Genomic DNA, 144,179 nt, shown 5'->3' with positions numbered 1-144,179 from the left:
AGGAGATTAAATTCAGTAAGGGGGCTTTGGATGTGAGGAATTCAGCAGAAAAACTCTAATTTATTCAAATACTTTTTGGAGCTATGTAATCTTCTATCAAGAGAGAAATGGCAGAAAAGGAAAGATACTTCTGAGCCATACCCTGCCCTCTTCTTTGTTGAGCTTCTAGAAGGTGTGTGTATTTCTGGGAGGTCCTCAGAAGTTTTTAAAGTCACCACACCAAGCCTTACCCTTGGTAGCTAAAACTAACTTAGAATCAAGATATGAAAACACTAAGCCTTGAAGATTCGTGTGGTTGTTTGGTTTCTTTATGGTTCAGAGATAACTGGGATGAAAAAAGTGATAAGTAAAAGATTATCAAAACAGCTTTTGTTTAACTTTCATCCACTAAAATAACACCATGTTTTTCTCTGGTTTTCTCATTCATTGCTGACTCACTCATTTACTATTGAGAAACTGGTTGAGAAAATGTATTTTACACATTTATTTACATCCTTTAAATCTATAGACTTCTTGGCTGAATAGTTGCAAACATACTTGGAAGGAAAAAGTAACAGTGATGACTTAGGATTTTAGCTTTTATATTTTTCAGATCATGTACTTCTTTAGTGTGTAACTGTAAAGCTCTAAGCCTGTTAGTTACTGTCTTCCCATTTTATTTAGACAAAATTATTCTTCTCTGGGCCTGAAACTCAAGGACACTTTATTGTTTCAGGCACTGAAAAGTGTAAACAAAAAGTGAGGGGGGGGTTGGTGGGTGGGGGGCACAAACGGGGATATATTACTTTATTACCCAAAGCTGTAATTGGAGGATTAGCCCCTGATATGAAAATAGACCAAACTTATAATTGTCTGAAAAACTTGTGATGATCACCCACCTTGGGTATAGCCCCTCTCAGAGGCTTTTGACTGCCCAAGGTGTACCTATTTAAGGCCTTTATTAAATACGTGGTTTATTCCCTTAATCTTGTCTAGCCTCTGTTTCAGGTAGCCACTCCAAGGCATCAACATCACCATAATTTTGCCAGAAGTTACAGCTCCCATTGTGACTCTGAACCTGTGCAATTTTTGAATGGGAAAGAATGAATGCTGGCAGTAGTATTTGGTCTGTGTTACAGGAGCAGAGTTGAAATTACTCATGGGCTGTAGTCAGAGATGACAAAACAGATAGTCTCTAAAACAAAATGATGCAGCCTCTCCCATCCCCTCCTCCCTATCTGAATGTACAGAAGTGAATATCTGAATTAGATTCTGCATGAGTTACTTCAAGAGCCCTTATCTAATCTGCAAGTTTGTGTGTTTCATAACAGCTTAGAATCTGGCCCCTGTTATTGTGTGGTCTTTTTTTCAGTGACTTTTGCTTCCATGTAAACATGAATAAGTGCATATACATTTTACATACTTACTTATATGTACCTCTTTATATATGTATAGCTATATATACATCTATATAAAGAATCTTTTTCATTCTTTATATGTACAGTACAAATATTTGTACACCAGAGTAGGTGTTAGAATATTCTTTTGATAGGAAATCTAGTACATAAAAATGTCATTATTCAATTTTTAATCTGGAGATGCATATTTCCTATGAAAAAGCAAAAAGTGCTGGATAAACACAGGAAAAACTTCCCCTGTTTACTACCACCTGAGTTTTCACTTCTCAAAAAGCAAATGTCAAATGACAAGATCTAGCAGTGTCCCTTGTAATTCTGTTTTTAAAGGCCTTAAGTTTACCACTATTTTTATTTTATTCTGTGGGATGGAGAAATGCAAACCAGACTTGTTATTCTCCTGTAATACTAGTGAGACCTGTAGATGTACAGTAACCATCCCTGAACCACAATGCATGGGGCCAGGACTCTTCTCAGCAAAGGCTCTCCAGATTGGACAACAAACCATAACCTACTCAAGTTTCCTAGTGCTTTTTGACCAACAAGGGACTCACAGAAATGGAGAGATTTCAAGTGTTAGACCATACAAACTCAGAAAGTAATACCCAAATACTGTTGTAACATAGCTGAAATTATCATATTATCAAAAACTATTAGTTTACTTGCATTTTTAGCAACTTCAATACAATTACAATTTAAAAATTAGCATTTATTCAACTCTGTGGTCAGTAGGCCCATGAATACTGTAGACAAGGTAATTAGTCAGCAATCTGCTTCCCTTTAGCCCAGTTCTGTATTGTTGAAACATCGTTCTCCAAAGTAATGGTACTTCTACAGGTAATTTAAATTTTAAAAACCCCATTCTTCAAAGGCATGGTTGTTACACTGCAAATGACATGCACTTTTACACTGTATTCATTGCCTGTAAGTGATCTGTACAGCAGCAGGTACAGTGTACACTACAGCATTTAAAAATGAGCATGTTTTCATAGATTTCTATACTCAGACAAGCTAGTACTATCAGTTCTATGTGGCTGGGACTGATCTGCATATGACTAAACATCTGCTTGTACAAACAGCAAAAAAAATTCCTTGTGTCACAAGGCCATATCTTGTGACAAGGGCATATCTACAATATACATAAGGCTTTGCATGAGGGTGTAAATATTGGGATTGCTTGTGATCTACTTGCATACAGAATTGTCTAATTTTGTAATTGCACTAGTTTCTCCTCTATATACAGTGTGTGAGTACAATGTTAAGGCATGCCTTTGGGTGTGTATTTAAAAACATAACCTAAAACAGGAGTGTGTGAGTTCCATATTAAAATGCACATTTAAAGACATTAAAATAAATGCAACAATTCTCACAAAATACTCATTTATTTTAGTCTTTCTCTTGATCCTCTGTTCATGTATGAGCAACATAAGATGCTTACTTTAAAAAAATCAAACCTACTTGTAGACCAATACAGTTTGATTCTTCTTGATCCTGTACTATGTTTTCCAGATAATCACTTTTTTGCATATTTTCTAAAACTAACTTTGCATTTTAACAAAACATGGGCTTAATCCTTGGGAAGACTCTGTGTGGTGTATGCTACCAAGCTGTGCTCTATTGAATTTCTTGAGCATGGCAACTTCCATAGAGAGATTTATCTGACAGCCCTGTAAAAATATGCTGAGCTCTTGTTGACTGGACTTTTTTCAAACAACTATAGGGACATTCTCTACTGGTTTTAGAGCAGCTGCAGTCAAACATAAGATATGAAATTAAATTAGTTTCATATTAGAAAAGTCATGTATAGACAAGTAAGACAAGTTTTATTAAATTTTAGAAAAGAGTTAATAAAAAGCTAATGATATAACAATTTCATTTATGCTACTAAAGCCTCTACAACAATCATTCATTTAAATTTTTAATGGGATTCTGTCACTTGTAGAATTCATAGGGAGATGACACCTACTCACAAGTCTGTAATATGGGGCCAGAACTGTAACAATGTTGCATTTCAATGAAGTATTTTATTCTAGAATTCTGGATTTTAATGATGGACATCCTATAGGCAACTGATTTGCATTATTTGTTAATCCTTGAAGCAGGCATCTCACAGGCTAACTAATGTGACGTGTATAACCTTGTCAACTAAGTCCTGAGATTTGGAAGCAGTGAGGAGTAATTCACCAATACCCTGGAGAGTTCATGGGGTGAAACAAATTAATTTTCAGTAGGCCTACAAATGTTTTTCTTAATCAAGACAATTATGAAATAGATCTGGTTATTTAATTCACTTCTCCACATTGGTGGACAAATGGGAAGTCAAAGTTTTCTCCTAGCAATTGTGTACTACAGCTAAGGGAAAGTAGGGTAGATTAGCCTGCACTGTATTGCTGCAATTAGACCTCTAGTATTACCTCAAGGTAACTTCAAAACTTGGTAATCTCTGTATTATGCTGTAGACCCTTCCAACTGCAATGTGAAGGTGTCCCTAGAGCTATAATGCATTAATATATCCCTTCACATAGCAATAGACTTCACAGTCTCTCTCTAAGTCATTTAATCTATAACTAGAGATTATTTATTTAGATTACTTACCAGTGACTTTAATTTAACCCATTTAAAATATATATTTACCATTAAACAATAACAATTCAAATAACTAATAATTCTAGTTCAAATGTAAAAATAACAGGCGCAGAAAATCTCTTATATGCATCAAGGAAAAAAAATGTGCAAATAAAGACAAGATTAGTCTGTCACTAAAAAAAAAACAAATGATAAAGCAATTGTTTCTAATCACTGAGGAAAATGTCTTGAAAAGGAATTCTTCCTTTCTTACTTTCATTTTCCACGTGGAAATTTCTAAACAGCTCTTTTGCTCATGACTAAAATTCTACAGGCATAGGTTTTTAATGAACAATTGTAAATGAAGCAAGTGTAGCAAACACTGGTTATTTATCTCACTTAACTGCAAACAATGATAAATAATTAAAATTTCATTTTTAAATATCTGTGTTTCTAGGTTTTATGACTGAAAGGAGATCCTTTCACACCCAAATAGAAAGTAAAGAGAAGAACTCACCTTCACTACCAACAGCTGCATGGAGAGAACCTGAGTTCCCTTCTATGAATAGGCTGCTAACTCTGTAACCTAATGATGACTATTTAAAAGTCAAGATTAACAATTTTATCTGAAGTATGCAAATACATTCTTCTCCACTGATGATGAATTTAATAAGAACTGAAAATTTAATTAGTGCCTGCTTTAGCTAGATCAATTGATGAAAGTGATTATATGGTTTGTTTACTTATGACAAGAGGGAACTGGGACAGGTGATTGAGGAGATTCTGTCTACTATTGTGTTCCTTAATATAAACAAATGTGTATGTTTATACTGCGACTCTGATGTATTGAGACACCAGTAATAAAATGGTCTTCCTAACCATATGGTACGGTCAAGACATGAGATTGTAGACAAAGTGAGAAAAAAATGTCCCAAAATGTTTGCTCTACATTTTCCTAAGCAGACACTGAAAGATGGCTGGATAGATAGTATAGCTTTATGCTGGAACTGAAGGTATCAGTCATTTCAGTTTCAAGTCCCAAACAGTTTAACTCATTTTAGATTAAAAAATGATCAGCTTTTTCCCCACTCTGCTACGACATTTCTGAATCTTCACCCCTAGCAACTCCTCTTTTTTATCCTTACTAGTTTTGATTGCTTAATTCTTTCACTCATTGTCACTTTTCAGTTAATGAAAATCTTAGAAAGTTTAATTCATTTGAATTTGCTACAGAATTTAGAGCTAACATGACTCAAAGAGATGTAGGCAGTGCTGCACTGTTTAAAAATTCTGCATACAGTAAAGTACATGATGTTGTGGTTACATGAAAGCAGTCCAATATTAACCCCTATATGGTTTAATTTCAGTTTTAGCACTCATGTTGCCATGCCCAGAAAACTTGTAGCCTGTCATCACACTACTTAGTTTGCAACTACATATCAGCAGCTCCAAAATGGTGGCCAACATGCAGTTAGTGAGATGCCAGGCACTTCAAAGAACGAGATGTCTTGGTAGGAGACATTTATGTCAATGGTGACACACACTGAAGACTGCTGGTGATAGGAATATCTGTCTTGGAGGGGGGAAATAAAGAACTACAAAGTAAACCAAAAAGAGTGATGTAGCTCTGATAAAAGAACAGACTTTAAAACAATTTTAAATTACATAGGGTATGTATTTTATTAGTTCTGTTTACATTCCTCAGAGTTCGAGGAATAATCTGTGGAAGAGGCTGGTCAATGCCAAGAAAAGGAAGATATAGAAGGACTTTTTTTGTAAAGCCAGCAGATGATATTGCATATGTTTTAAAGGAATATGAAGTACAACAATAAAAAGAGAACAGTTATTCTTTAAAAGAACAATTTACAGCTTCTCTTTTAGGATTTTTAATTTTTCACCGTTTGTTGGGGTTATGTTTCTTTTTTTTGTGGGTTTTATTTTTGGCATGTTCTCACATCAAGAATATTTAAATAAGTCAAGGAAAAATCTAAATGTCTTAATGAAATTATCTCTGTTAAATTCAAATCAATAGGGAAAAAAGTCACTAACAACTAGGAACAGATCAGGGCTAGGGAATTTGAACAGATACATTTCAGTGAAAGCCATGACTAAAAAGATGTCTGTTCTTAGCAATCCCACACACACTCCCCCTTTTAGAGTCAATCATTCAAAACAATTTTTGCATACTTTTCATGTGTTTCAGTGCCTGCCATAGACAGAAATAGATAATGGATGAAACCACCATCTGATGAATATTGTCCATAGATTATCACAAGCAACTGACTTGAATAAAAAATGATGTTTGTACATGAAGACTTTTTTCTTGCCGAATGTGGTCTGTGTAATAAGAAGAATCATGTGTTAAATTATGAGATTTGAAGATGAAAAGATATAATAGAAACAGAGTAGAATGTTCATCAATCTTGAATTACTTGCCCTGTATAAGAACAGAAGTCACACAGATTCTGAAAAATTTTCCATGTCCTGACTGTTTTCTTAATTTGGAAGCACTGCAATTACTACATCTATTTCACCCCAAAATACTTCAACTACCTTTATTCACAGCCCAACAGGTAATCCCCCAGGTTCAGAGTGGGAAGGCATGGAGAACACCCCACAGATGTGAAGCAGAGGACAGCCTAAAGGTAGTAGATGTTCTCCTTTTGAAAGTACTGACAGAGATATCTCCTAATCTATAGTCTTTGGAGCACTTGTGGTCTCCAGACCACAGTTTGTCCTTGTCCTCTCAAATGTCATGTGAAAAGTGGTTGTTTGTACCTTCAGCAGAGGCTGAGCAATTTTGGAGTCAGGTCTGTATGGATGAAGTATGGCATGGATGCTCTAGAGAAAAAAATGGTTTAGAACTAAATTAGTTCATCCCCTACTGTTCTTTAAATTGGGATTTAGCCTCCCTGTTTGCTCTCGTGGGAGAATGTAAATATTTAGTTTTCATAATTAAAAAGTCAATATTTGACAAGAGTTACCAGGTACCTGATTCTGTGTGCTTTCCCTCTTACTTAGCAAGCTATTTGCTCACAGAATCATAAAAAGATTAAGTAATATGCATAAAAATTGCTAATAGCATGTACTTTGTTAAACAAATGAAGTATAAGATTAATTTAGTCCTCTGGACAGAGCACAGATTTCTCTAGATCCTGGAAGAAAGCCCAAGATCCTTGTCCATTGTTCATTGTGGCAAACACTGAAGATGAGTTTAAATTTTGATTCTTCGATTTCTTTTAATTGGTCTTTATAAGTGATTTGGCTGTGCTAAGAAAACAGATTGAAAGTATTTATGGGGTTAATCATGTAATGTCAAAACATATGCATGACACTTTGCAAGAAGGGTGACTTGAATTTAGGCAGATATCAGGTATGTGCATTTAGGCTGATGAATGCCCATGTATATTTTTTTTAAATTAAAACAAAAAAAGATTAAATAATTAAAATAATAAAAGTTATATGTGGTACGAGTTCAGTACAGGTCTGGCAAGTTGACAGCTAAATTCTTTGAGTGTTTTATCTGCAACAGTATGCTCTACTAGAGATGAATATTTTATTCTGATGAAAATGTGCATCCAACTACTCTACAAAGCCTGACTACATTTACCTAGAAATGATAAAGGACATTTAATTTTTGTGTGGCACATATAATCTTAATAAGTCTCATTTTAGTGTATATTAGAATAATGCATTCATTATTATCATTCAGATTCACTCAGAAGCTACTCAAAGAAATTCTCAAGAAAACATTAACAAATTAATAACTTTGTAGTAGTTAGCACAGTGTTTCTATCCCTGAGAATAAACAAGGGCTCAGACAAATAATGGTATGGGAAAAACTAAAAAAAAATACTGACTAGTTACCTATCCACTGAGTACCATCCATTTTATTAATTCAGTGAGGCAAAAATTTTAGGCAAGATTAAACAGGTAAACTTGACCTACTGGGACATTCCTTTAAGAAGTGATTCCTCACAAAATGTTTGTTTTTATGTATACAGGGAAAGTTTAGTTCACTAGATGATTCCTGGATGTAAGTAGGAGGGATGCAGTACAAAGGCTCTCTTCTGCCTCTCCAAGCCACCTAAGGCTCACAGCATGCTGGACTCCTGAAGTACCTTCACAAGAAGGTGCTTAGCCAAGAGGAGAAGGGAGATTTAAAGAATCAGGAAAGCATAAAGGCAGATGCACAATATCCTAGGAAAATAGTGGGTGGGCAAGGAGAAAGAAGTGACTCAGTCAGGTGTCCACAGCTGAAGTAATTCTGAAAACAAGAGCCTATATATTGCTCTGTTCAGAAATGAAGAGATGGATACTTTTTTCCACACCAAAAAAAAAAAAAAAAAAAAAAAAAACCAATAAAAAAACACCCAAAAAAAACTCCAACATATTGTCTGTACAATAAAAAGGCAAAAAAATACAAACAACAAAAGATTAAGATGGGGGATGAAGATGGGCATGAAAATGGGCATGTTTCCTCTGGAAACAGTCTCAGAAATCACAGGAGATAACACTGTGATTAAATCTATCATTACAAATTGTCAGAAACAAGATTACCAGGGCAATCTGAATTCTGGCATTAACTAAATTTTAAATATTTGACTTTCAAGTTTAACGTTCTATCATTCCTTTTAGTGTCATTTGACCTCTTTGACAAAATACTGAAAAGATGTGCGCATATTTGTAGTTAGGATGCAGTTTTAGAGGATATAGTTCCCATGGATTGTGTGAATAAATCCTATTTTTCATAACTGTATAAACAAAAAAATCTTTCCTATTAATTTCCTTGACAAACAAGCTTGTGATTTTACCAGGGCTTGGGGTTTTAATATTGTTAGAGCTGCATGCTATAGTCCTATAAGAAACACCCTAATTTTTTTCAATCTTGAGCAATTATATGCTCACAGTATTACTCTTTCAGCACTGCAGAAATGTACATAAATTCTCACTGACTCTAATGGAAGTTGAATCTAAGAGAGCTAAATTTTGTACAATTTCTTCTAAAGTCACAGTTACATCTTTGTTCAGTTGTTCCAGCTGCTTATTGTAAAGGGAAAATAATTTGCAAAAGTGAAGAAATGGAGAACAATTCATGGTTCTTTCCTCATTCTCTTATGATTTAAAAAGAGAGATGTGTTTCACTTAAACATACAAATTCTCTTAAATTATAAACATATTCAAACAAAGCCACAGCGAAACTGCATTGGGAAATATGTCTTGATGCTGCTAACAAATGTGCAGTGTATGTACAAATGGAAATATCTGAAGGGTTAAAGAAGCTCCAAAAGCCTAATTCTTATCTTCTTATTAATATTTAATGTGGTATTTGAACTCCAGAAGTCCACTCTTAGTTCAGATGCATTGGGTCCTTGTTTTGCCATAGAGATAATTTTGTCTAATGATGAAGTCATCATAAGAAATTAGTGATACACAGGCAAGACAAATTCTTGTCAGTTTCTTCTTTTTAAAAGAACTCACTTGGAAATTGTAAATAGGCTTGACAAAATTAGAAGCTGCTTCCTCTTGACATCTGTCATTATTTAAAATGTATTTACAGTTGTGTTGTTTATAAAACAAAAACTGATATCCTGTATTACAGACAGTTGTGTTCTGAAGTGTGTAATTCTTCATAAAAAATGGTAAGACTTAATCCCTTAAACAATCAAAGTCAGTGTTTGTTTCCACATCTGATTCAAACAAGAAAGCTGCCTCTGCTGTGATGAGAGTACAAGAGTGACTGTATCAGTACCTGGAAGAGAAGTGGAGGTGAGATTATGAAAATAGGGATAGTTTCTGGTGATGAGAGAATCAGCCGTTGCCCAGGAGGAAGACTTAATGCAATACAATTGGTTGGGTGGGCAGTATGAAGTAGTTATACTAGTATGAAAAACACCAAGGGCAGAGTAGGAGAGCAAAACCCTTGCACTAACTCTGCTCTTGTTGCCAGCGATGAAGACACTGATAATTAAGTGCTCTTGGACTGTTCCATAAACTTGCTGAAATATTTGCAGAAAGTGTTACACAAAAAGCAGGAGCAAGGATGCCTTTTGATGGCAGAAGCAAGGATGCCTTTTCACTTGGTAAAGAGATGCTGTGCATAAAATAAAATTCTAACTTCTTGGTCCACCATAAAACATCATTTTAAATGCAACATAACTGCACTCAATAAAACTTACTTGTCTTCTCTCAAAAAGTGTTGTAGCACATAAGTGAAAAAGTTATGTTCTCAGTTAACATTCATTACAACGTTCATCCCCTTTTAAGAATCTCCAAATTAGCAATTATTACTAAAAATCAATTTTCTTATGAAGCATGGTAATATTTCTTTCTATTTGGCATGACTGCATTCTCATGAAATGAATTCTCATGCTTTTAACAGCTGTATATGTGAAAACCTATGTGTATTTATGCACATATATATGTGTCTGTGCAGAGTGCACTAGAAGGAAAGAATAACACTAAAGGCTTCAGCACATATCAGCGCATTTATTCTTTTGTTTCCTTATATTTATAAGCTACAGTATGCATTTATTTCAAGATATAAAATATTGATTCAGGCTGCATGACAATAGAGAAGCTTTTTATAGGTCTTTGGGACAGAAAAAATACTGCCATTCCTCATGTCTCATAGCAATATATCTTGCATATATTTCAGTTCTGGAAATCTATGTTTTCATATGTCTAAGGCTACCAGTTATAATATACTTTTGAAAATAGTTCTCATGATTACATGGGTATCACTATCCATTTTGTAACCTGTCATATCTAAAGATCCACAATATCGTAGTAAAATATGCTACAACCCTGGACTGATGTACTTTTTTTTAGCCTGTTGACATACAATAGTTTCTTCTAGCTATTGTAAATGTGTTAGTTATTTATAGACACTGAAATTTACAATCAGTCTGTATTTGCAGCAAACCATGTAGAAAGAAAAAAAATGTATGCTTGTTTCATGTAAATATGTATACGTGGTGTTGATGTTAGGTGTAGATTCAAGGGGAAAATTCAAATCAACTTGATACTATCCCAGTCATTTTAATCCCACTGCTAGCTACCTTCTTTGCTGACAAAAGGTCTGGAGGCTTTCAGAACGGCTCAGATGCTGTCTAGCCAGTAGAGGTGAAGATGGAAACTTGCTGCTGGAAATGTAACCCTAAAAATCTTGGGTTTATATTTGTTCACATTTCCAACTGATTTTCTAAGGGCAGAGTGGACAATAGCAGTTGTAATGAAGATAAACAGAAACAGGGATTATTTAGACACGGGATGACAATATGCAAAACTAAGTCAGTGTTATTAATAGTCATAACTAGTTGCATTTAGGTGCCAGATTTATGAGCTGTAGTAATCTATCCCCATTATATGCTAGATGTTTTACCTAAAATGGGATAAAGAGGATCCCAGTTTTCATCCCTGGTGAAGTTCCTTATGAACAGCATAAGTTCCTCTTGCTGTGTCACTTTTCTGTATCACTTTTCCATTCTCATACAATAATAAAGGGATTTTGAGTTAAGGTTTAAATAGGCTATAGCTGTAGTGGTTTAAATATTTGTGCAATCCCTACTATATAATTTGCTAATAGTAAATAGAAGTGTTCTAAGATACCACCACTAAAGGGCTCTTTGCTGTTAGGCATGAGTTGTGAGGCAAAAAATCATTCTGGATTTTTGAACAGTTAGGAGGTTTAGCCTCAGGAAAAAGCTATTTTACATCTACCAGCTATTTAAAACATGGGCATTTCAATCCCAGCTCCTACCTACTTCTAAACTAGTATGTAGCCCAAAAAGCAGAGCTCACCATAACAAGATAATGTCACCACCACTGTGGAGAAAAAACAGCAAATTTGTACTTTACAAAATAGGTGCAATTATAACTATCCCCATTTAAGATGATTAACATCTCAAAGGTTTTTTATTCCTCTGCAAAAGGTTCCTGACATCATTTAATAATGTTATTAATTTCCTGTTTGCAATTAAAAAATATATTGGCTTTTTGGAAAAAAAAAAAAAAAAAAAAAAAAAAGGAGGTGGAGCATTATGGATTTTAATATCTCTGACTGCTGAAACAATTCAAGTTAGGAATTCATGAGACTTCATGACTTCTCTTGCATGAGCTCTGGCAGCACATGCATGGGTAACGAAACATTCATAAGGGCTTTTCAAATGTTGCAGAAAATAGTGTGTGACTCACTTATTATTTTCCAGCGTTCTTTTGAACACTACAGGGAATTAATATCCCAAGATGATGCAAAAATATTTATTTGCTCTTTCGCTCTATTAAAAAAGTGAGATCTCTGGAGGGAAAAAAGAAAAATTTTAAAAAGAAATATAATCCTTCCCAGTACAAGCTCCAGGTAAGAAGCATTGTTGAATCTCAGCAGTAAAATTCCTGAGATTTTTGACGCACTGCTGAATGATAATTTCCACATAAACTTCTAAAATATAGGATTATATGCCTTATTTACAAACTCATAAACAGATTCTTAAATTAAAAACCTGAAAGAAGTGAGATATAAGCTGAGCAGTATGTATTTGTCTCTTTTTGTAGGCCAGTTACTACCTGTTTTGCTACATAATGTTTTTTCTAAGCACATATATATTGATCAAAGTATTAAGCAAAAGTATTAGAGCTAATCACTGCAGATTTACTTTAGCATGGCATTTTTACAGGCCACCCACTCAGAGGATTACTATTTTTTTTTTTACATGCACACCAATATTTAACTGCTTCATGGAATTATATTGTCACCTAAAAGGCTTCAGCATGAGCATGTACCAGAAACTCTAATATTTTCCCATCCTTTATGGGCAAGCCCAAGAAAAGTTTTGAAGTTCTGTCACTGAGGGTGGTAAATAATTTAATCAAGCTGTAATTTTAAATATTTTAATCAAGCAGAATATTAAATATTATCCAGAAAAATTCTTGAACTTATGCTTAATTACAAGTATAGATTTATTGGCTCCCACAGAATTCAAGTGCCTCATTCCTTTGCTGTTTTGGGTCTAAATGGCAAAACATGCTATAAACAAATTAAAGGCTATCTCACCATTTTTTGCACAGTCTTAAACAAGAGATGATGTTTGTGCAGTCCCACCTCACAGTCTACCCTGGAAACATTTTTATTTCTATATATATACAGATCTTTTCAATTTACAACCCCTGGCACTGGCACAATTAGTGAAGTTAATAAAAAGCCTTTATGCAAGTGGCTGGGAATCCATTCTCTCAGCCCTATTTTCTCCATATCTTCTGTTTTGTGAAGAGAAGGCTTCATTTATGATGAATAAAAGTGTTGCTGGAAATTTTTTTCCTTTCCTTACTTAATGCAGGCCCAGGAATAGTGAAGCATTCCTTTTTGAGGAGACACATAAATGGATGGCTATACTGGAATAGACAGCACAGCGTAAGAAGAACAAAACCATACATTTTTACCTCTCTGCAGTACTGTCCCCTCCTTTGACTATCAAAGTCTGAATCCTACTATTGCACACGACTGAGTATTCATCCCTCCTATACCAACTTAATACAAATACATTTTCAGTGTTGCCTTCTACCAGTTATTTCCAGCTCCTTCTGTTTCAAGAGTGGAGAGCTCAGCTACTAGAATAAGGAAGAACTGAATATATTGGTATTTCCGAAGAATTCAGCTGTTACTTTAATCCCTGAAATACCTTTTTTCAATATATTTTTGTTAACATCCATGAAGTGCAACCAGTATAAAAGAAGATATTAGAAAAAATAATAAGCAAAGCAGAACAGAAAAAAATTCATCCAAGTTTTCCCTTGATACCTAGATCTTTATATGTCTAAAATTTGATAGTTGTAGGACAGATGTTTCTCTATGATCCAAAATCAATGTAAAATTCTTTTGAAGAAATATTTTTGTTGGTTCTTTTACACTGTTGCTGTCTTCCTTCTGACATGTCTCTGTAGCTTTTGTGAGCTAGATCATGAACTATTTTAAACCTAGAAAGATAAATGCATTTTTAAAAATTGTCCCACACTGACAAGCAGACTGATCATTTTGCATTCTAGCTTTTGTGAGGGGGGATAAAAGTGCTATATAGCATTTTAAATTAAGAAAAATAAATCATAATTATTAAATATTCAATATTAAAATTCCTCAAATTTAAAAATTAATATACAGTCTTTTTAGTCTAAAAATGCTTCTGCCAAGTACTGTTGATTTTCATTCAGGAAATACACTATCGATCTATAGGAGAAAATGCTTTGAAAAACTAGTGACCTGTAGTGTAGCCTATAAGAGTTTTTATGTTATTGAGCAAATATGTCAAATATTTTTTGACAATTCTCCACTTTCCCATTTTGAGGAATTGTGATGCAGACATCTGTCACTGCATTCATGAAAAATCTTGATTTCAGAGATATATTTCTGTTAAAACACTCTCAGAATCTCTGCCCTTTTGCCCATTGAGCCCGTGAAATATTTAAGATTATCTGCATACATTACTTTAAATGGGGAAGACATAGTACCCCTAGACACAGGATAATCAGTTGATATTCTACCCTAAAAACACAATTGGAAAGGATTTTGTTTCCTTGTCTTGTTAGTTCTTAATCTATTTCTCCCACTGAAGTCTTCCCTTAATTTTAATTAGTTCATTTCTGGAAATATTAGCATGGTATCAAGAAAATTATGGGAACAAAGGGTTGCACATACAATAATTGTCTAAGTGCCTAAGGGGGAAGCTGGGAGATGAAAACCTACTTTGCTGTTGTGTCTTCTTCCTGCAAATCAGCATAGGCCACGCAGTGCTGACCTGACTTCAAGGCTTACCCCTTACCCTGCTTTCAAAGAGAACAGAGGCTCTGCAGGTAAAATGTGATTTACTGGGATACAATAATGACAAAACCGGGAACAAATCTTGTAGTTTGCCACACAGGGCACAAAAAACACAGCACAGTCTTCATGGTTTCTTTTTTTTATTTTTAAGTATTTCTGTATACAAGTCTTATTCAATATACATCCTTAATTAATTCAGAGAGTAAATGTAGTAGGATTCATAAAGTGGGATACTTCTAATGGTTATTAATATTCATGTAATTCTAAGAGGAAGGATATTTTCTCCAAAGATAGAAGAGCTAAAATGTATTTGCCCTATGACTGGATAAGTTGAAATTTATTCCCTCTAGGTAGCTAGTCATCACCCTTCTGCCATCATTAAATCCTGGCAGTATCCAAAATATTCTTAACAGCCATCTTAGTTCTATGGCTTCAAGTGCTAAGCCTTCCTGATGCAGATTTCAGTTCCAGCACCTGATCTGCAAACTGATATATCTCAGCACCTTATAAAATCTAACATGACATCTCTAATCATCTTCTAGGTAGCAAGAAGAAATACTGAGAGTTATAGTGATTGTGGCATCTGATATTAGCAGCCCTCAGGAAAGAAGGTAGCCTATAAATCATCTTCAAAGAACAAAATCAACAATGTGTTCCACAAAGAAATGCTCAAACCCATGTATTTTTAAATGAAATGGACTGATAACATCAGAGTTATTGAAACATGATGAGGTTTTTTGTCAATATATTCAAGTTAGGAAACCCATTAAAGGACATTTCATTTCAATAGCAATGGTCATAACTCCATGTGAGTCAGTAGCAATGAGAAGTTATTAAATAATGCTCCACAAAAATAGTTCATCACTTCATAGCCTTGCTACTAAAACAATTAGTAACCAGTAGTAACCACAGGCCTTTAATAGGAAGACTGTGACTTAAACCTATGCCGAGATTGAACCATTAGTAATAAGTTTTCAGGATGCAATGTATGGAAGAGAGTTTCCAACACATGGAAGGAGACTGTCAATTTGTTATGAGGGTGTTTCAGGCTGTATTTTGTGGGAAATACTGAACCTAGCTTAGAGAGATGAAAAGCAATGGGTCTCTGAGGGACTTGCATTACCCAACTACAACTTTACACGTATGAGGCACCATGTCTTAGTTGATTATCCAGCTTTCTCCAGTAGTTGAGTAGGAGACTGAGTTACTCATGTGAAAATATTCGTCCCCATAGAAATTATGAATTTAAGACAGTTATGTATGATGAGCTCCCTAAATACACTGGGCCATTCACTCCAGCAGGGTAAAGCCAAGTAAGAAACACAGAAACACCTTTTCTTGATTCACTTTCCAGAGATGCTTTCTCTTATCTAGAGGGGCAGAAACATGGTTACTGTAGCCATGCCTCCCAAAACATTCATCCACCAGCAAGTAGCTTATGATTTCTGCATGTCTGCTTGTGAGGGTAAAAAATTAAACAAACGTGACCTTTAAAAACATATACAAGACCTTTTATGGTTATAGACTGTTTTTAAAATCTTTTACAGGAAGCCCTTTTCATCAACAACTACTATAAGTCTTTAACATTCACTGCAGCATTAAATGACATTGTTTGGGTGTGAAAGGTGAAGTGAGACCAGAAGTGAGATAAAAGTTTGGTTTTCATGGGTATAATAGGAAGGCAAGAATGTAATTTTCAAAGAAATATTATTTACATTTCTCTTGAGCAAATGACATGATTAAATAGTTACCTTCATAATTGTAGTCAGATATTGGCTATAGAAAGAAGTACATATAAAAAGGTGATTTTCTAAGCCTGCCTCAAAAAATCTGATGCTCTGGATTTAAGCAATAAATGCATTGAAACCTCTACAGATCCTACAATATATGCAGAGCCTGAAGTTATTCAGCAAACTCATTTGATGAGTTAAATGAGAGTATACCTTCTAATTTGTTTTCATCCTTAATTACCAATTTATTCTTTTGATTCATACACAGTAAATTTCATACCATCGATTCCCTCTTGACCTTGTGCTTGTAACTGAATCCTGAGTTCTGGCTTGTGGCCCAGGAATATGTAGAAAATTGTTTATATTAGCAGCAAGCTGCCTTGAGCTGCAGTGCTTTGATTTAATGTTATAACTGTACTAAAAGTAGCATAGCTTTCCCATGTACTCTCTATTCTGTTCAAATCCCTTGTCATTATAACAGATGTTTGGATTATTGTTCTGTAAACTATGTCAGAATTTCAACCTCTAGTATCTGTTTATTATTCTCTGAGGGTGATATTACAAATGTTCTCATACACGATTGATACAGCCTGTCTTTTTCCCATAAAAGTGCTAAGCAGAAAGTTTTCACTAATCAGCATAAATACTAGTTTTAGAAGCAAAAATTTTTGTCTCAAATCTCCTTTGAGAAAATGTTTGCATCTGGAAGTGGTGGGTATCACTCCTTTTCAAGGTATGTACCAGAGGAGTGTGAAATAGTATTTGGATTACTTATTATAATAAAATTATACAAAAAATGTGAAAGTTTCAGGTACTTGTATAAAGAAATAAAATTGACATACAGTAATTTAATTATTTTATTCTGAAGCCATAATAGCTCTGCTATAATTTTACATTAGTAATCTAATTGTCTGAGATTTTTAGTTCCGTTTGTTAGAGCATGGTGCTAATAAACCTAGGATGTGGATTCAATCCTTCTGTGGGCTTTTTATTGGTGTTAGACTTGGTGTTTCTTGTGGGTCTCCTCTAACTCAGAACACTTTGATATTGTAATTGCATGCTAAGTTATAAATGCATGTTTGCTGAAAAAACATATTTGATCTTCTTGCTATAGACTATGAAATAATAATACTCTAAGCTGATTATTAGAATCATAGAGAGCAGAAGACTGAGATTTTTTATAAAGATTTCAAGATGTAGAGGGAAGCAGATTCTAGGGAAGCTTCCTCTTCTAGGGAAGATAAATTTTTGTAAAAATCCTCCTTAGCTCCAAAATAATACCCATTTCGAAAAAAAAGGGGTTTACTAATTGTTTTTGAAGCTTGAATATTACTTTTCATCTGCATTTTAAATTCTTGTAGTAGATCTCTCATACACCTAGAATGTGTTTCCTGAGGTGATTTGATCCAGTCTGAGGTTGCCTAAATAACAGTCAAAAGAATCAATTTCATTTTGTGTTCTCTCTCTGCAAACACACACATATGTACACAGGACAAACTTGTGCACACATTACACCAATACATAAATTTATGGTCTTCCAAACAGGAAAATCAGTATTTAAAAAGACAACTAAATATTTTTCTTTTTTTGATAATAACCCAGTCTACTATTCACCTTTCTAGTTCTGTAAATGTAAGCTAAAGACCTCAAGAGAAGTTCATCATTTATACAGATGAAAATTGTATATGAAAATAATTTATCCCATTTGATGAACTTCCTTTTCCTTTTTTCTCCTCTTCCTTTTTTCTTTTTTTAATATATTCTGCTTATCATTAGGCTGTATTGTCATTGTCTGCTACAGGATGTTTGTTAAGGGTGATGTCTATCTGTGGATAATTATCTCCTTTAATATACTATAGAAATCTCTTACTGGGATGAAAAATGCCTCAGACTTAAAGATCACTCTTCATACCTTACTAGAGACAAAAAACAGGGTGGAATTTTAGGGTGCTCAGGCAATTACCAGCAAAAATTACCCCAGAGAATAAAAGGTGAGGGTATTTTTTTTTAATTACTTTGCCTTAACAAGGGAATCCAGCTACATAGACAGTAGACTTCAAAGATTTTGCTGGAATCCCTACACATATTATTTTTGCATTTAGGATTAAAAAAACCAAGGTCAGCTTTGGAAATGATTAATGCCTTTTTGCTGAAAGCTGTACCAAACGTCCTTGAGTTTAATCAAAACTATTTGTTTTTAGTCAGCTTTGCTGTTGTCTCTTTTAGTCTTGTCCACTGATAGCTTGACATTAATGACATCATAAATCATGTGAAGTGGCGGCTGGGGTTTGGTAGCATTTCAAGTGTTTGTTGAGATGTCCTGGACTATTTGAGGAGCTGGTGTGAGGAAGGATATTGGGTTGATCTAAATCTTTAGTCTGCTGCATTTTTATGTTGCTAAAATCAAATAATACACGAATCAAAAATGTGGGCATTTTCCAAAATGGCGATCTACACTCAAATTGTTAGATGGTAGAAAATTAGTCTGTGATTATTTCCCCCACCATATCAGTGGGTTAGAATCTTGTGAAATAGATACATTTATTGCACAGGAAAATATCTTGGGTTTGTAAATTCCTTAGTCATTCCTTTTGCATGAAGGCAGGGGTCTAAGCCCATGCTTTGCCCATCCCTATGCGGTACAGTCAGACAGATACTGAGGAGAAAGCAGTTTGTACAAACCTGTCATTTAGAGGTGTTGCTGTTGTATTGTGTGTTATTTTAGTTTATGGTTTTTTGCTATAAATAGCAAAACACAAAACATGATCACTTTGAAAATGTTTTCTTTGAAAGATGTTTAGCTGTTATCAGTTGCGTGTTTCAGAGATTTTAGTTGATCATTGTATGTTTTATAGTTTTTTTATTTAGGACATGCTTTTCATTATATTTTACTGTACTGTGAGGACAATGGAGAACTTGTCCTTTGAATGTTATTTATTCAGCTGTATTCTCTTACAATATAACATGCAATCTGTAGACTATTATAGAAAGTATTTGATCTGTTATCATCCCTAAACCTCACAAAGTTTATTCATTAAAATATTTCATTTCTTTGTGTAAAGGGACTGCCAGAAAGTTGGAAGATTTCTTTTGTTCAATCATTTAGAAGGATATATGCTTGGAAATAATACCTAATGCATGCTACATAGAGAAAAGAAACTGTGGTATAGCATTCAAGCTTCAATTCAAAGATTTATCATTTAAAAAATCTGCTAAAGAATGTTTGTATCCCACTAATTCAAACATATGCATAAGTTTGATCACTTACTTCAGCTGCTGTATTTAAAGTCACCTGGGTGAATGGCAAGTGGTATTAGTATGGGATATCAATGTTACATTTCCAAGGCACATATGTGTGAAAAGAGGGATATAATTTCTCCATCTCCTAGTAAAAGAAAAATCAAACTACAGAAAATACACCTCGCATGTAGTTTTGGAGGAAGAAATTACTGTATCTCTAAACATGTGACTTTCTTGGAGTCCAAGAAGCACCACAGGCACATGGATGAAGACTTCTCACTCCAGGAAAGATAAGGGATCTCTCTTTACAAAATAATATGTCTGTGCGGTTTTAACTGACCTGAAAAATTACATGGAAAAAAAAAAAAAGAAAAAAAAGGAAAAAAAGCTTTCATTTAATTACTCACATTATATGAACCAGTGTGCAAATTCACCAGTGAGTCTCAATCCAGTGAGCATCTTCCCATCACCCACCAATGGTTTTCTCCTGTGTACAGATTTCTCTGGGAACCAGGTGAGGGATGTTAAGCACTTCTGACTCTATGTCAGCCTGAGCCTTACTCCAGATCCTGTGCATACAGTGAATGATGGTAATTATAGTGAAAGATCTAGGGTATTATTTATTTCTCACTAGCAGACAGCACCTGACAGTCATTGTATATCAAGTTGTTATTAAAATCCTATGTCTGGATGTTAAGCTGACTTATTTTACAACTAATCTTCTTTTACAACTAATCATGTACTATGTATAAAGTTTGGTAAGTAAATTCATCTAATTTGACAGGAGAGGTATTAAAATGAAATAATTTATGTCATAAAATAAACCATAGTAACTTGTTTTTGTGATTGCCAAATGCAGTTCCATTACTACATCAGTGTAAACATCTTTTGAGTAATTTCAATCTTGTATTAAGACTGGATTTGCATGATAGCACATAATTTTATTAGTTATAGAATGCATTTTCTAAGGATTTTAAGTATAAATCTCTTCTGAATTATCATGCTACATTGAAAATAGGGACATGCAGAAATCTTTGCTGATGACTCCCATTTGGAGAGCATGTCATTCATGCTTTTGCACTGTGCTGTGATGCTGATATACAGCAGAGCTCAAGCTGAGTTAGAAGAGAAATAGGCCTGCTCTAGTTTCCTCCTCTGAACTGTGCTTGTGTTCCTATTTTTGTTTTGAGAAAACTTTGATTTCCTGAAGAATGCCTGTTGGTAGGGTAAAACTCATTATATAGCCAAGTGGAAACAACATGAGCAGCATTTCATGAACACAAAAAATGCATCGTTCTCCTTTGCTTTTGGGGTTGGGTTTTATTTAATTGCATGAACACATGGCAAGACATAGAATGTGGCAGGGAGGTCCACATTTTAAAATATATTATCCAGAGATAAGTATGCAAAACTTGGTGTTCAGATCTCAAAACAATAATGGCAGTCAATACTCTCCAAAATTATTTGGCATACTTCAGCATTTGCAGGGGAGAAAATCTACTGAGGCTTGTTTTCCCATTCTCCCATTCTCCTTTCTGAGTCTTCTGATCTTGATTTTAAAAGCTTGCACATAACATTACTTCTTTTTCCTCTCCACTTTCTGCTATCAATCAAAAATCAGTGCCACCTTGCAAGCCACAGAAAAGCCTTACTCACCAAATACAGATTTCAATGGAAATGTTTGTCTACAAAGAGTTTTCACAAGCATTCAAGTCATGTCCCAAGTACCGCAAGCTGCTCATCAAATCTGTTTATAATATCAGTGGTCTGTCTGTGTTCTTTCTTAACTTCACAGTTTATCACTTTTTAACTTCCTATCCCTGCCCTTTACACAATGGTTTCAATGGCAGGAAACTGAAAACTTAAACTTTTCGCTAAAATGTGAAAAGTGGCCAGAAATTACCCAAGTGGGTAAGTTGCAATTTGCTTAGGGTGTTTAGAATGTTTACATCTTGACAAAAAAGCTCCTCATGACTTACTTGCTTTTATTTTTCTTTTAACTGATATTCTTTATTCCTGCAAAACTGAATATAATAGGTAGAGAAAAGGACAAAATATCTCCTTAACCATTATCTTCAACCAGTAAGAAATGCAACAACTCAATTGCTGTTTTGTTAATATTTTGTTTAAATAAATAGCTAAAGTTAAATAAAACATTTATTAAATACTGGATCACATTTAAAAAGTATGTATTTAGAAATATAAATGGTCACTATAACCTTATTTGATGCAAGAGCACTGACTAGTGTGAAGAAATCACAGGAGGTTTATATGTATACACTCAATAGAAGTATTTTATTATAAAAGCAAGGACCCCTGCTGGCATATGTAATTTAATGTGCAGCATGCCTCTCCTAATTCAATCAGGTCTCTACATCCCTTCTTTCATATTCTGCTTGTATTCTGTATGCTAAAGCCATCAAGATTTTCAGGATGAAATGAATGCTTGTATTAATCCAGCAATTTCCATTTAAAACACAGCATCGATTTGATTAATAAGGTTTGATGCTGAATAATTATACAGCAAATATGTAGGATACAGAAAAACCACAGATGTGACCATCAGCTAAATCCTTGTGGGAGAAGGGGGTCAAAGGGAAGCAATGGCCATGACTGAGGTGATAAATTTTTGGCTTTTCTCTTATGCAATTAACAAGCAGTGCTGCTATTAATTTGCCACCCTCAGAGTCATCACTGGTCAGATGTGTCAGGGTCAAGGGGCATAGGGGCAGAGCAGGGGTCAGCATCTCAGCAGCCCTGAAAAGAAATTAGAAAATGAAAGAAATCCAAATTAAATGGTAGAGCACACTTTTAGTAGTGTAGCAGGAGGTGGGGCATCCCTTTAATGTTAAGACTCCTGGTTTAGAATAATAAAAATGTTCTCTGCACATTTAATTCAAAGTAATCAATCTGAGGCACAGCACTTGAGCATCCAATAAAAGAAAATCAATGTGGTCTCTGCAAGAGAAGACAAACAATGCCAGCTTTTACTAAAGGGATTATAGGTTAACATTTATTCATTGTATTGTAATCTGATGTCAAGTGGTATAAAATCAAGCCAACAATCCATTACCACTGGTTATAGGCTAGGTGCTGATGTTATGCAAAATGACTTTTCATAGAACTGATTAAATCATTTCTGTGTTCTAGCTATAGAACAATTTAATACAATTGCTGAACTTCAATTCTATTTCATTCTTGTAGTGAGGAATGCCAAAAGACAAATATTTGTCATTTCAAAGCACAGTTTAAACTTTTGTATGGTTTCCTTGCTCTTCCTGTCATTAATTAATCAAATGAAATGTAGTTTGGTTTTGGTTAGTAACAGGCAAAAAAAAGCCTTAATTTGATAACTGACACCAGGTAGTAGTTCTCCAACTTTCTAGTTTTGTCCTACTTACCTCCCATGAATGTTATTAATTTTTAGGTATAATAAATGAACTTTTTTTTTTAAGTCCATTTTTGAAAGATGTTTATACTGTTTAGAGATAATCTCTGTAATTTGTAATAAATCACTTTACAAGGAAGAGGGATTTCGTGTAAATGTCAGCTCTCAAAAGATATCTTTGACAATGAAAGGCCAAATCCTGTTTCTAAGTAAAATCAATTGGAATTTGCCAGTGATGTTGATTAGGGTGAAAGAGGGCTCATATATCTGCCTTTAATAAGCCACAGTAAAAGAAGTAAAACCTTCTAAAGGATGTTATCATAAAAAAAAGTATTTGTATGAATCAAAAGCATTCTCTGGGTGTTAATTCATAGGAATATAGGGGGTTTGGGTGTGTGGTTCAAAACCCAAATTTTTCGTATTGGTGGCTGGCTGTAGTAAAAAACACTTAATCATATCAGTTGGGAAGAGGGTAAGTGGGTGCTCTTTCCAAGTCTCAGGAAGAGTCAGTATACTTGAGTTTAACATAAAACCAAATAGTTAAAGGAATTGTCAAAGTTAATGTTATTTTTGAAACAGTCTGGTTTGCTGTTAGCGTTAGGTCACTTTTATATATGTGGAAAAACATTACCACATGTTTGAAAATAGTACTGATATTCTGCAGATTGTATTGCAGCACAGCTCTCTGCTACTTCAAAACACTTCATAATTTAGACAGAGGTAGAAAGGGAAATTGGACATGACACTATTTTAATTATAAAAGCTAAGGTTGAATTTGCCACCCTTGACACAACAGAATATTTTAGCCAGGAAGATATCTTTCTTTTATTCACCTTCTTCTTTTATACTTAGCCTTGTGGTTCTAAAAGGAAATTAAAGCTCTTAAGTTCTCAATGTCAAAATGTCAACCCTCTAGCAGTCCAATGAAGGCAGTGAAAACTTTGATTATTTATGCAATGGAAAATAAGAGTAAAAAATTATTGTATGGATTTGGCAATACTGTTTAATGCAGTATTGCTCCTTCTCTTGTTTTGCTAATCATTGCATCATTTTACAAGTGGCTGAACAAACTCCTACCTCAGTTTCCCCTCTCTAAAACAGCAAAACTTTCTCTTTTATTGTAACATTTTTCAGCTTTCTGCTTTGCAAAACCAGATGACTACTAAAGGAAGAAACCTGTTTTTAGGGACTGATGCTAAAAGGCTGCCCAAGTGTCAAAAATCAACTGTGTGTTGGGAGGAACAAAATTTTCATCTAGAATTTTTCTCCAGTCAAGTTTAGTCTAAAATATTTGGGGAAAACCCATTATGAAAGGTGATGCAAGCTGCAGTCTTGAATCCCCTCCAATGTCCATGAATTTTTAGACTTGTCACATTTTCTCAAGCTTCCTTGCTTTCTTCTGTGCTGTCTGCAATGCTTTGTCTTTTCTGCCCATGGCTGCCTTGCTTGAGGGCCGTTTCTGTGACATCCAAAGCACCAGTGGTAAGGAGAATGCTGTGCTGCAGAATTGATAGCTCACTCCCATTCACAGCCATTTTCACGGTGTCACCAGCTTTTCCATGGAAACTGCTCCAAACTTAAAAGTCTAGCCATTAGAATTCAAATTTAAAATGTTACAGTAAAGTACGTAGCCTGCACAGCCACCACCACAATAAGGTTCTAGTGCTTTTCCCCTCTCTGAACAGAGAATCATAATGGAGGAGATCCAAAGTACATGAAAAAAATTATGAAAACAAGACAATGGCCAGACACAAGAGGCTAAAATTGAATAAAATACCCTCCTGATAGAAGGTACTCTGGTTTTCAGTTTCTGAATGCTTTATGCTAAAGTTTTTTTTTAAGAAGGGGTACTAGTTTGGTCTGAAGAAGGACATCATACACCCTATGGCATCGAAAAGCCTCCTGCTTCTGCATTTTTGAGCTGAGGCCTGTAATAGGTCTGTAGAAGGTTTCTGTATCATTCTAATAGACAGTGGGGTTTAGATAGATATAAGGAGTTAAAGGTGATAGAACACAATGGACTGAGCATCTTATTATTGTGCCTGCTGTTGTGAGGCTTCAACTCATTATTGCAACAGACAAAAACAACACAGCAGCCACACAGCACATGGTTGTAGTGTTGATTTGGCTTCTCAAAAGTCTTCTCTTAAGATGCAGAGTGCAGACAAATATTGCTCGGTTCTTCTGATTCTGTTATGTGCTTCCTACACCTCCAACTAAGGGAACCTCAAGATACAGCAAAATGTCTCTTTAGTTGAAGGCAGACAGTGCTCCAAGCCTGACTCTAAGGGGTTCTTCCAGATACCACATTTCACACTCAAACTGCCATTAGAGCTCTGTTCTCCCTCGAGGCCTACAGTCAACTTTTTTGTCAACCCTCTACTGGGGTTAAAAGCCACCATGGTATTGTGTCCATCCTGCATACTAAACAGAGTTAAGCAAAAAATAAAAGGCAGATCAGCTCTCTGTCCAAGAAAAATTGCTTCTCTTTAAAAAAAGTTTTTTTTAACATAAGTTATTTGCCATGGTGATAAATGCAATATCTAAATGGTCTAGTTGGAAATCCCTTGATCTAAACTGGAAATGCACAGGAAATGCTCCACTGTTCTCACTCTAAATTAACCATAAAATTCAGCACTAACAAAAGCAGCCTCTACCTGCACCTAATGCCAGCAAATGCTTTTAGGAAGTGCAAAATTGGAAATGAAGGGGTTTCTTTTTTCCTTTAGGGTAATCTAAGCATAATATTTTCATGAGTAACTTGAATGTTTGGCTGGGTATCGGCCACCAAACTTTGATCGTGACAACACAGCATCTCTGCAGTCCTTCTATGTGAACTACCCGTAGGCGGTTGACCAGAATAGGGTCTTTGATCCTTGTGCACACATTACAGAGAATACCTGTTAAAGTTTAGTGGCAGTTATGCTATAAAGCTCAACACAGAATTTTTGTCATATGGGAGTCTTTGTATAAAGCAACATTTTAGACTCAAAACCTTCATCAGTACTGTGGGCACTCATGTTTTCAATTCCAAATTTCACATCTTAGAGCAACCTGCCAGCAGTGGGTATAGAAAATATATTGGCTCTGGAGAAAGGAGGGGTGTTTGCAAAATTCTCATTCCCTTCAAAACAGAGCCCCAAAATCTTCCTAAGCTCTCAAAGCTCTCATGTGCAGACCTGGTATGGCAAAAATGAACTTACAATGAGCACATATGAGAGCTCTGCCTTGCTCTAGAAGTGGTGAACATCCATCAGCCTTTAAAAAGAACAGTCAATTTGATCTATCTCAAAAGCAACATCTGAGTAAAGAAAGCTTCAATTTGCATTGAACTCCTTGATCTGCCAACTTGATCTTGTCTCAAACCTAAAAGAGTATCCATTCTAATATTTCCTCTAACACTTGAAATGTTTGGGTCTTAAGGAAGGTATCCAGTTAGAAAAGAACTCAATATCATAAACATATGTTTTTGCATCATTCAAAAAAAATTCATAAATAATTTCATTATATGTTTGTTGGGTATATTGGCATTCCTTAACAATGAGATGGAAAAGTAGATGTATGTTACCACCTTTTTTGAATTTGGTCATCCTCTTCCAAGAGGCTTTGTACACTGCAGACAGCCTGCTTCAGAAAGCAAACCCCAATTAACATTATATTTTGGAACCTGTTGAGAGAAAGGAATGTTTTCTGCAGGCCATTATATTTCCAATCCCATGCTAAAACACAAATGAAGTGATAGCCTCTGAAAAAAAAATGCTTCAGATCAGCCAGCGCAAAAGTAAGTGTTTTCCCTAGATGCATATTTGCAGAGATCTCTTGTCCTCTCTCTGTTTACCCTTTAGTCCGCTCTCTCCAAGTCCTGCATAGTTTTAGGAGAAGAGGTTCCTTAATCTGGGAAGTGTTTGCTCCTTTTTTCTTTATTATATCTTTCTTCAGTTGCTCTTCTAGCCATTGCCATGATATTTCATTTCAACTTCATTTACTTATCGCAAAAGTTCTTGATAGGTTTTTCTGGCAAGTAAGAATTACTAATAATAGGGTCTTGTCATATTAAAAAGTCAGAAAAATGACTGAAATGGAATGTAAAACTTCATGTTGACTTTCTGATGTCTATCAGTTTCTTTCAGAAGCTTCAGATCATCAGCTAGAGTAGTGGGGGGGGTTGCTGTTTATTTGATTTTGGTTCTTTTAAAGAAAGATTAATTTGCACAAGAAGCTCACAACTTTAAATGTAGGAAGATTTTTGATTACAATTTATCTGCCTGAAAATAAATCCTATAATAAGAGACGCAGAGTATTCTTAAAAAAAATAAAAAACATTTAATGAACAGCATAGTCAGTTTTGAAAACCCTATTGAACTTTTAGTCTAAAATTATTATAAAATTAAAATATTATAGGTATTTATTTGTCCATTCTTTTATAATGCATTGATTTTGTCAAGCCAAGCAGCCCTGAAAGGATCATTTGAATCTATCGGACTGATAGAGAATGGTGTGAACCAAGATACAGGAAGCTATCCACATTTCATTAGCCATGTTCTTTAATCTAATGTAAATCTTTGAGTAATTAGCCAAATATGAAAGAGTACCGTGTAGTTCCAGAAAAAGTCAGGAAATTTTTGGCCAAACACTGGACAAAATGGTACATTTTCCTCACCAACTTTGTGGAGGCTTTTATTCTTCTAATTCACAGTGTGCATTGCAGGATACACTAGTTTATGTAGAGACATGCATTATTTAAAACTAAAACAGCATTAAAACACCAGAAATATTTATCTGAAGTCAGTAAACAGTGGAATGAAAATAAGAAAATGCAACTGGGTGTTAAAGATTATATTTCAGCCCCAGAGCTGCAGCAACTGCAAATGTTCATTCCTTGGAGTCTCATGAGATAAAACGGAGATATACAAAAACAGTAACACTCCTGCTCTTTCTGTCATCACCTCAGTGTGGCAGGTGCCACACCAAAATTGTTTCAGCAGGAGCATCCACCTGATGTGGCATTCCACAACAAAACAACTGCTACTCCCAACTTCCTTCTTCCCTCCCAGCTCCACTTAGGCAGGATTGTTATGTGAACTTGAGTGGCCACATGTGATCTGTGGAATCAGCCCCTGGGCTGGAGGGGTAAAGAATTACAACATGAGAACAGAATTATCTTGACATAATGGAAACACAATTTTATTTTAAATAATAGGATTAAATACTTCTATTTTTTTCATCCTTAGTGGTAAAACTGATCATGTAAATTTCTTTCAAGTTTTATATGTATCCACCTAACAATAATGAATGCCACTGTATCTATATAAAAAAACATATTTAAAATTACTACAATTGTCATTCCAATGATCTTGGAACACTTAACACTCAACAATTTTTAAAAAGGAAATGAAAGAGTATACTAAAGGTGGATGAATCTTTACACAGAAGCACAATCACATTCTGCTTTGTAATGGGGAAGTATTTTTGGTTTTTTGGATTTTAAAGAATATAAAGCTTCCTTCTTTATCTTGTATGAGCCAGACTGAATTAATATAGTAATATTGTAATATAAAGGCACCATATGCCAGGTTTCCAGAATGTATCATTACAACAACAAGATATATGTTATTGCAGAAGTACTAGTCCACCCTAAATATGCCATTATAACCAATACAGGAAGCATTAAATAAAAAAATACAGATAATGAAGAGACCTGTAACTTTTTCAACTCATCAGATATCTAGACATGTAAAGGTCAAGTTAAACCCCATTCCACAGTAGTATTAAAATTAGGGCTTTGTAAGCAGTGATATGATATATATGATCATGTAGATGAAATAATGTTTACCATCAGAAAATAGCATTGACACCACTTGTACCTGGAACACATTATGTCTGTTCCTGTTGCATGACTTTTTAGGACTAGAGGGTTGATTTTGGTAACCTTAAATCCATAAGAAATACTAGTTTTATCATACCTTTTACAAACATTAGACTCCATCTATCAGAGCTTTGAAAGCTTATTTATAATGGACCCACCTACAGCTACTAACCCCCACTTCTTACCCAGGACGTAATTAAACTACTCCAGATCCTCATTAACCTGTTCCTTTGATCTCTGCAGTGATGATATGCAAAGCCATCTTATAAGGCCTCATCTCTTGCTATTGGTTGGGATTTTTGATAACTGTATGCAGAGTTCTGAAGAAGCAAAATCTATTGAAGATTTTCTCAATATATGGAGAAATCCAGCTCAAAAGACCAATTTTTAAAAATCCACATTATCAAGTGAAGTGCCTTCATTACAGTCCAAGGCCTAAAAGAAAATACTAGTCCAGGGAAATGCTGAAGGTCTGTGAGTGACCTTTCTTTGGTTTTAATCACTGAAACTCCCGACAGCTTAATAAGTTGAAGGTGCTAGATCATAGTCTAACTTAATAAGGGCCCACAGCAGAGTCTTGGCCACCTTTGATTGCTCCCATAAGTCTTAGCACATCTGGTACTCTGTCCTTGGGTGAGAAATGTTTTCCATAACTTTCCCTATGTTCACTATGCTGCATGTGAATTACTTTTATTAATCAAAAATTATACAGCACTGTATCATTAACTATAATGCCATTAAGTATAATGTCATTTAAGTATAAACTTTTGCAATTTTATGTCACCATCCAACTGGGAGAGATGATTGTTTTCTCCAAAATAGAATTAAAAAATGTTTGTCACAGGAATTTCCTTAGCTTTTTCCTTCATCATTTGTTTTGTTGAGAATCACATGGGTCAACCTAACCTTCAGCTGTGACACAAGATTAAAGGGCTTAAGACTGCAACATATTCTGTAGGAACCATCTGTAATCTACTTTTGTTCTTTTTCAAAAAATAACAATACACAAGGGTAAGCACAGATTTGGCTAGTAAGCTATGTTTCAAGCAAAGAGTAAGCCAAAACCCATGCTAACTTAACTAGAAAAGGTATTTATTTTTTGTATACACAGTTTAGCTATAATGTAAATTAATATAATTTGTGAATTTATACATAGGAATTGTGGCAAAAAATGAAAAAATATTATCATCTTGAAATATATAAGTTGTATATAAGTTTTTGACTCTACTACACATACATGTATCTAGACATGTGTAGGAGAACAATAATGATTACAAAAAATCAGAAGCCACTATGCCAAAATCTTGTTGTTCCTGCCAGGTCTCATTTTACAACTTCCCATATTTGAATATATGTCTATTTGTTTGCTTTCTATTTTCTTCAGATTCTTTTCTATTCACAGCTGTAGGACATCTCAGCAACTTCGGTCTGGGCTGAAAAAAACCAATTTAAGTGGTATCAGTGATCCCTTTTCTTCCCATCTTCCTTCTAGAATAAGCATTCTGAGTAGGTTTTGGTTTTCATATACTTTGGATTGCCATTATTCTTTAATACACAATATAACATTTATCTTGGAAAAATCAAGACAATGAAATGTATCATGCCATGGAAGTATAGGCTGGTGACATTTGCAAAGATCCTTACGCTAATTTTGTAGGATTTGATTCCACAGTTTTATACCAACCCTTGAGAAAGGATTTGCACATAGATAGCTTAGCAGATTTTTGGACTTCTGTACACATAAGGGAAAAGTGCATTCATCTGAAGGATTAGAAAATTAGTAAATGCACATGACTTCACTTATCTTTTTAATATTTTGTGCAATACTGTGTCTCAAAACTGGATGGCTGAACAATTAAGGAAATTGTGCTGCTTTTACAAGGGACTTGCAAGGTTGTGCTTCTACAAGGGTGCAAGGTGTCAAAACTTTTTTGGGAAAATGAGTACTCTGATTTCAGTTTCTGCGTGGCATTCTTAGTGCTTTCTGTAAGGCAGAACTGGAAAAATAAGGATTAGTCTTTCCTTAATTTTTTTAATTGATATAGAAAAACCATTTACAAATTATAAAATTATTTACAAATATCTAATCTGAGAATAGTGGAATATAAAATTCAGAGGATCTGTTTTACTTTACTTTAAGAGGAACAGTTACTGAATAGCTGTTTTTAATTGATTTTATTGTGGTCTAGGTAGATTCCATGTGTGTTGTTTTAAGATAATCTCTTTCTAAGAATTCTTTGAAAAGACAGAAAAAAAGTACTACTCAATACATTTTGACAAAACCCTAAACTTTGTCATTAAATAAGTGCTCATGTGAGTAGTCACAACCTTCTAAAGGACTTCTCACTCATTATCAATATCCCCATAAGACAAATTCTGCTGTAATAGTAGCAGAATCATACTGGGTCTGACCAATGACCATTTAAAAGTGGCCAGAAGAAATGTCCAGGGATGAGAAAGAAGAGAGAAAATTTGTGTTAGTTATTTTAGTACTCTCCTAGTCTTCACTTATTTTCAACTCAGAGAATTCCCAATTTTGAATGGGTTTTTAATGCAAATGCTGTGTACATTCTCCACAGTTCTCAATAGATTCCTCTTCTATGAAATTATTCAGTGTAACTCAGCCCACCTATAGTTACAGATTCCCTTATGTTCTCTCGTAAAAATAAGCTTTTTTCCAGCCATAACTTCTGACCTGACTTTCACTTCTTTGATGCCTACTTTTCCACATCAGAAGAGATAGTGAATAATTAGCTTGTAGTCAGCCTCAGAATGCCACTCGTGGCTTTTGAAACTCTACCAAAGCTCTCCCAACTCATGTTCTCTCTTTTCCACAGTTCTATGTGATTATATCTCATATGGAGTTTGTGAAGAAGCCCTTTGGTGACCCCTCTACACCTACCATCTTCAATGCATCATCCACAAAGATTCTCTAAATGCTTTTTTGGGTCCCTCTAGCTCTTCTGCATGACAAAATAAGGCCAAGGCAAGGGGAAGGTATCATATGGGAATTTTTGGTATCACATTGAGAGTTTCCCTTTTCTGTTTGCTATTAAGTCTTTCCCAGCTGAAGTAGTTAGCTGGCCGTGCTAAATTCAACCAGCTCGACTCAATTTTCAAAGAAAATACTCATTGAAAATTGCAATCTTGTCTTCTTATAGCAGGTTGCATTAAGAGGTAAAGAAAATAGGCAGTTTTCTCAGACTCTGGAAAAGGTATTACACTAGTTTCAAGTTTCAAACTTCTTTTTGCTGGGTCCAGACATCAGACAATTACAGGTACACCCTGTTTTGGCTGATCCATCAGCTTTCACAACAATAAAATAACAATTTCTTTTGTTATTGGATGCTACACTGCAAGATATCTCGCAAGAACCTCTCTTTGTATGAAGGATTTTTCTGACAAGTTCAGCATTGCTAATTACATCAATACTATAATTTTAAATGCAGGCTCTTTATTTTCTTATCCTACTAAAAAATGGGCAAGGTAAAACCCAATAGACATTAATCCTGATCATTAAATTTTTAATCATTAGCTTACAGTGCAATTATTCTTATAGTTGTTTGACTGTTTTTCTGGTTTTTTTTTTATTCATGACTGTCACCATTAGAAAATTCATAGCTCCTCCAGACTGAAGTTTCTGAAGTCTATAATAAAGATAAGAGCCTTTCAAAAAATATTAAAAATTACTTCAGTGTTAGTTTATCTAAATATTTCCTGAGGCTCCTATGGGCATACTCTGTGCAATTCAGCAACAGGTTTTGAAAAGATATAAATTAAATAATATTTGCAATCAAGCGATGAACTGAAACTGGCTCCCAACCACATGCTTTGACTCATGTTCATTGGACATTTAGTTTCTTTGTCCAATTTAACCCAGCCAAATTTGAGGGATACAACAGAGGCATCTAATTAAAATCATAATTGCTTTAGGTTCTCTTAGGCTCGTGAGTAGTGACAAAGGGACATCTGGGAGACAATTCCAGGTTTTAAATACAGGTTTATTTGCTCTTTGATATGTGTGTCTCTTTCTCCATTGATTAGCTGGGAAGAAGAGAATAATGGCAATTCTAATTAAATGCCTTTCTTACATGCCTAAAATTAGCTAAGATGGATCCAGACTTCTTTGCCTTAACTTACTTTTGTAAAACAAGTTTAAAACATACTTCTCCTCTGAAGAATAAGTAGCACCAGGCATGGCTGTAAATATAAATTTTAGTGAACTTCGTACTGTCAGTTATTATCAATAGCAGTATCAACAGCAGATTCACATATCATAAAACTATCTTTTCTCAAAAAAAGCTGAGTCACTGAGATTTGAAAAAGTTTTAATTATCTATTTGTGTCTAATCAGGAGTAAAAACTGTCCAAGAGTTTGAGGCAAGATCATCTCATTAAGCCCCTTAGATATATCAAGTGATGTTACAGCTAAAGATTTGAAGAACTCAAAAGTTTATACTAAATTCCTCTTTACTCAAATCTCTTCCATTGCACAGTTTAGCCAGACCAGAAAAACCTCCCCACTGAGAAAGCGTCAATTTTTTTCACATTTACCATTCCTGGTATTGCTCAGAGACACAAATACCCTTACCCACATAACACATCCTGCTACTAATGCATACCACCTACTCATTGCTGAACCCTCTCACAATGGTGGTCTTGCCAGACTCAGGGAAATAGGAGTGCATATGAGCAAGAGAGAGCTCAAGTTAACTCCTCCTACGTCCTGCACTGTTTAGTTCAAAAAACTGTCTCTCTCCTTCTCTCTCTTTCTCTCCTTCTGCTCTCTATTAGCAGCTACAAGAGTAATACTATCCTTTTTTTTTAAGTCAGGGGAGTTAGGTTGGAGGATCTCCCCCATGCAGCTGCAGATATGAGACAGGTTTTAGCAGCTGAAGTACAAAGGCGGGAAAAAAAGCTGTTTAAAAGAATATCACCTGGCTTTTTGCCCTACAAGAACTTTCCTTCTTTTGTTGGAGGGTTCAAGGCTGTCTTCCTTTTGCTCTTTTGGGTTTAATAAAACCTTTTGTACCCCTTCCACTCTCTCTCCCCCAGGTGGTCTACATGGCTGCTGATTGAGGTCAGCTGCAAGAGATGTAATGTCCTGAGTACAGTGCAGCAGCCTTAATCTTGATGTTAGAGTTACAGCCCCTGGAGGCTGGAAACATGATTGTTTTCCTGGCTGGCTGACCTCAACCAACAGTTGTTCTGGTCAGCCAGCATGAGCCCACCTACCAAAGGCATTAGAGGAATGCTCTGCACATCTTTTTTGAGCAGAAACAGTTCTGTTTATGTAAGTAAGAGGGCAATATTGGTTGGGTGATGCAGGTGGGCAGGGCAAGATCACCAGTCTCCTGCAAGGCTCAGGACAGAGCTTGGGTCTCCCAAACAGATGGAGGCTCCAGGATCCAGAAGGGCTCTGTGAGCTGCAGTCTGAGGGCCAAGAAATTGCTGTGCAGAGCCCTGAGGCAGCTGAAGGAGGCAGGGAAGGAAACTGCAGCTCTAAAGTAGCGGATTTATTTATTCATGCCTCCTGCAGCCCATCTGACAAATAAATAGCTTTGTCCTTGATTACATGTATTGACATCCAGTCTGCTACAGATACAGCTCTTCTGTGCCCCTAGTAGACTGGACTAAATATTTCCTTAACTCACAAAATGGCAAAGATTATCTGTTTCAAATCTAATCAACCATTTAGAAATCTGCTCTTCTCTTTTATTGGTGAAGAGTCAGATTGAAGGATGAAGTAGCTCGCCTTCCTTTCAGGTTCTCGTTGGCCCTTGAGACCAGACACACACCGTGTATATGAGCTTGGAATCAGGACAACCTTCCTGCTTAAGGCACAGGTTTTCTGCAGTTGATGCACAGGGACAAGATAATGCTCTACAATGCAATTCAGCATCATCCAAATTTCCTTTGTAGTTAACAATGGAAAGTCAAGCCATGCAACTGTTTCAGTCTAAGAGAACTAAACATGGAGATATTCATCAGCTGCATGATAGACACACCAAAATCTGAGTTCCTTGGCAATGTGTGCTGATGAGTAGAAAAATTAATATACTTCATGCCCCTTTCATCTTATCCATTAAATATACATACTATAACAGAAAGAAAAAGGCAATCATAGATTGGACTGTTTTGCAGAGGTAACAAAGATGTATCATAGTGGTTCTCAGCTGAGTCAACAGCTCAGCACACTCCTTTGATGGAAGTGCTTATTTTCTTTGTCAGCCACAGGATTCAGAAAAGGGAAATTAACTTCATACAACCCAACATCCTCAGATAGAGTAAAAAAAAGTGAAAGTTCAGGTAGGGATAAACATCACTGTGGTATTTTTCATGGACATTTGCAGGGTTTTGCCAACACCATGGCCTGAATCTTGTACTGCAAAGCATGAAACTGATGTGGGGGTATGAAAGAGAAAAGGGGAAGAAAGAGCACTTCCCCATCACATGTCTGACTGGGAAGAAGAAGACAGATCTTTCCTTTTTTTTTTTTTTTTTTTTTGTTGCCTTACTGTAGGCACATGACTTGGTAGACTGCATCTCTCACCCTGAAAGAGCTGCCCGCTATAAGAAACATTGCTGTGCTTCCTGGGAGCACTCATACCTTCATGGATCATGTGCACATTTCACAGTATATTTTCAATATTAGATTTAAAAGCAAACTTAGAGACAGAAGTGTTCCAGCTTCTAGCTGACAGGCACTTTCCCCAACAAAACCCTTTCTACATCCACATGCTAGTTTACCAACTGGTTTACAAAGTGCATATCACCAGAAACAGTTCTTATTCCCTTATGTAGTGTCTATCTGAGCTAACTGTGGGATACTAAGATGCAGGACAGCAAGACTGCAATCATAAAGTCATCCAGTTGATGGGTGAATTGTCCCTTTTCTCACCTGCTTATTGCTATGTTTTTCTTAAACATATATTTCCCAAATGCAGCAGCTGCTTCCTGGTGCCTCCATGAATATATGGATAAGAATTCTTGCAGAGAAACATCTTCCAGTTTACTTGCAGCAGCTACCGAGGACTTACTAGCATTCCCCATTTTTAGACATTAAAATTGTGAAATGCTCTCCAACTTAAAGTCACAGATTTAAATGGGTTTTAAAGTCAGTGATTTAATTTGAGTATTAACCTCAGAGCTGGACTCACTCAGCAGTTTTTCCCCCTAGGCTTCAGCATGCCAGGAAATCCAGCCCATGATAAATATACATAACTCTAGGTCATCATTGCTCAGATTTTGATGTGTCTGCTGTTCAGTTGTTGACTCCACATACATCAAAACCTGATATTTAATTAGCATTGGCACTGATTTAACTTGGGATAGTTAATATAGTTTGGAAGATTGTAAGTCATATAATATTTAAGCAGTTAAACACCACAGCTACTTCGATCAGTAGTAAATACTGTATATTTTTGTATGGGATGTGAAAAATCAAGATTTGCATTGTAATTATGAGGTTTTGAGCGCAATGTCTAGAATGTTGCAAAGGTGATGTAGCACTTGTGGGTGCTAAACTGTGAGGAAAAGTTTGGGGGAAGGGGGATATGCAGAGAAAGCTCACAATGAACTGTTAAGTCCCCATATTTCTTACCTATTAGTCCAAATTGCTCCTGCAATACCTCCTCGGTGGAATTAGCAAGCTCATTGACGTGCTTGTGGTATCCATGCAGGAAAAGAAAAACTGACCTGCTCTCAGATGAGGAGACTTCCAGACTGCAGCTTATATAAGGAGTAGATATTTGCTATTTAGTGTGTCCCCTTATTCTCTGGCAGAAAAGCCAGATGAAGTGCAATTCTCAGTGACTAGCATTTCCAGAGCTGCATTCCCAGTTCTGAAAATTATTTTTCCTGTGGCCTTTAGGTAAAGCATTTTCTCCTGCATTTTGGCTTCAATATGTTTCAGAAGAGCTAAAAATGGCAACTTCACAAAGACATTCACTTGGAAGCTGGAAAGCACTTTTCACATAGAATTTTTATTTTCTTTTAGTTTCTCCAGTAACCTGCTTCTCTACACCATTTCCCTAAGGAATCATTCTATGCAATGTTACTGAAAGAAAGGAGAGAGGGAGAGATCAATAAAAGACTGAATTTCCATACCATCTGGATACACAAGGTTATTTGGGGTGGAGATTAGTATAGTGAAAGGATGTCACTGAGTTTTGTTACTTCCTATTGATGTATTCATGTGAGAGGTACAATCAAATGTGAAGTCACCATTTAACTCGGCTCTAACAAAACAAAACAAACAAGAAAAGCCGAACAGCCACTAGGAAACCCCAAACCAACCTAACAACCCAGCTCCAAAGATCTTACAGTCTATGTAACTTTGGACAGCACTGAAATATAAGCATTTTCTGGAAAACTGTATTTCCTAGGCCTGCTTTCAGATAAAAAGTATCTGAAGAGTAGCCTGTGAATCTGTATTAATGTTCAATCTGTCCCAAGTGATCACTAAACATAAAAATATATACCCTATGTGCAAACTGTTGCAGTGGAATTTAACCAGTCTTCGTGAGGACAGTACAGAAGACTTTTGTCCACAGGGGGCACACTATAAGGAATGTCAGGAGACAATTTGAATACCATATTTGTTCTGGATTAAAGAAAAATCAAAACTACTATGCTGTGTTTTCAAATGAACTCTTTGAAGATCAGCTTTTAATCTTGTGGTGTTTTGAGTGCAAACATGAGGTATGTTTATACTTGTCAATTCTGTAAAGTGTTTTGTAAGATAGAGTATTTGGACTTTTCTACTGCTAGCTTTGGATTCTTCTGTAGAGTCCCTGATAATTCTGTAAGTGTTTCATAATCAACATTAATTAGCTCTTTAATAGTAAATGAACAGATGTATGGAACCATTTCACAATTCATTTTGAGCAAGCTTCCTGTGAGATCCTCCTTGAACTTGTGAGCTCCTGATAATGGGAGAGGCAGTGGTCATCTTCTCTATAGATATTGCAAAGTCCTAACATGTATTTTAGAGGGTTTTAACATAGTTTGGAAGATTGTAAGAATAAAGAAAGAATAAAGAATAAATAAACTCCTCTAATTTTGTTGTTTGGTATTATCTTTATGTTTATCTTATTGAAAACTGTCTTGTAAAGGTTTTATTTTATTTTTACTTAATAATATCGTTCCAAACATATCTTTTTGTAGGAAACTCAAGAAGAGTGAGATATCAGTCAACATGAAGAAGGAAAGAAATTGAGAAACCATGAAGACATGCACATTCACTATGCCAGTGGTATTGAACAAGCCCATCACTTTCAGTGGAGTGTCTTGCATCTTCAAGTTCTCATTCCTTTTTTGCAGTGGGATTTTTTTTTTCCACACATGGTGAACATATTAATCTTTTTCTAGATATTCTTTCTGAATTTGTTATTTAAATAAACTTCCCTCACTATCTCTAAACATCAAAGATGTAAGTCTTCCTTTTAATGTTTTCCTTCTGCAAGAGAATTTCTGCAGCATCCCATGAACACTCTTGCTATCTCACTGACTTCTTTCAGATGAGATTATTTTTTTCAACTGAGATTATTTTCTAATCCTGTGTGAGAATATGTCAGAATTTGTTTTCTGTTGGAAGCAGCAAAAATTAGCATCTGTCTTACAATGTCATATGAGTAGAAAGTGGATTCAAAATCTGCCATTTGTCAACTAGCTGTTTAGGGAAAGTTAGGCTTCCTCTTTTGTAGTGTACCACTGACAAAACTTCCTGGTGATATAAAATATCATCAAGAGTTCAATACTTCCTGAGAACCTCCGGAGCTCATACCCCTGCTTCTGTAAGATAGTAGCATGTTCTGTATACTAAGATAATATTAGCTGTCCAGATTGAATCAAGGTGGACTTTCTTATGAGACAGATTCTTAACTACTGATTAGAAACTGCCAGTATAGAAATTTGATTAAACTGGAATGTGACTTGAAACAAAGATTAAACAGATTCATAATTAATTTGTAACTGTTTGGTTTTATTATTGAGAATTTGTGGAACAAAGTCGTTGATGCAGGCATAGTAAGCTAGGGAGGGAAAAACCCAGAAGTTGTCTATAGCTGGAGTAGCCATTTTTTATTGTCATTTATAGAGGTAGACTATGAGCAAAAAGGCTAAAATTCTGCTCCATTAAATTATGAGCCAAGTGTCTACAAACCAAATTGCAATGAACTATATTTCCTCTTTTAGACTGCCTTATTTATAAATGACAGAATCACAGAATGGTTGAGATGAGGAGGGATCATCTGGTCCAATCCACCCTGCTCAAGTGTGGATACCTACAGATCTTCTTCAGCAAGGTTTTGAGTATCTCAAATTATAAACACTCCAGAACATCTCTGGGCAAGCTAGTCTAGGGAAGGAGTGCCACCACCCCAGTATTTCAGATGGGCTATCATATGTTTTAATTTTTATATACCTCTTCTTATCCTGTTTATGATAGATTTTTGAGAAGGCCAAATTCACAGGAAGCATTTATCATTTTCTTAAATAGCCTTGTACAAGAGAATATTTTCTAAATGGTTGACACAAAATGCTTGATTTTGTAGAATTCTGTTAGCAAATATGTGCAGTTGTTAAACTAAAAGAAGGAGAAGTTTGACCAGCTTAAATGCATGCAAGATCTCTCTCTTAGCAGTATAATTCACATGCTGCTGTCCTTTTTGTTCTTATGGGTAAATGAACAAAAAAAAAAGGAAGTTTATTTTCTATCAGTATGTTCTTTACAGAAGAATTGAAGACTAAAATGTTTGCAGTAGATCATAAACTAAGTTTGCATAAGTATCACAAGAGAAAATACTTCTATAGTACTATGTTGGTTATAGGCTTAAACACACTGCTGTCAAGTACAAGCGAATGTCATCATTTATGTTTGAATTGTAACATAAATATTTCATTGTATTTACATCCCTCTTGTGAATCTCAAGGGTACTCAAGTCATGAGGACTGTTTCTTTTTTTTTTAAATGTCCTTAACATCCTAGTTTCTCTCTGATGCACAGTATTTAAAGATGTCAAAAAATGTCCCTGTTATAGGGAAGCTCTATATTTCTTATTCAAGTAGGACATTCTGAAACATAAGGAGAAAGTAAAAACAGGAGGTGATGGAAAAAAGGACAAAAAGACAAAATAAGAAAGCAAGTTAGAGGCACAGTAAGAGAAAATGCAATTGCAAAGGAAATGCAAAAATAATCAACTTTCAAAATCCAGGCTATAATGTTATCTTAGGCTTATGTTAGGACATAAATTAATTCATACCTTCTTGTGATTTGTGGTGTCACGGTTAAAGCCTTAAATAGCATTAAATCTATACAACTCCAAGTTGCACAGCATTTTTTTTCTGTGTGCTGTATGTAACATCTCCATAAATAATTCTGTATTCCAGGCACAGGCACAAATATGACTTTAAAATTTATCAAACATTGCATAAGAGTGGCCACTTACTGAGCAAGTGAAAAGCAAAAATACATGATCTGAATGGAGATCAGTTGGGGATCAAACACCTTTACAGTATACTATAAGCATTAGCTTTATCAAGAGACATTTTGTAACAGCAAGGTGCATTTGCAGAAAATACAATTTTCCTAACTATTCTGGTGATTTATTTTTAAGTATTGAAGAACAAAGTATTTGTAGGGTCAGCCAGAAGTCATAATTGAAGGGAAATATGTGTGATCACACAGAGATTAAAGAGGAAATACATTCAGTTCATCCAAACATTACAATAATAGGATTAGAAAATAATAGGATTATAAATACTAAACCTTTGAGGATAAATTCTACCGTTGAGGAGATCTGTGACTGGGTCTCTTGATTGTCTGCAGATCTTTTTACACCAGTAGAAAAGCAGGAATTGTTTGGAGTACTTTCTGAACTAAATTGAGTGTTGTTTCAAATGTGATTTTTTACTACCTCTGACATATGTTGTAACCTTTTCAAAGCCCCTTACAGATGTATTTTTCTATAATTCTGTGATAGATTAAGTGTGAATTATTATTGTAAGTAGCTTGGTACATCATGCCATACACAGCAAGCAGACTGAGATATAAAAAATCTTCTATTTAACTTTTTTAAAAGAGCAAAGACCAGGGTCAAAATGCAAATACAATTGTTCCATGATGGTTTATTTCACAGAAGCAATGCAGATCTTCTCTGTTACTCTGTGTTCTCTTAGACAAAGCTATATTTTGTATATGATTCTGTTTTATACTGGTTTTGAACAGCAGCATTATATATATATATATATATATACGGTATTTCCACTAGCTATAGTGTCAACTTTAGTCCGGATTTTTATTTCCATTTCCCCACACACATGTACACACACACATAAAAAAGGCCAAATATAGAGCTCTGTCATTTTACAATGGGATTGGTTCCAAATGTCCCCTCCCATTGGCCATAAAAGGGAGGCTGCACAAGCGGAAGATGTTATGGACTACTGTCACAGATTTGATACTAAAATCATACTTGGTTTACTATCTTGTTAAATGTCACACTGATGTAAGCTGCATTCTTTAGCCATTTATATTTATTTTAGGTTTTAAACAGGAGTCAAGTATATTTTATGGCAATCCTTTGCTAAATTATGCTGACTTATTCTGAGCTGAAATCCACAGTTTTAAGAAAAAAGTTTGAAGATTTACTTCAGGATACTGAAGCAAAAGTTTGAAGATTTGCTTCAGATCCATTTACAAAGTTGTTCAGACATGCACAGTTTGAGTTTTTGCTATGATTCAGGTATTCTTCTAAAATGATATGAAGTTAAGCTATATATATCAGAGGATTTGAAGAGAAACCTGACATGGAGCAGTAAGGAAGTGTCCAGGGGACAGTGTGATCCTGGAAGCACTTTCATTTAAATTATAAAAGGAGTGAGACATGGGGATAGATCCTGCATGATGTACATGAGTTCACCCACAACAGGGAAAAAGAGAAGTGTTAAAAGTCCATGTACAACTGCAGAGCTTTTTTTATTGGTATTACAGAGAAATGGTGGGACAGTTCATGTAATTGGAAAACAGCAATTGATAGATACAGACTAAGAAAATTAAGGTATTACCTTCTTCACACTACTGTAGTGACAAGTGCAAAACTTCAAATTTTAATAACTTTGATATTTTCTGCAACTAGAATATAGCAGGTATGAGAAATACTAGAGATTGCTGGAGTGTGATGATGACAGTTACTTGATATAAGACAGGATTGAGCCAATTAAGGCAAATTTGTTGCTAGATTCATAATAAAGAAACAAGTAATAATTAATTCATAATGTGAAGAACATGGGCAACTTCTGCCATAATGACCATGAGATTGTAGTGTTTAACCCAGATGAATGAGTAGGATAAAGAAGAAAATTACAGTCCCAGACATCAGGGGGGAAGATCCATTGTCTTATTCAGGAGTCTTCCTGGCAGCATTCTGGCACCTGGGAGGCCTGGTTAGTCTTCAAGGGTATCCTTCTGAAAGCACAAGTATGGTCTGTTTAGTCTGAAGACCAGTACAGATTGCATGAGAGATCCTGATTAAAACTGAATGCTAAAAGGAAGATAGAACAGCAGTTGGGTGACTCAGATATGTGGAGCCCAGCCACCAAGGGATGAGGCTAGAGATTCAGAGACAATTGGTTGTCATAGGCATTTGTTTCTGACTGAAAGGATACCAATCCTGATGTATGGAAGATAGGAGAGATCATTTTGAAAGGGTGAGTGATTAATAGTGACTGTGTATTTTTATTGTTCTAGTTTGGGATTTCTCTTTACAGTTCTGTGAATAAAATATTACAGTTATATTAACTGTATTCCTATATCTGGTAGAAATTTGCTGATACATACTCTGCTAGAGAACAAGAGGAAAAAAAGATAAGAATTTCCTAAACTTGTCAAGAAATGTTCACACAAGAAAAAAAGTAAATGCATACAAATATGTACCTTTGTAGATAAAATTTTCAGAAAATTCGAAGAAACTAACTTTCAAAAATTTAGAGGAAGTTAGGACTTTGGAACTAGCCATCTGGAAGTAAGGAAGGTATTGGTCTTTCCTGGAGAAAATCAAAAATATTCTCATGCAAGGTCTCACTTTCTGCAGTTAGACTGAATTTTGAAACATCTTTTATTCACAATTTAATTTGACTAAAATTTGTAAACCACTTGTTTAGGAGAAAAGCAAAAATTGTATGAAAATGCAAACATTATTTGTACTGGCATTTCCAAAAGGTTTTAGTCAGGCCTACTAAATTCAGAAAAAGCCTTACCTACCAAACTAAAACCTAGGTAGGTATGAGATATTCCAGTTCTCCTTCATCTCCCCATCTAGTATAGCCTGACATGTCAAGACTTTATGCAGGAAATTAAAGGTCTCAATCCACATTCATGTGGGGTGTAATCTGGACCCTGAATCTGGAAGCTGCCCATCATTTCAACCTTTTCTTTTTTGTTGAAAATGTCTGAAATCTTCCTTTCACCTCAGAGATTCTGCTATATAACTTCAAATTTTTGAATTATTTTGAATTTATTTTTATGTTAGCAAAAATATCTTAGATATTTACACATCTATCTAGTACGCAATACCAAGGAAGAACTCTCTTATTGCATTATTAATTGTCTAATGCAGCAGAGACTAAAAATGCATCAAAAATAATGCTCAAAGTGTTCTACGATATTGACTTCCATCAAAAAATCACAGATGGCCTGCAAAGTGGTAATGCTAATTCATCCACCTTCCCCCTTTTGGATCAACTATTGGTTCCTGGGTTACAGATGCATATATTTTATCCTGTATCTATAATCACCTGAAGCGGATCATCATGCCTACGTGATGAGTGTACACATCACATAGAATTCTGAAAATTGTCGTTTCTCAATGTAATAGGTGATGCACATTACCTAGCTCTCTGCTGACCCTCTTTCTTGATATTTCCTTGCTGCCTAATTCAATATATGTGGGGAAGACTAGAGTAGTGAACTGATTAGTCTCTAATGATGAGATGCCAACTGCACCTCTCCATCCACCTTGTGATGGAGAGCTGATGCAGTATCCACTGTGGTCAAAGGGGAAGGGAGGGGAGGGGAGGGGAGGGGAGGGGAGGGGAGGGGAGGGGAGGGGAGGGGAGGGGAGGGGAGGGGAGGGGAGGGGAGGGGAGGGGAGGGGAGGGGAGGGGAGGGGAGGGAAGGGAAGGGAAGGGAAGGGAAGGGAAGGGAAGGGAAGGGAAGGGAAGGGAAGGGAAGGGAAGGGAAGGGAAGGGAAGGGAAGGGAAGGGAAGGGAAGGGAAGGGAAGGGAAGGGAAGGGAAGGGAAGGGAAGGGAAGGGAAGGGAAGGGAAGGGAAGGGAAGGGAAGGGAAGGGAAGGGAAGGGAAGGGGAAAGAAAAAAACAAAAAAGAAAAAAAAGAAAAGAAAGGAGAAAAGAAAAATCAGCTGCAACAAGGTCTGCTCCATTTTTTTTTTTCTTTCTATTTTTATGCATATACATTGTTCTGTATTTTGTGTTCACAATTCCATGGCTAGAGCTAAGTGAGCAATGAAGTCAATGTTTGCTGTCTAAACTCAGAATGCGTAATTTAGCCACTAGTACTATATTGAGCCTCAAGGAGATTGGTGGGAATCCTGGCTATAGATAAAATGAACTCTCAGGGTCCAATGGCTAGAGGAAAGGATGGAAGAGGTACTGCTACCTGCACTCCTTTTGTGAATGAAAAAAGAGCTCCATGCCGTAATGGAAATATAGAAGTTCAGGCTAAACTGGAAAATTACATATTACTTGCACTGTTCACATACCTCCTTGAGGTTAATTTGCCATATTTTGACCTTCCATACCTGCACCATTCATCTCCATTTTCACAATATGTTCCAATAAATTATGCACTTCTGACAATGTGCCCCACTCAATCATGTCCAGAGCATTTTGTAAAGAAGGCAATTGTGCTGAGCAAGGTGTAACACTGGGTATAACAATTCCTGCACCTCAGTACAATTAAAAATAATGTTTGAGCCTGACAGCTGGAGGAAGGCTCAGTATTAGTTAATGTTTTTGTTTAATTACAGGATAGAGACATTGGGCATTTGGGGTGCCATTTCCCATCCAGGAAGAATAAAACAGAACCCAGTACAAATGGGAGCCGGATAGCATGGGCAGACTGAGCTCCTTTGCTGCCTATTTGTATTAGCCCATGTGAAGAACTGTGTGAATACTTAGTGAAAAACTACATGCGATTTTCCCTAACATTTCCAGAAATTAATTGTAACTGTTTTAAAGTTCCAAAATGTCTGGTTTATGTTGCAGATTATTGTTCTTAGTGCTTTTTATGCTGTGTTGCTATGTTCTGAGTACAGCCAGAAATTCAAAGAATAAAAACCTTAGCAGGAATATGATCTTGTGTTGATTCAAAACTAGTCATTAATAAGAGAGAAAAAAATATACTTTAATTTATTCTACAGGATTACAAATTACTATTTTCTCCATAGCATTGTGTACATGAAACAAGGCCCTGGTTTCCCAACAGAGACTTCATCAAGTGTAAACCTTCTTAGATTTTATACTGGTCTTTTATATCTTTTAGTGCTGTCACCGGTTCTAAACAAGTATTTCCTAATATTCCTATGTATCATTCATAGTCAAACATTAGATTATCCAAAGCATACTCAACCTTTCAATGCTTAGTCTGTATTGTTGTGTGTGGTCATACAGATAGTGAGTTATTCAAAGAGTGAGCAACAATAAAGTAAAATCTGTCAAAGAAACACATTCTTTAGCTTGTAAAATATGCATATTTTGGAGGATATCCATTTTCAATAGCAGGGTTACTTAAGGTACTCAGAATAATTTCTTCTTATTCATATCCTTCTGAAGAATGAAAACAGACATTCATCATATGATCTTTCTTTGGGAAAATACTGAGTGAAGGAAACTGATTCCTTGAGTGGGAGGTTCCAGAAACAGGAGTGTTTGGGAATTTATAGATTCACTCTCAATATATAATAAAGGATTTTTAATTCAAACAATCTAGAGAACACTTTTGAAATACATTTTTTCAGGAATAAAAAAGTCTGTGCTGATTTATAATGAATATTTTTACATTTTCACAGCAAAATAAATAGAGACAATATTTTAAGGGACATTATGTATTCCACTTTAAATAGGGGATAAAATAAATCTTTGAAGTATTTTGGTAATGCAGGCTTTGCTAAACACATGCCCTTTCAAGGCTGAGTTAAAGCAATGTTATTTACAAAGTTTGAATATGATGAGAAGCAGAATAAAATTAAAAAATGTTATCTAGGTGACTCAATTTGAGCACTCAGCTGGTCTCCTTCAGACATTTACAGAGGGCTCAGATAAATGGACAGAATGCTTAAAACTGGGCTATCCATAATGAAAGTGCTGTGCTGTAAGTACTAAACACCCAAAGACAACACAAGTACTGAAGTCTGAATAGCAGCTCTGCATTGAAAAGCTAGGATCGTAAACCAGCAGGGAACCAGAGCAGCAGTTCATATGACTTACTAAGCACCCCAGCTGGCATAGGTTTTTCTGTGAGTGAATTGATTTTAAATTGAAAGGAAAGGAATGTAGAGGTAAATATCTATTTAACTTTTTCATTTCCACTGTTTTGAATTTAGTTTTTATCTTCTATAGCTTATATTCTAATTCAGAGTAATAATATTTTCTTTCCCAAATAAAAAGTTTATATATATATATATATATATATATATATATATATATATATATATATATATATATATATATATATATATATATATATATATGTCTTGGTTTGGAACAATACATATATAAAATGCCTCAAAAGCAAGCATGCATAAAATTTATGCATAATTGTAGATGGAGTACATGTTGAAGTGTCATAATTCTTCCAGGATGGAACACACTACAAAGTAGTACATTGTTATGATGGTTTACATAGAAGCATCAAGACTCATGGACTTTTATCTGTGAGTTCAAAAAAAAGCTAAACATCTTTACTTGACCATTGACACAGAATGTAAAATATTGGTAAAAATTATTTTAGAATTGTAAATATGTAATTAATTTTTTGACCACTTCCTGAGAAATACTACATGTTACCTAAAGAGCATTCAAGGCTGCCATTTTGAGTAGTGGTGAGAAGGACAGTACTTGCATGACACTACCACATCAGAGACCTGACAAAATATAACTGGACTTTTTCTCATGAAAACAAAATGGTTGGTTTTTACAATGGTCCTTCCCATAATAAGACACTGAAAAATCTATTTCTTAAAATGGACCTGATAGGAAGCAAAACTGCAGGCATGGATCACCCAAAGTATTGATAAAATACAGGTCTTTCACATCTAGCCTGATATTTCTAATTTAGCCTGAAGTTATCTGCTGCTACCACCTAATAACTGTTTAGTAAGCATAGAAAATGAGCTTGATGTTCTTAGTCTGGACCAGTGGATGACAAACTGATATGCAAAATTTAATAATTTAATTGTAAGTTGATTTCAAAATCATGTATTCTGTTCACTAAAAAAAAAAAAAAACAAACTTGTCTCGTCAAGAAATTTTTCCTAAAGAGCAACTTTAATTTTATGCCAGAAGAGGAAAGAAATTTCAGCACTAAATAGCAAAAATCTTCACTTCTTGTAGTGCTCTTACTCCAATTATCCTCATTTTGTGATCAACTGTCTTGGACTTGTGTCGGTGTGGTCCTCTCATTTAACCTCATAATCCACTTTCATTATTATTCACTTGAGTACAAACACAAGTCCCAGGGAAAGGTGATCTTGACATTCCCCAGTAAAATTTACCCCATAAAGCACAACTTTGAATCATGTTACAACTAGTCCTGAATTTAGTCCCTAAGCTTAGGTTAAAATAACTGATTTTTTACAATTACAGCACAAACAAAAAATAAAAACTCTGTGAAGAAAAAAATAAAAAAGGAAAGATATTCAAAATGTATCTATTATAAGTCAAGACAACAAAATATTTTGTTCTACTCAAGAAGAAAGATTGACACCTTCTAAATTTTATGTTGTAACAAGGACTGTCTTTGGCCAGTTACAACATTAGGGCCCACTTGCCCCTGTGGGGCTCTCTGACAGCACTTGTTTATCCTGTCTAACATCCAGGTACCCTGATGTTTAGGAATAATATCTCTTCACTTTACCCTTAAGAAGAAAAGACCTCAGGCTTTTCTATTTTATGCCTCTATTGAAGCAATGCAAAAGTTGGCAATTGGATCTAAATTTTCTTCTTTTTTTTTTTTTTTTTTTTTTTTTTTTTTATGTAATTGGGTAATGTCAGTTGTCCTTCAGATTCTTTCCTTTGTATGGAAGCAGAGAAAAGGAAAATCTTCAATTTTCTTTTGTAGGGTTTTTACAATTCTACCATTTGAATTCAATTAATGGATAATCATTTTTCACTAAGGATACCTGACTATATGCTTCCATTTTCTGGAACACTTTTCTGGTTCTTGCTGCACAGACCATTTCAAGGTTTATCTTCAGACTATTCTAAATACTTGGAAGTACCAAAAGAGAAAAAACTTTGTACTTTGTTAACAAACATAAGTCCAAAAATTCCTGTCTGATGATACTCCATTTTAATAGAAGAACATAGAAAACTTCCTACTTGGTAGAAGTGTGCATCTCACATCTCTGTTGTAAAGTTTTAACTGACTAAACTAGCAAACTAATTTAAAATAAATAAATAAACAGAAAGAAAAAAAAAAATAAAAACACAAAAATACCCCAAAGAAACCCCAAACATAAACTCACCTCAACATAATTAATGTTCTATCCAAGTAACAGAGATAATTGTGGATCTTCCCGTCCAACTGGAACATGAGCATGACACCATCAGTTTAACAGAGGTATGTTATCATTATTTTCAGTCAAGATGCTAGATATAGTAAAAGATATTCAACACATGCCCTTTTTTTTGCAAGAAGCAAATATTGAAAAATTTAGCTGTAGTGCTCCCACAGCAAAACTGGCCTTCTCTTTCAGTGATGCCTCTAAAAATATTTATATAATCAGGAAGTATTTTTGGAAGTATGTTCAGAATCTGTGTTTTTCCTTATCTACTTATTCTCATTAAAAGAATAAAATTATAGTTATTCATCATAGTAATTTTATTAGATGCTTATCTCACTTAGGTTATTAAAATACAAAAGCTCCTGAAGTGTCATTTCATACCAACCAACTAAACCAAATCTGTATTAAGAAGTTTCATTTTTTTCATATGTGGTATAGAGTGCTGCATATTCCCTGGGTTCACCTGTCTTTATCTGTACACTTTTTCTGGAGCCTGTTTGTAAGCTGGTACTCAGAGAATTTATCCTTTTATCAGGGCCATGTTCCCAGGTTGTATTGATCCTATAAGGTCTGATATCATCTGTGAGATACATGGACAGTTTTCCACTCCAGTAGTGGTGGATAAAAAAGGGAATTCTACACATTTTGACAGTCATTGCATTCTCTAGTCGAAAAGGAAATCTGTATCGATTCTGAAATAGCTTGCATGCACTGATGTCCACTGGTCCAAAGTCTGCCTTGTCTTTATTGCTTTGCCTTGTCTGTTCTTTGACTCTACTTAGATTAAAAAAATGGGAGTAACCTAACAAATGTTCCAAAGCATTAAGAGAATACAACAGCATGTGCTTTAAGAAGTAGGGGATGACATGTAATACAACTATCAACAGGATTTTTTCCACAAAGGTATTTGGGAGCCTAGCTCCCCTTGATTACTTTTATGCATCTAGGCTTCTGCATCTGTCTCTTAGGAAGATGATTTTCTAAACAGGAAATAAGTCTTAGAGGTGTAAGACTATGACCACTCAGTCTAAATGTCCCAGAAACAGGTGTTCCAAGGATTGACAAGATGTTTCTCCTGCTCTCCAGGAGAAAAAATTCTCTTCTCAGCAGAAGTAAATTAAAGCTTCTTGTATCTCTGGAAGGTCTAATTCTGTTCTGAAGTTTATTAGACAGTAAGTCTTGAAGAAAGAGAGGGTAAATGATTTGGCCCAGGTGATGATTGTGCCTACAGCAATCTGGAAATTTACTTGAAACAATAAATATATCTTGATAGCCAAATATCTTAACTACTCAGAGCAAAGAAGTGGCAAGAAGCCTATATACATCCAGAGAATTTTTCAGACATTCCTCCCAGACAGTACCTCAGTAGATCTACCATTTTTCTAAATCTTAAAGTGCTATGTTCCGAATTTCTTCCATACACCTTCTTATCAGCTTGCAGAGTGGCAGGATATATTCTCATTCCAGTGCTGAAGCAGTCAATTCTTGGAGCTGATAATATCCTTCCGGTAAGCCAGAAAGAGAAGACAAAAGTTACTCAGGACAAAGCAAGCCAGAGGTGTACTGTTGGCTCCACAAAGTGAGATTTCACTCTATTGTTTCCCATACATTTCCCATCACTGCTAGGGAGAGTGTTGGGAAGGATGGATATTCATAAATAATACAGCCAGGATGAGAACGGTCCTCTCTGCTGGCTGGACAATGCCCTTGCCTACGGATGGGTCCAGGGGTCAAGTGGACTGTTCCATCTCACCCCCCAAAATGTATGGTTCACCTCGCACCTGTATCCCTTCCCTGAAACATCAAGTGCTTCTGACCCCATTGGCCCAAGCCTTGTTCCAGCCCACCTTGAAGCCCCCCTGATAAGGGGTCTCTGAGGGGCCAGACGCTCTCTTGGATCTTCTCCCCTCTTAGGACCTCCACCCTCTCCTAGAGCATCCTTGTGTCTCTTCCCTCCCCCATCTCCCCAGGCCTTGCCATGTGCTGCATCTGGCAGCTCGAGGCAGGACCTTTCTCCATCCCTAATAAACCTTATATCCTAAGAGCAACCTTCAGAGATGTCTCGTCTCCATTCACCTAAACTGCCCTGGAGCCCCAGCGCTCACTACAGGAGAGGAACAAAACCCAAACAAAATTGCACCAAACCACATAACTGAACAAATCCTATTGGTTAAGTGTGAGAACCCCAGCCTTGCTTTGGGGCCTCATGTGGTGGTGAAATTCCTCCTCCAACCTGTGCTTCCAAAGAAAAACTCCGCAGGCTTAGCTGTTCGGTCTCAAGGCAGTTATCTAACAGATTATGCTAGTTATCTAACAGATATTGCTAGTTATCTAACAGATTATGTTCTTGGACTGCGGCTATTTGATCAGCAGCCTGGGTAGAGGCACACACACACACTGACATCCTCTCTATCTGCTGTCTTCTTCGTCTCTCTCCCCGCCCAGGGCTGCTGCTATCTTTTATAAGATATATTACATATAACATGTTTACAATTATTCCCCAATACCTACTACCTACGTTGCCAAGTGTTTTTCTACTCTAAACCAATCTGTGAGTGCCAACATCACCAAGAACATGGAGGTAAGGAAGAAGAAGGAGGAAGAACAGGATCAGCCCACTTTCCTCCATCTTAGAACTTCTGACCCCCATGTACAAAGCGAAAACCCCCCTGAACATGTGTTAAAACCCCCCTGTACAGTACTAAAAAAATTTCCCCTCTACTTTGTAACTACTTTTACTATACTATCTAACCTTTTGTGATTGCTTGTTCCACCTCCAAAGTTGGTAATTCATTCCATGGCTCAAACTCAAAATCACAGCTGTTTTTCAGTTGTCTGCCAGGGTCTAGAATGCTTCTGACCAAGGCCTGGAACCTCTAAAAATGTCTGAGAGACATTTTGAGTTCCCACAGTTAAGATACTTTGGCAGAAATCTCTTATGATTGCATGTTTATCATCAGGGTAGCCATGAAAAATGGGTAACACTTCAAGAACATATGAACACACACATCCATTACACACTGGTTAGTAGGATTGAAAATTTTGTGGAACACCGTGAATGGTGTTATGTGGTCCTGAGTACCTTCATCTGAAAGCAAGCAGAGAACAAGAAAGTTTCTTGAGGTTATGGACAACAACTGTGAGTGGATGTGTGCATTCTGTGAGGTGATACACATTGAAAACAGCTCTGTAAAGTACCATATGTTACATATAATTATGAAGTCTGTGTATTTTGTCTTTCAACACAAAATAGTGCTCATAGAAGAGAAATTTACCAGACCCCTGTACCTCCAAGGCTTTATAGGAACATTGCTTCATCTCTTCAGAAAGTGAGCAGGCTCTATAGGAAACACCAGAAGCAACATCACTCTTGGTCACCTTGACCTGAAAATTTCAGGAGAATGAGAAATTTTAAAACATGGAAACAGAAATTATCTCATTTTAGTCCTGAAAACAAGCAAGAAATTCAGACTATAACTTCTATCTCTCCAAAGGTGTTAAATTCATTCAGTCAAAGGGAACAGACAGTCTCCAGCAAAAGGCCATTTAAAATTAAATTAGTTACCTTAGTTATTGGGAAAGATTATCTTATGACCAGAGAGCAAGCCAGGGGATTTCTAGACATCTAATTTAGCTAGCCAAACTTCATGATGTAGTTGGAAGGGAAAGTAATGCAGCAAAATACAAAATTATTTGGCATCCTGTGAATGTAAAGACTTAAACAGGGGAGATGATCTTCTTTTGCCTGCACAGAGCTTTTAGACAGACTATTAATTTTATTTTTTTTTCCATGTGATTATTCATCCAGTTCATATTTCTATTTCTTTGCATATTAATTTCTGATATACCTCTTTCTCCTGCAACACACAATGGTTTCTACTTTTAGTAGGCATTCCATTATTCCAAAATAAACTTTAAAGGGAGAAAGCTCCTGAAAATGGAAGACTGCAGCAACAGTTCTTGTAAAGTGTCATGTCATTATTAAAGGACCAGCAAAAAAAAATAGCCTGTGTTTTAATTAGATTTGAAAGTTCCGAAAGCCCAAAACTAAGTTGCTTGGTTTTGCATTGGAAATCCTGGTCCATTTTTTTCTCTATTTTCCATAAACATCTTATGGGATGTCTGGAGAGTAGCTCTTATAGTTATGACTAATGATCCACATGAACAGACAGAGTGTTTGTGAGAAATTTGGGTAATATAATGAGGCTGCCCATGGGAAAGTCATTTCTCCATGTCTTCCACACAATAGAGGCATCAAAAAATGTTTGCAAATCCTTGCAAATCAAGCAAGATGAGGCATTACCTTTAAAAATAAGCTTAATTTTTGTAGTTGTAGGTGGGTTTATTTTAAAATATAGGATTCTTTCAAGTAAAGGAGCATTTCTATTCTTAATATTTATACATACAGAGATCAGCAAATGGTGATATCAGTGTAGACACTGAAGCAAAGTTGTAAAGTTCAGTTCAAGTTCAGGTCTAAGTTCATGATCTAAGAAAAGTGGTAAGAGTTTTACATAAGTCCTGTTCCCTTTCCTGAAAACCCAGCCTTTATTCCAGATCTTAGATTACAGAAACAGATAAATAAGTTTTTCTAAAATCTATCTACAGATTTCCTCTCTTTGTAGGTGCTTAATTTACTAGTTTTATGCAAATTCTGGAACCTCTGAGTATCATATCTGCCAGTTACAGAAATCTCTTCCTCTTAGCTGTGAAAAAAAAAAAAAAAAAAAAAAAAAACACAAACACAAAGTCAAAATCTGTGAATTAACTACTTCCTATTTTCCTTATTGTTTTTCACTTACATTCCAACACTTTTTCTTTGTTTCTCTCTAAAGATTGGTAGCAGTAACGCCTGCTGGAGTGGTACCGGGAATTTGAGCTCTCCCACAATGATGTTCTGCTAGCACTGAGTGATACAGACCAACATGTCTGTCCCGCTCACTGGCTGCTTCCTGGCCACATCCTCCCTCTCAGGGAGGATCACACCACAGAGCAGCCCTCGTGCCTAGGTGTCAAGACCTGGACACTTGGTCCTATTTCCAGTTGTTATGGACCTTGACAGACCCTGGAGCTGAGAATAAAATCAATGTCTCTCTAGTACAGATGGTGAACAAGCTTAAGTGACTTAATGCTTTGAACACTGGCCAGATCTATTTTAATTACTGAAACCCTGTCATTCCAGGGTCTCTGTCATGAGCTGTTACTTTGCTAAGGTAGTTCTTTTTAGTACATAAACCATGCAGCTAAATATCTGCCAATTTAAAATGCATTATTTAAATAATCTGAAAATCTTCTCTGCTTTAGCTTTTTCGACCTTTCTCAGGAAAACCTGTGCATCATTTGTATGGATTTATGGAGATTTAAATGCCTAAAGTAATGTTTCAGCACTAACAAATGTGGGTAGATGTGACTTAAAAACAAGCTGATCATGCACTGGAACAGAAAAGACTGGAGGATTAAGGCAGTCAGTGAAGATGAAAGTGTAGTCAAATCTGCAGAGAAAAAAAAATAGCTTGAAAGGAGATCCTAAACAAGTAGAACATGCAGGAAATATTTAAAGATTGCCCTTCACTGCTGTGGGTTTTTATAAATAATCAACAGGTACATAACTGCTGTGAACATGTAAGTAGATCAGTTTTAGGTGTGCCTGTCAGGATTTCCTTAAAAGAAATGTCTTATGACTCCTGTTGTCCTAAGACATCATTTAGTGCCCACATGCTTAGAAAAGTTTTTAATGAGTTCAGTAGGGAAGATTTCACAGAGCATGGAAAAAAATCCATGTGGAACGACAGCTTCCTCAGTTGTTTGCAGCTGGTGTGAGCACAGCCCCTCACAAAGCACTTCTGCAATACTTTCTTGTTAAGCATACATGCTTTTTTCCTATTTGAACAATGCCAAAAAGTGATAACTCAGACTCTGAGAATTGTTCTGACAGTCAGCTGTCACTCATTGTCCTTTATTCTGACAACCTCAGGCATTCAGCCATGGATTCATGAGTTTTCCCCTTTCTCTTTATTTTTAAAGGAGGTGGGGGATGGGTAAGTATATCAGAGGATTCAGCCCTGAATAGACTTTTGTTTTGCTCTTTCTTTTGCCTCCTGACTGTGTCAAATGCAGTGTGTCTCTCATGCACTTTCACTCTTTAGAGAGCCTTGACTGGCCTAGCTAGTTAGTATTCAGAAACAAGCCGAAGTGGATAAAATTCTCCTCTCTGGCTTGCTGAGACTGCAAAGAAGTAATTAGACTAAAAGCTCAGCATTTGGGGGAGGGGAAAGGAGGGGAGAAAATAAGACTTTTGCAGCCTATATTGTTGACTGGAACTTATCAATATATTTTACAACTTTGAGAGCCAGAGAAGAGAGAAAATTCAATACATTATTAGGAATATGTGCTAGTTAATACACTTGTACTGTATTTACCTAAAGATTGTTTCATTGTATACCCTACTCTGAACAGTGGGATTTGCCATTTGATGAGAAAGAAGGGGAAAAGGTTAGCTATGGAAATGGAAAATTCATCTTTTCCTCATAAGTAATTGAGATGTTTGAAAGACAGACATACACGGCAGAACACAGATTCCCATTCCCAGTTCAGTCTGTGCTTCTCAGTTTCCTTCACTTCCAAATGCTTTTCCATGACATCCATATCCAATCCTCTTTTCAAAACTGGCATGCCTCTGCCCCTTTTTACCTATGTAGTGTCACCTCTGAGTATTTCATCCCCCAGTTTTCTAGTCAATTACTTTCTGCCACAACCACACCTTCTTAAAAAGTGCCCTCCCTCATCCTACAGGACTGCTGAACCATCCTTCTCCAAAACCCTTTCTGTTGGTTTCTATACCCATGCTTTCTGTAATACTTCCAAAATCTGATGATTTAGGGAGAGAATGCCTGAGTGCTTGAAGGGTGTAAATAATGATTTTAAATATTTAATAATATACTGTGTAAAAGTATTCTGTAACTAAGATATCAGAAGAGAGATCATATCCAAATATACAACCTCATCCCCACATATTGTTAATGTGTATATGTAAGTGTGTACATATAAGTATATGTATTTGTATAGGAATATATTTATGTTTATATTCTATCTAGATATAGCTAGGTAAGTAGATAGATCAATAGATAGATTAATATATATTAACAACCAGAAATAAATTCTATTGCTAGCTTAAGTTCAGTACCCCATCCTTCATATTCCTAGTTAAAAATATTAAATAAAATATTATTACGATGTACAGATGACATCATAGAGACTGAGAGTTAAGTCCTCTCTTGGACAAGAGAAACAGAAATTCTTAAATGCACAGAGAGATTTCTTATATCTAGTAACTGTCAAATCCATGTTTTCTTGGTTTTTACTGGAGTTGTAAATTTTATTTCCTAGTTATATCTTTATAACACCCAAAGTTAGAGGCATGGAAGCATATTTCCCTAGACCAGGTAATTTTCTGCATATTTTTTATAAAATGGCAACTGCTTTGTGTGATAAAAGGTGTTGCCATCACCTGCGAGTATGTCCTGCACAAGTTCTTAGATCTTATAACCATAACAAAGTACTCCAGCAGTTTACCTAAAGTTGTGTAAATTCCTGTCTCTTGGAAAGGCCCCAGTTTTCACTTTCCAGACTATAGGAACATAAAAACTGCTATTAAAGATCTTTGAATTGTAAATAAATAGACTTGCAAGCTTGATGAAGCATACATACATATAAGATCTCTCTTGCTGTTGATTCTGTATGAGAACTGGAATCAAATTAGCAGAAGACTTGTTACTATCCTAGTTGAGCTGAAGAAAATTTGACTGCATTTAGTAAGCTGATAAACACCACCCATATGCTGAAATGAAAAACTCCTTTTGCCTGGATTGTTACTAATGACTCTATATGACATATTACATTTTTACATATGCAATGTTTTTACAATAAGAAATCATGGTAGCCTTGACAGTAGCTGAGACATTCTGAACTGGGTACTAAAAGCAAGAAGACATTGCATAACAACTTTAAAAAGAGAAAAATTATATTTCAAATCAGAATTTAAGATTTTTGGAAAAGGTTCATCCAGGCAAGCCATCTTTCAAGACTATTTAAGCCAGACAGAAATTTTTCTTAAAGAAACTGCCTTGAAGTGTAGGCAGATTCTATTCAGGTGAACACATTCAATGTCTCTTTCTCTAATATTTATAAAAATCCACATTTCATAGAAATCCATCAACACAATAGAAAGATATATTCTCAAGAAGGTGTATTGTTTAAATGTTATCATTATTACCTTTAATTGCTTACAGTATGACAGAATCATAGAATATTCTGAGTTGGAAGGGACACCCACAGCGTCCGTACACTGTCATTTTCTATGTATGCCTTTTGTGTACATAGATGCTTTCCCAATAATATAGGATTAATCATCTATTTACAAGGTAAAGACATAATCTGAAAAATTTATAAAAAGTATTCATATTTATATGCTTTCTATTTAATAATAACTGATTGAGAAAATTGTTCTGTCTTGCTTGATTTCACAGTTTGATTTGCACAGATAAAGTTCCTCACATTTGCAACTGATTTCAATGATATTTTGCAGAGGCCCAGCAGATTTATTTAACCAGTAAGATCTAGGCCTTAATGACCAATCAAAATAAGCAACATCATCACATCACAACAGGCTTATGAAAATTAAAACAGAAGCTAATACTCCAACAATGTCAAATTAAGTTTAAGAACTGTATCTTAAAATGTACTTAGAAATAGAAACAATGGTATGTTTTCCAGATGCAGAAATATATAAACACCAATGGAGGGGAATTCCAGCCATTGGAGTTTCTGTAATTATTGACCTCTCATGATCTCCAGTTCTTAAAAAGAAAACATAAAAAATCCTGTGTCACAAATCAAAAGTGGAAAAAGTATTATTTACTTGTTAGAATGATATCCAAAGCATGGGTCTGTGAAATCCAAACGTAAGGTCTGTGCTACTTATGCCTCTATTTAAACAGCATACATGAATGTCATTTCTATAGTGGCAAACCTTCAAAAATAATGTCTATGAGAAAAATAGATGCAACCTTATCTGTAGTTCACTTTAGAAGCCGAAGTTTTTATTTTGCTTTTATCAGAGGACTTATGGAATCTTCATATTGTACTAAAAGCCAGAAGTTTTCTCTTCATCTCATTAGATATTGACCAGATAGCTTTCACATTATGCAAATATTTGCTAACTTATTGATATTGCTTTAAAGAGAATCTGCATTTCTCTTGGTTCTTAATAATACTATAAAATCCATTCAGTGAAATTGTGGAAGTAACTGTCAAAAGGGTTTTTTCTTACAGGAACATTTTACAGTAGGCGCTAAAGTATTTCAGATATTTCAGAATCAAATAAACTATCCTAAAAATGCACTAGGGAGATGAAGAGGTAACTATAGTTCATTATTTTTTGCAATGAACTGACATAAAAGACTACGTTTTTAAAAAGTCCTTAGTTCTCTTTGCTCACTGAATATCAATAGTCCATTCCAAGGATGTTTTGCCTACTTAGCATAGAATTAATTCTTTGATAAACAATTACTTGATTTTTGGTCAGCTGGAAAACTGTGGCTTGGAAAGCTTTTTTTCTGGTCTGTCATTTATGGTGGTAAACAGTAGTGAGTTTCAGCTGTTCTGTTTTTAAATCCTTTGGGTTTTATGAATGACTCAAAGTTTCACCAGAATTTGATGTTACTGTAATTCCTCCAGAGAGGAACACTAAAGTAATTAGGAAAAATACCTTACTCCCATGACACTTTAATGCTCAAAGTCAAAATGTGTCCCCTCTCCTTGGATGCATTAATATCTAAGCCCTGGTTTGGCAAGGCATACATGCAAGACATACATGATGTTAAGCCCAAATGGTAGTCCTGCTGATTTTGATGGGTTTATACATACACTTAAAATTATTTCTTGCTTAAGTGTCTTGTTGACTGGGGACATAAAATGCTGCTTCAGATAAAATAAAGAGGTAAAATCTGGTCCATTGATACACACAGAAGTCACTCCACAATTTCAAATATTAAATTAATCTAATTTCAAAATCAGATCCTAGAGGCACAAAGGAATTTGGAACTAGCTGAAGAATGGATGGGATTTGAGAATACTGATGCTGTTGTCAACTTCCACTGTACTGGTGTAAGACCATGGCAAGTATAATACCTTGCAGTTGCCTGATAATCTATCAACATGTAATTTTTTTCTCTTCAAAGTGATGTTGCTTATCATGGCAGGGTACAAAATTCTTTCTTTTTTGCATGGTGTATCCATGACATTTTTTGTGATTCAGAAACAGTACTGACACATGCAGGAAATGACAGATAGCAATAGTGTAATAAAAGAGTTAAGTCAAAACCAAAGCACAGACATATTTCTTGTTTGAAAGCACTCACCTTAGCATCTCTCCAGAATTTTATTAGTAAAGTTTAAAAATATTTGGAAATTACTAGTGCCCTCTTGTAGTAGCCTAAAAGAGCTGACTTGTTATCAAGTGTGTTTGAGATGCTTTTATATGGAGCTATATGGTGTTTCATGCCTGTTTGTGAAAGAGGAATTTTCTTAGGCCTTTATCCACAACTGCTGAGAGGTTATTGAATGTCAGGTGTCACGGCTCAAAACAGCCTCACATAGGCTCAAAACAGTGCAGAGTTGGGGGGAGACAAAGAAAAAGAGAAACAGCTAGTGAGTTAAAAAGTAAAGGCTGTAAAAGCTTTTAAGCAGCCCTTCTGTCCTATCTCTGAAGGTCAGCATGTCACTGGACAAGTACATGCTGTATAGTCACTGCCAGTAAGTCTTTCATTAAAAAATTTTAAAAAGCTACTTGTAGAATTATATGCAGATTAAATCATGAGTTTTGATCCTGGGTTGGATTTTAGCATGAATTTTCTTCTGCTGATTAAGTGGCTTTCATGTTCCTCACTTACTTTTAAAGATCAAAAGATATCAAGGTACCTCATTGAGTTAACAGGCTCTGCCCCACAGATCTTACAATGTAATCTTCATGTCTGTGATCTCTAATTCCTGCAGTTTGCCCAGGTATTCCCATCACAAGGGGCAGAGCTGAGTAAGCAGCATATATACTAAGACAAAGGACCATAAATAAAAATTTTGGATATTTTTTCCCTCCTCCTCCGAATAAAATAGGAAATATTCAGCTTTGGTGTTGCTTAGAAGACACAGACATAATACCTTTTTCTTAACATCTTCTACACACTCTAGCATCAAATAATAAAAGATCCCTACTGAATACCCTCACATCACACTCATACCATATATAATGGTCCATTTCAGACTGGGCAGAGTTCAGTTGGGCACTGCAGTTACTGTTAATGAGGGTTGTTATGTGACAATTGAAAACATGTTGTCCATGCACCACCACCACCACAACTGTAGAAGTAGAAAGGGAAATGTCTTTTTGCTGCTGATTAGGACTTATCCTCCCACAATGGAGCTGCAGTAGGACTCAGAGGAATCTTTAGCACTGGTCTGTACCATGATGCATTTTGGACTGTATTGTATGTTTTTTTAATATGTTTTGGTGTATGTAATTAATAATTGTCCTGCAGTACATTGTCCTCTTCCACTAGCTACAGCCTGAATTCATTGATATCATCTCCCTTAAAAGTTTGAAACCCCCAGTGACAGGAATATTAATGTGCCAACACTGTCATATCTATTTCAGCTCATACATATGCAGTTTCTTTGTTTTCAAAGATTTATGTCAGACTTTGCTGAAGTGAGGTATTCTACCATTTTAGATAATAGCATGCCAAAGTGATGTTATCAGGCACATTCAGCACTCATTCAAGCAAATGGGAAGGAGCATCCATTCCTTTGTAGCTTAAACAGAAAGAAACTGTTATTTATCCTTATTTGATGAAGAAATCTTTCAAGGGGAAAGAGTGTACTTTTAGAACAAGATTATGGTCATACTGTGGATTATCTTTTAATTAAGAATGGATGATTTGTGCCCACTCTGCTGTAGCAAATGTCTTGCTGCTAATGAAGTTTAAACAGACTTACTTTATTTAATTACAGCTAATCACTAGGGTAAAATGTGGAATTGTCTTTGATCCACATGTAGATTGGTAATCCTTGTGGCAGATAGCATCTCATATTCCCTCAAATTCTTTTCTGTTTCTCCAGAAGGTCCCAGCTTAACTAAGGGTTAATTGCGATAGCTGGACTGGTGTGATTGATGCATTTTTGCTCAGGGATGCCATCCTACCTTTCCAAGGACTCTCTCCCTCCCTCTCTCTGTCTCTGTCTCTCCCCTTCCCCCCTCCCTGCACTCCCGCCCCTTCTCTCCCCTTCTCTCCCTGTGCAGTCACCTTCAGGCCATGTAATATAGTAGATGCCTGCTTGTTTGACGTGAGGGACCTAAGGGGGCCAAGGTCCTGCTGGAACAGTGAGTGGAAGAACAGACACTGCTGGAGGGAGAGCAGAGGTTAGGAGAGGGCAGCAGAGACCAGTGTAAAGCAGAAGAGGGCACTAGTAAACTGACCTATTTCAGCTCTACACTCTGAGCAGAAAACACCAATTGATGGAATATTGAAAGCCACTTGGTGAGGGAGTAACATCAAACATATTTTATCTTATATTATTGTTTTGTTTCATTTTAATTTTTTACTTAGTTTAAATTTAATTTAGGTTTGTTTGGGGTTTTTTTTAGTTTATTAAGAAACTAATTTTTTTTAGTTTATTAAGAAAAAAAAGTGGTCCTCACTTCAAGGAATGTTACCAAAGCATTTGACTTTCAGCTTTTTGAAACATGTAAAGTACAGACTGTGGAAGTGAAAAGTCACCAAAAGACTGTGGAAATTTGTATTTGCTGTAGAGAACTTGTGGTCTCATTGCCTGGTACTCACAATCCTTCCAAAGGTTTTCTTTACTCCCCCATTCCCAGGAATTTCTGAGGCTGGTGAAAACTGTAATAGCCATTTATACAAATCATGGTCAGTAAATAAAAACAGTTTAAAGGCAAAAGTCTGTACAACTGGTTTCTTATTGTTGGTATTGTTGTATGTACTTTGTAAGAAATGTTATCTTAAATTACTGGCCTTAACTTTTATCTTCTAAACTCATTTTGTCACTTTGTCTTTCCATTTTGTTTTTCTTTATTTCTTTTTTTTTATGGTAAAATAAGTCACCATTGTATGAACAATTTCTGATTTCTTGTTATCTTCTGTTAAAATAGAATGTTATATATTTCATTATTTGAAGGCAGTATGCTTGAGATTTTCTTTTTGTTTGTTCCTTTCTTTCTTTCAAAGAGTAATTTGAAATGGAAATGTTTATCTATCAGTCTGCTCAGAAATATTAACAGTTTTAATTAGCTCACTGAAAAAGTTGTTTGTTTTTATTTTCAGGAACTCTTAACTTACCCACTGGCAATAGAGGCTGAAGACATAGACTATCTCTTTTGTAAAAAAATTAAATAATTAAAAGATAATAGTTTGCAATTAGTTTCCACAATAATCAATTAAACATCTGCAATTTTTTCTCCCCATCAGGATCTGTAGCTGTCCTGAAGTCACATCCTGATAACATCTGCATGTTAGTGATAGCTTGTGTTTTAGCCTTTATGGTCTGCTGATGACAGATTCTTCAAGACCCTCTCAGTCATCAGAACCACTGTTGAAAATTTTGCTTATGACATCCTGAAGGTGGCTTAATTTACATTTGCCATATGTCATAATGCATGAAGATACTCTTAGTTAAACTGTTTAACATCCTGGCCCCTTTTCACTCTTCTGCTTTGGAGTTGGTTTTTTCCCTGCCTTTCACATGAAACTGGTTCTCACTTTTTTCAAAGATTGTGACTGCAAACTACATTTCCAGTGGAAGAATTTATTTTGTTCTGAGTTACTTCAACACCACAGATGAAATTAAAAATAATTTTTAAAGTTTGTAAGGAAGAACAGGATCTTCATTCCTTATTGCATGACAACTACAGCTGCATCCACATGAAAAGGCCAGCTTGTTAAACACCACATAACACTGATTGTACTGAATATTCTAAAGGTCAGGTATTGACAGGCCCTGAGCTGTTTATGTTTCCCAAGTGGCCCCAATTACATCCAACCTAAGTAGTCAATAAACAATGGCATTAACATATGTAGAAAAGGTGTTTATTTTACATTTCCAAGACAATTAGCAGTCTCCTCCTTGTCATCCAAATGTAGAAGCTAGATCATAGGCGCTTTGATGAATGAACACAAGAGAGAGGTTATGGGTCTTAGAGACCTCAGGCCTGTCTCAGAAATTGTAAGTAGACTGTCTGACACAGAAGCACAAAATGGATTTTTCTCTCTGGTTTTGAAAAAATAAAGATAAGGAGAAATATAAGTATATTTTCTAAGGAGAAAAGATAGTCATACAATGTAATGTGTAGCCAGGTCATATATGTAGCCAGGAAGTATTCAAAGGATCTGTGAGGATTCAATTACGTTTTAAATTAAAGTGAATTATTGATGATTTGTATTGCTTACATATTCTCAGTGCTGCTGTAGAAATTAATAATCCTTCTTACTTGTGAGCACTCTTTCTCACTCTGTGAACAAAATTTCTAACTGTATTTGGGCAAGTACAGAGACTTCACAATCCATTGTAGGAAGCATGCAAAGACCATGAAATAAAGGAGGCTTTGGGAGCTCCCTTACAGCACAGTATTAAAAAAGATATTTATCAAAATTAATTGTAAAATATTAACAAATAAGACAAAATATTGAAAATTCATTCCATTTCATTCCCAAACTGTAGGCTTTAGTGCAGGTACATTAGTCTGCTCTCTTACTGCCTTACTTACTCCCTGCTGCTGTATCGCAGCAATTACAGCTGGCTGCTGAAGGAGCAGCTTGAATCTTCTCCAGCCAGCAGCAGGAGAAGGTGGGACTGCAGCCAGAGAGGGACCCTTAAACCAGAAGGATGTGAGTGATGTGAAACTGGTAAGTGTCCCTTATCCCCTCTCCATTAAGCCTCCATGAAAATAGTATTTTCATAACAGTTACTTGCTTCCAAAGGATGAGAAGATAATTCATTGACTATCACTGCTTTGCAGCAGAATGATTTTTACAGGCTCCAGCTGACATCAGTTGGTCGTGGTGTTGCACAGATCAGAAGATATATTTTTTGCTCCAGAAGGTTTTCTGTAAAAATAAACTGTAGGAGAATATAAGTACTAACACATCTTATAGCTAGAGAAATGAGTTCAGACCGACTAACTCTCCTGTTTAATAAAGACTTAACTGTGTGCTTAAATTTCAAGGCACCACTCCAGGGTTTTATATTAAATAACGATTAAAGTGCATTGCTGGATCACAACCAAAATCACAAAACAAGTCTATAACAGTTCCAGCAGTGAGTGAGTCTCTGATTCCCAGTCCAACACTAACTCACAGGAACATCCTTCTTTAATTTAGGTTTTAATCTGATGACTCCTCAATAACAAAGAAACTTTCTAAAGGTTTAGAAATATGCATGGATCAATGACATATCTGAAGCTCTACTGAAACTTTTCTAATTGCATTGTTTTCCAGATTGAGCAGAAAAGCAAACTAGTATTTTTACAATTAATCTTTCCCCCTCTGGAGGGATACAAAAATAAATGAGAAGGACTGTAGATTAACTCAACTTTTAGAAAATCTTGTCATAGGTCTGAATATCTTCTCATTTTGTTCATTTTTCTTTCCAACAGGTGGATAAGCAGGAAAACATGACTTAGAGATGCTTTGTGAACATCAGTTTTTTGAAGTCAATCATAAAGTGCTTCAAGGTAAGAAAGCAATATTTCAACCTTTTTCACTGAGCACAATAAAGACCAATACCCTCCCCTGTACCTCTATCACAACATAGTATTTACTGATTGGTGGTTTCTAATCAAGAATCTCTTTGGTGTGTTAGAAACCTAAACCAAACAACCTAAACCAAACTGGTGTTTGATTTGCCTGTACCATACTCAAGAAAGAGGTTGAAATTATCATGTTTTTTTCTGGTTTGGTTTTTGTTTAGTCCTCCTGGCTTCTGCCAAGGTATAGGCAAAGTCTTTGTTTATAGGGTTCACCTTAAGCACCCTACCTAATTCTGCTCTGTTAAATTACTTCACTTTCATGATATGCATGTTGTCAGTGCATCCTCAGAAATTCATTCTCAGATGTCTCAGGATCACAACAGTCAAAGCAGGCTGGTTTCTCTCGGGCACAAAATCCTAGAGCAGACATGGGTAAGCAGAAAGATAAAGAGGAAAGTAAAATAAACTGGAAAGGAATTATTACCTCCAGTTATTGGTTCATTTTGAATGAATGACAGACTGATTCAAGGCTAGAGAAAAAGGAGAAGGCACAATAGAAAGTGGAATGTTGAAGAAAGGCCAAAGTAGGAAATCCAAGCACTTGGGGTGCTTCTGCATAATAGGTCATTTCAAGTGCTACTTCAAACAGCAAGCTGCTTCAGAGCTAGCATGATGCTACCTCTGAAACAGCTAATGTCCAATGAATCAGTCATTTATTTAGTTTTATTGTAAACTGAGTAATTGTCCCAATTTGGGGATTGATGCCACAAAGAATAATGAAGCTGGTCATTTTAAAAGTTCACAATTTTCATTACCATAATTGCTTTTCAATTTTGTAGCCAGTGATACATATCCCCATGTTATTGTATAAGTGTGCTCTTTCATTGTTGTTTCTAGTGGTCTGGGAACAGATGGCCTTTTGCAGAAGATGTATTATGAACACCGAAAGAAGAAATGAGTCTCCTAAAGAACATTTAGCCTAATCCTGAAGTAATTACAGAAGCAATGTAGGAAAGAACTTTTAGATGGAAATTATTCTATACATTTAGGACATTATCTAATGTGTAAAGCTTGGAATGTGATAAAGAAAAAGGAGCAATATATTACAGATACAGCTTGATATCTCACATTTAAACATAAGTGGCAGCATGAATCAGCAAACAAAATTTATAGGAATTCTCAGTCTGGAAGAGAATGATCTCAAGAGCAGGTCAGGAAAGGATCTCAAGAAGAACAGGAAGGTCCTATGAGTTGAGACAAAGATAAAAACCTTGCATTTGTGCAGAATAATAGGACATGGGAGTTTAACTATTAAGAGATTGCTGTCCACACAAGCCTGATGTGAAGACCTGTATTAAGCACTACACACATTCTTATTGCAAGACTACATATTGACAGAACAAAGGATAATGTTTTTGAACTGAAAGAGGGCAGGTTTAGATCTGAAAATAGAAAGGAATTCTTTACTGTGAGGGTGATGATGCACTGGCACAGGTGACCCAGACAGGTTGTGGCTCCCCCATCCCTAAAACTGTCCAAGGTCAGGCCAGAATGGGGTTTGAGCAACCTGCTCTAGGTTTGGAAGCTGTCCCTGTCCATGACTGACTGGTGGGTTGGAACTTGATGATATTGAAGGTCCTTTCAAACCCAAACCATTCTGTAACTCTATAAGCACACCTTGAACAATAGGAAGAGATTGTTCCATTTATTTTCCATTGAAGTTTTTCCTCCCTTGTCCTGCTTGTGGGATGTTCTTTTGACTTCTAATCTTATATAGAACTATTTATTTCCTTTTCTGTTTGCACAGCATGAAGACTCTCCTTTACCATGAGGTGTTCCAGTGCAAGGCAGTGCTGAAATTCATCTATATTGTTTCTTTGCTATTATCTCATTCCCTCTGCAAGTGTTTCTTGGCCTGCAGTTAGAAGCTGAGTACCTTAGATGTAGAATCTGGTAAACACAACTCCCAGTAGACACAGCTGTGAGGGCTCTAGTAAACTCCAGACCTCAGCAAACTCACTTATACCAAAAGCCTTGTTAAAACCTTTCTGGATTGGGTTGGTGGAGCGTGGGCTTTTTGGCTGTAGCATTCCTGTTGCCTTTTTTTCCAATGGCATTTTTAATTTCTGTGTCACTTTGAGTGTCTCAGCACTTTGTTTTTTTAACCTCAACAAAATAATTTTGGAAAGAGGCATCATACAGGGCCAAAGGTAGTAACTCTAGTTCATGTTTCTGAGCATAACGGTGGAGGGCCATGTGTGCAGCTGCAATTTGGAAAAGTATATAAATGGTGGCAAATTTAGCCATCACACTGCCCATATGGCTGATACAGGAGCACCAGGGTATGAAGGTCATGAGCAAAGGCAGGCTCTGTAATGCCTTTGTTTATAAAACTCCCTGGGCTTACAATACATGACCATACAACTGCTGAGGTGCTGCAGCCCAGGGTGTCAGGAAAATACCAGTTTCATTAGGATTCTTGAACCCTATCATATTACACTTCAGAACTAGTGACCAGTTTATTTAAAACAAAGAAGCTTTGACCTTTCTCCCCTTTCAAAACCAAAAACACATGAAGATAAAGTGACTCATTTCCGGCTTCAAAACAAGTTCTAAGAAATATTTTTTCCCAAATACAATTTGTGCACTTTCTCTTCTTTCCCTCTGCAATCTCTTCACCCCTGCCTGGCTTTTGCATAAATATCTCATATTCTTCTTATCAAGGTCAACATATTTATTACTTATATTCACTGTGTAGTCCTTTTTTGTTTCCAGTTTTCTTTCTTTTTTCTTTCCTTGCTTTCTTTCTTTTTATCTGTGTTGTTTATTACCATGACCCTTGATCCTCTAAGTTTTAAAACAGCTTGGCTTTCAGCAGCTAAATCTGACAAGGTCAGCATTTTTCTGTTTATTCTGAGAATACTATTTACCCTCTGGGATTTTTAAAAGCAGTTCTATAAAACATCACTTGGAAAAAGTTTGTAGCCTTCAACGACTTTCATAAACCTAGTGCTCAGCATAGAGTAACTGTTAATTCTTCTTGTAGTACTCAGAACAATTAAGATTGATTTTCCTCCTCCCTGCAAAACTTGCCCACAGAAATGCATTTTCCAAGAATATTGATAAGTATTTCAGCCTAAACACATAAGCAAACTACTAGCAGTTAGCATAATCTTTTGTATCATTGTCAAATATAATGAAATTAGACATATTGTATGATCAATTAGTTCCTAGGATATCCTTATTTTTACATAACTATAACAGAGCTGTATTTATTCCTTTGGGGTATTTTATTGGAAATAAATGATTGTTGTGTCAGCATTCTGTCAAAATGGCAAACAATCCTGTAATTTTCAGAAAGTCAGAACATGACAGAACTAATTATATAGAAACAATGTTTCCATGAGCTAATACCAGAATCTTTGTAAGTGATGTTGAATTAATATTAACTTAAAACAAGCTAATTTAAACAACCTCAAAAGATTTTCCAGAAAAAGGTAATTGCTCAAACACAAGTGTCCCCAAGACCACATTAAAAATGACACTGCTGTTAGCGCCTGTTGGGAATTGCAGACAATTTTGTAGATTTTCCCTCGTAATTTCCTTTTCCCTTTCCTTTCCCTTTCTTTTCTCTTTCCTCTATTCATTGAAAACCAGTGGGAATGATGCTCTGCAGCATAAGCAGAAAGTGGGGATGCAAAGAATGACAGAAAAACATCTGCAGCAAAACCAGAGGATTTCTATGAGTGAGAGAAAAATTCTGCTACATGAGATTTTGCTTTATAAGCCTTCTGCATGTCATTTACAGAAACAGATCAGAGAAACCTGCTAGCAGCCATCAGGTCACCAGAATGCGAAAGGTTTCTACTAGAAAAAGAGAGGGAGGGATGGACAGACAGACAGAGAGAGACACACATACAAGCTCAGAAAATCTTTCCAAAACCTCTGTCTATAGATAAGGTGCATACTTCAAAATCTCTGGTCTCTGGAGAAAATAGTTTCAGACATACTCTTACCATGAACTCAGGACTATTACCCAACTGAGTACTGCTTAGTTCCTCCACTGAGAATATTCCTCAGGAGACAGGAGGTGTCCTTCACTGCAAGAACACAGTGCTCATCTATCTTTTATTTGTCCCTCTGTGTTTTCAAGAAGGAGGAGAGATTAGTAAAAGTAAACATTTGAAGAAGCTCCCTGAATTTTCCATGCTTGTTCTCAGCCTAAAGGTAAATTATTCTGGAAAGTTTAGTAAGATTCTGTTTCTCTGCTTTTCAACTAGCCAGGCACATAATAAAATGTTTTTCATATTTTAAGATATTTTTCCCAGACTGCTTTATTTCCTGGTTTAGATAATGTCAAAAATGGTGTATTTTAAAAGAGATTGCCTTCTGGAAGGAATGCTTTGTTCAGTTTGAAAAGAGGTGGAGGACAGAGAAAAAAGGAAGCTAACCCCAAGTAAAAATTTCAGAGAATATATTAAGAATATATCATTTTCCTTGCTGAGAGGCTGAATTTCATCTTGCACAGAACTTGCATGTGATTGTGTATGGGTATTTAAAACACGTTGAAAGGAAGGAGAAGATCAGGGTAATGTTTCACAAACACCCTTCTACTGGTGGTTTGTTATGATTTTTTGACAAGTCACTACTGTTCTCTATGTGTTAGAGTGCTCACCTCATTTATCACAGTGCTATGAGGAACCATTAGGTATCTACATAGGATGTTTTCAAAGTCCATTTTTTACCATTATTATGATTCATGGATCAAAGAAAATAGTTATATGCTTACATGGAAATTAATATGAAATCAAAAGCAAAGAACCTTCTATTGCAAAAGCAAAGAACCTCCCCTTGGTAACAAGGGTTAATCCAAAGTCAGGATGAGTTATCAAGGACAATTTGAGTGTCTGAGTCAATGGCTTAGTCTCACATACTTCACATCAGCAAAATCTGGTCTAACTATAATAAGGCTAATTGAAAGTATTCACAGAAATTGTGAAAAAAAAATCTGGTGTAGAAAATATTACAGTGATAAACACGTAAATGTTGCATGCAAGGTAGAGAAATAAAATAAAATTGCTGTAAAAGATTAATTTCATTTTAAGGGAAACAAAGTTTTCTGTATGAAAATGTTACATCTGGAATATTGCAAAAACAAATTTTTAATCATTGTTTCTTCATGGTCATTCTTGAAATGAACACATTGTACTGTTTAAATATTTTATATAAAAACATGGTCGAGACATGTACATGTACCAGTGGAATGAAATCATCAATAACCACTATCTAAAATGAATTACATTCCAAAAGAAGAGGCTAATGCTATATTTTTTTTTTCATGGGACTGATCTCTATCAGATTGATTTATGTAGCAGCCAATCATGTTTCAGCAAACTCTAGCATGCACATGCATCTTTAAGTGATGATAAGCTGTGATTCACAATTTATTTGTACACCAGAAGCCAAAAACTTTTTGAAAATCCAACACCCCAACCTGCAAGAGTAATAGTGTGTTTCCCCAACATAAAAGCATGCAGGAAAGCTAACTTCTCCCATTGTTCCTTAACTTCCATGTCACATGCATGGCCAAATTAACATAATGGGATACAAAAACACATATCCTTAGGGGGGAGGGTTAAAAAATGTATGCTATGTAGCTATTCTATGACAGATGATAAACAAGCTTATTTTTTACTTGCGTGTTTACATTGTTTTCTTTGGTAGAATGTGGGGGGTTTTTTACATTACATTATTTCCTTTGATAGTAGATGTGATAGTAGATGCTTTTGTTGGTAGTGGGAGTGATTGGCAGCTTCAAGCTGTTCTGTTTAATTGCCTTTCCACTTTGCAAAAATCTAAGTTTAGAAGACACTGTTTCACAAATAAATCAAGTGTGTAGATGTGTGTGTGTCTGTGCAAGAGAGACAACTGGGGAAAGAAAGAATTTCTTCAATCAGATGCACTAACCATCTTCTTATGTTTTTTTCCATATTTCTTTTAACTGTGCATTGGTTTGTTTCTATCTTCTTCTCAGTCCCTTTCCAAGTATGGTGTTGGTTTGGATTAGTACTATCTGTGGCATCCAGTTACTTTCAAAGGAAGTAGGGGATATGATGGAATCTCAGGAAAAAGTGAAAAAAAATTGGCTACAGTACACCATTTGTTTTTACATAAAAGAAAACAAAAGGCACACATAGAAGGGAAGAAAAAAAAGTTGTCTGTATTGTGTTCTTTGTTTTTCTTGCTTTTTCCTTTGGACTACTTTTTAGAGGATATTTAGCAGATTTTATTCCATGTCCTAATTAAATTGTTTTTTCTTCCTCTTATTTCAGACCACAGTATATGAATCCTTTAGAAAGTATATTTTTCGTTTTTGTTTTACTGACAAAAGGAAGTAAATTCTGATTTGTGTACTTAAGTAAGAGTTTGGAAGCAAGAAAAACAGTGTCTACATCACATGAGCAACTACTGCCCAAGCCTGTAAAGAGTTGCTGAAAACATGTAATTTGAAAACTTGATGTCTAGTGACATCTTTATATTTCAAATTAGCCAAGATATCTCTGAATTTGCTATTCATTTTATTTCCTGAAATTATAACAGAATGTTCAAAAGGTGTTTATTTCAGTAGTGACACTACTTTCCTTTGATTAGCAAACCTGAACAGTTTTAGGAATTTCATGAGCAGTTTTAGGGGTCTCATGAATAAATAAATGGAAGCATTTCAAAATTGCTGTATAAAAATGTCTTTTTCTTTACACACAAGTACAGATGTTCTGTGCGCTGAGGTGTAATATTAAGATGGAAGCTGAGTTATGTTGGTTCATGTTCTGAATTGTAGTTAAAAACAATTGTATAGAAAAGGTCCAAGACATTTAAGCACTTGAGGATTTCAGAAAATGTTGTTTCTGCCATCTTAAATTGCAGAGGGTATTAATTGAAACTGTTAATTTTTTTCTAGTAATTCCTTTCCCTTTAGTTTTCCTATAAAAATTAGTAAACCAGGATAGAAAATCTCACGACAATATCAATCAGCAAATTGCTTAAATAAGATCCATAATAGACTGTATATTTTCATTTAGAATCTTTTCTTAATTTGGGATTATGTACATGTTTTATGTTCATGTGTGTTTACCATGTGGATACTGAGAATAACACAGTGGAGGGATAGAGTGCGCTCTTTTGTTACAGAGACTTGTGTAGTATATTTCTACTGTATTTGTTTTACCTCATGATGAAAGTGAATTAATAAAGCACAAAGAGGAAAGATGGAATAAAAAAAAAATATGTTAACAAAAATCAGAAACAGAAAAATTATTTCAGGGTAGATACAATATTTTTTATCCTGTGACTGTTGGAGTCCATATTTAATAAATTATATCATATATGGGAAAAAAATAAAGCAGATTCTGATCAATGCAATTGTGCACATATAAAGAATCTAGCTTGTGCCAGTTCAGAAATTTACTCAGAAAAACAATGCACAGCAATGAGTACTCATTTTTTCAAAACACATCAACATGTCTAAATAAATCTGACAGATTTAGGGTATTTCCCTTCTCATCAGCCCTCAACCACCTTCCAGACTCAACAGAAAAATGAGGTGAGGTGAAAGCCAATGACATAACATAACATAGATAGCATGCATAATATATTGCATTAGTGTTCTCTGCATGACATTAGAAAGCTATAGATGTGTATTGGACAAAGAAATAAACAACAAATATGTTTTTCCCCACAGTGAAACAGCAAAGTAAAAATACAAGCTTCTCATACAAATATTATCACTACAGTCATTTCTTGCCATCCAGCTGGACAGCCGAAAATATTTTGATCTATATGACTCCTGTGGCCTTGATCCAAGGCCTATTGAAGCCAATTAAGAATCTCTATCATCTTTAGTGAAGTTGGACCTAGCCCATTAAGAGATTTTGCCCTAAGGGAGTAAATGGAGGATTTTTAAGGGCCACCCTCGCATGTCACTTCAATTTATCACAAGGGAAAAATACTTCCCTTCATTAAAACTGTGTAAGTCCATTTCCTTTTCCAGTAAGTGCCGTATGCTTCAAACTCTTCCTCTTAGCTCTTTACTGATCCTTTATACAAAAGATGACTGCAAATATAGTGTAATATTACTTCTCAAAATAGTTCTTAGGAAGTCTGCATTTCCAGAAATTCACATAATTTTTCCCTGCTGCAATGCTCAAGTGGGTAGTATATGAATGATGACAGGTAAATTAAAAGCTATGCTGTCTGAATGGACTAAAAGACTGGCAAAACCCAGGAAACTATAAGATAAATAGAAGTGACAGTTATAGTCACCTTTCACATAAAAAACTATAAAGTATTTCATGTTGTGTCCTATTTCTCAGCTGGGACATGCTGAAAGAAGCAGGAGTATTAGGGAGCTAAAACAATTCTTCATTTCTTTCATGGATGTACAAGTATAACATGGAGCATGGAGTTTTGCCCAGATTAATTTAGCTTCATGACTTCTGACTTCTTAATTGAACATAGTTCCCCAAGCAGTTGAAACACAACACAAATATGTATAACAAAGTCAATGCCTTTTATTTAAAAAAATAATGCCTCTCTGCAGTTCTGCAAATATGTTTCTATGCACTATCTGAATACATGCAAAAGATAAACAAGTTACAAGTATGAGTTAGTAACAAAAAGAGGTATTTCTTTCTCACCCACAGTCAGACTCTGGTTCTTGCAGTCTGCATTTCTGTTCTGTGTGATGTAGTCCATTCTGGCCTGAGTGGTAACAACCAGGAGTCTACAGTAATCTCTGATCTTTGCACAAGGAATTGGCCAAGGAAGTTGCCAAGTCACTCTCCATGATATTTGAAGATTCATGGCAGCCACAGGAACTCCCATGTGGCTGGGAAAAGGAAATCACCACAACTATCTTTAAAAAGGGAAGGGTAGAAAGAAAGACCCTGGGAACCCCCAACTAGTCAGCCTTACCTCTCTGCCTGGGAATATCCTGGAACCAATCCTCCCAGGAGTTCTGATAAGGCATGTGAAAGACATGTAGGAACTTGGAGAGAGCCAGCACAGTTTCACCAAGGGCAAGTCCTTCTTGTCCAACCTAGCGGGGGTTCTATGATGGGGTGACTGCATCAGAGTACAAGGGAAGGGTTATAGATGTTATTTATCTGGACTTCTGTAAAGCCTTTGGCACAGTTCCCCAAAAACATCCTACTCTCTAAACTGGAGAGAGATAGATTTTATGTTGAATTTGAATGGACTGTTATTTGATGAATAACAAAGTGGTTGGATGCTCACATCCAGAGGGCCAGTCAATGGCTCAGAGCATCAGACACAAGCAGTGTCCCTCAGACATCTGTATTGGGACCAGTGTTATTTACTGTCCTCATTAATAGTGTAGATGAAGGGATCGGGTGCACCCTTAGGAAATTTGCAGGAGAAACCAAGCTGAGGGGTGCAGTTAACACTCCTGAAGGATGGGATGCCATCCAGAGGCACCAGGACAAGCTCAAGAAGTGGCCCTGAGGAATCTCATGAGGTTTAACAGGACCAAGTGCAAAGTGCTGCACCTGGGTCAGAGCAACCCCCAGTACAGGCTGGGGGATGATCAGATCCAGAGCTGCCCTGCCCCGAAGGACATGGGGGTGCTGGGGAGGGGCTGGACATGAGCCAGCCACGGACACTCGCAGCCCAGAAAGCCAAATGCATCCTGGGCTGCATCCAAAGCAGCATGGGCAGAAGGTGAGGGAGGGATTCCTGCTCTTCCACTTCACTCTGGTGAGACCCCATCTGCAAAGATGCCTCAGCTCTGGGGTCTCCAGCAAAGGAAGAACTTGTTGAACCAAGTTCCAAAACAGTTTCTCTAGAATGTTCAAAATTTTGAAATCCTGCTAACCACTGTTCTTAAAATACAATCCTGATTTTTTTTCTCTGCTGCAATTATCAGATGAATAGGAAGCCAAATATTAATCCATATTACTCCTACCCCATGAGCTCGAGCATCCATTTGAGATAACACACATACTATCTGGAGAACATGAAGGAAGAGATGTTCTGTGAGGACATCCTTGCATTATCCCTCAGCTTGGAGATGACACAGGGACACTGCCTCTCCATACCGAACACATATATGAGTTTTGGCACATCCATGTAGTAAGTGAAAAATAGTAACATTTTCCAAAGTTTTCTAAAAAAACACCTCCTGCAGAGTATATTTTTGAAATTTTGTTTTGTTTGAAGAAAAGAAAAAAGTCCTGTATTTTAATTACATTACAGGAAAATATTGTTGCCATCTCTCTTGCTTCTGGGAAGTTACTGCAGATACTGTAATACAGCACAAAATATATAAATATACATACAATAAATTTAGATACAATTTAAATACAATTATTACTCTTTTTAAAGAATAAACATGTCAAGCATTAAAAACCATTCTAAGTCTACTATGCTTCAGTTTCAGTCATAATACCATTTGTTCCTCTTCAATGAATATTTGAGGGAATAAAATGACACACCTGTTAAATTAACATGTTTTATGTGGAACAAAGCTGTTCATTTGTACAGTAAATAAGTTAAAAATTTGATTCTCATGTAATCCACTATTCAATCTGACTGACTGCTGAACCTCCCTAATCAAATACATCTACATGATATTGTAAGCTACATTACAGTACATTATTAGCTTGTAAAATGAAATTGCTGCAAAGTTATGTACTGTATATTTGAAGCACTAACAAATTTACTGGTGATAGATGAGCTAATGGATACATTGTATTGCAATAAATATAAATTCAGAGTAGCAATTGAAAAACATTAACATTTTTATATATGAGTTTAGGCATTTATGAGGGCTGATCCAGCTAGCAGTAAAAACTGAAGAGGTATTTTTGCTAGCTGACATTTCTTTTTTGGACTGTTCTGAGTATAAAATAAGTACTTTCTTTGTATCAGTGCTTTTATACCTGACATAAGAAACCATTAATGGAATTTTGGTAAGTAGCTATTGCTTCTTTCTCTAAGGAAAAGTTCTCGGTACACCTAATCTGCAGGTCAAACCCAGACACTACTTAACAGTAATTTTCCATGGCTATGCTGTCAGTGTTTCTCCTGCCCTCCAGACTTTCTCTTCCAGTTTCCTCTTGAGCTGCTAAAACTATCATTAACTATCCAGCAACTGCTGTTGTCTAACAGAAACAAAGCCACTTCAGGAAAAGAGTCAAAAATAAAGTGAATAAAAGTAGAAAGCAGCAGCCAGTTGCAAATGCTGGAAGGAGGTCTGGAGACCTCTCCAGGTGTCTGGGCACCTTTCACAGAAATTTTTGAGAGAATGGGTCCTCTGTGGCCTTACAGGCAGTAAGTTGGTACTGCAGGCAATTCCCCCTGCCAAGTCAGAACACCACGACAACCACATTCCCCTTGAGAGGCAGATTTTGAATATCATCCATTGTAGCAGCCAGAGGACATGGGAATTGAGAGGTGTGGTGCAGGAGGAAAAGAAGGCAAGCCAGAGGGCAAGGGATTTAGTCTAAACACTTACAGAATGAGGACAAGGCTGAAAATTTTTATATGGAAGCGTGGAGCTGGTTAAGAACCATCAGCATCCTCATGTGTTCAGAGCTCGTCTTGCAGGCTAGATGAGCGGTGTTTGTGTGAGTGCTCTTGCACAGTGGTGCTTTACTCAGCAATATTTGCTTGGCATTTGCAGCCAATATTTTCTTCACATACTGTCCTTTTCTTTCCAACTTAATAAAATGAGGGGTATGTTGCAGACTCACATGCCACAATGCATTTGTGATAACAACAAAAGCATGTCAAAATGTGGATGCAATTATAGAGTTACTGGAATGGGCAGAAATAAAATAGTGTTTGAGTATTATAATTCAGATTAATGTGAAGTGCTGTTAGTTTGCTTGCCACTGAATATCCTTTTAATTAGGGAGTCTTGATATTAAAACATGCTGCATTTGAGCAGAGACCAAAGCAATGTGCCACCATTACTCTAAATTTATAATGATGATTATAGTAGATAGTCACCTACCTTTTTAGAAAAGGTAAGGCACAGAGACTGGTGAATTAATCAAAATCTGTAATCTTATGCACTAAAAGAGCTGTAATGCACTAGTTCCAAGCAAATAGACAGGTGCTCTGAAAATGTGGAAGTGTAAGGAGCACAGAGGGATCTCTGAGCAAATTTGAATTTGTCCTAGACTACTTATGTCATCTTGTGAATTACTTCACTTCACTGCACTGAATATGAAGTGGATATTCAATTATTCATAGGTAATATAGTCCATTCCACAGTAAAACAAATCAGCAAAAATCACAACTGGCTAAGACTTTTTTTCCAATCAGTATGGTTAAAAATTATTACTGTACAAGGACAAGTAAAATAATTTAGAGAAACCAAAAAATATGTAACACTTTCTTTGATGAGCAGCTTATAAATCTGCCATTTGTCTATTTTTAAGACCTATTACTGTAGCTTATGAGGGACTTATAAGTGCTTGTGAATGTGTCGCACCACACTGGCAGAGTTGGAAAATTTCATTACTCTGAGACCTGAGAGGAGATAAGTTTACACAAGGGGAGACATGAATGCTTCCCAGGTCAGGTAGCACATGGCCACATATCAGGCCACAAGATGGTAGGATTTAGGCATGCATACTGCTCCTCGTAGCTCACATATATACACACAGAGCAGAAAGAAGCTGAGGTGTGATGATTTGGGTTGGAAAAACAGACCAAACCGCAGAAGACAAGCACCTGGCAGCCCAGGCACACCCCAAGCTTTTGAGACATAGACCTGAAGTCTTATGTTATGAACTCAGGAGCTCATTAGCATAAAATAAAACCACCAAAAATATGGATGATATTTCATTACATTTGGAGAGGTTACTCTACTTTTTTTAGCATCTCAGTGACAATCCTTTCAAACACAGTGTTTCAGGGCTAATGCCGCTCTGACCTGTTTTTACATTGATTAGTATATATGTATTGTATACTTCTGTTCTTTCTGTATCCTCTGTCAAGTGAAAGAAGGATAACTCCCTCTCCTAGGAGCACACTCTTGTTCTTAAGCTTCCACTGAGGAAAACTCTAGGAGTGTCAGCCTTTAATTTTTGTCTTAATTTTAAGACACTTGTTTTGGCATATCATCATCAGTTTGACCATTGTCAAACTCCCCAAAATTAAACCTCTTTAGTAGTTCCCTGATAGTTTCCTGGCAAGAACTGTAAGCTGTATGTTGCCTTATATTTTTCAACATTTTCATTCTTCTAAATTATATATTTCTTTACTCCTAGGTGCAGTGATTTGAGCTTCTTTTAGCTTCCATGGTTCCTTTCTCTCCTGTGGTCTGACACTACCCAAAGTTGCAAGACTATTTTACAGATATATCTGTTTAAAAAAAACCCTAATCTATCCTGTCATCAGGTCCATGGGAGAAAATAAAAACTCAGATTTTTTAAATTAGCTTCTAACATATTTTGAAAATACTTATTGGAAAACTATAGCTTAAATTTGTCTTGAAATTCTGTTTTGATCAGCCAAATCAACTTCATTCATACAAAATGTCCTCACAACATTATGTCAAAATTAAATTTAAAAAGAAAACTTCCAAAGATTACTTGACTTGTTTTGCACTTGAAATCTACCATCAAGTCTTAGAAGAGGAGAGCGTAAACACTTTGAAAAATCATAGCTTTGACCACATAGGAAATATGAGGTGTTTGGCCTTTTGAAAACTAATTTTCCACTGACTCATATTATCCACATAACTAATGAAATACAGAAGTACACAGAAATATACAGATAAAATTCCTTTCTTTATTTTGTTCAATGTTAATTAATTTTGCATAGAATTATAGGTAAAAGTTCAAATTAGTTCATTTTTTTAAACTACTTTTTTTTCAGAATTAATATATTTCACAGTCTTGACTCTGGAATACATTATTTTTTTACATATCTTTGCTGGCTGTGAAGAATTAAATCTTCAACCTATTTAGTCATCAAATAGTCTATGGCAGCCAATGCATTTCCACTTGTGGATTTGAACTCACAGGTCAGCTTCATCAACACAATAATGAGACATTTTCTATATTTCAATTTTTTTACATTTTTCATATCCTTATTCATCAAAATTTAAGACATGATAAATAATAGATGGTTCTAGATATTTCTTTTAAATAATTTTCATAGGAAGAAAAAAGCAAGAACTTTGTAACTGTTGAGTTGTGCTATTGTTTACATTTATAATGGGTTGCTTTAAATGAATATGTTAGATAATTTTTACCAAAACTTAGTTATTTATTAGTAGTTGCATCATAAGGATTAGAAATACTTAGATTTTGTTGAGTAATTCAAAGGTTTGCAGTACTTACTGCTTCTTTTGTCAGCCCAGTTTTGTCTACAGATAAAATTCAAAAGAAAAGATTTGATGTTCTGTTCTTGATTGAAAATACAGACCATATTTTTATTTGAAAAGAAAATTTCATGCTGCATTTCATTTATTTTTTCACTATATTCACATGACATTGCATGTTAGTGAAAATTACATAGTCTTACCTCTTCCCACTGCTAGGACTTTACACATAAATTACTTAAATTGTTTCAATTTTTTTTCCCATACACTCTGTATTTTATGTTGTCAACCACATCTATATGTAATGTTATTACAGGAAAGTAAAGATACATCAGAAGTAAGCTACACAAGTAAGAAGACAACTACAACACTGCTCAACAATAATTTGTTTGGACTTGCACATGAGAAACTCATACTCAGTATTTCCCCTTCCTGTGTGCTTTTTTGGTAGGTCCAATCTCAAACAGCCTCTGCAACATGGTACCCTCAGTAGGCAAATTGTACCTAATATTTAATAAGTCACATCAATAAGCACTGGATAATTAGTTGCAATAACTTTGGATTGTGGAAAGGGTTTTTTTTCTACCTTTTCAGAAGGTGTGGCTTTTCTCTCTGCATTGCCATGAGTGGATACATACCCAGTGCAGCACACTATGCATAGAAGGGTAAAAGCAATGCACACCAGCAGTGAGGACATTGCAGAGGGTCAACCATGTGATTAACGTGCTGCCTAAAGCACCGTGTATCAGCTGTCATCAGAAGGGCCAGCACTACATAAGTGCTGCTAAAAACGAGCTAGTCTTCTGAAGATTAACTGCTTGTTAATACAAAATCAGTATCAAAGCATGTGGGATGTGAGTGCTGTGTTCTAAGAAACCTCTGCCATCTTGGATTTCACAGAGGGATTCATACCACATCTGCTTTTAGAACTATCCACAGGTCTGTCCTGGCTCACCTGAAGCTCTCCTCCTTTCCCTTGCTTCCTAGAAAAACTTCTTGCAGACAATTAAAATCCAAAAAAGATGGACTTTGTGCATAGCACAAATACATTTGAGTAGGAAATTGCTTTGAAGCCTGGTGTTAATCTGTCAGTCAAGCAAAGAAATAAATCAGTTTCAAATCTTGGATGAGATCAAATTAACTGACTATCCCCAAGCCTGTTCTACAGACTAAGAGAACAGAGGGAATCCTATTTAATTAGGCTGAAGAAAGGTGCTCAGACCTTTGTATTCACTGTGCCTGAAAATATTTCATCTAATGAAAAATGCCAAAAAAATGTCACAAAGGAGTTTACTAATTCAAGTGATAAATCTGTCACTGGAGTATTCCCAGATAGTGGGATAAAGACTCTTTTATCCATTTTTTTCAATGGACAAATTTCCATTTGTTTCAATCTGCTGAAGCTCCACAAGCCTGCAGACTAAATATTTCTCAAGAGGATTGTGAAATTGTTCATGTCTTATGTGTACAGTCATGACCCATGACAACAGTCTGCTCAAAGTTTCACAATTATTTGAAAAAAAACATTTTGAAGATGAAAAAAAAAATTGATTATAAAAGATTTCATAATTTTTCAACCCATTTTCTTTGACCTGTGGTTCACCGTAAAGAGAAGAGATTGTTCTGTCTAACATAGGATAGAATAGGTAACATGCAGCATGGTTCTTAATAATGGCCACCATTCAGAATATAAAATCTCACAAATACAAATACAAAATTCTGTTCTGACCAGAACACTTGTATATTTTCATTATTTAATCATAGGGCTCTCTATCTCTTTTGAAACTAGTTATAAATCTATGTTGCCACTGAAATATTACTCTTCAAAGTGTATGTTCAATAAATAGCTTGTATCTTGAGACACCCTTTCACTGCCTTCCACACCTGGGGAGATTTTCCTTAAAACAAGCTCTGTCAAGAGTTTCCATTTTAAGAAGATTGATGACATGTAAGAGAGTACTGGCACAGAGCCTTACAGTGCCTGCAAAAAATTTCAGCTTGGTTCAGCTACCCAAGAACAGACATCCCTGCTTCTATGAGTCTGCTGTGTCATAAACCATAAAACTCTGCCCTCTTCAAGAAAAATAAATTTAAAAAAAAAAAAAAAAAAAAAAAAAAAACCGAAAAAACAGAAAAGGAGAAAAACAAGCTGTTCAGGGGCCACAAGGGGTGTAAAGTGTCCTGGTCATGTGGAGGTCAGTCAATCTCAGCACCTAGAGTCAGCATAGACCAAATCAGCATATATCTCTCCGAGATTATACACTGTTAGTTCCCCACACAGGCTGCTCCAGAGAAGCCATATGTTGTCATGCTCTCCCACAAGCAGTGAGAAGACAGTAAAGAACATTGCACACAATTTCAGTGGTAAGCTGACAACATCTGACTACCGCACTCTTGACCCAGCTGCTTCATAGTATTTGCAGCAATTATACCAGTTCCTGAACATTTTATTGTGAGCTGAACTGTGAGCAATCATTTTGGTAAGAACTCAGCCAAGCCTGGATCCTAATGCCATGTTTCATTTCATTTTCTTTGCCACCACTTTCATTTGGCTTTTCAAAATGATGATGTGAGCATCGAATGCATGCTTGCTCCCTTCAGAAAGCAGAAAAATGTCACTTTTGGATCATGACTGAGAGAGTCTTGAGATCATATGTTTCATTTTGCTGGTCTGACTCACTACCTGCAAAGTAAATACAGAATAATGCAAGAAATTACCATGTAAATTAGTCATTAAATAAATCGTTAGAAGTGGATGTTCTGAGCCAGATATAATGTTTAGTGTAATCTTGCATATTTGCAAAGCATGCCTGTATGTGTTCTTTACACACTTGTAATGAGCATCAAAGGGCACTTTCTCAACACAGAGCTCCCACACTTATGCTGCAGTCAGATCTGTGCCCAGCAAGTTGCATCTTTGAGCTTACTCTAAGGGTCTTGCTCTCAACTAAGTTCATGAACCTGCAAACCTACTGTTCTAGACTGACTTTCAGTAATTTTCCTTAACTCTGTACTACTCAGAGCTGTGATATGCAGAGACCTATTCGCTCTAGAGACTCTCTAAGTTTTAGGGGGATTCACTAAATTAAGAAAAAAACCCCCTTTATTTGGGGATTTGAATGCGCTTGAAAATAGACATCAATGCCATCACTAAAGGTTGCTGTGACATATCATGTGTTTTGGTTCATTGTGGAATAGAAATATTTTATGGGGTTTGCTGCTAATAAAGATCTGCTTTTAATTCATAAATCATGTTAAGATTTCAATTTCAGGTAGAGTTTTGTAAAGCTTGTCATCCTAGATAAACAAAAATATAAATGTTTGTGTTTCATATGTCCTTTCATAATGAAGTGCAGGGGGTCACTAAGTTCACCTCATTTATTTGACATGCTACAATACCCAAATAGAAACTTAATCCATTTCATTGCAAGAAGTGTCATGCACTGATTTACCTTCCTTTAAATTGCTGAATTGTTTTACCATCAACAGTCTTCACTTTTTCAGAAGGTTGTGCTGGAAAACAAAGGGCTGACTGTTCTGTCACCAAAGCACTTTCATCGCCAAAAGCTTCAATTTTACCAAGTCCTCTTAGAGTTTTCAAAACCAGACTCCTCTGGTGCTGGCTCCAGAACTCACTTCACTGGATTGGATCATTGCCATGTGAGCTCTGGATCATGTTCTTGGTGAATGAAGCTAAGGATGTTGGTCAAAATGGACTGGGGAGTGGTAACCAAAGGTATGAGCACTTATGCCACTTCTGTATAATTAACACTTCTGTGTACTCTTCCCTCTTGTCTGAGAAAACCAATGAGTCATTGGTTATGGAATCAGAATTAATCAATGACATTTTCAGTAATTTTCAAATATATTACAAATGTTTTGACAAATCTTGGATTCTTTAACCAGATTTATGCAACTCAGTTTAGGCTGAACTGTTACTGAACTGTGTTCTAGTTTCGCCTGAGTAACAGTGGAGCAAGAATGTGAGAAAGTCTTTAGGTACACATTGATAAGCTTTAAATGTCAACTATTTTGATCCTAAAATGTAATATAAAATTGAGATAGAATTATCTAATTTTTTACTAAAATCTAGGCACTGAAATTTCACCTGGTTATTTTGCCTATATGTTAGGGACTAATTGAATCAATGGGGACCATAGGTAAAATGGATTGATTTTACACAGTTCTCATTATTGCTAGTGGGCTTTGCAAACCTAAAGGCTCCTCACACACTCATAGATAAATAAAACCTTGGCCTTGTTTTGCGAGCAAACATAGCTTCAGTATTTAACACAGAGATATATGGCTTTTCATGAGAGGGGTTAAAACAACGTGAACCTTGATATGAGAAAAAGAGGAATCTGACAGCTGAACTGAGTCAACGACATAGATTAGATAGGGAGAAGAAATTAGAACTAACACAAAATGCTAACAAGCACAGAGTGAATAAATGATAGCAGAAAGAAAATTGAACCAATAAAAACAGCTGCAAAAGGGTATTGTTGGCATAATTTCAGGCCTAGCATTTTGAAGAGGACAGAAACATTTCATTGTTGAGCAGCACTTTTTAAAAGATGTTTTACATTTTACATAATTACGTTTTGCATAAATTCATCATAATTACATTTGAAAACTATTTTCTGAATCACAAACTTTCTGTAGCCACAGTACTCCTGAATTAGCCTGAGTTTTCTAGAGATCATCCCTCTTTTCTCATCTGGAGAAGTGGAAGGGAAAAAGGAATTCTACTGTTTTGCCCTCAAATATCAGGCAGTATGGCAACCTTAATGGTACCTAAGTGAGATGCCATTTGCCCTGCCTCTTGTACTCTTTTCCTCTTAGTTCATATTGTCTCCATATTTTGTAATTTTTCTCATTCTGACCAAGTCCCAAAGATTTTTGAGGCTATCATGGAGGGCAGGTCCATCAACATGATAGACCACACAGTCGAAGATATATTAGCATTTTTTTAAGAAACCTGCTTTCTTCTAGGTGAGAATTATTTTTTCCCAGTCACTCTAATGTTGAATATAAGTCTTTTAGCTCTCTTTGCAGGTCTCCATGCTTTGATGGAGATGGTTTCTTGATGTTTTTGACCAAATATATCTACCAAACACCAGCTTTTATGGAGAGTAGAAATGGCAGTTTACAAACAGAAACAGAAATCCTGATAAGCTGCTTCCTCTGGACTCAGACTGAGATGAGGCTTCAATTCTCCGGCCACGCAAATGGTATTGCTGCCTCTTGGGTGAAAGCTAAGAAATCACTGAGTTAATCACTACATTACAACAGACTCTGGTTAATGTTAGTCACCAGCAAGTCAATAGGAGTGTCTATTCTGCTATATCAGAATATTCTGACAATGTTCTATTTATATCTTGTATAAGATTTCAGCTGAAGCAAGTAAAGCATGCTTAAAGCCAACACTGTCTGCCACAGACTTCAGGGTAGACTTGATGGACAATTGCAATACTAGAGGGTCAGCAACGTCTTAGATGAAAAATTCACAAATTACTTTTTTAAATCTGTCTAATTAGTAGCTAGACATGTAAACAAGACATATGTCTAGTACATTTGTCTCTTTCTTGTTTGTTCCTTTCTCAAGGATTTTACCTCCACAACCCTTTTTCACAGGGTAAATTATTTCTGGGAAGACATCCTTTCCCATATGCTTGAGGCTTATTATTCAAATTGGTGGTCATTTCTGGATTGCAACTTTTTTTCATTCATGCATGCATACATACCTATATACATATATATATATATATATATTAGCTTTATTATCCATTAATCTTATTAAAATTTCTTTCAATCTCTATTACTGAGTCTTCTTCTTATCCCTCCCTTAATATCACTTCCTAAAATTAAATTTAGAGGTGATATTCTCCCAGGTTTAATTTTACCACAAAATTTAAATTCCAGAAAATCTAAATTCAAAATCTAAATTCTTCTGTTTTGATTGACCTTTTAGGGTAGAGGACACAAAAGAAAACTTCTTCATTAATTATCAGATTTTTAACTTTTTTTTTTTTTATATTCACAAGGGAATTCTTCTTCAGGTTTTCTTTGCTTAAGAGTATATGCTGGGAAACTCAGCATACTTCATGAGACTTCAATGAAGGCTGATAAGTTCCACAACAAAAATGTAAACAAGTTTAGAATTTTGGGAAATGTAATGAAACTGACTTTCTTTTTCCCATGAACTTTATCAAAAAAATCTCTAATGCTGTTGTAAAATATGAAGCAGTCACCTTCACATATAAAAATTGTAAAAAACATGCAACCTGATATGCATATTAGAAAGTCTGAGAAGCATTGAGATCTGAGGATGACAAGACTCACTCTGCAATTCCATATTGTAATGAAATGAGCATGGGAGTGAAAATCCAGAGTAACTGAATTCCAGTTATATTTCTATTTCCCATATATTTGAAATGTACCTCATGCTTATGCAGTGCAACATTTACATACTTAATCTTTAAAACTCACAGTGTTCTAGCAAAGATTTATTCTTGTGTGTTGCTCTCATGTATATGTAAAACTTGTTTCTCCTTTAACAAGGATCATTGAAATCACAGAACTGGACCTGACAGTGAAAGGTATTCTGTGTTCACAGACCCAGGTGGTACTGTTAGAAAATAATTTTATTATAGGTGGTTTATTTTCATCTGCTTCCTATGCCACAAGGATGAAAGCAGGAAAAAAAAACAAATGCACACAATTGTGAAAATAAAATGTTTCCAGAGATTGTGTTTTCCTGCAGCCTTCCATGTTCACTGACGTATTTTTAGCAATATTTTGTCTGCATTATCACCAAAACTTTAGTTTATGACATTTTGACCACTTCTCTGGGAGAAGATTACAATAAGTTTAATGAGATTTATTCTCTTCCCATACACTGTGCAAAGAGAACAGTACTGCTGCATATGGAACCTTCTATTTCAAGAAATCATTTAGCCCCACCTGAATAGCTAATATTAAATATAAAAGCCTAAGCTTAGGATTGAAAATTCATGGGGTTTTATGAAGGACAAGGAAAGAGATCTGTCTAGTGGAAAGGCACTAACTCTGACTCAGAGAACTTCTGTACAGCTTTTTTTATTGTGTTTATCTTGGGCTGTTTCTAGCCAAAGGGGAATATAAAGGGCATTACCAGGTCTGAAAAATTGTAGCTGGTTCAGAGTAACCATAATGGTACAAGACCAGTGGCCACAAAGACAGCTAGAAAGAGCTCAAAACTTGGCAGCATTTTCACAGAGACACTGTCTTCCAGCTGGTTCATTTGACATACTTGGTAATAGAATCTGGTGCAAAAGGATAATTTTTTTTGGCGGGGCAGTGGAGGTGGTGCAGGGAACCCTCTTTGGTAGCTCTGGGCTTTGTTTCAGCCTGTAACTAACTCCAGCTACAGGAAGTATACGGTGAAAGATCAAAGTAAGAAACACTAAGTGAGCCTGTTGAAATGAAGTGTTACAGGCATATGTTCCTCATCTCACAGCTCCATTGACTGGGTGCTGTAACAGCTGGGATATAAGAAAAATGTTTCAGGCAGATTCAGCAGAAGAGCCTGTACTTCATTTGGCCAGCTCAGAGTTTGTATCTCACCAAAGGACTGCAGCAGCTCCATGGGGGGATGCTTTATTTTAGCAACGAGATACAAGGAATTTATTCCTGTTTTTACACAACCAGCTCAAACCTCACTGGATAACAAGCAGCCACTGTGACCCTCATTGCCCTCAGGACGTGCATTGTGCTCCCTGCTTCCAGAATCAAAAGGAGGCCAGGAAGCTGCAGAATACAGGTCCTTACCCTGCCCCCTGGTTTTTCAAAGTAGGAATAAGGTCTGTTCTTTATTCACACATTTGGGCCACCTCAACACACTACACCCTGCTCCTCTGCTTTTGCACAAGAGCTGGTGACTGTCTGAGCATATGATAATGAGCATGATGTGTCTCAGATTGCTCAGCCAGCACTGCTGCTGATGAAGTCACAGCAAATTAGGGTGATTTGTGCAATGAATGAGTTTGACAATTAATTTCTTTCCTATCATGAGTGGCATGGCCAAATGGCTAAACCTGGGACCTGGGAGAGCGAGTCTCCTACTAATTCAGCCGCTGATTTTCCATATACCCTACAGCAAAGGAAGCTTATCCCTTTGTCCTTCCTACTTCAGGTCTGCCCCATGGGCAGTGAGCAACCACCTTACACAGCAATCTTTGACAGCCACACTGTGTCTGTGATCTTACAGACACATGGTGTTTGTGCTGGTTTTGTCAGTTTTTAGTAGCTGAATTGAATTATTACATTTTTCTCCAGAAGGAATTTTGTACTTGCATAAAGATCTGTTTTGTAGAGATATTCTGTCCTGGATGCTAAAGATATTCCTACCACACCTGATATAAATAGGTCTGAAAAACCATTAGTCATCACACTTCTCTAATATAGCTACTCATTATAATTTCTGATGTTTTTATTCCTCATATTAATAGACTTTAGTACATTGTAATATTTGGATTTAAAAGAAAAAAAAAAGCAGATATGCACATGTGTATGTCTGTCCCTCCATGCTCTAATATCTACATGCTTGCTTTGATAGTTCTGTCCAGACTTTCCCATCTTAGAAATGCACTGAAGTAGCAGGAAGGATTTTAAAGTGCAAATGCATGTACTTGAGGTGGTTAATTTCTGTACAGTATTAAATCCTCAGTGTTAGAAGCCATACTACTTATTGCAGTTTTAATAGGAACTTACAGGTGAACATAAAGAAGGATAGATAAGACAGAAATTGTAGAAGCAAATATAGTCCAGATATTTAGAAGATCAGAGAGTAGCTCATGCTGTGTTGTAATATCTTTTTGACTTTTTGAGGATCCTCCAGACTATTATATGACAGCTTAGCTTCTCACCAAGTAATATTAACTTCATCTTAATCAAGGTATATTGGTTTTCAGCTTAAGAGTGAAGAGAACTATTTAACAATATAGTTTTTCAAAAAATGGTTGACTAATTCTCTGGCAGGGGTGGGAAGGGTCAATCTTTATTTATCTAAGGAATTAATATATTTTATACAAGCAAGGAGTATATTTTACCCAAAAATCCATCCCTGTCTTGTTGCCTGGAATTAAAATCTAATTACAGAGTCTCAGCACAACTTCCTTTCCAGGCAGAGTGATTTGTAACATGTAAATTTGAAGCAAGTTTGATTTAAATGAAGTCCAAATCCTGGTTTAAAAACAATTCTGTCACCATAGATAATTGATGCATGTGACTAACACAGTGAGTTCTCCTTTATGCTGCTTGGTTCAGCCTCACACTGTACAGTAAGTGATTTGGCAGTACTGTACCCACAGCACTGCCAAGAAATCAGCAACATTTACTTCTTGGTTTCTGAAGTAAATTTGTATTTTTCTTGAAAGAAACCTGACCATTTTTCATATGCCTGAAAGTAAAACAACAGGGGTTTTATGAAAGCCTTTTGTACCTACAACACTCAATAATTCCCAAATTAGAGAAGGGCTCATTTGCACACAGTTAGAAAGCAGGTTTCATGTCTTTGCTTACAGACCTTTGCAATATTAATATACAAGCCTTGGCCCTCAGGTAATGCAGTCACCTCAGAAAACAATGCATTTTTGGCTTGCATGTAGATGCAAGAAAGAGGGTTATCCAGACACTATCTAAGTTTCTGAATGTAAACATACCAATTATTTCACCATTTGAGGGGATTCTGCTTCCTAAAATCAATGGAGACTTATATGTGACTTACTTTTTTCATATCTTATCTAAAGATGACAGGTTTTGCTAAAGTATAATAAATTGCAGTGGTTTCTAGTTTTCACAGTTGATATCAGAAACACAGGACAAATTAATAAGATGCAAAATTAATATTTTTGTAACCTGCTTTTAAAAGTCAAGTTACAAAGAATGTATATTCTATTTAAATGTTATTTTAAATTGTCTGACCTTAACTGAAATTTTTTAATCTTTTAGTATTGCTACTTTAAGCAGTGCCAAATCTTTTTCCAAAGCATGATATATGCAAATAAACTGACTCTTATACCTGTGCATCATGTTTATTTTATCTCAAAAGCAAATCAAAGGAACATATATCAAAAAATACAGACATATGAATTTTCCCTTGTTGTAAGGACAAGGTGTATTTCAAGTCACCTATATCCTGAGAGAATGTTTATAAGTATAGATAACGCACTGTTAATGCCAGCTGAAAGAACAGAGTCTGTTCATTCTGCTTCATGTCTCATGACAATTTGATGCTTTCTGTTAATTTATCAGTGTACCTATGATGTGGTACAGTGATGAGGACAGGGGAAAAATCATTAAAATCTCTTAGCAAACTAGACCAAAACGCCCTAGTTGCGAGCCTTAAAGGTTATATTCAAATGCATAATTTTAGACTATGGAGCAGCAGATAAGATTGCCTTTGAGGGAGGGAAAAAATATTGTACATTATAAAAATGAGACCAAAGCGTACTGGCACAGGAGTTTGGGACCTTATTCAAGACCAGATACCTATGCAGTGAAGACATTCAATAAAGCTATTAGCTATGTACCTTGATATCAATTCTCCACACCTTCCATCCTAAGCTTTTAATCAAGGGTAATCTGGCAATGAGACAGAGAACAACTTTCCAAGTTGATTAGTTTGGTTTCTTTGACTTTATGGAAAAGCACTATCGAGTTTTCTATTCCAAGACACCACTTCTCAACAAACGTAATGGTAAAACATCAATAAACATCCTAAATGAGAGTGACAGGCATAATCATGAAGGCAATTCATAGGCAAAATGCACTGAAGTAGTACACCAGCCACCCCAATACAAATGTCTTGCCCCCATTCTTACAGATATTGACCTTTAGTTTTCATGCAGCCTCTAGAATCCCCCTAAAATAATTTCCTTTCACTCAGTCAGATCTTGACATTTTAACACTATACTTAAAAGTTGAAACTGTGGAAAATAAAGAATTTGATACAGCACTTTCAGAGAAAGGGCTGATTTAAATGCACGTAGTTATACTGATGCCTTTCCTCAAAATTTCCCTAAGTAATCAGGATACTATTTCTCATTTGTCATCATATTAACACTGGAATACTACTGGATTTAGTTCTTGAGTCTGACTTCAGGTAAAAGCTATTTAGATTTTTAAGCTTTGGGTAAAAAATAATATTTTTTTTTAATTACTGGTTTTCATTAAAAAGCAATTCTGTCCACAACTCTACAGCTGCGGATGCAGACAGCCCATGCAGAAGAGAAAGAAGCTTTGTTTTGGAGAGTCCATCTCCATTGTGAGGTGATAGCACAGGGTGGGTCTGGGCATGAGCTACAGGAAGCTGGGGACCAACAGAGAGATCCCAGGTCTAAAAGAGATGTGAGATTGCCCCTTTTTTGTCATGTGGAAATTGTTCTGTTTAGCAAGAGCTGATCTGCATGACGAATCCTAATGAAAGAAACTTAAGTGAAAGCAACATTACCTGTTTCACTGGAATAATTTCAGAAGAAATTCAGGCTATAAAGGACAGTGGGGAACTAGCTGCTTCTCAGTTTGCTGGAGCAGAGATATTCAGCTTCTCTCCCATTAACTAGGTTCAGAGTTACCCTCCGTTCTTGTCTGTGGGTGGGAAAGGCACGCATAGCTCTTCCTCATCAACTCCTTGCACTTTGTAGACGTTGCAAAGCAGAGCAGGTGTGGCATGCAGAGGTTCACAGATGAGCTACAGGCACTTCTGCAGAGAATTCAAATGCTCAGTACTGCTGCTGAAACCCAGATCTTGGGTCCATGTCACTGTAGTACAAAGGACCAACCTATTTTGGAGTACAAGTTTTAGTTTAATTGTATATATTTGTATCTTGTCCTTAGAGATTTATCAGTGTACAAAGTACAATTCATATCCTTTTCTATTGCTATATCATAACTACATTATGCAGTGTTAGACAAAATAAATTCACACTGCCAAGTGCTGTAATTAAAACTGTGCTGACCAGTTTGATTTTAAAATCTTCTCTTCGGTCATGAGTTTCTGATAAATGTATCTAGCCTAGAAAACTATATGACATAGATTCATGTCAGCAGATGGGAATAATTACTCTGAGTATAATTAATGCAATCTGAAGGGCTTCAATAGTCATGGAGTTATTATGTAACCACACATTAATTAAATGATCAAGTAACTACTCAGTAATTTCATGGTGATTTGTGCTATATAAGATATTTTCCTTGCACAAACAAACAATGCTGTCATACAATTCAGAATGGATGTGAATATCTGCATGTTGATACTGAAATATATGCCAGATTTTTGATGGCTTGCTCCCAAAACGGTGACTGCCTCTGAGCATATTTTCTGTAAGCAGGAAGATTAGGAGGCACATCTATTTTTAATGAAATTGTATATTCATTTATACATAAGCCCTTTCATGGGCAAAGATGGAACTATTTCATATTTAGGATTGAAAATATTTAAGACATGAAACATAATGATGCATATCTGGGGCCCTAAATTCAGAGACTGAGCCGTAGAGAAGTTTCTTCCCAAACCTGATCTGTACATTGGGTTCAGTACATGGACTAACTTGTGTTTTACTGTTCATGTCTGCAAATACCATGCTGCAAGCTTATTTGGATCCACAAAGGCTATGAATACCTGGGAGCAAATCGTGGAAATTCAGTGCTGTACACTGTGGAAAATCAGACAGAACTACTAAAATATCTTAACAGTTTTGAAAGATAGAGGGGTTAAATGAGTCATGGCTAAATTTCATCCTTGGTAGAAAAGGCTGGGGCTATTTATTATGAATTCTTAGTTGGAGAGTGGTATCTGTTTTGGTGTGTGGCAGCAGTTGATACTGATTTTTTCTTTTTCATGCATATTAGAAACAGAAAGAGTCCCAGTTCATACTTACAAGACTTATACAGACCCGAAAGAGAATGTTTGATTCTAGTTGAATAATTATATGCATTTTAATATTTGTTTACACCTATGTAAAATAACACCTGTGAGAAGCCTTCTAGTTTCCTTTGAATCTGTTCCCCAAAGATGCAAGAGATCATACAACAGCCAGAGGCTTTCACTTTTCTGTCTTCGGTGTTACCTTGTCCAAGGGCTCCAGAGGGGAGCTGAACCAAATGTTTGGTTCCTGACAGATCCTGACAGATCCTTTGTTGTTCACAATGTTTTTACTCACAACTGCCTGCCAGAAGTACCACATATGGGCAGGGCATTGGGACAGAGATGGCACGTTTGCTGGGGATCTGGTGATAGAAGCACTCTTGCCAAAACTGTAATAAGCAACAAAGATATGCCCAGTAGACCATGAATAATTCACTTACCATATATGCTGAGACAAAAATGTGAAAGGTATCAGAGGAAGGAGGTTCTGTTTATTAAAGTAGGGTGTAAATAGGAAATATTTTTGGAATATGATTTGGTAATGCTTCATGTAATCTCCACTCTAAGTTTTGCAATAATATTTATAAAGTTGAACTTAGTTTCTGTTGGGTGTAGACATCAGCACGGAGCCTGCTGATCTGAAACTAATAGCAAGTTTTGTTTTTAGGTTTTGTGCCATTAGCTGTTGAAATGAAAGGGCAAAAGGAAAGGGGAAAGGGCAAAGGGGAAAAGGCAAGGGCACAGGGAAAGAGGAAAGGGAAAGTGGGAAAAAGGAAGAGGGAAAGGGGAGGCAGAAAAGGGGAAAGGGGAAAAACAGACCACAAAAAGGAGATGGGGCAGAATCACAGGATGAATATTCTGGCCCTAAGCAAGCTAAAATCTCAGAAGCACTCTGAGTACTTCTTTATAAACCACCTCTGGAAGTTATGATGAAGAAAAGAAAGTAAAAAACAATGAACAAAAGAAATAGGAATACTGGAAGGGAGGAAAGAAAATACATGGTACTTGAAAGTTGCATCAAATTATATATCAATAATCTTTGCCAGTATTGACTATTTACAATATCAATTACAAAATTAAGGCAGTGTATGTAGTATTTGTTTTTTCATTCAATGCAGGGTCAAAGGACAATATCTCTTATTTAGCTGTTCCCTTTTTTACTCTAGTGAGGATTTATTTTCATTCTTATATTATATTCTTAAATATATTTCACAAATTCCTTTATTACAGAATATGTGAAAAAAAATTTCTTAAAACAAAACAAACCAACAAAAAAACAGAGACCCTTTAGTTATTGTTCAGGAAATAAAACCATAAGCAGAATATTTTGTGGGCTATTGCTGAATTTTATTTTTTGCAGTGTAACAAATCCTCATACATTGGAGATACCTTCTCCCCCTATCAACCAGTGGACTTGAGTACAGCTAATGATATCACTAGTGACAGTTACCAAATTTTTATCTGTCATAGGAAATATTAATGGATTGAATTTTCTTCTGTAACTTCTTCAACATAAACTACTGGCAATGAAACATAATGCTATTTCAAAGAGTCATTGCTATCTTCCTAAATGCCTTAATCCTATTCCTGTGTTATCCTCACACTTCATGCCCCCACCTTGAGAATATCCAACTTTTGCTCCAAGTCATGACAGAGATGAAAAATCTCTCCATGTGTAAAGATGTTAATGGAGGCTCTTTCATAACTCACACACTATAAATCTCCCGATAACTCCAGCCTTCTGTTGGGATCTCTCATGGGGTTCTCAGGCCTGAATCCATGAATAAGTCATAACCTCTACTCCTTCTGTGCAAGCAAAATTAAATTAAGATACATGCACACTGCCATTAACAAGAGAAAATAGTAATGTGTATGTAGAGAGACCAAGCCATTTGGACTAAACTATGTTTATATATTGCCCAAATATAGTATTAATATTTGCATCACAGTGCAACTGCACTACAAACTGAAGCTGATACACTCCAGGTGTCATGAAGGTGTGTTCTCTGCTGACCTCAGTGAGGTCCTAGCATGCAATTTATCCCTGGAGGCTTCTAATTCAGGGGTGAAGCTTTGTCGTGGTTTGACACGGAAAGATAATTTTTTCCAGAAGGAAGAGGTCAATTTAGATATTGACCAATTGAAAGTAGACACGCCTCTGAGAACACAGAGGGGTTGAAAGCAGAATTTTTTCCTGTTATTAAGCTTGGGCCTGCTTTGCTCTATTCTAGATTCCACTTCACAGCATTCAAGGTAGGGATCACATTTTCATGGGGGCACTGGCATTGTGCCAGTGTCAAACGATGACAAGCTTTTAAACTAGGGGAAAGACCGCTACTCTGAGCCGGTTCCTACTCTTAATTTTCAAGAAAGATTGTGCAAGACTTCTCACACAAAAGAAAGCAGAATTAATATCTCCATGCCTATTTCCAGCCACAACCAAAGGCATGTGTTTGCAACGTTCTCAAACTGTCCAACTTGGACTCCTGAAACTGGCAGCCTTGGCTGGACAGGAATCATATTCAGTCTTGAATATCTCTGAAAAAATGTCTTAATATTAGCTTATTAACCTTAATAAAGATTTATGCCATACAAAGGTCCCAGGGAGCTTGTGATAAGGCTACTTCATGAGCCAAAATATCTGAAAGACTGTTTCTTCCTCCTGTAGGAGGAGAGAGCTTTTCCCTATCATCATCTACCCAACACCATAAACAGCATTGTCAGAGTGGGAAAATGTTGAGGTACACTTGGCTGTTTGTGAGGAACAATTTCAATTACACCATATGATCAATCTTTATTATTTTTCTTTTCTGCTTAATTAAAATATGTTGGAGAGGTGATCAAGAAGGAGAAAAAAATGAAAGCAAAAATAGGGAAGAACAGCTGCTATCCATGGAAGCCATAAATGAAGGTGTATGAAAATATCCTCAGAAGCAATAAACTACTGGATGATAATGCACTAGTTTCGAATTCAAGAAAGAAAACATCATATCTCACTCACTACAGAGACTTTATGTTGGAAGAAATTTCCAATAAAGACAGATCTGCTGTCTGTCCAAGTGAAGGAATTAGCACATGCTAATACTTCTTTACATCCTACAGAAATACTGCCATACTTTATCCCTGCTCTGAATCTGATCCTTTGCTACTTTCTTCCATCTTTAAACCCTGTATTCTATCCCTAGCCACAGATGGACAGCATTATGTGTTTATCCACATGTACACAAGTAGATAAATGATGTAAAACTTCTGTTCAGGGGTGCGAGTACTGAGCTATACATATCCTATGTGGAGGCAGAGGACTCCCTTTTTTGACTCTGTTTTACTGGCTGAAATGCTTAAGTCTGCTCATTCTGTCAAACACTACAAATTCTATGTATGCAAAGTAAAGCAGAAGTTTAAAAAACCAACCCTCTTGAATATCTTGATGTATTGCATCATCTTAGGTTTTTTCATTTATCTTTGAGTTATTCTTGATGTAGACATAAAGAGATGTCTACGTATCTTAAAAGGAATTGCAATATTTTCTATCAATCCTTCACCAGATGTATTGCAAGAAAATATTAGGGAATTATTTTTCAAGATCTTGTATCAGAAACACATGTCCTCAGAAGGGAAACAGCTGAATGACTTCACTGGATTCAAAACTTAATCACTACAGAGTTTTTTAAACACTTAAAATTCTTAAAGCTTCAAAATACTTGTAGTGCTGATAAAACATGCACTAGCCATTCCACAAATGAGGTTTATGGAAGCTTCTACTGCAGGTAAAAAATACTGAGTAAGTAGTATGTTATCTATCCTTTTAGTTTGATTCTGTGACATTTGAAAATTAAGTCATAAAAGATAAACAATAAGGGAAAAGGAGAAAGAAATTTAGTGCATAATCAGCAAGGAAAAATCCTTGCACCAGATTCTCAACATAAAGTATGGGTGCAAATCACTTGGAAGTGGCATATGATCTTCCAAAGAGACAGGTGTTTCCTTTTTCTTAATGGCAAGAGATTTGTTGGTTTCTGAATTAAATTTGTAGAAATTGATTGAAATTTCATAGCACATAATGCAAGTCCAGGCCTATAAGTTACAGGAATTTGTTGGTATACAGAGAATGAGAGTAGGAAGCAGCCAAGGAAGACCTAACTGACATAGCTCTGAAAATGCAAGTGTAACATCAGTTGTGCTAGGAAAGAGTATTGATAAATCCATCCAGGGCATTGGTTTAAGTTCCTAGAGCATTCTGTAATATATTGGTAGTGTATGTCTGTGAAGGAGTAAACCAAACTGCAGAAAATGGGTATTAAGTTAATCAGGGAAATGGATGGGACAGGAAGGGGTACTGAGGAAGCTGGGCAGTTTAGTGATGCATTTAGCTATGCAAAGGGGCCCAGCAGGACTAGAATTGTTCCTTGTAAATAACTACATATGTCAATATCAGGGGAGAGAAAAACTGCTTAAATTAAAATACCAGAAGAGAAGCACATTTATTTCCATTGTGCATGAACACTTTTCAGCCACAATTAAAAGTTTCTAATTATCAAAGCCACAAGTTGCAAGTCAGGAGAAATTGAAACTGCAAAACTATTTCAGGCACAACTTGTTTTCTTTTAAAATGGTTGTTGACTTTTAAAACAGCATTGCACAATGCAAGCAGTGGCAATATCTGTAGGCTGGACTGACCAGCCTTTGAGTCAAAAACCATTATGTCACCCACTGCTTCCATTTAGAATGTTGTTGGCCTGGGGCATTTTTTCCCCAAGATGGTTTTCAGATTCCTGCCCATTGAGCTGTTATTTTATTTTGTCTGAATTTTGGCCCCACTTCCCTGTCATGAAATTCCTTTGTACCTGGATTCTCCTTTATCCTTACACATTCATTTTATATATATATATATATACATACATACATATGTGTGTGTATATATGCATACCTAAATAAATGCCACCTTTTGAACCATTTGCCTGTGCAAAATCTGATATATTTTCATGCATTACACTGTAGTTTCAATAATATTATTAAAATATGCATTGTGGTGCTCCAGTAAAATTAACTGGTATAATACCATGAAGACACCATTTCCAGGAAAATCAGTCATGACTGTAAATTGTACCATGGCTTTCTTATGTATGTTGCAAATATGTCTTGGGTTTATTCCAGGTTTATTTTCTGGATGTACAGAACAATGTCTGAATCCACAGTACCCTGCAGTTTAGGGACAGCAACATTGTCTGTTGTTCAGGAGCACTTATCAATGTTGACTATTCAAATTTATACATTAAGCATTTTCTATCTATGAGTGCCTGCTGACAGGTAGATAGGGAGTAGTAAAATGAAATCTTACTAATTTGAAGGGCAGTTTCTATTTTTCAGGTATCTTCTCATCACAAAAACTGACCTACCGTCAGCTATGACATGTTCTCTCCTTTGGTTGCATTAATGATACAGATGGGGAAAAAAAAAATGTCAACAAACAAAGCTCAGAAAAGTTTTTATTAGATCGTTATACCAATCATGGAGTCCGGAGAACGTACTGGTATTTTGTGGCTTAAGTGTGACTAATAGTCTCTCCTTGTAAATATCTAGAATTTGAGAAATTCAGACCCAAGCACCATTTTACCTTGAAGTGAACCAGAGAGGTATTTAGATAAGAGCTTTAGCTTCAGAGCAATGCAAGAAAGATAATACTTTGGAGAAAAGTGTCTGGAAACCAAAAGAAAATTTTCAAATGTCCATTGAAACACCCTCCAAACTTCTAGGGACTTGATGATGGACTCTCACTACAAGCAGCTAGGTCTTTAAACTCCAGCAGATAAAAGCACTGGTCAAGTCTCAGAGACTAGATATCCCCACATGAAACATAATATAGCATGAAATAGAAAGAAAGGATATCCTACTCTTTTAACTAACAGTTCCCTGACAACAAGGTTGAGTGTAAGCAGATGTTGTTGCTGCATAAACAACCAAGCCCTTTGTCCATATATGTCTTAAGAGCTTAGCTTCTAATGGAAAGGTGGATGGCCTTGATTTACAGAGTTTGGCAATAAGGCTGGAAATACCTTTTTATAGCCCTAAAGATACTACCTTCTTAACACCAGGCAGTTTGCAAGCACTTCATAACCTTTAAAGAGGCAAATTTACTGCTCAAAAAAGAAAACAAAGCAAATGTTTAAGGGATTTTGCTAACAAAGTTTTCCACCCTTATCAGAGGTAAGGTCTTGAGAGCAAATTTTCTAAGTTTAAAGTGAAAGTTGCAACCCTCAAAGCAACTTGTTTGAAGCATTGTGAACTGCAGACGTCAGTAGGTGAAATTCTAAGTACTACAGAATCCCTTTTTTTCTTAACATTTTCTCTCTCTTTGCACCTTGGATCTGATTTTTCTGGAATGGTACAAAGGCCAGATGGCTCTACCATTGGCTATCATGTATTTGTTAACATCTGAGGTGCACACTTTTCCAGGCAAAGTTTTTGAGGTCCAAACCCTGGCTGAGAAGCAGAGTGAAGCAAGGCATGAAGGTAGGATTCACTCTGTGGCGCAGAATCACTAACTGCCCTTCAGATTTGTATTCTGATCCACATCTGCACAGGATATTGCTGCCTGTGGCAGAGGGATTGGAAGAAGAGAATCTTTAAGTTCCGTATTAATCCATTCTAAAGTCCCACACCAGGAATTACTCCCTTTCTCCTCAAAGCTGATGTAAAATCTTATAGTGCTAATAGGAGTGCTGGGTTCTGGCTGAACAATCCTCTGCACATGCAAAAGAAGCCCTTTTTGTCCATTTTATATCTTGGTTTTTTTATATACTGTGTATATGTTTATATATTTATATATATTTTTTTATTTATATATATATATATATATACACACATATATATGTATACATATACATATATATATGTATATATATATATATATATATATATATATAAAACATATGTGTATATGTCCCACTAGGGTGGGAAACACAGTTGAACTTCCTCCTTTTTCTCTGGAGCACACATTGGTTGCTATTGTTTGTCATGATGTTGCATATTTAGACTCCAAACCATAAGTTTGAAAAAGAGGACTTTTTCCTTTTCCTAAAAATGCAGCTTGTTTAGAAAACAAACCATCAAGGCAACAACAGAAAGGAGGAAATTTTTATTAGCAAAACTGCAATACCATCATGATGACTTTTCTGAATGCTGTGACTGATTCCAAACTGGTTTCCCTGTAATTGGCTGATGATAAATGCATAATTCTGACCAGAATACAGAGTGCAAATCATTGCAGAAAGGAACTAATAAAATATTATTCAAAGGACAAGTAACTGGTAACTGGCAGACAAAGTCACACTTTCTGTGATATTCATGACTGCAGATTATAGAAATGCACTTTGTAGGTTTAGGTATCGAACACTTTGGATTTTGGATGTGACAGAAATGCACATTTCTGATCAAAACACAGAGTGCTAAATTACTGGAAAAAAACATTGATACAATATTATATATTTGCAAACAGCAACCACAGATAAATTCAGCATTGTAATATTTTTTACTGATTATATTAAAAATATACTTTTTCAGTTTAAGTGCTATATATTTTCTTTCTTATCTGACAAGATAAATAACATTTACCTGGTAATAGCTAAAAAACTTTTTTTTAAGGGAAGAAATTGCAAGAATGTGCTTAATCCATAAGTTTTTGCATGTGTCACTGCCAAATAAGTATGATATAACAAAGTTTTAATAAAGGAAGTTGAGATGTTGCTCTAAGCAAAATGGGTTTTTAACAATGCTTTATGATTTCAGTTTTCCTTTCACACTTTCTACCTTACATTGATTTTTTAATTATAGAAAATTTTCCATACTAGATTAAATAATGCCCTTAATATGTTTGCCAGTTTAAAGAGTCATGCATAAATGATAAAGATGCAAATTCTGAGTCATCTGAGTCATATTTCACTGCCATTTGTCATAAAGAAATGCATTCATTGTTTATTTTAAATCTTTTTTGCAATGTTTTCAGACAGAAATAAGTCAAATCACATATAACATCAGATCAACAATAAGCAAAGGTCAATGTTCATCATGCTGGTTTTTAAATGTGGTAGGTCAATGTGCAAAACTGTGGGATTTGTGAAAATAAAGAAACAAATCTTTGAGGAAACTGCAAAAGAGATGTCTTGTTTTAAAACACTTATTTTAAAAGACAAATACATCCATAACAACCAGCCCTTGATGTCTCTGGCACAAGAAACCTGCAAAAGTCATTAAGGCTGTCCCAGTTGCTCCTACAGTTGCTTCACTTTTGGGTGGGTGTAAGCATGCTTAAAATTAAATTACTTTAAAATAAAGTTAGAGCAATAAGCAATATCCTGCTTTTGACTCAGCAGGGTTTCCCGTGAGAAAAGAAAGTGTGCAAAAACATCTTAAAAAGACAGACAAACATATTTACCCCTAGGTGGAAGGTACAAATTAAATTAGCTTTCCACAAAAGGGAGATGTTTTCTCTTTCTGTTCAGATGTCATGGTAGTAAGGAAACATCGTCTGGGGCCAAGTAAAATGGCACAAATGCATTCATCTAAGCTACCATTCATCCTGTTCCAAGGACTAAACAGAGCACATAAAAGAACAGCACTGCTGAAGCACTTCCTAGTTACCAAATGGGGACAGAGGAACATGGGAGAGGAAGGCAGGGATATTTCCAGCATGGATTTCACTGTTGGAGTGGAAATGACAGAGGATTTCACAGACCTGATGAGGCTAGATATGAAATGCCATTGCCACAATCTGATTGCCCCTTTGCCTTGAGGGGAAGCATCAGACTGTGTTTGGTGTGTTATGTTGAAAAGTGCATTACAAAGTGTTTCCTCTGTCTCTAAAACTGAAAAACAGTAGAAACACTTCCTGAAAGTCAAATATATCTTTTATTGTGCTTCATTAATATGCATAGTTTTGGCAGTCAGTAAGGTTCAGCTGGTACACTTTCCAGTATCTCATTCTTTATTTATATGAGACCGGGAGGTGTGACCTATGGAGCCAGTTGGCTGTCATGAATTGGAATCTTCATTAAGCCTTTTAAATTATGCATTGACTGCTTATAAAACCAAGATCCATGACCAATCCAGCAAGGACTCTTTCCATTAGATTGAAAGATCCACACATTGGTGAAAAATATACACGTGTGCTATACACTGCAGAAATTGCTGCACCAGTAATCCAGGGAAGTGCTTGGGGATTTTGTGCCTCATGCTCAACAAAGTCAGTCTAATCTTTGTTTTTGTATTTATTTGAAGAGTTTTAGAGTTGAATTTCTGCTCTTGAAAGTCACATTTGCACTGTATTTGTCTAGATTTTGGGCTTTCCTTCAAGCCATTCAGCAGCCTGTACAATAAATTGGTTTTTTGTCAGGCTTAGAGATCTGCATCTGGCAATAAACCTTTTTTATATAGATATCAAGTTCTACCTTTTGTAAGGAATTCAGTATTAAGAAAGATCTCTCAAGAATACAGATACTCACTAAAAGAAAGCTCATGCTTGCCTGCAACGTCATTTTTTTTTTTCTATTGGGTGAGGTTAAACATCATGCAAAAACTAGATTAATTTTCAACCATTGCTTCTGGGTTGTATGTGCATTAAGTTTATATTTGTCTTTAGTGATTTTTAAATAAAATCAAATACAAAGATTTTATTCTCTAAAGCTGGTAGTCAGGATTTTATAAGTATTTTGAAGGCACAAACTATATATTTTCTTTAAACATTACTGTTTACCTAGAGAAGACTTAAAAGAGAGGCAAAAGGTTAACATATTTTTTTTTTTAAATCAGGGAAATTTGACATGTCAAGTTTAACAATGGATTTTAGTAGTCTTTGTCATTTTAATAACATCAGCAGGTCTCTACAGAAAAGTTGTCACCTTATGACATTTTAGCTTGAGATTTGTAGTCACAGTATGATCTACACAAGCCACAACTGTAAAAAAAAATCTAAAACAAAACAAACAGTCAAACAAAACCAAAACAAATTAAACAACTTCTATTGAAAAGTCTCCATGTCATTATTCCATTTGCCAGGAGGCATTATGCACCAGATTTAAGTGATAGTCTTTCTGCTGAACCATACCTGCCAAGGCCAGTAGCAACTCCATGTGAAGCAGCTGGGAGAAGTAAAGCTCTTCTTGCACAATACAAATTCACTGCATTGTTTGTGATAAATTCTGTGGCCTGGCCTGAAAGTGGATAGCCTGATCTATGAAAAGGTCATGGGTGAGCTCTGTGTAAAATGGTATTGTTTACAGGTTTTTTAGTAAGAGATTAGCTGTCATTTATTTCCACATATCTTAACAAGAGCTTTGAAGGTTCCCAGCAAGAGCATGTTCTTTTCTCTTTCTCAGCCTGTCACATACTTGTCAGATTCAATAAAATTCCTTACCTGAATTATGCAGATTAGGTTTTGTTGTGTCCAGAACCCATCATTGTTCATCTCCACTACAGCTGAAACTTCTAGCAGCCCTCTTGCTTATACTGCCTGATTTCAACACTCCTTAGGTCAAGACCTTTCAACCTCAGGGCTTGACTTATGCCACAACCATTTGACAAATCATCCAGGCCTTCACAAAAGCTGGTTGAGCTCCAAAGTGACTACTCTCCAGACACCACTGTTTCACTGTTTTGACATTTCCTTCTCACTTTTCCCCTCAGTAATCAGACAAAGGAAGAAAAAGACATTTGTGTCCAAGGAATGCTTTCATTTAGGACTGTGATAAATGGCTACCCTTTCCAACAAGCTATGGTCCCACTGTAGGAGGAAGTTTCTTCACAAGGACAAGTACCCACTTTCAGCTTTGGGGGGCAAGAGGGTATGTGAGACACATCTTCCACTGTAAAACCTGCACAGTGCATCTATTGATCTTACGTAGCTTTTCATCCAATTAATAAAAAAGAGTTGAGCAAGTTATCCAGGCGCTCTATTCATAAATTAGCATGAACAGGACAGTGTCGCATGTATAACAATATAATGGATGGAACAGCAGACCAAGCTGAACTAAAACATACATGGTAGAAATTAAGAAAAAAGCATACTACTTCCATTTATTTAATGTTTCTGGGTTTTGTAGGATGGACAGAAAAGACAGGAATTTTTAATCCCAACATTTACACAGATTATTCTTTTTCTTTAGTGTTTCTCAGCTTCAGTCTAGCCTGCAAAATATAAGTATGATATTCACAGATTCTTTAAAGTATCTGGGAATCTCCAAGACTTCTGTATGAAGCCAAGACATTGTTGGAAGCAGGACCAATTATAACATTGTTCTTCTACCAAATTAAAGCACTGCTTAATTCAGAAGACCTTAGTCTCATCAGTACTCATTGATCCCTTTTGCCCATTATTTTTCATGTATTTATATCAAAATAACACTACTTTATTGGACTAACAATTATTTAATATATTAGTAGGGCATGAAAACTTTGAAAGCATTTTTAAGGTATTCAGATCAAGATGTTTAGTTGCAGAAGTTAGTTTGGCTAAAACAAAAATGCCATTGTAATGTCAAATATTTCTTAATAGAAAGAACTGTCAACTATGTTTTTATAAGCTTCTATCAGATTATTGTGTTAATGATTGTTGTTCCATTGGAAAGAATGACTACCAAATAATTGAAAATAATTGAAATTTAAAAATTGAAATAATTGAAACTGCATGTGGTTTTTTCTGAAGCTGCAGTGAAAAATTGGTTAATTACAATTTATGATATGGTTAATCTGTCTCTTCTCTTCATGATAAAGCATTAATCAGAACATTACCAAATGAGATTACCAAATCATTCAAGTTATTTTTGTGTTTTGATACTATAATAAGATTAATAAACCAACAAAATTACCCTCAAAGTTCTGTGGATGATATATGCCCCTTCTCTCCAAGGCTTGTAAATAAGAGCACAACAAACACAAGTATCTTCTGAATATTTAATTTTGAGCCATCTCAGGACACTTCTTGATCCTTAAGAAATAAGAAAGCTAGAGTGTATTACTTGTAACCAGAGAATCATAGAATGTACAAGTTGAAGGGGATCCATTGGGATCATCAAGTCCAACTGCTGACCCTGTGTAGGACACCCATGTGCCTGACAACATTGTTCACATACATCTGGAGCTCTAATATAGTAGATTAGATGTATTTGATGTGTATTTTCTCTGAAGTATGTACAATATGGGGAAAATTGCTGGCCTAGAAATGCTGGACTTCAAGAGACTGAAGTCTCCTTTCTCGTTTCCATTGTGCATCATGTAAAGGAATCCATAATGCAATAATTTTGGAATCAACCCTATTATTAATTTTAAAAGTCCCATTAATTTAACAACCCTACTATTTACTAAAAAAAAAAAAAATCCATGAATTTGACATGAGAAATTAAAGACTCTCTTAAGTTTCCTGTGTTAATGTACTGGACTAGAGAGACTTATGTATGTGAAATAACACAGCCCCAGGGCTGGAAGCAGCACACATTCCAGCTCACACTTCCTTTTCAATAAATGTGAATGTATTCAGTAGCGGGGTGGGGTGGGATGGGATGGTGGGAAATGGTGAACTAGTACAGCATTACTGAAATGGATAACCAGGTTAAACCAACCATTGCAAATCTAATGATGCTGAAAAGCAGCACACCCACATCCACACTCCTTTCCCAGAAAAAGTGCAACAGTGTTATTAGGATCTTGACCTGTCTTCACCTACCGAACTCAGTCAGATTCAAACTGGTAGCTTCCTAGTACTTTCTATGAAATACCACAGTTCATGTTTTCAGGAGATGTTCGCTATGTGTCTTCCTCTAGCTCTCTTTAATCTGAAGGATCTTGGTTTGTGGGACTTGCCAATACATACCTTTACCTTTATACCAGTTTTCAACTCATATCTTGAATGTATTCATTACCAGTTTTAAGGTCTTAAATGTCCATTTGCAATTATTTTTTGCTTTCATTAAGGGTAAAGTACTAAAGTAGTGTGATAAGCACTAAAATAAAATCCCCATCAGAGACTGTCCCAAAAAAAAAAAAAGGACTGAGTACTTTGACTACTGTCAAAGTAAGAGAATTGTAGAATATCTATTGCCAAATGTATTAATTCTTGCAAAATCAACATGATGCAGGGAGTCAGCACTGGTGGATGAGGGAAGAGCAATAGATATCCTCTGCCTGAAGTAGTGCAAAGCACTTGACACTGTCCTGCATCATTACATCTTTGTCTCTAAAATGGTGAGGAATAGATTTGATGCTGTAGCCGGTTAACCCTGGCAGGGAACCAGGTGCCCTTTTCCATAAGGACAGGGGAGAGAATAAGATGGAGAACAACCAGCAGGGTGAGATAAGGCAGTTTTATTACAGCAAAAGAAAGAAATAAGCAGAAATCTGAGGACATATGAGCTAAAGAGAAGTCTCTACTTCCCATCAGCAGCAATGTTCAGACACTTCCTGAGAAGCAGGGCATCAGCACTCATAACAGTTCCTCCAGAAGGCACACATTGAAAAGTCATTAATTCCCCCCTGCGTCCTCTCTCCCTAGCTTATATATCTAAGCTGACATCATATGGTATGGAATACACTCTTTGGGTAGCTTGGGTCAGCTAGCCTGGTTGTGTTCCCTCCCAGGATCCTGCCCACTCCCATCCCTTTTGATGGGAGAAGGAATGTCAGAGGGACAGCACTGCTTGGAGGTAGCCAAAGCGCTGGTCTGTTATCAACACCCTTCCAGCTACCAATGCAAAGCACAGCACTGAAAGGGCTGTGAACTTTACCCTGCTCAAGCCCAATACAGATGGACAGATCACTCAAAATGTAAGGAGTGGCTGTACAGTCTCGCTACAATGGAAACTTGACAGTCTTGAGAGGTGGGCCTGTGTGAACCTTATGAAGTTCAACAGGGCCAAGTGCAAGGTCCTACCTATGGGTCAAGGAAATCCCAAGCACAATACAGGTTAGATGTAGAATGGATTAAAAGCTGTTCTGTGGAGAAGGTCTTGGGAGTGTTGCTGGATGAACCTTAACACAACCCAGCAAAGCAATGTTGCAGCCCAGCACAAAGTGTGTCCTTATCTGTATCAAAATGAACATGGCCAGAAGGGTGAAGAAAGGTAATTCTCCCTCTAATCTGCTTTCGTAAATCTCCACTTTGAGTACTATATGTAGATGTGGGAGGGCAGACATAAGAAGATAAAGTCATGCTTCCATTTTGCGTTTTTCAAAGCCACAAATAAAAATACCAGTTCTGTAGCTATTGTTTTCACTGATATGTTGTACCTGTTCTGTTCAACATCCTTGCTTCAACACACATATGGACTATACATTGAAATTTTGGATCAAACTAATGAGTGAAATCTGACATCACCGTTATAAAGAACCACATAACACAGTAACAAACTCCTTAAGATGCAAAGAAATATCTTAATTACTTTAGTTTCAAAGGTGTATATTTGTTTAAAAAACCTAACACGTTTATTCCCATGGCACCTATTGAAAGTTAAGAATCATAAAACCTGAATGTTCTGTGTCACATGAGTTCTGATGAGAAGAACATGCAAAGGTGCTCATGGCAGTGAGGTGTTTCCAAGAGATATTACAGCTCTATCAGAGGAAAGAACCAGTGTCTGCTCCCAGTCAAACACCAGGCTGTTGCCAAAAGAGCAGTGCAATGTTGTCATGGGCTGCCCATATGCTGGTTCAAAAGCATGTATGCATCAAACCTGTGATTTGGCCAGCTCTAGTACATGAAATCAGAGTAGTTTCTTCCCTGCTGACCTTGAAATTTTCGTAGATTCAGCTTCTATTATCATCCTGTATTTTTGTGAATAGCTCATATGACAAAATGCCAAAGGCCTAGTGTTTGTAAATCATGCTGGCCCAGAAGAGAAAAATTGTCAAATATAGACAGAATTACACTTTTTCAGGAAATATTTTCCGATTTTCTATTATATTCATTGGACACAGAAAACACAGAGAAAACCACTTGATAAGAGTGATTAATTTTAATTTTCATTTCATTCTCAAACTACATTTTGCACTAATGGAATACCTTTAAGACCTCACAACTACTCCTTCTGTACAGGATCAACTGAATTCTATATGAATATACACTATATAAGAGGAAATACTACTATCTTCAGTTATTCTTTCCTTACTATTCCCAGAAACATTGTTTAAATCAGATATGCTTCTATACCTTAAAAGTCTTGATGCATCTAAAGGAGTTACCATTCTTTGTGATCAAACATACATACTAATCTTCAGCTGGTGTAAATGAGAGTAACTACGCTGGCATTTCAAATGTAGCCCATACAATGTTGTTTATAACAACCTCTAATAAGATTGCTGTTATATGAATTATTCTGCTGTAAAACATGCAATAACAGGTTTGCTGTAGTTCTGTTCTAAATGTAGACCATTAAGAAACTGGAAAATGCCATGTCCTGAACATAATAAAAAACTTACCAAAAATGACCAGCACAATCTGCAGATAATTAACTAGAATGGATGGTTGGCTACAATCATTTAATTGCCAAACACTAAATACCTGTTAATTAAAAGATTATAAAATATGATTATTGAACACAATTAAGGAATGCTGAAATAATATTTCCATGCAGCCATACTATATCTCTGTGATATATCTCATAATGGATTGTAAACTTGCACAGCATTGCAGTTCTAGTGATAGCAGCAATGTGTGGGTGATTACATCCTTTAAACCAAACCACATGGAATAGTATCATTTCTTTAATCATAATCATAAATGCTCTGTCTTCTGCCTTTTCACAACAGAAAGTGAAAAGGTATTATATTCTAGGGCCAGGAAAAATAATATTAATTCTTTTAACTTGTGTCTGAAGCTATATTTTACAGTAAAGATGTAAAAAGTTTAAAGTTTTCATTTCATATTAATGAAAAAAATACCTACAAAATATGTTCTACTTTGAATAAACTTGTATTAAGAATAGTAATTATTACTAAGTTGTCTTTGGTGACTACCTAAGTTTTTCACCTAGTAAAATCTACAGATTGTCAACTATTAAATGCTCTTAGTAACTGTGGCTAATGCAAAAGCATTTTTTTAAAAGCATTTTATTTTATTTCAATTTCTAATTTATGCACTGGATTTTTCCCTTTTGATCTTTTGCTGAAGTTCTGGCATTGATAATCAAGTTAAAAAGTGAAGAAAACACGAGAAACAAAGGAAAAATGTGTGACTAAGGAGAGTTAGGGAAACTGGGGAAGAATAAGAACAAAGTGGAAATGTATCTACTAATGTAGAGCTAAGAACAAAATAGTGGGAAATTTTTAGAAAATTAGTTTTAAAAATGAGGTTTGCTAGTATAAATAAAAAGAAACCATAGAAAAGTTGAAGAAACAGTTAAGAAAAACAAAAAATTAAGAACAGATGAAAGAAAGGTCTTGTAATAAAAGAAAGATGAATCTAAGTAGTTTTGAAAAAAAGTGGAGCATTTGTTCTAACTCAGACACTCCTCTCTGTCTGTCTTCATGCATCTTCAATTTTCAGTTGAATTATAAGAAGTAGAAATGTTAAAATGACTTTTCCAAATCAACACTGAGATTTTTGCATCCATGGAAAAGCAAACTTTAGTGTGATATTTTATAGCAAATCCTACAGCACTGACAAGGCTGGCACCTGAGTCACCATTTTAGAGCATCCTACACCACAATGATGAACATTTCATACCCATGATTCATCTCCCTCCTAACTGCCTTCTCACTATACTTTCACCCGTGAGCAGAGTTCTTCTGCAGATTTCACAATCTTCTGTTATTCTACTTAAAGGGTCCTGTCCAAGAAATTCTCCCATTCAGGGTTCAAGTAACAGCTGATTCCACAAAATGTGTGACAGATTAACCTCAGCAGAGATCATATGTCTTTGTGTCTTCTAATTATTTCATAAGCCTTTTTCATGTTTCTGTTCTATTCTTACATTTTTTTAGATATTAATCATATATCTACAGTGCCTTTCCAGGAAAGCCATATATAGTGTTGGGGAGAAGCTCTCATTCCTCAAACATCTTCAGAAACTTGCCTTGGAGCTACCTCAGACCTCTGCAGGGTTACATGGTCAAAGGCCTGAAGCCACCCACATATTTTCCATATTTGTTTTGTCAACATCAAAATTTCACTACTACTTTAATTCATCCCCATTTGTTGACACCTTTATATTGAAATCTTTCTCCTAGTTCATTTTTCTTTCCTTTCCATCAACAAATCCATTTTCACCATTTTTACCTCCTTCCAAGACAATATTTGGCTTGGTACCATTGATATATCATCTCTCTCCTCTCCTATCTTAAAGAACAGCAATATAATTCAACAGCATCTTATAATTCAACAGTATCTTAAAGAACACAATTTCTTCTTCTTACTCTGTCTGAAAAATTTCAGTGCAATATGAAACTGATGAAATGGCTTACCAGTTTTAGGGTATCATTTTCCTAAATTAAGATTTTTTTATGCTGAATTGAAATTTTCTTGCCAATTTTGGATTATTTGAATACTCTCTCAATTTTTTTTTTCTCAATGGAGATAAAAATTCCATAGGATTATTCCTAGGTCTGACCTTATAGGATTGAGTTTTACAGCACCTCTTTTCTATACTGTTACTCTTTTGGCCTACAACAAATTAAGACTGTTCTGCTTTACCCTACCTGTGGACTTCTTTCCCTTCCCATTTTCCCTTCCCCTTCCCTCCTCCCTTCCTTTTCTCTTTACTTCTCTATTTCCCTTCCCTTTCTCTTTTCTTTCTTCTGTATTTTCCCCCTTGCCATCTCTTAAAATCAAACTTGTTTTAAAAGCAGAGGGATCACATGGGAAAAATACATTTTAAAATCTCCCTAATTTTCTTTTTGTCTTCTTCAATCATGATTTCAAATCATTTTTGAACCTATAATGGCCAAGACATCAGAGGATGTGTTGCTCTAATTATATACTTACACAGAGGTTTTCAAGAAGGGTATCAAGTATGAAATTTTTTTTTTAGATCTCCCTCCCAAATGAGCCTTCAAAATGATGAGAAGAGAGATAAAACCTTTTCTTTTCACAAGAACTTTACTCAAATCACACTTGCCCCTTGCCCTTTTTGTATTTCTCCCATAGCCAGCACTAGGTGTTAGCCTGTTTTGAAATCTTGTTATAACTGGGGAATAAGAAAACACATTTTTTTATTTGGAAGTAAAATAGAGGTCATCTTTACTTTCTGACGTAAGAAACCCTTAGGGCTTTCCTTTCAAGTAGGAAAATGTGTGAGTGGAAGGAGGGCTCAGAAATCACAACTTTCAAACCACAGCAGATGAAACCTATCGTCTCCCACACAGAATTCTTACTTTAGGTAAAAAAAGAGTGTGACTGTTGTTATTACTTACAAAATCAGACAGCATCTGCTATTCTGAAGGGTGGAAAAGTCCCACACCTTTGCAGCAGTGGAGATGAATGTCCTGGTTTAGCACCGCAGAACAATAAAATGTTCCAGTTTTAATTCCCAGTAAAGCTTTCTACAAATGGGAAGCTCATTTAAATACATTTTATTTCCAGCCACACTGCAGCTCTCATGATGGAGGGAATTCACCCCAGTCAAAGAATGACTGTTTACCAACCCTGGAGGCCGGGGCTTCTGCTTCTGAAATGGACATCCAGGAATTCTTCTTGATCAGGACATCTAGGACAGTCCAAGTGCCCAGTAAATTTTTTTCTCTGCGTTGCACAGTGAATGAGAGAAGCACGTCTACTAAAACATTTTGAAGTCGTAAAAAGCCAACAGAAAGTACCCAGAGAGCTCTTGTTGACTAAAGCTCTGCTGGAGAAAAGTAGAGACAGCAAACTTTTTTTATTCTTTCATACAAAATCCTCTTACACACATGTTTGCAAATACAGGTTTTTTTCTAACTACATTTCAGATTTCTTTTCTATTTAATTGCTATATTCCTCCATTGAGTATCCTTCTCATTTATTTTTTTTTTAAAATAAACCATCCTGCTATCATTTCTCCGGTAGCATCAATAAGTTGCTACTAAAGGCACTGATCCCGGTCTTATGGGAAACAATGGAAAATGCACAGGAGTCCCATAGACTTCTGTGAAGTAGGATTAGGCTTTAAATAGCTAATATTTGACCACAGATGTAGAATAAAAAGGTTTCCTCAATTTATAAAAGAGGCTTCTCTGAGAAACTCCTTTTAAAATACAGGCCTGGAGCTAAGGAAAATTAAGACCATTAAGAGAGTTTACAAAAGTATTAGGCTTGGATTTTTCATATAATTTATCCTCTGTAGGCTAGCACTTATGTATTGTCGATCTGAGCTAAGTTTTCCTCCTGAAGTATTGTATATTAAGATGTTTTATTTTACAAAATGTGAAAATATAGAGGTGGCATTGGAGTTTCCAAAAACTTCTTACCTTTGGGCAGATTCAGAAGTGCAAAGATGTTTTTACAGAATAAATTTATTGGCTTTGTGAAATTTGAGGAAAATCTTTGTAGAATAAATTCCCTATTTCTTAGGAAAACAGACTAATGTCTCCTGCTTGTTCTGATAGCCTCCCTTTAATTTCTTCCTCTTGCCTCTCAATTTGTGCTTTTTTAAAATCTTTTTCTCCTTTTTTTTTCCTCTTAATGGAGACTTTTCTTTATCCCCACATCTGCTGTCTAGCCAGGGCATGACACCTTTTCTTACCCTCTGCACATGCAGTCCAGTAAAAATGTGTCACATTGCAGAGTTCAAGTGTTCCAAAATGGGAAACAAAACGGCTGCATCTAATCACTTGCATAAGGAAGGGTTTTGGAGCTTCAGTTTTTAGCTCCCATCTGCCTGGAACCCCATATTCCCTGTGTCCAGATTGAGTGATAGGCAGTGTCAGAGGTCTTTGATATATGGACATCATATTCAGAGCCAGTGTTTAACAGCTGCAGTATGCTTTTTAATTTGATATAACATCCAGACATTTTAAGTGTTGTCCCCACAGAAAGAAGCACAACATCTTTACCAGTCATTTATCAAGCTAGAGATAATTCAAATTGTGGAACTGAATGGGTGTTTTATGCAAAATTTACCTATACATGTCACAGAGGATGTCAGGCATACAGCTGCTTGCAGAGACAGAGTCCATTGCCTTTTTTTCTTTAATATCCTGAATGCTGCTCCATGAGAATTACATTTCCTTAAAGTGTACTGTACATTTCACTTAAAAGGCCTTCTTGAGCTGAACTGACTTTTTACCTTGATGCATCTTGGGCAAACCAAGTGTGTAAAGAACAAATCTAAGTAAAATGATGCTGCACACTATATGATCATACCATAAGTTCCTCTTTATGTGATCAACCAGATTGTGTCAATTAATGAATTAGAAACCTGGGTGCGAGCAAATAATTTTCTCCTGGTGATGTACAACACACAGAAGAATTCACATTCTGATTCACAAAAAAAGTTTAAAAAGTAAAATTAATAGAAAACAATGCAAATCCAGTTCTCCTCCAGTGCATACCTGGCTTTTAAAATCTTGCTGTTCAGGATGACAAATTTGAAAACTATGTAGAGACAAAAGGCAACCCTTAATATTGGAATATTAAGAAATTTTGACGGATGAGGTTTCAAAAAATATATAATTGCCAAAGGACAATAATATGTATTCTAGTAAGCATTGTAATTTTGTTCATTTGTTTAGATGTGCTATATTTCTACTGAATGGTTTGATTTGACCTCTGCTACAACATTTTCCCAAATTGGTCTTTGTGATCAGTTTGCAATGCGAACAATGTTCTCATTGCAATGCAGTTCAAGTGCAGGAATGATTATCCCCATAGATATTTATTGACCTAATTTTAAACAAACAGTTCCATGTGTACAGGCAATAGTCCTGTTAAAATGCTGTTAATTTTCAAGCACAGAGGCTGAAATAAGCTATAAAATTACTGAAAATTAGTAGAAGTGCACTTCCCTAAGGTAAAATACAATCAGTAGCCTCTGAATTATGAGATTAAATTTTTTTCCATGATTCTGTTTGGTGGATTTAACCTGGGCAATCCTCTCCAATCATCTCTAGAATGCATATTTTTCAATTTTTTTTCTGGAGTTCATTGCAAAAAAAGCCTTCATTGCCTTGTTCTCTGATTGGCCACTGTGGAATCAGAAAGGAACATAGCACTGAGGAGGGCTTATTTATTTGATTTCTTCTCAATTTAGCTCCTTACAAAATCATGTTTTTTTCCTTAGATCCTCTCTTTTGAAATAATTCAGAACTTCCTCTGGTTTTGAGTCCTTCTTTACAAAGAATTAATTTCTATTCCAGCACATGACAGAAGACATTGATTTTTAGCCTCCCAAAAGAAATGGATTTCCACTGTCAGAACACATGAATTCGGAATTATAATTTTTCAAGAGATCCCTCCTATTAAACCTGTATCATACTCTTAATTTCTGAAACCATATATTTTAAAGTAAATATCTGGCTGCCAAGTTTATATGTATGTGTATATATATATATATATATATATATATATATATATATATATATATATAAGTTTAATTACCACAGGTAAGAAATTACTTAGGAACATGCAGGGAGTAAAAATAGTGGAAACAAAAGCTTCATTTTTATTCACAGGGAAAATCCAGCATATAGCAGCTGTATTTCATGCTAAGCCATATTAGCCTCCTTATGACCTCAGTTTTGACCTTAAGTCAAAATTTCTTGCTCCATTTAAATGCAAGCATTATTTTTCTTTCTAACCTGATTTCTCATGAGGCTCTTTTGAATGCAACTTTTAGTTGGCCTCATGGAAATAAGCTAAATACCTGAGTCAGATATTAAAAATTTCTCCATTTATAGGAAGATAAGGCCATCTTGTATGAACTCCATGCAATGACTTTCCTTGCAATTACAAAGCCAGAAGCTGGTGCTTGACTGTTCCACACTGTGTTTCCAGATGATAAAACTAAGCTATCTGCTTTCAAATTAGAATGTAAATCCTACTTAGAGAATCCTACAGAAACCAGTCAAGAACATGGTTCACACTGCTAGTGTTTCAGGATTCCTCTGTGCTCAGTCTGAGTAACTCTCTAATCTTGGCAACAAACTCTCTAATCTATGGTAACAAACATATTAAGATAGTAAACCAAAACTAGTAAATAGTCTCCATTGTGTAATATACTGGAGAATAAATCAGTTTCCAACTTTCTTAGTAAAGGACAGGAAAGCTATTTGAATGCCAGGCTAGGTAATATCTGTCTCATAAAATTGACTGAATTTTTTTCTTGTTGTGTACATGTTGAACACCCAGAAGTCCAAACTGCTTAAGAATTTGCTGACTGAGAATTTATTTTTCAAAGAAAGTAAGAGAAAGTATAAGCAAAATATCTTGACAGTCTGTCTTCATGGTCTGCTGTCAAAGATGAGAAAATATGTCAGCAAGTTAGGTTTGGGATTTCTTTGAAGAATGTGCAGATGCATCCAAAAAGGAACTTCATGTACAGTTTTGGATTTGAGGGTTAGGCACTAGGCAGCTGAAATCTAAATGTTGCACTTGAGTGATCATTAAGCACCAAAATACCTTTTGGCTTTACCCTTTCCTCACACAAAGATGAAAGTTGTGCTATGACAACAATATTAATCGCTGTATTACTAACAACTGCATTAAACTTCAATTTGGACCTACTTCATGCCTATGCAGTCTTAGGTTTTGTTTGTTCTTGTGCCAAGATTTTTCATTTGGACTCAATATTTTCAGTTGATAACAATTTTTATTTTATTTTTTATACAAATTATAAGTATCATAACATATTCTTCCAAATTTTGATTGACTCTTCACCAGCTTGGAACTCAGATGCAGCAAAACTTAATTCAATATGTTAAAATCAGATCTTTCTCAACCTTAAATTAATTTTTTGGGACTACCTTAAGTTTTCCTGTTCTGTCTACAAACAGTCAGGCTTCTGCATTGCCTTTGTTAATGATCACCAGAATTCATGAAATTCACTTGGAAAGGATGATGCAGTACAGAAAATAATATATGTCTAATCTGCTATTCCATTCATTTTTCTAGTTGTCTAGAAACCACTTTCTTGTACTGATGCTGTAAATATATTGTCACTTTCCAAATCATGAATATTTATGGTATTTTAAAATTATATTGATCCCAAACTGACCATCATCCATGATAATTTCTTTCCCTGAAATGCCTACAAGTCTGTGAAGGATGCTGAGATTCATCCAAAAATCAGAACTACCTGATGGCATCACAAAACCATTCCAGATGATTTTGAGGGACCTTGGGAAGTCGTAGCTGAAGTTGTTGGTCATTGTCCCAACTTCCAGGAAGGGCAAGAAGGACCCCAGAAACTACAGGCCTGTCAGTCTCACTTCAATGCCTGATAAAGTTATGAAGATTATTCAGGGAGGTATTGAAATACACCAGAAAGACAGTGCAATCTTTCAGTCAGAACCAGCACAGCTTCATGAGTGGAAAGTCCTGCTTATCAAGCCTGATTTCTTTTTATGACAAAGTGACCCACCTTACAGGTTCTCTTGATCAAAGGAAGCCAGTGCATGTACTCTTTTTGAATTTCAGAGAAGCTTTCAATAGTGTCTCTCCCAGTATCCTTCTGGAGAAAATGTGCAGCACACAGCTGGATAAACACATCACGGGGTGGGTGAGCAACTGGCTCACAGGTCAGGCATGAAGGGTGAAAGTGAATGGGGTGACATCAGACTGGTGACCTGTCACCAGTGGGGCTCCACAGGGCTCCATTCTTGGCCCTGTGCTCTTCAGCATCTACATTAACAACCTGAATGCAGGACTGGAAGGGGAACTGAGTAAGTTCACTAATTATATAAAACTGGGAGGAGCTGTTGAATCCCTCAAAGGCAGGGAGGCCCTGCAGAGAAACCCCAGCAAATCACAGGAATGGTCAATCACCAACCATACAAAGTTCAGCAAGGGAAAGTGCCAGATTCTGCATGTGGATGAAGCAACCCTGGATGGATGGACACACAGACTGGGGAATGAGATGCTGGAGAGCAGTGCCATGGAAAGGGAACTGGGAGTCCTGGTCAGTGGCCAGTTGAACATGAGCCAGCAGTGCCCTGGCAGCCAGGGGGCCAAGCGTGTCCTGGGGGCATCAAACCCAACATTGCCAAGCAGACAAGGGAGGGGATTGTCCTGCTCTGCTCTGCACTGGGGCAGCCTCACCTCGAGGGTTGGGGGCAGCTTTGGGTGCCACAATATAAGAAAGATATAAAGCTTTTAAAGAGCAGTGACAGAAGGGAAACAAAGATGGTGAAGGTCCTTGAGAAGAAGCTGTAGGAGTGGCTAAGGTCACTTTGGCTGAGGTTCAACCCAGTGAACAGGAGACTAAAGGGACACAGTCTGGAACTTCCCTGATAGGGGAAGTGGAGGGGAGGACACTGATCTCTTCTCTCTGGTGACCAATGACAGGAGCAGAGAAAATGGCTTGAATTTGTATCGGGGAAGGTTTAGATTGGATTTTAGGAAAAGGTTCTTCACCCAGGGTGTGGTTGTGCACTGGAACAAGCTCCCCAGGGAAGTGGTCACAGCACCAAGCTTGACAGAGTTTAAGTGTTTAGACAAAACTCTTGGGCACATGGTCTGAGTCTTGGGGATGGTCCTGTGCAAGTCCTGGAATTGGATTCAATTATCCTTGTGGGTCCCTTCCAACCCAGCTTATTCTGTGATTTTGTGATTTTTTTCATGATCACATTTGTTCATCCAGCTTTACTGCACTATTTGCAATTCTATCTGGAGTCAAGTTGTAGAAACACATTGAAAGAGAGTGTTCTGACAATTACAGCTCAAGTTTTAGGTTAAACTCTGACAGGATTCAAACTAGCTTCAAAGCTTTCCCTGTACTGAACCTCTGAAAATTGTTTTCTCTTCTACTGGTGGTTTGAACTTCCTTAATTTGCAAAAATATCTAAAAAAATTTAGATGTCTAGGAAATTATGTTCTGTTTTCTTGAATCTCTATAACAGACTTTTGAAGAATATGGGAGAGACTTCTCACCTGTCCAGATTACAACCAGGATAGGGTTGATTTTTGCATTAGCCAGGAGGAAGCATGGATAGGAGCTGGAAAGTATTTGACACTACATCATGTCATTGTTGGGGGCAGGGTAAAGCAACTCACTTCCAGGGAAAAGGGGCTCCTTCTAGTCAAGAAAACATGGAGGGGGAGCCGACTGATACTGTCTATTTTCACGAGATCTGCAGTGAGCATTTTTGCATGTGAAATCACTCTCTCTCTTTTACATTTCTGTTATTAATGTTGTTGCTGTTACTATTCATTTTTCTTATCTCATTTCTAGTCTCAATAATTTTTTCTTATCTCAACTGTTACATTTGCCTTTTGTGCCTCCAATTGAAGTGAGGAAGTGGGAGGGAGTGGACCAATGTACTTTTTTTTTTCTTTTTTATTTCTTTTTTTTTTTTAGTTTGGTGGGATTAGTAAATTGGAGAATATAAATCCTAAACAACACCACCCAAAAACCACAATGATAAACCAGCTGGTATAGCTTTGGAACATGAGATATAGACAATGGGATCTCCTTCCAGCTGACCACCTCAGAAGACTTGCCTTGAAATGGCTAGTGGGAATGTGGGGAGCACAGATAGTCTATCAGGAAGTTTCCTTTTCACAAAGAAAGTAATAGTTGGAGTTACTATTTGCTGTACTTTGTTATATTAAATTTCTACTGTACAATGCAATCAAAGAAATGGGACATTAGGTCTCTCACTCATTACCTTCATATTATCAGAATCTATTTTATGGTAGTTTTTAGCTAGTCTCTGTTTAGTTTTGTCCCTGTCTGGACACTCACTTTTAAACAGTGAGCAAAGCATGAAACCACCAGTTGATTCATGATAGTTTACATAAAAGTACCAGTTGTTCAACCAGTTGTTCAGTTGTGGCCAAATTCTGTTGTTCAGTCTGAGAAAATCTTAGCATCATCTGGGGAAACTTATAGTTTAAAAAACTCTCTCCTGTGTTTTGGAAATACTACCTGTCTTTATTTATGTATGCACACAGCAGGTTAAAACAGGACCACAGCTATCAGCACTGGCACTGAAGATTGGTGAGAGATCATATTCTACTTCTGTTACTTGTTTGCAGAACCTTTTATGTGTAAATCAGTGGATGGCATTATCTACCTAAACCTCAGAGTTAGCAGAGTAAGAAGCTGATAGCTTTTCCTATTTTTCACTACGAGAGAAAAATACTTCTATGCACTGTTGCAATGTGTCTTTTTGACTTATTGACTTGACACTTGAAAAGTCTCTCTTGTATCTGTTTCAGGCTTTCAGATAAAAACATATTTTACAGCCTTAAAAATATTCATTATACTTATGACAGGGTAGTATATAACTTAAAATAATATGTGTAAGTCCTTCTAAGAACAAATTATTATTTAACCACCAGGACTGCTCTGTTCTATAGCTCTGTTCTATATAGATATACTTATTAATAATTATGCAATTACCTAACAGATTAAAATGGCTCATGCTTAACTATCCTTGAACTTCATGTAAATACACCTTAGGTCATAGAATATGCTCATTAAAACTGCATCCTTAAAATATTTCAGAAAATAAGCAGTTACACTAAGGCTGCTAAGGCCATTTTTTTCAGTAGAGCTTAGTAAATTTTACCTCTTCCTCCTCCTTGTTATGTCAAATACAATTATATTCTATCATGGACTAATATGTTGTTAAATTAGGTATATTAAATCAGGGGTAACAAATACCAAAGAAATACACACTACAATGTAAAAGAGATAGCTCTAAAAGGCTTAAACACCCTATCCTTTCACCTTCAATGACTAGGTTTCGGTTTCTTGTTTTGATCACCAGCAAAGACAAGTCTGGTGGTCAGAGATGAGTCTGTCAGAAAATCCACATCACTCTGGCAGTTTCTGCTCTACAAAGACCAAAGACTGAGTTGCAGCTAAGGCAGACCTTGAACCTGTTTTGGGTGTGAAAGTTAAAATTAATGTCGTCTGTATTAAGCTTCAGCAGGGGAAAAATCCTTCTGATTACAAAGTGGTAAGAGCTCTTAAATTTCTTAATTCTTCCTTATCTGATGAGTTTCCAACTAGATTTTCAGGTAAAAAAAATAAAAGAAGGTATGTAAAAGCTGAGAAGAAAATACCAAAGATTGTTGTCTGTGGACTACTTAAAAATCAGACTTCACTGTGTTCAAATTGCCACTCTAATTTTAAGTTTATCTGTGCCTTTCCTGCTTTCCATGCCACAAAAAAAAAAAAAAGTAACAAAAAAACTAAACTACTAATTATTTTGTTATTCTGCCTTTCCAATTAATCAGCTTTGTAAAATGCTTAATTTGTTCTGTTCACACTGTTTAAATAAATCTGGAAACACTAAAGCATTAACCTTTCCATGTGCCATGTTCAGGGGTTTAGTATGGGTATGAATCTTTATAGTATAGGGAGTAAAATACTTCAAGGCATATCCACAAGAGATTTCATATAGACAACCAGAATTTATTTTCCCAGTGGATGCTGTAACCAGTGTAAGTGAGCACTGTGGCGTGTTTTAAGATCTCCTTAACCTGTCTGTGCAAATTGCATAAATCACAGCAATAAAGTCTCTCTATTCAACATGCTGAAGCTGAAGAGCACTGACCAGCTTTTGACCTCCTACTCTGGGCCCCAACTGACCCTAACTTAGAAGTTCAGGCGGTGAATAGCAGGTCACTGGGGGTATCTGCAGTCTTGCTTAATTTCAGTTTGATTACAGGGTTAACTATAAGCCACACAGGTATCCTTTGGTGCCGTAAGTCTTCCTGACCATCACAGCACATGAGGCCCTTACTAAGCCCCCAAAGACATGGAGAGTGCATAGGGAGCCAGAGAAGGAAAAAAATGATAACCAAAGTTGCTTTTGGCTGGCCATTTCCAGTTTGGCATAGACCAAGTTGGTCATTTATCAGTATAATGGATCTACAGACAGCCCTAAACAATTGTCAAACATTCTTTTAAAAGCCATTAGTTTTTCAACTAATATATATCTGGTTTGAGCATTTGTTGAACCCTTCACTTGTCACTGAAAAGGGCCTGTTAAACTAAACAGAGGCCTGATCAGTTTTCAGTGAGCTTTGAGCCTCAGAGTTCACCTGGGTCACCTAAATGATTTATGGCAGCCTGGTACCAGCATCTGGCTGGAACCGTGAGTTCAGCAGCGAGCGGAGCCTCCCCCCACATGCCAAGTCCCGCAAGGCTGCCCTGCCATTCCCAGCGGCTGCCAGAGAGGCAACAATATTGATGACCTACCTGTACAGATACCAAAGTGGACATCAATAAAAGGAGATGGATGTGAACCATCAGAGTGACATGCCTCGCTGCTGGGCTGGCTGGAGAGCAGGGGAAACAGGTTAAAAAAACACAGGAAAGTTATTTATACAAGCTTCAAGGACAAGGAGTTTGTCACTACTTGCTTGAGAATTTAATCTTAACATGTTCTTCTGGTTTCCATCAGTCTCCAGCTTTACATACATACAGACTGAGAACAACATTGTTTTTTGCAATAACCATCTCTTAGGTTTAAAACACACTAAAGAAACCAACAAGGAAACAGTTCTCAAAATTTCTTTCAATTTTATGCTTGAAGTGTTTGCTTGCCCTCTGGAACATTTTCTGCATTCTTATTTATTATCTAAATGAGATCTAAATCTAAAATGTGATTTGTGTACTTGGAAATATTATGTATTCATCCATATTAGAAGAAATGGCAGATGTTTACAAAGTGCTCTGCTCTTCACACACAGCATTCAACATGCTATTTTCCCTAAACTGATGTTCTAAGGTGACATACAAACAGATGAAAGCCAAAACTGTACCTTTAATATGATGTACTTTAAAGTATAGCCGATGTTAAGCATGATCTAGCACCTGAGGAGATTGAAAAGTGTTTATTTAAATTTAATTTCCATTTGTGCCAAAACTTTCCTGTACACTCATGTTTTACCTTCCTACCAGTGAAAGTCAAATATTTAACAGCTCAGTAACAAAAAGGTAGGTTTCTATTTATTACATGCTGATACCTTCAAGAGGGGACATTACACCATAACTAATATTTGAATGATTTTTTTTTTCCCTGGAGCCTGTGTGTAATGGGTTGAAACCAGCACACTGGAAAATGGAATTTAATAGGTACCAGAGATCTGAAGGTGATACAGCTGATTATATCAGAAGCAGAAACAGTTATGGAAGGAGAGAACCCTTGTGTGAGGACTCATCCCCTTTAAGTCACTCAATAGTGTACCCACAGAAAGTGATGGCTTTTTCTCCCTGTTCTCATGTCTTGTTTACTGACTGAAATACATGTGTTTTCTACTAGCAGGGATGAAGGCAAAGAAAAGGCTTGAACTTTGGTTCACAGAAACAGAAACTGAGTAGCTTATAAAGTGCTTCATATTAGCTGAAGATATAAATATTTTTGAGCAATTTTTAAAGGCCCTCATGTAGCAAAATATCCAATATGTTTTTTAACCAATTCACTGATGCAAACGACTACTTTTTTCCAGGTTGTTTATATTACTGATAAACCACAGCTGGACTAATTTTCAACCAAGTTGCTCCTGAGAACACATTATCTTCACTTATACTTCTTGAGAGGAGCACATTTTATTTCCAGAGTATTCATTAATTTAAAATTGTAGACATTTTGCTTGCCAATGTGTGCAATTAAGTTTGTCTGGAGAACTGGAATAATAATTGCAATAATTAAACTTTTAAAACTTTTTCATCTTTAACAGCCTGATACTCTGTAATTTGGTGATTCTTCATATCCTAACCCACTTCTACAAACATCTGTGTGTCATTAGAGAGCACCTTGCTATTTTGAGAAGGCTAACTACGTTTCTCTTGGAGAAGTATTAATGCTATGAACAATTCAAAAGTCCTGGTAGCTTTCAGGTGCCACAGGAACTCCAGATTTTGTTTAAGGTCTAGCCAAAATTTTCAAACTCTACAACACCTCACTGACAGTTCACAAGTTCCTCACATGGATTTGACAAACCCTCAGGCATCTGAGGTTTGTTATCATGTGAGAGGTGTTATCACCTCATAGGATTTCCTGCTGCTTACAAAACTGGCAGGACTACTTGTGTGGATACATAAATGTATTTAGTAGTTCTTCAGGATTTTATAAAATCATCAGGGCTTCTATTCTTTGCACATCTATTTCCTCATCTTAGAATTCACAACCATAACATACAAAGCAAACAATTTCTACCCTGACAGTTAATGCTTAGATCACCAAAAAGTCCTTTTCCTGACACAGCTCTAAAATACCCACATTCAGTAAATTCTGTTATGAAAGATCCTAAAGTTCCAAATTTTCACTGTCCTTAAGTGTCTCAGATTACAATAAAAAAATCAGTGAAGAGTGAATATAGTGGAAAATTTATTGTCAAGAACTATAGCAATTTACTACAAAATTCTGAATCAGATCAAAGTGTCAGTTTTCATGTACAAAAGTTAAAAGAAGTCTGTAAGGAAATGAAGATCAAGTCATTCCACTGTAAGACATTCGTAAAAAATGGTTATAAATCCTCTGTGAAAGAATTTTTATATTAACATTACCTGATTCATTTTAAATTCCCATTAGTTTTAATTTTCTTACCCAATGAAATAAAAAGACCTCACAAGAAATTGCTTATATTTGTCTGCATAATTTAGAAATGTTAAGCTCACAGTAGAAACCTGCTAAAGTGTTCATTGAGGAAAAATCTTACAATAATCAGCTTTTGAAGGTAGAACTGTGCTTCTAGTTTGCATCAATTTTAATAAGGATTGCCAGTTGCCAGGCACAGTAACAAAGATCTTTATATTTATTAATAAAAATAATAAAATTTTTATGCTCAAATACCTGTTTTCAATCAAAATATATTCACCAAGTCTGTAAGTATTCACAGTGCTAAATTTGTTAATTGGAAAAATCTCATTATCTTCAGTTTGAGATTCACTAGAGTAGGGATCAAGACTAAGCCCAGCACTTTATATGCTGCTTCTCATTGCTCACAAATTGCTGCTACTTCATGATATAGAAAATATACTAAATTTTGGAACAAGCAGATTTTTTTGTTGTTAAGTTTAATACCAAAAGCAGTGTTTCTTTTCAGATGTATATAACCTCTCATCTAGAGACAATTTTTAAAACACTACCAATGAACACAGACACACAGAGTACACAAGTACACATTTCCCTGATGAGATTAGGAATTAATATCTCCAGAGGAGGCATATGATGTCTGTTAATAGGATATCATGCCCCACATATATGTCTTTAATGTTTGTGAAAATATTGCCTCAGGATTCTTTCCTTTCTCTACTGATATTGTATTGAACAAAGATTGCAGTGCCACAAGGTTTTTATTATTATTAAAAGTAGTTAGATTTAGCATGAAGATATCATATTTTTGGAGGGTAGATGGAGTGGAGTAGAGGGAGCATTGAGTTTTTCATCACTAAGTCTTTGTAACCTAGTCACTTTTTGCAACTGTTATTAAGCAAACAGTGAGAAAAATAGACAAAATGAACACTTTGAAATGCATTTTTTTTCTTTCTTACTCTTGCTTATCTATTACTGTATGTGGTCTACCAGCCAGGAAATTATAGATGACAGGTAGAACTCAAAATCAGGAAAGGCATATATTTTTCTTCTGCAAACTGTATGGGTCTTTTCCTGGTTTGGGTTACAACAATGCATGATATCTTTCCATCATTGGCTTCTCTGATTTCATGGACTATGCTCTGACGCTTACCAAAATCTAGAATTTTAAGGGTCAGTTAATGATGATCCAAACAGCCGTATGACTTCTAGGACAAGGTAATTTTTATGAGTTTTAGACAAAGCAGAAAAATAAATGCTAGTAACATATTACTATAGTTCTCTTCTGTAGCAGCACTTTTTATAGCTATGTCACTCTGGATCTCTATAAATTCTGACAATGAAGAAATTTTGGCAGACTCCAGAAAGAAAGAAACCAACTATGCAAATGCATTTGCAGATTTTTTTTTTCCTTTATAACCTCTGATGTCATATTTCTTTTTTCCCTTATTTGACTTCTTCCTGGGCATTGTGGCAGTGTTTGTGGAGACTAAACTTTTTTGTTACTTGGTATTCTATTTTATTTTTAGTGGTTTCTTTAAGGATACACAAACACAGAGGAAACCCACAGTCGAGGTAAGATTCCTACCCTTTATTGAAAGAAAGTTTGGGTTTTCTAAGGGGAGGGAGGGTTTAGCATTATGTTTGCTGGAGACATTCTGGAAACTTTAACTGAAAAACTGTAATATACATACAGTGTTTAAAATATTGCAGTGTTTATAGTGCTTCTCATTATAGTGCTTCTCGTTATTTATTTAATGCAAAAGCTTTGTGACTTATGATATTGCTACTTTGTCTTTTAGTTTTTTGTCTTTAAGCTCACCTGGCCAGAAATTCTATACTTCTTTATAGTTCTTACTTTATGCCTAGCACACTGGGATTGACATGATCTGGGGCTGTATCAGCTGTCTAGATATACAAATGAAATTTAAAAACTGAAAACTAAAGAGTCTCTTTAACATCTTTCATTAATTGAGCGAGGGAATTTAGAAAAGAACCAAAACATTAATTCCTCTATTCTGTAGCTCATGAACTGGGATAGTAGATAGGCAAATAATAAAGTTTCTTTCATTTAAAAAACTATTTTTGTGCATGGTTATATTTCATTGCAGTATGAAGATATCCTAGTATACTAGCACAAGGGCTATTATCCTGCTGCCATAATTGTAATTCTGTTCCTTACTACCCAGCATAGGTGAGGGAAACAACATAAAGCAAAACAAGACAAAAACAAAACCAAAAATAAAAGTAACAATAAAAAGTGGGGGGAAGGAAGGGAGGAAGGAGGGAAAGACATCAGAGGCTGCAGTTAACTCTGCTGGATGGAGTGTAGATCCTTTCATTTCTGTTAATCCTATCTATTGTGGCTTGTATACCGACTGTGGCCACACAATGAGGCAGTCCTGATTGCTTCTAAGGTATACTGAAGTGTTCATTTTGAAGATCCTCAAAGCTTCAGGTTTCGTTAAGGAAAATAAATAATTTTTCAAGTACTGTAACTAGCCACATAGTTCACCTTTCTGTTGAACGGCTAAGTCCATTGGTCTCTTCTCATTATTTTTTGCAGTGAATTTCACAATAGGTACTGAAACATGGAGAGGACACATGGAGGTGCCACACAGTTAAGCTAAAAAAGGTAAATGTTTTTGCTTGCCAAATAAAACCTCTAAACCACTTGACCATCATCAAGACATAGATAGTACAGCTATGATGATCATGAATCAGCTACAAATGTCCCTGAATTTCATCTGAAACAACTAGGCAGATTTCCCTTCTTGTACCCTTATTGTAAAGTAAATCCTTTTCAAGGGGGTAGTGACAAGTCTAATGGATCATTTACAATCTACTGCGCTGCTGTATTAAATTACAGTCAGTCTGTAGACCAAGAGGTTTCAGAGAAAACAGTAGTTATTTGTTTATTGCCCTCTCTCAATCCCCCAGTTATGACAGATCTCACTTAGCAGTGTAGTGCAACTAATTGCTTAAAAAGAAGAAAATTACTTAGTCTTTATAGGCTTCTTCTATTTTAAGGTTTGACTTCATAATTCAGTGTGTCAATCTCTCTAAGGCATGTGGAATAAGTGGAGTGTATAGTTGCATACTTTAATTTAACAAACACTTCATTTATAAACAGTAAACCTGGATAGTTTCTGTTAAGCATCTGACAAAAAATTGTCACTTGATGGCATCTGGCTTTACACCACTGATAGGCACTGAAAGACCAACAGTCAATAAAAGAGGATCATTAGAACTGATTCAGATAGTGTGTCTTAGAATAAAGAAATTGGTGATAGAATGAAAATCAGTCTCCTCAAGTACAATGATTGCTAAGTGACAGACTCTTCAACATTAGGAAGGGATCCTTGACTGCAACTTCATAAAGAGTGGTGTTATCTACTGACTACTTAAAAGAGAAAGATGCCAGAAATAGACTGTGGAGAAAAAAAAAAAAAAAAAAAAGAGGGTGATAGTAGACACTGGGTTTATTTCTGGAAAGTAATAAAAGATCCATGTTTTTTCCTTATTCTGTGGAAGGTAACTGAGAGAGAAGAGACAATCTGCATGCTCTGGCAGCACCTTACTGTATTCCTCATTACCCATAAATATGTTCTTGGGGCATAAATATGTTCTGTGAAGCATTAATGCAAGTCCTGGGGCTGACTGTTTTGCATGGGTTAGGATCAGTGTACAGAAAATGAGAGAGAAACCACAGAACAGAGCTGCTAAAGTCAAACAGAAACAGCAAAAACAGATGAGCAGATGGGCAGACTGCTCAAATGGACCAACAGCTTAGTGTCTGTGCATCAAAAAAAATTGGTCTGGCTTTCATGACTATTTTCCAATTGCAAGACATGAACCAGACATGACGCAGAAGCAAGGATACTTTGCTTTCAACAGTTTCAGTTGTTGATATGAATATACGTATTCAGAGCAAGACTATATATAATCTTATGTCACAAGAATATTTGAGCTAAAATAAATTGCAGTGAAGTTTGCACTTAAAAGGAATTCCAATAGGCTATAGCTTCTCTTAAGACTGCTTCAAAGTATCCTTAAGATTTCTAGTACAATTATATCCAGACTTAGTAAAATGCCAACTGCACTTGGCAACTGACTTTTTTTTTTATTCATAGTCCCTGGAGTGGTAGCTTAAGACATCTCTTGGTATATTTCACCTGCCTGAAACACTTTCACATGTTCATAGGGCTAAATTAAGCTGAAATTACTCTTTTCTATAATCCACAGTACAGCTCTTAGATAATCCCTAAAATAATTCTGAATAAAAATATGGCATCAAATGAGCTTTCAGCATCTGCTTATTAAACTGTATAAAGCTAGTATGCAATATATTTCTAATTCTCTCAATTGTTTTCCTCAGATTTATTCTAATTATATGCTAATGAGTCCTAAATTCATGATGTTTCTGAGATAAATAGTATGTTTAAAATCTCAAGTGAAAGGCTTAGATCAGAAAGTAAACTGAGTATCTGCAGTGTAGTAATGGCTGAGAAAATCTTTGAAATGTTGTGGATATGTGAGAATGAATTTTCCCTAATTTATGCTTATAAATTTGAATTTTAAATAATATCATCTGAATTGAGATGCATCACTTAAAGGCACCACATTCACCAAGACTTCAAATTCAATTCTAGTGGAAGTGGGAAACAAAACAAAAAAAACCAAATCATCTGCCCACCAAAATCCGCATTTGTTTCAGTTTTATTCATTAGCATTTACTGAGTAACAGCAAAATTCACTTTGTTTTGTTGACAGCCTGTCTTCACACTGTCACCCAAAACACAATGTAATACCTATTTTGTGCTACCTCTGAAATTAGAACTAAACCTTTTATTTATGATCCAAATTAGTGCCTCCAGGTAGTTCTATCCTCATACCTTTACAGCCACTGTGAGTTCATCCCTCTCTTTGAAGTGGGTCTCAGCAGAGCCCTGTTTGGGCACATACATCATGTCAAACTCTCTTTCAGATGCTCATGGTGCTCAGTCACCACACTACTGCTGTTATGAAAGGCACCAATACCAGTGAAAGGCTATAAAGTAATGTCTTACTTTTCTTTGGGCATATGGTTCATATAGGAGTCAAGCACTTTCAGTTACATTTCTAATTTATTTTAATAATTCTAAATAAAATATAGACATTATCAGCTGCACAACAATAAGAAAATAATACTGAAATGGGATTCTGATAATTTAGGTGTTACATTTTCTCTTACATTGAGTTTTTTAGACTCATATTCTCAATTGCAAGAAAACTGAAGCACTAATAAGGTTAACAGTGTTAGGTAACTGCCTCAGAGATCTAAAACAATAAAAATCACAACAAATTGCTATTATTCATATAGTTTAAATGCTTCTTAAATCAACTTCGATGCTTCCTTTTCCCTGATAGTAATTTTGTTCTTCTAAAACCTACAACTTCAGTAAATCAGTAAACAGGATCATTACTTCTAAGTGTTTCAGATTCTGAATCAAGTGTTTCATTCAATTTTCCAAGTGGAATAATGCATATAGAGGAGGATGTCAAACTGCAAATAACCTGTATTAGAATGGTGTTCACAGTGCTTATGGTAAGTAATCAACATTATTGACTTAATGTAGAGATTTAATATTATGAAAAATACTAACAGAATAAATTGATTGGAAAATAGAGATGCACATCACTGTGCTACAAAACTGAATTAAATGAAAGTAAAACAATGCAATGGTATCTTGTAATTTAGAAATACATATTCATAGATATACATATAGGTATAGTAAAGATAGTACCAGTAATATTGACTTAAATTTCCATAGGGACAAAGAAAGCATACTGACTTTGATTTTAATGGCTATGCTGGGATTCATTATCGGTATGTTAAAATACAAGTTGTTGGCTATATCACACCCCTGTAGAACTTTTTTTATTAGTAGTTAATGGCCATCAAGCCTTCCTTTTCATGGTCTTGAATGCTATCTATTTTTAATTCCTTCTATAATCACCCTTGTCACACCAGAAATCTCTCAATAGATAATGAGAAAATTCAAAAAATTCATTGCTGTATCCAAATGCTGTAGGCATGTATTTGTCAGTAGGAGCATTTAAAATGTAATGCTTTGTGATTCTGCATTTCACTTTGAACAGCCAAGGCTGCCATGGTGAAGTACCTCTCAGTATTTTCATAGTGGACCCAGGTTTAAGGTTTTTCAGTAACCCAGAAATATATACGGCCCCAGCTCAGAACTGGAGTTCTATTCATAGAGTCCATCAGATGTGCTATAAGCAAACTTAGGCAGGAAAGATACTATTTGCAGCTTACAGTGAATATGATCCCAGTATTTTTTTCTGTTTATCATTCACTATATTCTTTGTATCTAACACAAGTGATGTTAAAGCCCAGTGGTGATATTCTTGCCCATATTAAAAAGCTCCTTAATGTCACTGGTTTTGTTCTTCATTTCATTAAAACTCTTTCCTATATAAAATGTTAATTGCAAAAGTTTATCATGATCTTGCCCTGAGTGCACATAGAGTGTCTGCATAGGAATTCTCTTTCACTGCAAAGTCACTTTGGGTTGATATCATGTCAGACCTCACAAACACCATATCTCTCCTACCTGGATGACAAAACCTAGAGAAAAACCCAACCTCCTATGACTGATCTGGAGCAGAAAGGGTGAACAACATTGTGTGGTGATGCCATGTCTGGACTTAGGATAAAAGTAGATGATGCCTATGTTCCCTACAGCTCTGCTCTTATACTTTTTGTAGAAATTAGTTATTAAACTCCACAGTCCTCAGCAGACAGTTTGATCCAGGATAAGTGCTGCCCTTCTAAACTGGTGTGCAGGCTGCATTTTACCCTGTAGTTCACCAGGTTTGTCATGGATAAAGTTTTATCTATCTACCTGCAAATTGATGTAATTTGGAAAACAGCATGGGATTTCATGGGTTGAAAAGTGCTGTCTAATGGCCTAGTCCTGTTCCTGAAAGCTGTGCTAATGCTAAGTAGTAATAGGTTGATGCCTCCCTCTGGCTTTGGAAGCATTAGTGAAAATTTTACTTCAGCAGAAACTACAGCACTAGGCCTATGTGAATCAGCTGCTTTCCGTACATCTCCCCATCATGCAGTGCTCATGCTGTAATAAAATCATATCATTGCTGTTCATTAATGTTAAGCTACCTTATAAACTCCTCCAGTCAACTGAATAATCTGTTTCCATGGCTTTGCATGGCAGATTTGTCTAAGACCACCCTATTTACATCTATGTGTATCTGAATATGGGTGAGTTAAAATACACATATTAATTAGAATTTTCCCTAGTTTAGTCTTGCAAAAGACACGGTGATCAGCTAAGCATTTGAAAGCTGTGATGTGTGAAATCACAGAAGCACAAAATTGGAAAATATTCTGAGTTGGAGCGGACCTGCTAGAATCATCTGTCTTCTGGCCCTACAGAGGACAACCACAATCAAATCATACAGGAAAGTACTGTCCAAAGGCTTCTTAAACTCTGTCAAGCTTGATGCTGTGACCACTTCCCTGGGGAGCTTGTTCCAGTGCACAACCACACCCTGGGTGAAGAACCTTTTCCTAAAATCCAATCTAAACCTTCCCCGATACAAATTCAAGCCATTTTCTCTGCTCCTGTCATTGGTCACCAGAGAGAAGAGATCAGTGTCCTCCCCTCCACTTCCCCTATCAGGGAAGTTCCAGACTGTGTCCCTTTAGTCTCCTGTTCACTAGGTTGAACCTCAGCCAAAGTGACCTTAGCCACTCCTGCAGCTTCTCCTCAAGGACCTTCACCATCTTTGTTTCCCTTCTGTCACTGCTCTTTAAAAGCTTTATATCTTTCTTATATTGTGGCACCCAAAGCTGCCCCCAGCGCTCGAGGTGAGGCTGCCCCAGTGCAGAGCAGAGCAGGACAATCCCCTCCCTTGTCTGCTTGGCAATGTTGGGTTTGATGCCCCCAGGACACGCTTGGCCCCCTGGCTGCCAGGGCACTGCTGGCTCATGTTCAACTGGCCACTGACCAGGACTCCCAGCTCCCTTTCCATGGCACTGCTCTCCAGCATCTCATTCCCCAGTCTGTGTGTCCATCCATCCAGGGTTGCTTCATCCACGTGCAGAATCTGGCACTTTCCCTTGCTGAACTTTGTATGGTTGGTGATTGACCATTCCTGTGATTTGCTGGGGTTTCTCTGCAGGGCCTCCCTGCCTTTGAGGGATTCAACAGCTCCTCCCAGTTTTAAATACTTTGTGAATTTACGTCGTTCCCCTTCCAGTCCTGCATTCAGGTTGTTAATGTAGATGCTGAAGAGCACAGGGCCAAGAATGGAGCCCTGTGGAGCCCCACTGGTGACAGGTCACCAGTCTGATGTCACCCCATTCACTTTCACCCTTCATGCCTGACCTGTGAGCCAGTTGCTCACCTACCCCGTGATGTGTTTATCCAGCTGTGTGCTGCACATTTTCTCCAGAATGATACTGAGAGAGATATAATCAAAAGCTTTACTGAAATCCGAAAGGATTATATCAACTAGCTTCCTTTTATCAAATAGTGAGTGTCATGGGTTCACCCCAGGCAGTAACCAATCCCCATGCATCCACTGTCTCCCTCCCCATCTGTGGGATTGGGGAGAAAACTGGAAGTGTAACAGCCACAAGACACATGAGTTGAGATGAAGATGGTTTAATAGCGAAAACCACACACACAAACAAAGCAAAATAAGGAATTAATCCTACACTTCTTACAGTGGTAGGCAGGTGTTCAGCCTTCTCCAAGAGAGCAGGGCCCCATCAAGCATTACTGTTACTTGGGAAAATAAAGGTCATCACTCCAGACATAGCTGTTTTCTTTCTTCCCCATATTTTATATGCTAACTATGATGTCATAGGGTCTGACCCTTTGGTCAGTTTGGGTCACCTGTGCCTCCTCCCACCTTCCTATGTACCACCAACTTCCTCACCAGCATCACAGTATGAACAGCAGAAAGGCTCTGTGTAAGCTCTGCTTCGTAATAATAGAAAAACCTCTATATTATCAACTCCCTATTCAGCAAAATTCCAAAATATAACCTATACCAGCCACTGTGATGAAAATTCACTCTACTCTAGCTGTAACCGTGACAGTGGGATACTTTGTCATAAAAGGAAAATCAGGTTTGACAAGCAGGATTTGTCCCTCATGAAGCTGTGCTGGCTGTGCTGACCAATTACTCTGTTGTCTGTCTTTCAGGTGTTGTTCAACACATCTCAGAATAACTTTCTTAATCCCCTTAACACGCACTACATTGAGACTGGCACTGCCAGTCATCCTTCTTGCCCATTTTGAAGACTGGGACAATGTTAACCAGCTTCCAGTCAGCTGGGACTTCTCCAGATCCCCAAGACCATTCAAAAATCGACAGAGGCTTCACGACGACATCAGCTAGGAGGATTCTCAGTCATTCCCATCAAGCTTGGTCAGTGTCATTGAAGTATCCATGAGCTGGTAAGTGGCATTGAAGTGCCTCATATCAGTCCATTCCCAAAGAGGTCTGCACTCCATACAGGTAATCTGGCAGCTCCTAGACTGTCATGGGGCAGCTGTGCTGCCTGCAGCTGCCACCACACCTGTCTTCACACCACATGCTTTAGGCAGGTTAGCAGACTGCTGCAATTTCCTGGGGAATGTATGTGAGTGAAAGGTATCATATCAGCTATTCATATGACAGCAGAACCTGAATGGGATTCCATGGGACAAATGAAACAGCACTTCTGCCACCCAGGAGTCTCTGTCAGCTGAAGCCAAGAAGGGTTTAAAGCTATGAGAATCCTTTAAAGTGGAAAGATGTAGCCTCTGCTTCTCCTGTAGTATTTGGTTTATATATCACTATTCATAATGTTATTCTGGGCACAATAATGGCCCAGGAAAGGCCAAACCTTGTTTCCTTTGCCACTGCTTGCTGTGGCATTTTATCCCTTTCAGCTCCAATTGTTAGTGCATCTATTCAGCTTCTAACAAGGATTGCACAATTTAATTCTTCTCCTCTGGGCTATACAGATGACATACTTCATATACCTGCAGCTTTAAGCATATACATCTTCATAATATATTTGTAACTCATGCTTCACATGAGCTGAGTACCAGCATTTCTGATGTTTGAAGATGCATTTGGGCATTCACCAGGGATAATTTCCCCAGCACGCTGGAAGAGCACTCCATGAACCTCCTGCCATGTTTCCCCAGTTGAGACCAATGTTACTGTTGTTACAGAAGAGTTATGCTGCTGTTAAAAATAATGACTCAGTCCATTACAGTGGATTTTGCTTTTCCTCCAAGTTCTGTTCACAGATTGTCATGTAGCTAAAAACTACCCTTAGTATTGTTTTCTGGCTGGTTTGCTGTGCTCCTCAGTTGGGTTTGCATCGAGTCCTTAACAGGAAAGGTTATGCAGGGCGTTATTGCATTAGTACAGGGTTAATTGAGAAACGAATTTGTAACTTAATCAGTTTTCCACGCGCCAAATTTGGTTGTGTATAGCTGTATGAAAGTTTGGTAGTGGGACCTAACCCTATAATGTGATGGGTCCACTGTACCCCAGCACTTTCCCAAGCACATCACTAGGTTTTCTTCAACAGCATGATGTGAAAGGCTAAGGCGATACAGCCTTCAGAATTCACTGAATATGGCATGACTTCAAGAACATTTTAATCCTCATCAGAAGGAATTCGTTTTTCCTTATTTATCAATGTCTCTAAGGTTATAAAATTTATTCTTATATGTTCTCTATATTTTATTTAAATTGACACATAAAAACCTGTCTATATACAGTTTCACTTTCTCTCACTTAAATATTCAAATCAGTTTTGAGTGGAGTAGAACTTTTGGGTGCCTTATTTCTTTTTTTTAATATAATTTTTCCAAGAGATATGCTCAGTAGTTTAAAGAATTGTAATAAATGAAAGTACTAATGCAAACCCACTGCATTCCCCTATTAAAAAAATTTTTTTTCTTGTTTCCACCATAAAATTTTTATAATCTTGAGATATTTTCCAAATAAAAGTGGCAAAACATGGTAATTTATGACTGATATAAATGGCTAATAAAAGCTCTTTCCATAATATTTTTTCCTAAAATAATTGAAAATTGAAAGAGATTAAATTAATTTCTTGCAATTTTGAAGTAAGTAGCAGTAGTCAGGCCAGGTCCTCTAGCATGGAGATGAGAATTAGACCTTTGCCTTTGCAGATATCCAAAGGCATCTTTGCAGTCTCAGCCCTGTAGGAAGGCAAAAATCGGTGTGGAAAAATTTGTTTCACAGTTCCACAAGCTAGGACTTGATTCACAGTTCACACTGCTCACAGTATTGCATGTACTGTATCTTAGTGTGATTTTTTTGAATTAGTTGTTGTTTGTATCCTTTGCCAAAAGACAGAATTTCTCATCACCATTGAAACAAAAGTTCAGCACTATTTTATCAGCAACCGGTCTGCAAGGAACAGGTAGCATAGGTAGCTGGAATTTTTGAGTAGCCAGTAAAATTTAAATCAGTACTCAAAAACAAATTCCTAATTATCTGACATAATAAAGAATCATCTTCATTTATCTTTTGTGTCATATACCATGCTTTCCTATTGACAAAATATGTGAGAAGGGCAGAAGTACAGAATCATATAATTGTGCCTCTCTAAGTCTTTTATGCAGCAGCATCGGAATGCTAACATGGCCATGGGTCTCAGCTCTAGTGAGCAGGGATGAACAATAACCCAAGTCTTGTATGTGGCAAAGACAGAGGAAGGGAGGTTCCTATTGCCAGTGTCCTCCTGCTCTCCAGGAGGAGGAATATTATAATTCCTGTTTGTGTCAGCTCACACCAGTTCCAACAGCACAAACCTTTTCATGTAAGTATGATGCCAGCCTAGACCTTGACCCTTACAGCATTTCTACAGACTCTTTCCTTGAGAATTCACCTTATTGCCAAAGGAAGTTCACTTAAGCTGCAAACAGAGGAAAGAGGAATCCAAAAGTTTAAAAAATGAGCACCTGAATTGAGAGATTCAGCTGTGAAACAAGCAGAAATACAGACATTGAGAAATACAAAACAAAGTCCCAGAAAAATATCCAGACAACACATATATATTTTATAAGCACTAGGTGTCATATTTTAAACCATGAGACAAGCAACAAAAATAAAACTGGTTTGTGAATCCCACTGGCATATGTTTAAGCTGATCTATAGCTCTTGTTGTGGCTTCCCCATTTTTGGAAAGGGCTCTTAGTCTAACTTCCATGGAATATTTAGTACGTACTCTGATGTTTTGAAAGACCAGGTCTTTCAAAAAGAGCCATAACTGCGAGAAAATTATTTAATTACATTGAATGCACTCTTCTAGAAACTGTTAAGAAAAATGTAAACAAATGTGGGGAAGTTAAAGTACAAATTATGTAGGGTATATAACTTGTATATCTTCTGTTTTTGCAAGTGTCGTGATTTGATATTAGCCAAATGCCAGGCATATATGAAAGTGGTTTGTTTACCCTCTCCTGCCACAGTTGGGCAGAGGAGAGGGAAAAATTTTAACAAAGGGCACATGAGTTGAGATAAGGATTGGGAGGGGGGAAAACCACTCTAAGGGCAAAACCGGTTCAAATTTAAAGGTATAAAATAAATTTATTACTAATAGAGCCAGAGGAGGATAATGAGAAGTAAAATAAACCCTTAAAACACCTTTTCTCCCACCAGCCCCTCCCTCCTTCCCATTGTCAGTGCAGGGGAACAGGGAGTGGGGGTTTTAGTCAGTTCATCACTCGAGACCCTGTTCACTCAGGGAGAAGAGTCTTTCCTCTGCTATGCCATGGGGTCCCTCCCATGGGCAAACAGTCTTCCCAAAATTGTTGTGGCATGAGTTGCTTGTCCACAGCTTGTAATCTTTTAAGGATAGGCTGCTCTAGTTTGGAAGCAAGGGCTATCTCTTTATCTCTGGAAGCAGATGCCCTTTCTCTCCATTCAGATCTTCCAGAGATCACAGCTGTCATCGCTAATCTCCCCACTCGGGGATGAGCACATTTCCCATAAGCTACAAGTGGATCTTTATGTTCCCCCATAGACTTCATGCATTACAAGGGGATAATTTTTGTCACCACAGTCCTCACCCCAGCTAGCAGAGGAATCTCAAGTCCAATGCTTGGAGCATGTCCTCTCCCTTTCCTTTCCACAGACCTTGGTTCTTCCAAGTTGTTTTCTCTCACACATCCTCACTTCCTCCTCTTCTCTGACTAGAAGAAAATTATTACCAGTAGCTGACAGTAGGTGCCACTGTCAACAAGTTCTACTAATCCAAATATTATTTCAAGATCCTGCAGCACTGAGAAGTTGATCTTGTCTAGGTTCTGTGTCGGGGAGTCACTCATCATGCTTTTGATGCTGGCCAGGTGGCCCCCAACCCATGGCTAGGGCAGTAGCTGCCACCCTGGTGTGGCACGGTTTAACACTGTCCTCATATGGGGCACCACTCAAGTGGGGAAGGGGAAGCCACCGCCACCCTTGCCTTTTGCCTGCAGCATGCTTAGCTAGGGGTAGCCAGGAAGGCAGAGCTTGGTGTGGGCTGCACCATCATGGCAGCAGCCTCAGTCACTGCGGCAGTTCCCCACTCCTGGGGAAAAATTGTGCCTGAACTGTTTTGATCTTCTTCTTAAATGTGTCATCACAGAAGCATTGTGACCTTCCCTAACTGGAATGGCAGCATCTCACAGAAGGGGTAGCTTATTCCTGTGGCCCTCCCCTTTGCAACCAAAAGCTCAGGCTATTCTAAATCAACACAGCAAGCCTATCTCTGAGAATGTAGCACAGAAAGTATGTCTTCCTTCTCACACTTTTGTGAGCTTCCAGCACATTCTGCAATTAGGAAAGATCCCTTTACGTTCCAAAAGCTGCTGACAAGAATGGAAACTGATCTATTATTGGACATAGGTTTATGAACACAAACTTTCACCAGATGTGAAACTTACATCCTTCTGCAACAAATGGCTGCTTTTTAAACAACCTGATACTATGAGTTTTGTATTATTTAATGACCTCTGACAAAAAGTTAGGCATGGGAAAATATGCTTCTTGGGAGACATGAGATGTGATTGATGTAAAGTAACATGGAAAAATCTATAATTGTCAGGAATTGTTTTGACAGACATGGGAGGAGATAGGAAGATCTCACCACTGACATTTTATTTCATCGGGGAATTCTACACAGTCTGATTTCTTTCTTCAAGCCAAGGATGTCCTGGTGTGAGAGTGCGAAGTTTCCCACATCTGCCTAATGATCATGGCAAGGACAGAGGCTAAGACCCTGAAGACCCTGACTGGAGTTCTGGCCTGGTTGAGGTGGATGCTAGCCAAGTGATTGTTTGCAGGTGTGCTTGCTGTGTCACCACGGTACAATGCTTGGAGCAGGGCCTGGCAATTAGCAGCTTGCTTTGTATGCTTACATTTGCTTCATCATCCCTGCTTATCACAACAGCCCGTGAATTTCTCCACCTCTTGGCCAGATACCATTTGGTTTAGAGAACTTTGGTGATTCCCCCATGGAAGATCCCTCATCTGCCTCATGATGGCCATCAAGGATGGAGATTGAAGCCCCACCAAGGACTGAGACTGAAACCCTTAAAATTCTAACACAGGGGTGCTGGCCTGACTGAAGAAGGATGTCTGCCAAGTGGTGCTTGCAGATGCGTTGACTGGACCAAGACCGGTTTCCTATGGTAACCAGTCCTGAAAATATGGTTCCTGCTCAATGCTGGGACTGGTTTGTCCTGTTAGGAACGGGACTGTCTGTTTTTGTTCTCAATGGACTTATTCTTCATTGTCCTGTACCTGCTCCCTGGATGCACTATAAAAGATCCCTAAGTTAACCAAAGACTTTGAGATTCTCCCCAACATGTCAAGATGGATCTCTTGGCTGGACCATGAGGATTTCATCTCTCTGTTGGTAGCTATTGTCCCCACTTTTTTCTCTCTATCCTTTATCTCCTTTCTAGTCCTTGTATCGCATTTGCTGTGGGCACTCAATAAAAGGTGCATTTGTTGTGATTGATACTGAAAATCCCTTCTCTGTTGTTTTTCGCACTCTGACATCAGTAAAATGAACAATCGCGACTCCTGCTTGTACTAGCAGATCGTAACACCTGGTAGCTCAGTTCTTGTTTTGGTCTCAAGATAGTTGTACAACAAACAAGACTGTTGACTCCTAATAAATTTCACCTGTTTTGCTCCTAGGGTGAGCAGTCCCATTTTTCATTTATTCTCACACACTAATAAAAGTTGAATGATATTTGTAATACCTTATTTTCTTCCAGTCAAGGTACAGAAGCAATGATTTAATTTTAATCTTCCAGTTTTCCACTTCAGAAACAGTTTCTATCTTTGCTTCAAAAAGTAATCTTATTATTTTCATACAGAGCATATTTTATTATGAAGTTTTTATCTCTAAAATCTGCAACATTTTATTGCTCTGCTAGGGACAGGTGTTGATGATATATTTCTTTTTTCTGTGCAGCAATATGTTATAGGGGATGTTTTCCCTGTGTCAGGAATTACCATTGATAAAATACACAAAATTCACAAGAACTGGCACTGAAATTTCTGAATGGAAAATGTCAATTTACGTACTCTGCTTCCAATGTGGTTTTTTTTTTGTTGTTTTTTGTTTGGTTTTTTTTAACTTAAATCTTGTGAATTTATTTACTTTGTAGTGACTTCATGGCCAGATCCTGTCCAGAAAAAATCTGTGCTTTAGAAATAGAACCATGCTAGGGTACAGCAGGAGCTCTTCAAACTTCAGACCAAGCTTCAAACCGTACCAACCACAAGTCACTACGTGCAGGCAGACACACACGGAAACAAAAAAATTGATTGCCAACTACGCTGATAAATTGCATTCATTACTTTTCTGTGGTTAAGGGAAGTTTCTTTTTTCTTTAATAACCACAGCAATTAATTTGGAATTCAAAACACCACTGGAATACAAAATATAACCAAGAGAAAAATCAAAGCATATTGTTTCTGTCATCTGAGACAGTTTTTCTTCCATATTATGCTTGACAGTAGTTTATATCTTTTGCTAGACTGCTGCCAAAAATCTTTTAAGACCTTTCTACTTTTCATTGTTGGAAGAGATCATGTGTTGGATAGAAAAAAGTCATCTTCCCATATGCCTTAGTATTTAATTTAGGAAAATTCAAGTTCTGACTCTATTTTTGCAATGTTTACTGTCTTGATGAAGCAATCCTACCAGGTTCCATAATATGAACATCCCATATCATTATTCAGAAAGAATCAAGTTGGGTAAAGTTTTTTTATTAATTTTTAGCTATTTGACCTCAAACTGATAGTGCTACAGGTAGCATAATTGAGCTAATTTGTTTAAATAGAAGTTGAAGAGATAGAGGAAATTAAGATCTGTTTCTTTTGCAGAACAGAAAGAAATTCTATTTAATACCTAAAAGCAGGTAAAATAATGCTAACAGGAAAAGTGGACAATGATCCCTAGAAAGAAGGAGGTTCTTTTCTACTTCACAGAAAATTACTGTTTACCCATTACAGCTAGCCCCTCTGTTACTTTACAGGATATTAATAGTTTATCATTTAGGGTTTTTTATCACTTTAGTTTTTGTGGCTTTTCTAAATTAACATGCCTTTTTAGTACATGGCTTTAAAGAATAGATTTATTTTCTCATGAAAAAAATAAATCTTTCTATCATACTTACCTGTCTGTGTTACATGTTGAAGTGCAGTAAAATATGTATGTATAGAAAAAATTAACATAATTATTTAACACATTGCACATTGCTCTAATAAAAAAACCATCCAATGCACTTGCTCAAAACCCTGTCACCACTGGGCAAGAGCATTTCAGTCAAATGAATATTTGTGTAACATTAATATAAGAGAGGCTGTGTGTCTGTGCATATCAATCTAGCTCTCTAAGCAGCCCATGTTGGTATAAAATTCAGATAATTTTGTCTCTTCTACTTAAGAGTCCCTTCATTTATTCTTGAAGGATTTTGTCGCTTCACCTGTGACAACCACAGGTAAATCTCTGATTAAAATTTGTTCCAATCTAAAATGGATTCTTTCTAATATAGCCTGAAGCTGCTTAGCTTATGAATTTTGTGGTGTGTTAGGATACTCTTCAGTGATAAGAAAAGAGTAGAGATTAGATATGTTCCAAGCTGTGTGTATGTTCCCTGAAAGAGCTGAGAGAAGCAGTCTCTAAAGGAATGTTTTTTTTTCTTAAGACTTGATAGTGGCATATTTCTCTCTTACCAAGGTGACAGCATGTATGAGATGTAAAGACTAGTTTGCTCAGGCAATTACCCCTTGTTGATAGCCAATTACTTCCTCTGTCAAACTTGAAAATAACTTGTTGGTATGTAAGTTACTGCTGTTCTGGAGATGCAGTAGTTTAGTCTCCTGTATCCTTTATGAGCACATTTATTTTAATCAGCAGAGTTTGGAAAGGCTCTTTTTATGCACCCCCTTGTAATATAACAAGGAGTGTATTTGTAGACATAGGAGAAAAAAGATTTGATATATTGCAGAAGAGCATGCCTGATGGGGGAAATCATATCCCATGCTCTTTTTCCATGCAAAGAATGAAAAGTTCATTTTCTATAGCAGTGGCCCAAATTCTTTTTCTAAATAAACATTTCATTTCAGTGAGATACAAACAGTATCATTTATACTTGAGAACAGTGTCTGAGAAAACAGTGATCACACACAATTGGTCTATGAAATTGTGCCACAGAAAATCAAGACTTGCTTTCTTTTGGGCTCATTGCTTATTTTTGGTTTTTTCTTCCTTTTCTTTTATGAGATGTTCTTGTTGCTGTTTGCAGGGAGGGGGGATTTACTTTAAAAACTTTAATATAAAGCACGCATTTTGTGGAATATCTAATGAGTGGGATACTTTGCAGAAAAATCAGTTACCATAAATGAAAAAATACCTGCCAAAAAAAATGCATATTGTATACTTTCACATGAAAACAGATATTAAAGTGAAAATTACCTCTCTTGCCACTGGACAACTTTCTGAATGTAGAAATATTTAAATTTTTCTTCAACTATCAAAAGTTCAGGATTCATTTTGCTGAAGTATATGGAGCCATTTCCATGGCAACTTACTATTTTAGATCTGTGGCAGACACTGGCCTAAATAAGAACTAAAAGTTTACCTCATAACAGTTGACATATTTTGGGTCAATATACAATTATAACATCATTGATTAATATATAAACATCAAAACTACTACAGTACATAGTTAAATACATTAATTATTAAAAATATTTCCATATAAGCACATTTTCACTTCCTACTTAAAAATTAAGAGCCTTCCTTGATGCATATTAATGGCCCACATCAAGATTAATGTTACTTTTGTCAATATTATAGCTTTTTAGAAAGCAAATAATTGCTATTTAGAATAGCAATTATTAGTGTTATCACACTAAAAATAAGTGTTATCACATACCGTATGGAGCAATTGTGACTAAATATTGTCTTTTTCTAGTAACCTCACTATTTTTTGCATGCGTCACCTGAGATTTATTCTCTTTGCTTAGTACTGACATCACTTCTACTGGCATAGCTTTTCATGCTCTTAAACAAAATCAGATTTTTTTTGGAAAGCATACATAGAAAACACGCGCTAAATTAGACTTTGCATCCATGTTCTTCTGTACTCTGCTGAAGTTTGCTCTGCCTTTAGTGTTTTTGCTGGCAGAAGTTATGTTTATTTTCCAATGATATGTGACATTCTTCTGAGATGTATTATGGTTGATCTGTGATTCAATAGTCATATGCTGTGCTCTGGAGATACAATAGTCTCCCTGATTTGTCTTTTTCTTCCTAATGCTGCTGATGCATGTCCTCCATTACTGGTTTGTCCTGATTGTGAGGGGAAAAAAATTACATCTATGAGCACATCTATTTATATCTATTCTTGTTGATAAGAATGTAGCTACTTCCCTGTATCAAAATAGCATGTTGATATTTGTTGATTCTGTGCAATGTCAGCTGCTTTATTGAATTAAAAGGTTCTGCATATTTTTCTAAAAATTCACATTAGTACTGAGAAACAAATAGTTTCTATGAAAACCTGTAGCATGAATTTTTTAAGATGCAAAAAACTACCTACATTTTTTAAAATATTTTAACTTTTTGGTGTATGCTAGAACAGTCATACAGAAGTGACAAAATATCAGAAGACAAGGATCCTTTGTACTTGTTACTTAAGCCTGGAAAGTAACTGAAATATACATGCAAAGTTGTTATCATTCTTTGGCATGTTGTTAAGAATAAAGAAATTTAACCAACTATAAAAGCCCTTACAAAAACATTTAATGCCAATTTGATGTTTACATGAAACCAGGAGAGTTCCAAATACCAAAAAACTTATTGCATCCATGTCAAAGGTGTACAAGGGAGGAGTAAATATTAAAAGAAAAGCCCATTTTCATGGATATTTTTTCTGAAATATCAAAAGGAAAACCAGGTAAATCCTACCAAAGGGGTAATGATAAACCACAAAAATTATTTATCACATTAAAATCCATGTGAATTTGAATACAAATGCAGGAATCTTCTAGAGTAAATTCTCTTTGAGAAGGACTTGATTCACTGTTTTGGAAGACTGGACATTACTTACCAAGGACACTAAAGTTGCAGCTGCAGATTTGAAACAGACTAATATCAAAAAAATAGAACTTTTGATATGCTTTAATTTTTGAAGGTTATTTTCCAAGTCTATTATAGGCCATATATTCCTTTTTTGTACAAAGGTAAATATGGGCACTGTGTATTTATGCAACACTTAAAAAGTTGATACATCAACCCCGTTGGACCAGAAGACTCATGTCTCTGAAAGACTGAGAGATAAAATTTTTAATGTAATATAGTGTCCTAATTAACTCATATGATCCCTCTTTGGTCATTCAATTGCACTCAATTCAATTGGCATGGACAGCTTCCAGGGATGATATCTCACCTTGCACTTTTTGTCCTCCTGGACTTGCTCAAAGCATTTGAGAAAGGTAGAAGCCACAGATGGGAACTTCTGCTCAGAATTGGTGGCTTACAGTGGAGATCACACAAGATGTTGGCAGCATTATGCTATGGAAGCATGACACAGTGAACAGATGAACTTCACAGTTTTTCACAGCTTTTCCAGTACCATATCTACTTGAGTGAAGCAAAACTTCCATATAATCCATTATGCAAAGTCTACCATTTGTCACATGCTGAACAAAGTCCTGCTTCAATGGTGGTGAATCAGAATTCTGAATAAAAAAGGCCTTCTTCATGTCCTCCTGTGTAAGAATAGGTTTGTATCTTTCTAAATTGTTTATAAATCCTCTAGCTGCTTGTTCAGTGCTGTAGGCAAGAAACAGCCAGAATATGAGAATAACAAGGGCCTGAATGTTTGTGAATAATCTATCAAATATATTTGTTTGAAATTTTCTCCATTGATATGGTTATCTTGCATTGAAAAAAAGGCATTTAAAAAGCTATTTTGCTTTACTAATGCATATTAAATAAGGCAATCACCTTGCCTTCTTTCAGTTAAAAAGTTAATAGATCTCCCTTGCATCAACTACAAATACTTGTGTGTGTGTGCATAATAGTCCTACGAGTAACAATGCAATGCAGGATATGGTTAAAATTCACATAATATTTAAATGCTATTTTTGCACCTCTGTGTGATACTTTATTAAAGTTCTGTACCCTGGAGGCTCTCGGTCACTGGGAAATAAATAAAGGTACAAAATAAAAAGTCTCTAAATGTATGAGTGTTTTGTAAATCAGTGATGGGTTTTACACTTTCCTGCTATGTGTCAGACCAATATGAGGGTCTGCAAGGAAGTCAGCAAAACTGCAAATAGACAATAAATATGCCTCTGGCAAAGCAGTTAGGTCTGGAATGGGTGACAAACTCAATGTAATCACAATATTTGAAAGGAGAACACTTTTTCTTTTCCTTGAAAACACTTACCACCTATACAGAAAACACTCAAATCGTCTTTTATGATTTCCACCAGTCAAGTATCCATGAACCAGATTGTTTCCAAGAAAAACTTTTATTAGCTTGGTCTCCAATATGGGAGCACCTTTCTACACTGTGAATATTGCTACTGATGGCACAGATAATTGAAGCATCAAAGAAACTTCCATTCCATCTGCAAGCAGACATATAACCTCAAAGTGTCAAGTGTATTTCATTTACATAGAGAGAACATGAGTGTGTATTTCACTACACTCAAAACAGCAACTTCTAGATATCACTGAGAGAACATTAAAGCTTGTCCTCTTTGCATTTGTATTTACAGATTTTTGTCTTCTGTCAGTAGCCAATTTGTACTATACTGGCATTCAGCAAAGTCAGACCGTGATCACTTTGAATGGGCTGAGCTCATAAAAATTTTCCATGAGTTCCTCAGAGAAACCTAAATGCATTTTCTGAGCTCATAAGGACACCAGAGAGATAAGCAGGTGTAATCATCAAGTTGAAATAAAATGTTACTCTGAGATACATTTTAAAAACACCCCTTCTTTTTTGAGAGAATTCAGAAGTGTTCACAGCCATTGAGCCTCAGTAAGTCTAAGATACAGAACTGTA

The 144,179-nt window shown here is 36.3% G+C and overlaps 2 long non-coding RNA genes across 2 annotated transcripts; one reads left to right on the top strand and one right to left on the bottom strand.

Moving 5' to 3' along the window:
- Positions 1-46,757: 46,757 nt before the first annotated feature.
- LOC146763674 (uncharacterized) lies at positions 46,758-73,656 on the bottom strand. The gene is made up of 3 exons (XR_014951538.1): positions 68,626-73,656; positions 52,084-52,179; positions 46,758-50,297 (listed from the first exon to the last, which is right to left on the bottom strand). It is a non-coding gene; the product is annotated as an uncharacterized LOC146763674 (long non-coding RNA).
- Positions 57,134-131,805, top strand: LOC110476492 (uncharacterized). Its single transcript, XR_014951537.1, has 4 exons — positions 57,134-64,594; positions 124,059-124,104; positions 125,096-125,164; positions 131,766-131,805. It is a non-coding gene; the product is annotated as an uncharacterized LOC110476492 (long non-coding RNA).
- Positions 131,806-144,179: the final 12,374 nt, after the last annotated feature.

This window comes from Lonchura striata, chromosome Z (genome assembly GCF_050655825.1).
Source record: "Lonchura striata isolate lonStrDom1 chromosome Z, ASM5065582v1, whole genome shotgun sequence".
In the NCBI taxonomy this organism is placed as follows: Eukaryota; Metazoa; Chordata; class Aves; order Passeriformes; family Estrildidae; genus Lonchura; species Lonchura striata.
Note: the sequence above shows the minus strand (reverse complement) of the source record. Positions and strands in the feature narration are given on the sequence as shown.